At 49.6% G+C, this 132,711-nt stretch overlaps 4 protein-coding genes across 6 annotated transcripts; 3 read left to right on the plus strand and 1 right to left on the minus strand.

Annotated features, from left to right (window-relative positions):
• The first annotated feature begins 8,760 nt into the window (after positions 1 to 8,760).
• On the plus strand, positions 8,761 to 22,579 carry TMEM115 (transmembrane protein 115). The gene is made up of 2 exons (XM_088482056.1): positions 8,761 to 9,982; positions 21,712 to 22,579. The coding sequence occupies exons 1-2, from the start codon at positions 9,141 to 9,143 to the stop codon at positions 21,887 to 21,889; spliced, it is 1,020 nt and encodes a 339-aa protein (XP_088338182.1). The 5' UTR covers positions 8,761 to 9,140; the 3' UTR covers positions 21,890 to 22,579.
• A 23,800-nt stretch (positions 22,580 to 46,379) lies between these two features.
• CYB561D2 (cytochrome b561 family member D2) lies at positions 46,380 to 57,455 on the minus strand. Of its 3 annotated transcripts, none has more exons than XM_088482060.1 (4): positions 57,297 to 57,455; positions 55,366 to 55,494; positions 49,351 to 49,388; positions 46,380 to 47,631 (listed from the first exon to the last, which is right to left on the minus strand). In XM_088482060.1, the coding sequence occupies exons 2-4, from the start codon at positions 55,490 to 55,492 to the stop codon at positions 47,134 to 47,136; spliced, it is 663 nt and encodes a 220-aa protein (XP_088338186.1). In that variant the 5' UTR covers positions 55,493 to 55,494; positions 57,297 to 57,455; the 3' UTR covers positions 46,380 to 47,133. The 3 variants fall into 3 exon arrangements, with proteins under 3 accessions (XP_088338186.1, XP_088338184.1, XP_088338185.1); XM_088482058.1 differs by lacking the exon at positions 57,297 to 57,455 and adding an exon at positions 57,025 to 57,289; XM_088482059.1 differs by lacking the exon at positions 57,297 to 57,455 and adding an exon at positions 56,778 to 57,010.
• A 233-nt stretch (positions 57,456 to 57,688) lies between these two features.
• On the plus strand, positions 57,689 to 71,551 carry NPRL2 (NPR2 like, GATOR1 complex subunit). Its single transcript, XM_088482061.1, has 12 exons — positions 57,689 to 57,788; positions 58,576 to 58,652; positions 58,737 to 58,828; positions 60,082 to 60,250; positions 67,149 to 67,257; positions 67,335 to 67,471; positions 68,562 to 68,659; positions 68,779 to 68,815; positions 68,983 to 69,076; positions 69,322 to 69,439; positions 69,531 to 69,673; positions 71,220 to 71,551. Exons 2-12 carry the CDS (start codon positions 58,578 to 58,580, stop codon positions 71,285 to 71,287), a joined length of 1,140 nt encoding a protein of 379 aa, XP_088338187.1. The 5' UTR covers positions 57,689 to 57,788; positions 58,576 to 58,577; the 3' UTR covers positions 71,288 to 71,551.
• An 8,500-nt stretch (positions 71,552 to 80,051) lies between these two features.
• On the plus strand, positions 80,052 to 107,886 carry TEX264 (testis expressed 264, ER-phagy receptor). Its single transcript, XM_088482023.1, has 4 exons — positions 80,052 to 80,395; positions 84,975 to 85,196; positions 101,637 to 101,793; positions 104,759 to 107,886. The coding sequence occupies exons 1-4, from the start codon at positions 80,129 to 80,131 to the stop codon at positions 105,022 to 105,024; spliced, it is 912 nt and encodes a 303-aa protein (XP_088338149.1). The 5' UTR covers positions 80,052 to 80,128; the 3' UTR covers positions 105,025 to 107,886.
• The last annotated feature ends 24,825 nt before the right edge of the window (positions 107,887 to 132,711 follow it).

A 132,711-nucleotide genomic window follows, 5' to 3' on the forward strand; every position in this document is an offset into this window, starting at 1 on the left:
ATTGTTATCACGGCACCACAGCGTATCAGCATTCTTTTCACGGCACCACAGAGTATCAGCATTGTTATCACGGCACCACAGAGTATCAGCATTGTTATCACGGCACCACAGAGTATCAGCAGTGTTATCACGGCACCACAGAGTATCAGCATTGTTATCATGGCACCCTAGAGTATCAGCATTCTTTTCATGGCACCATAGAGTATCAGCATTGTTATCATGGCACCATAGAGTATCAGCATTGTCATCATGGCACCATAGCGTATCAGCATTCTTTTCACGGCACCATAGCGTATCAGCATTGTTATCACGGCACCATAGAGTATCAGCATTGTTATCACGGCACCATAGAGTATCAGCATTGTTATCACGGCACCCTAGAGTATCAGCATTCTTTTCACGGCACCCTAGAGTATCAGCATTGTTATCACGGCACCACAGCGCATCAGCATTGTTATCACGGCACCACAGAGTATCAGCATTGTTATCACGGCACCACAGCGTATCAGCATTCTTTTCACGGCACCACAGAGTATCAGCATTGTTATCACGGCACCACAGCGTATCAGGATTGTTATCACGGCACCACAGAGTATCAGCATTGTTATCACATCACCCTAGAGTATCAGCATTCTTTTCATGGCACCCTAGAGTATCAGCATTGTTATCATGGCACCATAGCGCATCAGCATTGTTATCACGGCACCATAGCGTATCAGCATTGTTATCACGGCACCCTAGAGTATCAGCATTGTTATCACGGCACCCTAGAGTATCAGCATTGTTATCACGGCACCCTAGAGTATCAGCATTCTTTTCACGGCACCCTAGAGTATCAGCATTGTTATCACGGCACCACAGAGTATCAGCATTCTTTTCACGGCACCACAGAGTATCAGCATTGTTATCACGGTACCACAGAGTATCAGCATTGTTATAACGGCACCACAGAGTATCAGCATTGTTATCACGGCACCACAGAGTATCAGCAGTGTTATCACGGCACCACAGAGTATCAGCAGTGTTATCACGGCACCACAGAGTATCAGCATTGTTATCATGGCACCCTAGAGTATCAGCATTCTTTTCATGGCACCCTAGAGTATCAGCATTGTTATCATGGCACCATAGCGTATCAGCATTGTTATCATGGCACCATAGCGTATCAGCATTGTTATCATGGCACCCTAGAGTATCAGCATTGTTATCATGGCACCCTAGAGTATCAGCATTGTTATCATGGCACCCTAGAGTATCAGCATTCTGTTCATGGCACCATAGAGTATCAGCTATCATGGCACCATAGAGTATCAGCATTGTTATCATGGCACCCTAGAGTATCAGCATTGTTATCATGGCACCCTAGAGTATCAGCATTCTTTTCATGGCACCATAGAGTATCAGCATTGTTATCATGGCACCATAGAGTATCAGCATTGTCATCATGGCACCATAGAGTATCAGCATTGTCATCATGGCACCATAGCGTATCAGCATTCTTTTCACGGCACCATAGCGTATCAGCATTGTTATCACGGCACCATAGAGTATCAGCATTGTTATCACGGCACCATAGAGTATCAGCATTGTTATCACGGCACCATAGAGTATCAGCAGTGTTATCACGGCACCATAGCGTATCAGCATTGTTATCACGGCACCATAGCGTATCAGCATTGTTATCACGGCACCATAGCGTATCAGCATTGTTATCACGGCACCCTAGCGTATCAGCATTGTTATCACGGCACCCTAGAGTATCAGCATTGTTATCACGGCACCCTAGAGTATCAGCATTGTTATCACGGCACCATAGAGTAACAGCATTCTTTTCACGGCACCATAGCGTATCAGCATTCTTTTCACGGCACCATAGAGTATCAGCATTGTTTTCACGGCACCATAGAGTATCAGCATTCTTTTCTCGGCACCACAGCGTATCAGCATTGTTATCACGGCACCACAGCGTATCAGCATTCTTTTCACGGCACCACAGAGTATCAGCATTGTTATCACGGCACCACAGCGTATCAGCATTGTTATCACGGCACCACAGCGTATCTGCATTGTTATCACGGCACCACAGCGTATCAGCATTCTTTTCACGGCACCACAGAGTATCAGCATTGTTATCACGGCACCACAGAGTATCAGCATTGTTATAACAGCACCACAGAGTATCAGCATTTTTATCACGGCACCACAGAGTATCAGCAGTGTTATCACGGCACCACAGAGTATCAGCATTGTTATCATGGCACCCTAGAGTATCAGCATTCTTTTCATGGCACCCTAGAGTATCAGCATTCTTTTCATGGCACCCTAGAGTATCAGCATTGTTATCATGGCACCATAGCGTATCAGCATTGTTATCATGGCACCATAGCGTATCAGCATTGTTATCATGGCACCCTAGAGTATCAGCATTGTTATCATGGCACCCTAGAGTATCAGCATTGTTATCATGGCACCCTAGAGTATCAGCATTCTGTTCATGGCACCCTAGAGTATCAGCATTGTTATCATGGCACCATAGAGTATCAGCATTGTTATCATGGCACCCTAGAGTATCAGCTATCATGGCACCATAGAGTATCAGCATTGTTATCATGGCACCATAGAATATCAGCATTGTTATCATGGCACCCTAGAGTATCAGCTATCATGGCACCATAGAGTATCAGCATTGTTATCACGGCACCATAGAGTATCAGCATTGTTATCACGGCACCACAGCGTATCAGCATTCTTTTCACGGCACCACAGAGTATCAGCATTGTTATCACGGCACCACAGAGTATCAGCATTGTTATCACGGCACCACAGAGTATCAGCAGTGTTATCACGGCACCACAGAGTATCAGCATTGTTATCATGGCACCCTAGAGTATCAGCATTCTTTTCATGGCACCATAGAGTATCAGCATTGTTATCATGGCACCATAGAGTATCAGCATTGTCATCATGGCACCATAGCGTATCAGCATTCTTTTCACGGCACCATAGCGTATCAGCATTGTTATCACGGCACCATAGAGTATCAGCATTGTTATCACGGCACCATAGAGTATCAGCATTGTTATCACGGCACCCTAGAGTATCAGCATTCTTTTCACGGCACCCTAGAGTATCAGCATTGTTATCACGGCACCACAGCGCATCAGCATTGTTATCACGGCACCACAGAGTATCAGCATTGTTATCACGGCACCACAGCGTATCAGCATTCTTTTCACGGCACCACAGAGTATCAGCATTGTTATCACGGCACCACAGCGTATCAGGATTGTTATCACGGCACCACAGAGTATCAGCATTGTTATCACATCACCCTAGAGTATCAGCATTCTTTTCATGGCACCCTAGAGTATCAGCATTGTTATCATGGCACCATAGCGCATCAGCATTGTTATCACGGCACCCTAGCGTATCAGCATTGTTATCACGGCACCCTAGAGTATCAGCATTGTTATCACGGCACCCTAGAGTATCAGCATTGTTATCACGGCACCCTAGAGTATCAGCATTCTTTTCACGGCACCACAGCGTATCAGCATTGTTATCACGGCACCACAGCGTATCTGCATTGTTATCACGGCACCACAGCGTATCAGCATTCTTTTCACGGCACCCCAGAGTATCAGCATTGTTATCACGGCACCACAGAGTATCAGCATTGTTATAACGGCACCACAGAGTATCAGCATTGTTATCACGGCACCACAGAGTATCAGCAGTGTTATCACGGCACCACAGAGTATCAGCATTGTTATCATGGCACCCTAGAGTATCAGCATTCTTTTCATGGCACCCTAGAGTATCAGCATTCTTTTCATGGCACCCTAGAGTATCAGCATTGTTATCATGGCACCATAGCGTATCAGCATTGTTATCATGGCACCCTAGAGTATCAGCATTCTGTTCATGGCACCCTAGAGTATCAGCATTCTGTTCATGGCACCCTAGAGTATCAGCATTGTTATCATGGCACCCTAGAGTATCAGCATTGTTATCATGGCACCCTAGAGTATCAGCTATCATGGCACCATAGAGTATCAGCATTGTTATCATGGCACCCTAGAGTATCAGCTATCATGGCACCATAGAGTATCAGCATTGTTATCACGGCACCATAGAGTATCAGCATTGTTATCACGGCACCACAGCGTATCAGCAATCTTTTCACGGCACCACAGAGTATCAGCATTGTTATCACGGCACCACAGAGTATCAGCATTGTTATCACGGCACCACAGAGTATCAGCATTGTTATCACGGCACCACAGAGTATCAGCAGTGTTATCACGGCACCACAGAGTATCAGCAGTGTTATCACGGCACCACAGAGTATCAGCAGTGTTATCACGGCACCCTAGAGTATCAGCATTCTTTTCATGGCACCATAGAGTATCAGCATTGTCATCACGGCACCATAGAGTATCAGCATTGTCATCACGGCACCATAGCGTATCAGCATTGTTATCACGGCACCATAGAGGATCAGCAGTGTTATCACGGCACCATAGAGTATCAGCATTGTTATCACGGCACCATAGAGTATCAGCATTGTTATCACGGCACCCTAGCCTATCAGCATTGTTATCACGGCACCCTAGCCTATCAGCATTGTTATCACGGCACCCTAGAGTATCAGCATTGTTATCACGGCACCCTAGAGTATCAGCATTCTTTTCACGGCACCCTAGAGTATCAGCATTGTTATCACGGCACCATAGAGTATCAGCATTGTTATCACGGCACCATAGAGTATCAGCATTGTTATCACGGCACCATAGAGTATCAGCATTCTTTTCACGGCACCACAGCGTATCAGCATTCTTTTCACGGCACCACAGAGTATCAGCATTGTTATCACGGCACCACAGAGTATCAGCATTGTTATCACGGCACCACAGAGTATCAGCATTCTTTTCACGGCACCACAGAGTATCAGCATTCTTTTCACGGCACCACAGCGTATCAGCATTGTTATCACGGCACCACAGCGTATCAGCAATCTTTTCACGGCACCACAGAGTATCAGCATTGTTATCACGGCACCACAGAATATCAGCATTGTTATCACGGCACCACAGAGTATCAGCATTGTTATCACGGCACCACAGAGTATCAGCAGTGTTATCACGGCACCACAGAGTATCAGCATTGTTAGCATGGCACCCTAGAGTATCAGCATTCTTTTCATGGCACCCTAGAGTATCAGCATTGTTATCATGGCACCATAGCGTATCAGCATTGTTATCATGGCACCCTAGAGTATCAGCATTGTTATCATGGCACCCTAGAGTATCAGCATTCTGTTCATGGCACCATAGAGTATCAGCTATCATGGCACCATAGAGTATCAGCATTGTTATCATGGCACCCTAGAGTATCAGCATTGTTATCATGGCACCCTAGAGTATCAGCAATCTTTTCAGGGCACCATAGAGTATCAGCATTGTCATCACGGCACCATAGAGTATAAGCATTGTCATCACGGCACCATAGAGTATCAGCATTGTCATCACGGCACCACAGCGTATCAGCATTGTTATCACGGCACCACAGCGTATCAGCATTGTTATCACGGCACCACAGCGTATCAGCATTGTTATCACGGCACCCTAGAGTATCAGCATTGTTATCACGGCACCCTAGAGTATCAGCATTGTTATCACGGCACCCTAGAGTATCAGCATTCTTTTCACGGCACCATAGCGTATCAGCATTCTTTTCACGGCACCATAGAGTATCAGCATTGTTATCACGGCACCATAGAGTATCAGCATTGTTATCACGGCACCACAGAGTATCAGCATTGTTATCACGGCACCACAGCGTATCAGCATTCTTTTCACGGCACCACAGCGTATCAGCATTGTTATCACGGCACCACAGCGTATCAGCATTCTTTTCACGGCACCACAGCGTATCAGCATTGTTATCACGGCACCACAGCGTATCAGCATTGTTATCACGGCACCACAGCGTATCAGCATTCTTTTCACGGCACCACAGAGTATCAGCATTGTTATCATGGCACCCTAGAGTATCAGCATTCTGTTCATGGCACCCTAGAGTATCAGCTATCATGGCACCATAGAGTATCAGCATTGTTATCACGGCACCACAGAGTATCAGCAGTGTTATCACGGCACCACAGAGTATCAGCATTGTTATCATGGCACCCTAGAGTATCAGCATTCTTTTCATGGCACCCTAGAGTATCAGCATTCTTTTCATGGCACCCTAGAGTATCAGCATTGTTATCATGGCACCATAGCGTATCAGCATTGTTATCATGGCACCATAGCGTATCAGCATTGTTATCATGGCACCCTAGAGTATCAGCATGGTTATCATGGCACCCTAGAGTATCAGCATTCTGTTCATGGCACCCTAGAGTATCAGCATTGTTATCATGGCACCATAGAGTATCAGCATTGTTATCATGGCACCATAGAGTATCAGCATTCTTTTCATGGCACCATAGAGTATCAGCAGTGTTATCATGGCACCATAGAGTATCAGCATTGTTATCATGGCACCATAGAGTATCAGCATTGTTATCACGCCATCTCTAAGCCAAAAGTTTGTTATTGAAAAATTCAGAAATAAATGTAGTGAATAAGTGATGTAAATTGTCCTTATATGTCATCCTTAGGTTTAGTTATATAGTGGTGGACAGGTTTGTGCTTCTGTTTGTCCTCATATTTACATTACATTGACTATAATGAATTTGAGTTGGTGATGGACCACCAACCTGAGGCACCCCTGCAAGTGCCCTGGTGCACAGTTTGGGAGCCACTGCCCTAGAGACACTTTAATTCTCCCAAAATGGTCTGCTACTAAGGCTGCCTATCAATTTCCTTAATTTTTTAAAGTTCCAAAAGCGAGCCCTGTGACAGCATTATGATGATGATTATCCGTTTAGTCGAAATTGACTTTCGGACACTTTATGGATCAGTGAACGCCACGCTTCCCTTTCTCTGACCGCTTCCTTCAGGTCATTTATGGGCATGTTCGTGTCAGCCTTTATTGTGTCCAACCAACGAGTTCTTTGGCGTCCTCTTCTTCTGGACCCGCTGACGAATCCAAGCGTTAGCGCTGTTTCTAGGGAATTAGCCCGCATGACATGTCCAAAATACGAGAGTCGTTGTTTGGTGATCTTGCCTTCTGATATTTTTGGAGTGACCCGCTCTAGGACTGCCTTGTTCGTATTCATCGCTGTCCATGGTATGCGCAGCATTCGCCTCCAGCACCTCAATTCAAAAGCGTTGATTCTCTTGCGATCTGCCTTCTTGCGTGTCCAGGTCTCGCATGCATAAAGATCGCAAAAACAATTGCATTGACCAACCGGGCTTTTGTTGCGCTGCTATCGTTGCTCTTCCATATCTTTGTCATTCCTAGCATAGCATCGCGGCCAAGTGCAAGACAGCATTATACCGGCCCCCAATACCTACGGCTACTGGAATTGTGTACTATAGGGCACGTATTTGACTCCAATGCGCAAGGAACATTTCACGTGCTATGTATCAAGAATTAGACCTGCGAGTAAACGTCATTGGGACTAATTCCTATGTTCTCTATGAATGTGCACATATAGGGCGGGATGTACTAAAGGGAAAACGCGGCCAAAAATCAGACAACCGCTGTTTTACCAAGCGTTACTTACCGGAGCTCGGCACCAGTGGGAAACGCCATTTATAGATGGCTTTGCCTAAAACAAGCCTATGGGCTTCCTATCACATTGTACACAGAGATGGATCCAATTTGAACCCTCCCAGCATCCCCAGCGGCGGCGCGCGCTTCATACGACGCATGCACAGGACGCCTGGACCATAAACACCGAGGCCCGATCATCGGCGAGAACAGTTCTTTTGGGAAGAGCCGCCCGTTCCGATTCTCATTTCCTTTTGTTGTGATCCCCCTGAAGTGTGCCCGCCTCTGATAATACCGCCGTCTATACGCCCCGATAGCTTATTTACCACTTATTTCAGGTACAGGATTTTCCCAATAAACCGGGTCCCTTATAGTAGAAAAGTCGCAACGACCTCACCGCGAGTACCCCGGGCTGCCATTTCCAAATGATTTGCGGATTTCACTGGCACGCGCGCTGCAAAAATAAGCTGCGATGTATGCAGCAGCGAGTTCTATGCTGAAGGTTCACTTCCACAAACTTGCATGTAATTGAAATGACCCCCTAGGGTGCTGCCTCTACATGTGGCACTATAAGAGGATGACCCCCTCCCCATGCAGGTACATGAATGGAGCAGCCACAGTTCTAGGCAGGTAATGGCACCTTGGTTACAGCTAGATCCCCTTAGTACCAGCCTGCACTCTCTGTCTCTCCCCCCCCCCCCAAACATTCACAGCAGCAACAGCCCCGGCCGGACGCTTTCGCAAAGCCCACCAGAGCTTGGACTCCCGGACGCATGCGCACTGCCCAGCAGAGCGGACTCCCGGACGCATGCGCAGCCCATCAGAGCTTGGACTCCCAGACGCATGCGCACTGCCCACCAGAGGCCGCAGAGCTGGGTCTCCATCTCCCAGAGTGCGCCGCGGCCGAACAAATGCGCACTGCCCACCAGAGCTGGGACTCCCTGACGCATGCGTACTGCCCACCAGAGCTGGGACTCCATCTCCCAGAGTGCGCCGCGGCCGGACGCATGCGCACAGAGCAGGACTCCCGGACGCATGCGCACTGCCCACCGGAGCCCGCAGAGCTGGGACTCCATCTCCCAGAGTGCGCCGCGGCCCTACGCAGGCGCGCTGGGAGTGTTTGCGTTGCGCGGGTGGTGACGCTGTCGGGTGGAAGTGTCCGGCCTTTCCGGGAGAGCCCCGACAACGGTGTGACAGCAGCCCGTGGGGAGAGAGCAGCGGGGGTGGGGCTCACCCTGTGCTCCGGGGGCAGAGGGGGCATTATTGGGGTGTGGGGAGCCAGTCTATGAGTGCCATAGGGGATTAGGGGGTGTCAGTGGGCTCGGTCAGTATTGGGGTGGGCTGAAGGAGGTCAGGTACCTGGTAATTCCCCTTCAGTGGTATTATTGCCCCAGACCCTGTACTGGGCCATAAGGGACACTTGGCAGGTTGCCCCGGGGTGTATCTCTTGGCGAGGTGACCCCACTCTAGCCGCCATGCTGCGCTCCAACCATGCCAACCGCCTTGTGGCAGCTCTCTCTGGGAGCAGCGTGCTGGTGAAGTGCCTCTGGGGGGCGGTGGTGCTCCTCTACCTTATATCCTTTTGGGCCGACACTGCCTATGTTTTGGGCGTCACTCCGGGCCTGGTCCTGCCCCCAAACCTGTGGCTGTGGAGCCTGGTGACACACGGACTGGTGGAGGTACACGCCTGGGACGTTCTGGCCAATCTGCTCCTGACCCTGGGGGCCGGCCGCAGGCTAGAGCCGCTCTGGGGGGCCCCGGAGCTGCTGCTGTTCTATGGCGTGGTCAGCTTGTCGGTGGGCGTCCTCAGCTCCCTGTTTTTCCTGGTGGCCTATGCGGCAACATCCGACCTCCATTTCCTGTTCTCCGCCCGCGTCCATGGATTCCCAGCCTTTGCCGGAGCCGTTTTGGTGGCTCATAAACAGACAGCTGGAGACGGCTTGGTGGAGCCCCAGCGCTGGGTGCTGCTTCTGCCCCAGTTGGCGCTGCTGGGGGTCACGTTCCTGACCGTGGCTGGCCTGATCCCAAGCCAGATCTTGGTGGGCTACGGCCTTGGATTGCTGTCGGGCTGGGTGTATCTACGCTTCTACCAGAGACACAGCAGAGGGAGAGGAGACATGTCTGACCACTTCTCCTTCGCAAGTTTCCTACCGGGCCCAGTCCAGCCCGCTGCCAACTTCTTAGGAAACCTGGTGCACGCTGCTTTGGTCAAAGTGCGACTCTGCCCACGTGCGGTGAAGAGATACGATGTGGGGGCACCTTCCTCTATCACCATCAGCTTGCCTGGTACTGATCCCCAAGACGCGGAAAGGCGGAGGTAAATATTGCTGAAAGACGTAGGCGCAACATTTATTTATTACCAGTGATTTATATAGCGCACAGATATTCCGCAGCGCTTTACAGAGAATATTTGGACATTATTATTATTATCATTTATTTATGTGGCGCCACAAGTGTTCTGCAGCGCCTTACATAGTACATAGGCAAATAGGTTTATTTACAATACAGAACATGGATAATATACATTGCTACATTCGCGACCATAACACCCAGATAAGCAACAATGCAAAGCAACCAAGTGTTAGGTGCCCTGGTAGAGAGTAATGGAGTATACACACGGTCAGATCTGTCAGATGAACGATTTTACCAAAGATTTGAACGATTTTTGACTGCATTAAAATGAATGGAATCGTCCAAGTCTGACTGCAAACACATCAGATGTCAGATATCGTTATCTGACCATCGGGAACGCGCATCGTTCAGGCGTGTCAGATATGTCAGATTTTCCTTCAGATATGAACGATTTTTTAAATCGTTATCGTTCAGATCTGAAGAAAAATCTGACCGTGTGTATGCACCATTAGGAGAAGCACAAGAGGGTAGAGGGCCCTGCTCATAAGAGCTTACATTCTAAAGGGGAGGGACAGACATACAGGGGTGACACAGATGGGATGGGCAGGGAGGAAGGTATATGTAGTAGCAAGTTAAGATGAGAGCTGGAAGGCTTTGATGAAGTAGGGGGTCTTGAGAGCCCATTTGAAGGATTGTAGGGAGGTGGAGAGTCTGATGGGAAGAGAGAGAGAGTTCCAAAGGTAGGGAGCAGCACAGGCAAAATCTTGGAGGCGGGAGTGGGAGGAAGTAACCAATTGGCATGAGAGGCGGCGTGCATTTGTTGAACGAAGAGGGCGGACAGAGTGAAGGGAGATGAAATTAGAGATGTAAATTCACATCAGTCCCTGCCCCAGTGGAGCTTACAATCTATATTCCTTATCACATGGTCACACACATACACACTAGGGATCACATCAGTCCCTGCCCCAGTGGAGGTTATAATCTATATTCCCTATCACATGGTCACACACATACACACTAGGGATCACATCAGTCCCTGCCCCAGTGGAGGTTACACTCTATATTCCCTATCACATGGTCACACACATACACACTAGGGGTCACATCAGTCCCTGCCCCAGTGGAGGTTACACTCTATATTCCCTATCACATGGTCACACACATACACACTAGGGGTCACATCAGTCCCTGCCCCAGTGCAGCTTACACTCTATATTCCCTATCACATGGTCACATACATACACACTAGGGGTAACATCAGTCCCTGCCCCAGTGCTTACACTCTATATTCCCCATCACATGCTCACACACATACACACTAGGGGTCACATCACTCCCTGCCCCAGTGCTTACACTATATTCCCCATCATATGGTCACACACATACACACTAGGGGTCACATCACTCCCTGCCCCAGTGCTTACACTCTATATTCCCCATCACATGGTCACACACATACACACTAGGGGTCACATCACTCCCTGCCCCAGTGCTTACACTCTATATTCCCCATCACATGGTCACACACATACACACTAGGGATCACATCACTCCCTGCCCCAGTGCTTACACTCTATATTCCCCATCACATGGTCACACACATACACACTAGGGGTCACATCAGTCCCTGCCCCAGTGCTTACACTCTATATTCCCTATCACATGGTCACACACATACACACACACTAGGGATCACATCAGTCCCTGCCCCAGTGGAGGTTACAATCTATGGGTCTCATTCAGACCCGCTCGCAAGCGGGCCGATGGTACCCAAATGCGCATGCGCAAGACGGAGGGAGCTCCGTCGTGCGCATGCGCGAGACCCGGCGAGCGACGGGGTAGCCGTCGCTCGGGGTCTCGCACCAAAGGGGGCGTGCTGTCGATGGTGAGTGACAGCACGCCCCCTTTGGTGGGCGTGCCGGGGGTGTGGCTGCCAGACGGAGGCGTTCCCATGGGAACGCCTACCGTCTGGGTCCGGCCCTACTGACATCACTAGTGATGTCAGTGGGAGTGATTTTGGCTCTGATAGAGCTAAAATCACTCCAGGGCTTGCGGCAGCGAGACCCTGCCGCAGGGTCTCGTCGCAAGCCCGATGGCATCGCGACCATCATCATGGACGCTCGCATAGCTGTGGGTTACCAAGAGGCCGCTCCAAGTTTAGGTAGGAGGGCCCTGATTCAGAGCGAGCGCTCTGGTCAGAGCGTCCAGCTCTGAATCAGGGCCTATATTCCCTATCACATGCACACATATACACACACACTAGGGATCACATCAGTCCCTGCCCCAGTGGAGCTTACACTCTATATTCCCTATCACATGCACACAATTGGGAGCCAATTAACCCTGCCGTATATTTTTGGAGTGTGGGAGGAAACCGGAGTACCCGGAGGAAACCCACGCAAGCACAGGGAGAATATACAAACTCAACACAGTTAGGGCCGCAGTGGGAATTGAACCCAGGACCTCAGTGCTGTGAGGCAGTAACCATTACACCGTCTGTGCTGCCAAAATATGAAACATTCATATTATTGATGATTTAATAGCATGATAAATCCCAGTATTATTGGTAACATTTATATAGCGCTCACACATCCCGCCGAGCAGTACACTGAGTATTTCAGTCACATCAGTCCCTGCCCCAGTAGACCTTACGATCTAAATTCCCTACCACATGGACACACACATACACTCTAGGGTTAATATTTTGGCAGAAGCCTATTATGCTACCGATATGTTATGGGAGCACCTGGAGGAAATCCACACTAGTATGGGGAGGACATACAAACTACGCACTTAGTGCCTCAGTGTGGAATTTAATTCCTGATCTCAGGACTGTGCCACTCACTACGCCAACCCAGCCGTAACTTTTTCCACCCGCGGAACATGGCGGCCATGGGTGGGGGAGGCACCAGGCCGGCCTGTTTTTAGCAGGGCTCATTTTGCCTCTTTAAAATTGGGCAGGGAGCGGCTTCCGGCTAGAACAGCCTAGTGGGAACACTATGTTACTAGGTGACCTCTGTGACATGAATTGGATCATTTAGAGGGACTCCAACCCAATTTTTTTCATAAGATGACATTTATGTTCCAGCTCTATCCATCACCCCAGCAATCGATGTGTGGCGGAGCCAGGCTTCTCTCCCAGTGAGGGGGTGGCCATGCTTTCTACGGCTAGATGACCTCTGTGCTCACCGCGCCTCTCCCAACCTCCAGCAGAGCAAAAGGCGTCTGTAACGTGTCTGTGGTTACAGCTGTGTACATAGTGCATGTGAATCCTGGCAGAAGAAATCTGTATATAGATTGAGTCACCCATATCCGAGATGTTTTGACCATGAATAAGATATAGGGCACGATCCTATTCAACGCGAAGTGAATAGCGCCGGCAATTAGCTCCCGGAGATATTCAATTAAGATGCGCTGCTCAGCCCGGCTAGGATTTCTTCTCGCATCCCTCCGGGGATGCGAGCAGAAATCCGGCAAAAGTCCAGGCGCGATGCTGTTTTCTGCCCTTAGCGCCGGGAAGTTTAGTCGGAGAATGCCCGTTCTCTTGCCTAAACACCCTGTTTGAGGCGCGAGAATGAGCCTTCCCCGACCTAACTTCTCGCAGAATTGAATAGCTCTGGGGGCTCATTTCCGGCGCTATTCGCTTCGTGTGTAATTGAATTGTGGCCTTTGTGTCATGCACAAAATTATTACAACTATTGTATAAATTACCTTCAGGCTGTGTGTATATGGTGTATTTAGTGTTCACTCTAGGTCCGGCAGCAGGCAGGGCGCCAGAGCTTAGGGCACTTCTGCGCACGCCCGAATAGGGGGCGTGGCCAAAGAAAAGGGGGGGTGTCTTTATGACTTGTCCCCTTTTCGTCACTCCTGGGGGCGTACCCGTCACTTACGGACATGCCCGGCATCCATTCACCGGCGGTGACTGCTGCGCCGCCGTTTTGACCACCCGCGGGACACTGTGACCCGTGGGTGGAGACAGAATCCACAGGCCTAGCAGGAACGCTATGTATATGAAGCATAAACGCATTTCGCGTAGACGTGGGTCCTTCCCCAATACGTTTCATTATGACATGCAAATATTCCAAAATACGGACAAAACCCGTAATGTAAAATACTTTGGGTCCCAAGCATGACGGATAAGGGAGACTGTATAATATAATATATAACTTAATGCTATTAGCTGCGCTGCAATACAAATGGGGTTAGAGTGGTGGTTACTCTGTGTTCCCCCGGGTTAGCGGAGGGATGCGCGGGTAGCAGGCGGTCCTGGCTACGCCATATGTACTATTGAGAGCGCAGGACGCAGACTCCTCAGAGCCACTCTGGGAGCCCCGGAGGCGTCTGCTTCACGGTCCAGCTGATCCTTTCTTGTGCATAAGGCCGTTATGCCGATGATTAATAGGGTTTGTCAGCGTCCCCCGCGGCGAAAGCTGCTCCGTAATAGTGTCACTGCCAGGAAGCGGCCTGTCAGGGTGGGGTGTTCTGCTCCTCACTGGATAAACACCCGCTGGATAGAAGAATGAAAGGGACCTTGAAAGAAAGCCGGAAAAGCCAGGGAAGAAAGCCCCGGCCCTGCGGCTCCGTGCTCATAGCTCCTCACAGCCCCATTAGTGTCCCGTCCCCCCCCGACCCCCCCACACCGCCATGTCAGGAACAAGAGGTCTGATGTTGAGCAAGGACGGCTGCACTTTATTCTGTTCCCTGTCATGTTCTATCACGTTACTGTTTGGAAATTACTGCCTCACGTTATAGAGACACTGCTGGCGACTGTGCTGGTAGCCGGCTGGTTAAAGGGGAAGTGATGATAATTAAAATAGTTCACGTGCTATAAATGAGCTGGAGAAATGTGGTGGGTTGGTATTTTTGCTGCCTGTAGGGGGCGCTGTGCACTAATGATAATAGTCAGATAGTCCCTGTAGTCCCCTCACTGAGGTATAATAACCTTATCATTGGGAGGAGCGTAAACAGAAACGTGGTTGTAATTCCCCCATAAAATCACCCTTCTCTGTTCAGTCTCAGATGGTATTAAAGGCAGAGTTATGACCCTGAAGCTTTATATATAACGTATATATTAGAATGTCAGCTCTTTCGAGCAGGGCCCTCTACCCTCTTGTGCTTCTCCCTACTGTAATTGAATTTTTCTACTTCAGGGTCCATAGGGTATCCACAGGATACCTTGGGGTATAGGTGTGACGTCAGTCGCAGGGCACCAAAGAGTTAAGCTTTCAGCCTCCCAGGATGCACTAGGTCCCCCTCCTATACCCCGCCCCCGGGCCAAGGCACCTCAGTTTAGTTTGGTGCCCGGCCGGAGTCGGGTGCACCTGTTGGAGTGGGGGCTAGAAGAGCCCCTGAAGCTTATTCTTCATGCAGCTGTGGCTGCACATCTGGATGTACAGCATGGACAGTCAGTCCTGACGTCCATGCTGTCTTCCCTACACCCCGCCGGTACCAGAACGCCGGTACTGATCCGGGGATGCTGGTGGGCGTCTGGGGTCACAGCTAGCGGTGACCCCAGATGCTCCGGACCATGGCCGGATTCAAGGGGGACAGAGGTAAGCAGCGGGGTCCCGCGGTGGGTCCCCGCTGATCACATGGTCCTAAGTCCCCAGGCAGGGGGCTCCCTGGGGACTGGCTGCAGCGTGGAGCCAGGCGACCAACCTGCGCTTCCACTACCCCCTGGGACAGCGGACCGCAGCAGAGCGGTAGCGCTGCGGCGTCCCAGGGGTTAAATGCATGCCAGGGGAGCGCGCCTTCCCTGTCTCACAGCCGGCGCCTCCCCCGCTGCACACAGCCCTCTCTGCATGCTGCCGACTGGTCCTGTGGCAGCGCTCCTCCCCCAGGCCAGCCTCCTCTCTGCTCCTCGGCGGCCATCTTCTCCAGAACGCATGGTGAACGCTGCTGGAAGCGCTGGACGGAAGCATCGTGGTCTGGGTCCCCCCGCATACCTCTCCTCCGCTGTGGTCAGGTCTGTGTATGCAGCGCTGTGTCCTACCAGGGCCTGTGTGTGTGTAGTTGAGTGATCAGCGCTGTTAGTGCAGGAATTGTTATTTTTCTGCATTGTATGTGACTGTGCTAGCGCTGCTGCCTGTAATCTTTTCTTCTCTAAACTGTCAGCTTTATTACTGTCCCTGTTCTTTCTGCTAAAGCCCTTGCGGTGCGGTGCTGCAGGGTGGTCTCTCGCCTATTTAATACTTAATTGGTGAGAGAGGTCACATACGTGGTGCCATCATGTCTGAAAGTGATTTTCCCCTCCGGCTACAGTGTACCACGTGCAAAGTACCGTTAGCGGAGGGGGAGGGTAGCGCGGAGGGCCTTTGCCGGCAGTGTTTGTCCATGGCGCGGCCTATTACGGTTACAGCACCGGTACAGGAGCCGCCCTGGGCTTGTTTCGCTCAGGCGTTAACAGCTTTAGTGGGCCAGTTAGCTCCGCAGCCCGCGTTTACTCCGATGGGTTTGTCCCAGCAGTCTGTGGTGTCGTCACCCATGCAGGGGTTCCCACGACAATTGGTGGTACCCCACAGTCTCCCTATTTCCCCGCTCCCGGGTTCTCAGGAGCCAGCGTGGGTTAACTCCCTGACGAGTTCTGTACAGCACTTGTCGGATGTGTTGCAAGGGGAGTCTGTGATGCGGTCTCATAAAAGGCCGGTGGCGTCTCTGTCCGCTCCTTATGAGGATGACGAAGGGACGTCTGATGATGGGGAGATTCTAGATCCTTACGATCAGGAACCTCTCCATACTAAGGACGCTGATGCTAAGTCCAAAGTATATATTCCTGGACTTATTCGGGCGGTCCGCACAGCCTTGGTGATTGAGGACGAAGTTCCCCCAGCGGCTAAATCTAAGTATGCCTTTTTCAAAGATGTGAAGGGCGATGCCACAGTCTTTCCTCTTTCGGGTCAGTTGGTGGACCATTTAGAGGAGGCGTGGAAACAACCTGGCAAAAGATACCAGCCGCAGAGACGCCTGGCGGTGGCTTATCCGTTCGCGGATAATTATTTTGCGAAGTGGGAATCCCCTCCACAGGTGGATTCTCACGTGACCCGTCTTGTCCGTAGTGCCACATTGCCGATGCCATCCATGTCCTCCCTTAAGGATGCTACGGACCGCAAGGTAGAAATCTGCCTGAAGTCCGCTTATTCCCTTGCTGGGGGGGCAGCACGGCCGGCTATGGCCATTTGCTGGGTTGCCAGAGCGATGGAGCGCTGGGCGGATTCATTAGAGGCTTCTTTTGAATCCGACTGTCCGGCCGATCAGGCGGAGTTGATTGGCAATCTCCGTGATTCGGCCACCTACATCAACGAGGCGGCTCTAGACATTAGTACTCTGGTGTCTAGAATTTCTTCAGCAGCGGTAGCTGCTCGTCGCACCTTGTGGCTGCGATCCTGGAAGGCGGACGCAGATTCCAAGAAAGGTCTGGAAGCGTTGCCGTTTACCGGAGAAGTTCTCTTCGGTCCGGATCTGGATAAGATTGTGGCCACGCTGGCGGCAGCCAAATCTGCCTGTCTCCCGTCGGCCGCTGCTCCTTCTGGTTCGGGACCATCGTCCTTTCGGTCATCTAGGGCCCAGGGCAGGCCCAAACCACAGTCGTTTCCTCGACAGGCTGGCCCTAAGAAATCGGTCAAGCCCCGGAAGCAGGCATGGAGTACCAGACGTCCGGCCCCCAAGCCAGATGGCAAGCCTGCGGCCTGACGGTCCGGGCCTCCCTTTGGGGGATCCCAGGGTGGGAGGCCGCCTGCTACAGTTCGCCCAGTGTTGGTCGACCACTACGACAGACACTTGGGTTCTGGAGGTGGTTTCCCACGGATACGCCCTCTCCTTCCGGCACAGACCCCCGGCTCGCTTCTTCACCACGGGTCTCCCATCAGACCGGAACAAGGCTACGGAGCTGCGGAAGGTATTGCACACTATGCTCCAGGCTGGAGTTATAGTGGCGGTTCCATTCTCCCAGAGGGGCCAGGGTTTCTATTCAAATCTATTTTTGGTACAGAAACCCAATGGGTCATATCGTCCGATTCTCAACCTCAAAGCACTCAACAAGTCTTTGCGGGTCCCGAAGTTTCGGATGGAGACCCTACGGTCCATCATTCTGGCGCTGGAACCTGGGGACTACTTGGTGTCATTGGACATACAGGACGCTTACCTGCATGTCCCTATTCTTTGGCGCCATCAACAGTTCCTCAGGTTTGCAATCAGCAGCGACCACTTCCAGTTTCGGGCGTTACCTTTTGGCCTGGCAACAGCACCACGTGTTTTCACCAAGGTGATGGCGGTCATGGCGGCTTCTCTGCGGCTGCAGGGAGTCCGCATGTTGCCGTATTTGGACGACCTGTTATTGGTGGCAGGATCTCCAGAGCTCCTGTTACGCCACTTGGACCTGACCATTGCACTGCTGCAACGGCACGGCTGGCTAATCAACTGGCAGAAGTCCACTCTAATCCCGTCTCGGAGGATTCTGCATCTTGGAGCCTTATTGGACTCGGGACAGCAAAGGATCTTCGTGACGGAGGACAAGATCTCTGCTTTACAGTCAAGGGTGCGCAGTTGTCTGCACAGCCGCCGGGTGTCCTTACACTCGGCGATGAGGTTACTGGGCTCCATGGTGTCGGTGTTCGACATGGTGGAATACGCCCAGTTTCACTCCAGACCTCTGCAGCACCTGATCCTGTCCAAGTGGAACGGGCTGACTCAGTCTCTGAAGTCCCAGACGATCGTGCTCACCCAGGAGGTTCGCCTGTCCCTTACGTGGTGGTTACAGACGACCCACCTCAACAAGGGACGTCCGTTCTGGGTTCCAAATTGGGTCCTGTTGACAACGGACGCCAGTCTTCGGGGCTGGGGAGCAGTTTCGGGTCCACACTTGTTCCAGGGCAGGTGGACGCCGACAGAAGCGGAGCTTCCAATAAATATCTTGGAACTCCGTGCGGTCTTCAATGCTCTCCAGCAGGCACAGCGGTTTCTCCAGGGTCGCCCGGTGCAGGTCCAGTCGGACAACGCTACCACCGTGGCCTACATAAACAGGCAAGGAGGAACTCGCAGTCGGGCGGCTCTCGTAGAGGTCTCTCGGATCCTGGTTTGGGCGGAGCGCAATCTTCCGGCCATATCAGCGGTCTTCATCCCGGGAGTGCTCAATTGGGAGGCGGACTTTCTAAGTCGCCAGGACGTTCATCCGGGGGAATGGTCCCTGCACCCGGACGTTTTTCAACTACTGGTGGACAGGTGGGGTCTTCCAGAAATCGACCTCATGGCGTCCCGGCACAACAACAAGTTGCCGGTGTACGGGTCTCGCACAAGAGACGAAGGGGCGTCTCTGGTGGATGCTCTGTCCGTCCGGTGGACGTTCCGGTTCGCATACCTGTTCCCTCCGGTCTCCCTTCTTCCACGGGTAATCCGGAAATTCAAACAGGAAGGAGGGACGCTCCTGTTGATAGCTCCCGCGTGGCCCAGACGGCACTGGTTCTCAGACCTTCAGGGTCTGTCCGTGGACATTCCTCTGCGGTTGCCGCTACGACCGGACCTTCTGTCTCAGGGTCCTTGCCTTCACCCGGACCTGACTCGGCTGTCTTTGACGGCGTGGCTGTTGAGACGGCCATGCTGAGGTCCCGGGGGTTTTCCAGCTCTGTGGTGCGTACCATGTTACGAGCTCGGAAACCGTCTTCCGCGAGGATATACCATCGCGTGTGGCATACGTTCTTCCAGTGGTGTCGACCGAGAGGTTATGCACCGCGGGAGTTTCGTCTGTCTCGGATTCTCGCCTTCCTGCAAGCGGGACTAGATCATGGGCTTCGCCTTGCTTCTTTGAAGGTACAGGTTTCGGCCCTATCTGTCTGGTTTCACCGTAGGATTGCTACAATCCCGGATGTGCGCACCTTTATGCAGGGTGTTCTCCGCATTCAGCCGCCCTTTGTTCCACCTGTGGCGCCTTGGGATTTGGCTGTGGTCCTGAGGGCTCTCCAAGGACCGCCGTTTGAACCACTGGGCTCAGTGGATCTTAAATGGCTAACAGCTAAGACTGTTTTCCTTCTGGCCATTGCTTCGGCCAGACGTGTTTCTGAGTTAGGGGCTCTTTCTTGTAGACCCCCTTTCTTGGTTTTTTATGGGAACAGGGCAGTGCTCCGCACTCGGCCCGAGTTTCTTCCCAAAGTTATTTCCCAGTTTCATATTAACGAGGAAATAGTTGTTCCGGCCTTTAACTCACCGGGTCTTTCCGTGGGTGAGGCCTCTTTGGATGTTGTGCGGGCCTTAAGGACTTATGTTGACCGCACTTCTTCGTTTAGGAAGTCGGACGCTTTGTTTGTCCTCTTTGGCTTCCGTAAAAAGGGTTGGCCTGCTTCAAAGCAAACTTTGGCAGCCTGGATCCGTATGGCTATTTCTGAAGCTTATCTTCATGAAGGCCTACCGGTCCCTCCTTCTCTGAAGGCTCATTCCACTAGGTCTGTGGGTCCTTCGTGGGCAGCTCGACGTGGTGCCTCGGCAGTTCAGATCTGCAAGGCTGCTACGTGGTCTTCTGTCCATACCTTCGTGAGGTATTACAGGTTTGACACCTTCGCCTCTCAGGATGCTTCCTTCGGGCGGCGGATTCTCCTTTCTGCACAGGAGCGTCCCCACCCTTAAAGGATACTGCTTTGGGACATCCCCAAGGTATCCTGTGGATACCCTATGGACCCTGAAGTAGAAAATATGAGATATGGTAAGAACTTACCCTTGTTATCTCTATTTCTACGAAGTCCATAGGGTTCCACAGGACTCCCGCCCTGTCGCACCTGTGCTGCAGATGGGCTTTGCTCTGGTCACCGGTTTTCCGTCTCCCTCTGGTGAGAATGTGATTCTTGTATGTGTCCAGATCTTTGTTCTCTCTCTTCCTTCTCCTCCTCCGGCCTATGGCTTGGTAACTAACTGAGGTGCCTTGGCCCGGGGGCGGGGTATAGGAGGGGGACCTAGTGCATCCTGGGAGGCTGAAAGCTTAACTCTTTGGTGCCCTGCGACTGACGTCACACCTATACCCCAAGGTATCCTGTGGAACCCTATGGACTTCGTAGAAATAGAGATAACAAGGGTAAGTTCTTACCATATCTCATATTATCTCTTACTCCCCACTAGGGCAACTAACACTCGGCTGCTTATGTGGGTGTAAAGGTCGCTGATGTAGCGATGTTTATTATCCATGTCCGAGTTCTGCATTGTATTGTATTGTAAGTCGCTGGTTACTTATTTATGTACTATGTAAGGCGCTGCGGAACACTTGTGGCGCCATATAAATAAATGATAATAATAATATAACACGTTAGAAAGCTAGTTAGTGATTTATACCGTAATTATGACCCTTGTTCCTGGCTGCGTTCACATAAACACTGGTTTACGCCACAGATTGGTTACCGCCTGCTCTGCTTCTGCAGACGATGGGCGCCCATTTATGTCCTGTGAATTCATGATGTTTATTAAGGGCTGGGCGATATAGTCAGCCAGGTGTCCCCCATCGTGGAGTCCTTTATTTCGATGCCTATGGACACACAGCTTCCTTGGCTCATTAGAAGGTTACGTTGATGACTAGACTCGCCTGACTGGCTCCTGCTTTCGGTCTTGTCCATCTCTGTGTTATAACGATTGGCGTGATGTCTATAATAGCAAGCAGGTCGCTGTGAGATGTTATTGGCTGCTCCTCCTTATAGTCATGTATTTTATTCTTCCAACCAACAGGCAGCTGGCTCTGAAAGCTCTCAACGAGCGCTTGAAGCGCGTAGAAGACCAGACATCGTGGCCGGATATGGAGGAGGAGGAGGAAGAAGAGGAGGCCACCACTCGGGAGAACTCCTCGCTAAGTAACCCAGATACTCCAGGAGCTTCGGAGACTAGTTTGACAGCACCTACGGTGTAACCGACCACACGCACTGTGCGACTATTAGTCAGCCTCGTCCTGCCACGCACCGCGTGGTGGGGGACTCCTGGTGGTCTGCGTCGTGCTGGATCTAGAGGAGCAGTAACCTGTAAACACTACAAGTATCTACCCCATGGGGTCCTGTCACTTCCTGTTGGTATTAAGCTGTTTGCTCGGTGGTTCAGCGCTGGAAGGGGCTAAAGTCACCAGAAGTCCCCAGGCAAAATGTTCCGCTCCTCCACTGTTGCAGTGAGTGTTTGCTCTGCTCTCGCTATATTTCACTTTAGCCAAGCTCGTTTCCCACTACCCACAGACGGCACACCCTGTGCCCCTCACCCATTCTGCTCTGCCCCCTGTTCACACTGGCTGGCGCTCTTCTGTCTGCAGGATCTGGACCATGGCGAGTGCCACCATCCGTCGGCTTTAGCAGTACTGTAAGGGTGGAGCAGTAACGTGGTATGGAATTGCCCCATCGCTATAAGAGACCCTCTGTGTGCCTGATGGGACAGCAGCTCCTCCCCTGTGACTCAGCATGATGGCTGGCAATTTAAATGGAGTTTGGGAAAGAACAATCTAAATTTTTTTTTTGATTTTTAAATCTCCTCTCTTAGAGGGTATACATTTTGTGGCCCAGGGATTGTAAATGTTGATATTTTTTTCTGTCTGGATTAAATCTTTTTGGAAATGAAATTAGCTTTGTGTTTAGTGCGAGACCCCGGATGTTAGGTGCTGGCACCAGTCTAACGAGGCATCTATAAAAGGAGAGTGAAGGCTTTATATTAGGAGGGCATTGATTAATGTGTATCCATCTCCTACACACAACAGGCTGATCTTATATCCATGATACAGATGCGTCCTCCATATGGCGCAGATGCCTGGCGCAACTTAGACGCTCCGTCACGGGTAACAATCCCTGGACTTTCTCTTGTATTTAGAGTCTTATCGCATTGTAGCCGCATCGATTTATAGTGTACTAGGCACGTAGGAGTAGTATTTTTGCAGCAAATAAGTTGTTACTAAGGCACAGATTAAGCAGAAGGATCCGTGACGCAGGTCACTCGTATCTGTCCTCCATCTTTTGCCTTTTTACCCCAGTTGGTGTCTGAGCTGCGCCCATGCAGTGCCAGCGCCAGTACATACGGTGCCCGGGCATTGTCATTTTGCTGCACTAGTGATGTGGTTAAGACACATGCTTGAAAAACTATGCGGCAGAACTGTGTCGCTGCTTAGTCGCAAAGTCTGTGGGGCGCCAAACGGGGCTATTTGGCACAATTTGAGGATAGGTGTATTAGGACACATCTGTAAGACATCACTGAACCGTATAGCGAGCTCCTCGGTGAATGAATAGGCTGCATTACATTGGTCTGGGATCCTTTCTTATAAATACATAGAGCCGTATTCAATTTGGGAGCGATTCTAGGGATAAAGTATCGGGCGCGCGCCCGCTTTATCCCCGTATTCAATTTCAAAGGAGCGAAAACGGGACCCGGCCAAGTTGGAGCTACGAAAACAAAACGGTAGTTTTCGGGAAATGTGTCTGGGACCCCCCTAAAGATGTCCAGACATGGGGGATCACTATGGGTACCCCCATTTTTATAATAGAAACTTTTTGCAAAGAAGCAAAAAAGACAAATCTAGTCTCACTGGTGCAACTCTTACATAGTGATTGGAGTAATCATAAGAAACAATATATGAAAATTAGAACTTAACCTTTAATGAATATTATTAAAAAGAGGCGTATAGTAAATACACTTCTTATAGGAATCAAAAACAAAAGGAGAGACCTATATACATACAAATGACATATACATAATACGACAGTGATACGGGCGAAAATCTCTCTTCTATGACTAGTTCTCCTATATCGGTGCTTTAAATCTATATCTGATAATAGATAATATAAGGAGGAATAGAGTAGACGTCCACCTGGGTAAGATGTGTCATATATACATAGGTTATTGTAGCACATCAACCAGGCAGCTGCTCAAAGTAATAAATACTTGCTCATACGTTAATCCAATCAATGTACATAAACAAAAGGCCACGTACCCGGCAATATAAACATATGACATATATACAATGAATGAAAATTGGTCTAAATTGCGTCTGTTTAATATCCAACCTGACGGTCATTATTCTCCTTGCGGTGAAGAGAGAAATTCAGTAAAACTACCAGATATTGATACCTTAGTGAAATGTGTAAGTATGCTGATACATGAAAGAGCCTATTGTAGTGTGTTACCAATTTCCCTCATACAGGTAATATATGCTGCTATCACCAGTATATCAAGCTTGGTATTCACTATACAATGTAACAGACATAGGCTTTGGTAGTTGAAAGCTGTGAGATAAATTGTATCCACTAAACATAGCGCGATTAATGAGATATACAAATATGTCAATTGGGTTGCAAGGTAGGATACATTTATAAGTCTATTATAGTGTGTTGCCAAAATTGGCTCACACAGACAGTATACGCTAATTTCAACAATGCATCATAATATGATATAAGATGTTTACAATATAACAAACATAGGCTTAGATAGTTAAAGTTTGCAAATTAAATTGTATCCACTAAACATAAAGGGGATATCACAGAGAAAAATGAAGTCGCATAGAAAATGGAGAAAAGTCCGGGGACAAGAAATGCCATACTACGCGTTTCGCCTCTACTGGCTTGGTCACCTGATCACTGTGGTGACCAAGCCAGTAGAGGCAAAACGCGCGTCCGATGGGACGGTTTGTTTTTAACAGCCCAGCCAAACACCACCGGCAGCTGCTCTTCCTGCTCCATTCCCACACGAGGTATCTTTCTTTTTTCGCTATCACTCCAGCGCTCTCTCATCCAAGCCGGGCAGAAACTAACCCTCTGCAATGCCTTTTAGTAACAGAGGGGAGACACTGCCAGGAGCGGGGACAGCAGAAGCGCTTTGAACTGTTGTTTCTCCAGGGACGTTGCTCACTCCTCTCTCATCCCTTGTTTGAATATAGAGACAAGGGACAGCAGAAGTAGTATGGCATTTCTTGTCCCCGGACTTTTCTCCATTTTCTATGTGACTTCATTTTTCCCTGTGATATCCCCTTTATGTTTAGTGGATACAATTTAATTTGCAAACTTTAACTAAGCCTATGTTTGTTATATTGTATACATCTTATATCATATTATGATGCATTGTTGAAATTAGCATATACTGTCTGTGGGCTTTGTTTATTAACATTATTTTTACTAAAATAAAGTGAAAAAGTGTGTTTTCACACCCTTTTCACATTATTTTAGTTTCACCTGTAGTTATTACAGGGCAATTGGAGTAGAATTAGTAAAATTCTACTCCAACCCCCAGTATCACATATTTTTAGTAAAGCAGATCGCATTTCCCATAATTGTAATGGGAAATGTGATCCGACCATAGTTACTAAAAATAAATTGTAAAAAAATACCGGGGAAAGCCCTGTGATAATAACGCCACCTGGAGGTGGCGTTATCCAGGGTCTACCTCGGTTACCGGGCTCCCACTCTGCTCTAACGGGGAGAGCAGAGGCGGGAGCGGGTACCAGTAATCAGCTATGTGGTCTAAGCAGACCGCAAGCTGATTGCTGTAAAAAAAAGAAAAAAAAAAAATTAAACTTTTTTTTTTTTTTTTTTTACTTACCTGAATCCAGGGACCGGTGATCGGGCCTCCGGTGATGGCTCCTCTCCGGTCAGCTGGTCTCCCATAGTACACTGGGGCCCGGTCATCAGGTGATCGGGCCCCAGTGCAGTATGGGAGATCACCTGATCGGGAAGCCCGGAGAAGATCACCGGAGGCCAGGAGGATGCAGGTAAGTGTAATGAAGGGAGGGGGGGGTCGCGGGGTTCCGCGATCGCGGGGGGCGGGGCTTAGCGTCGGTGGGGGGGTAGTAGCGGTGGTCGGTCGGCGAAAATACCGCGACTAGAATGCGGATGGGATCTGCAGGGACAGAGCTTTATCGCAAGCTCTGTCCCTGCAAGGGATTTATAGTAAATCCCTGTGATATTGCCTGAATTCGCAATGCGAATTCACTCGGTAATATCACACTACAATCCGCATTCAATATGCGGATTGTAGTAAATAGAGCCCTGTGTGAGCCAATTTTGGCAACACACTATAATAGACTTATAATGTATCCTACCTTGCAACCCAATTGACATATTTGTATATCTCATTAATCGCGCTATGTTTAGTGGATACAATTTATCTCACAGCTTTCAACTACCAAAGCCTATGTCTGTTACATTGTATAGTGAATACCAAGCTTGATATACTGGTGATAGCAGCATATATTACCTGTATGAGGGATATTGGTAACACACTACAATAGGCTCTTTCATGTATCAACATACTTACACATTTCACTAAGGTATTCAGGCCCTCATTCAGAGGCGGTCGGAGGATGCAAGCGGTCGCTCAGAAACTGGGCGGCCGCTTGCATCCTGACTGGCCGCCTCTGTTTCGGTCGTTAGGCTGTGGGTTTACACCCACAGCTCTAACGACCGCTAGGGTGATGGTCGCCATGGTCATAGACCATGGCGACCATCGGGGCTTACGACGAGACCCTAGGGTAGGGTCTCACTTGTCGAAAGCCCCGGAGAGCTTCTGGCTCTGTCAGAGCCGGAAGCTCTCCACTGACATCACTAGTGATGTCAGTGGGGCCTCCCCCAAACGGCAGGCATTCCCATGGGAACGCCTCCGTTTGGGCTGCCACCCCCCTGGCCCGCCTTCCAAACGGGGCGAGCTGTCAATCAATATCGACAGCTCGCCCCCTTTGCAAAGAGACCCGCTACGACCGGCGCTGTCGGTCGTAGCGGGTCTCACACATGCGCACAAAGGAGCCAGCTAGACCGTACGGCGCCTCTGAATGAAGCCCTCAATTTCTGGTAGTTTTACTGAAGTTCTCTCTTCACCTCAAGGAGAATAATGACCGTCAGGTTGGATATTAAACAGACGCAATTTAGACCAATTTTCATTAAGTGTATATGTCATATGTTTATATTGCCGGGTACGTGGCCTTTTGTTTATGTACATTGATTGGATTAACGTATGAGCAAGTATTTATTACTTTGAGCAGCTGCCTGGTTGATGTGCTACAATAACCTATGTATATATGACACATCTTACCCAGGTGGACGTCTACTCTATTCCTCCTTATATTATCTATTATCAGATATAGATTTAAAGCACCGATATAGGAGAACTAGTCATAGAAGAGAGATTTTCGCCCGTATCACTGTCGTATTATGTATTTGTCATTTGTATGTATATAGGTCTCTCCTTTGTTTTTGATTCCTATAAGAAGTGTATTTACTATACGCCTCTTTTTAATAACATTCATTAAAGGTTAAGTTCTAATTTTCATATATTGTTTCTTATGATTACTCCAATCACTATGTAAGAGTTGCACCAGTGCGACTAGATTTGTCTTTTTTGCTTCTTTGCAAAAAGTTTCTATTGTGATTTTCACAAATAATATCTGGTAGCACCACCAACGATAGTGTCTTATAGTGTATTGTTCTATTTATGACCATGATGTTGGTATAGTTTAATATTTTTTCATTTGTTTACTGATTGACTAGCGCAGATTCTACAGAAATCTTTTTCGTACCCCCATTTTTTGCCTGCAGAAGGAAGTCGGGTCAGGCGCATATTTGCGGCTATGAAGAAGGGGTGAAGAATAGCACTTAGATTTTTTTTTTTTTCGTAAAAATAACTATTCCTATCAAATTTGGGGTATATGAAAATGGGGGTAAGCATATTTTTTAGTCCCTAAAGGTAATTTAAAAATTCTGCAAAAATTCACCTGCTGCTACTCTGCAAATGAAGAAAACACCTGCCGCATATAAGGGAACCCCTGTGGATGTAATTTGTCTAGTTTAGAAGTGTTTTTTTTCATAATTTTTTTTTGTTCACCCCCCCAAAATGTTTTTTTGGGGTGTCCTGATTTTTTTTTTTTTTTTTTACATTTATTTGACACCTTTTATTTTTAAATGACATTCCCAGGGGTGTAGGCTATTTTTTTTAAGGCTACACCCCTAAACCCCAATTCTGCACTTTTCTTTGCCATGTAAAACATGGTGAAAACTTATCCCCGTTTTTTTTCAAAGACTTTTCGAACCGGCGAAAAGTCTCTGAAATTGAATACGGGGATAATTGAAACATGCGAAAATGACATCACTGGCGATAATTATCGCCGATTTCGACTTTTCGCAGCCTAATTGAATACCCCCCTTCAGCTGGGTACACACGTAAATATTTTCTGTCCAACCATCCAACTAGTTGATTGGTTGGAATGAAAATCTGGTAAGGTATGGGAGTAACCGATGATCAGCAATTTGCTCCCAAATGCCGGAAAATGGACAAAAACTGTTGTTTGAACAAATTGTTTAGATAAAACATTTAACAAACTTGACAGCTACATAGGTTCTGGCTGCAGGGTGCCATTCTAGGCGCCCTGCTAGCCAGGTAAGGCTAGCAGAAAAAAGCTCAGAGGGCCAGTCCAAATGATTCCGGGGGCCTTATACGGCCCCTGGGCCTGAGGTTCCCCATCCCTGCTGTAAAGTAATACATCCTCTATTGTAATACACCTGAAAAACATGGTCTCTGTTCTGGAATACCTCTTATTGCATGGACTGATAGTGACAGGTGGACAATACCGTCTGTGCCAATGACAGGTGGACAATACCGTCTGTGCCAGTGACAGGTGGACAATACCGTCTGTGCCAGTGACAGGTGGACGTACCGTCTGTGCCAGTGACAGGTGGACGTACCGTCTGTGCCAGTGACAGGTGGACGTACCGTCTGTGACAGGTGAACGTACCGTCTGTGCCCCATTATTTAGCAGGTGCCTTCCCTGAGCTCAGGCTGGTCACCCGCTGATAAATACTCTGCTCAGGAGGTAGTTGCTATGTGTCCGCTGTACTGACCGCCATTCCTTCTCTATAGGTCTCCATTGCCTGCTTACGGAACTACTGTACAGCGCAGGTTTTGAAGCGCTGCCATTGCCCTTCGATTACAGTAAATGTTTTTATGTATATGTTCAGGACACTTTCCTCTCTCCCATATCCAGCTGAGCCATTACATGCTTATGGATGCGTCTTAGTTGTGGCCCTTGTAGAGGGGACACAACATATGATCAACTGTTCCTTATCCGTCAGTATTATACACAACACTAATACAGTCTGCAGCAGCCCTTGTCTAGGTCACAGCGTCACGTGGGAAACTGCGACATTGTGCGAGCTGTTACCGATTCCAATGCATGTCTGTGTAATGGGTGACTGGTAACCACAGGTGCAGGCTGTGTCTCTGTCCGGCTCCTGGGTAACTACTACCAAACATGTCTAATGGAAACAGGATAGAGGGGTCCAGTCTTCTATTACAGGTTATCCCATGTCCGTGCTGTAGTCTGCATGTTCCAATACAGACATATACCTGCCAGTACAGTCCACGTTATATCTCTGAGCTCTCGGACAGGTCCTTGCTGAGGAACACCATAGATTGGTTATCGGTCCCCCTGACTTTACTATATGTATTAATGCTTTATCTGTGCTTTTCTGTCATGTGTTTATATCATCAGGCAGCAGATCTACTGCGTGTGTTGGATACAACTATATGTACAGCAGAGCAATGTAGCGTAATCACCCTGATCAGGGGCAGAACTATGGGAGACAATGGAGGTACCAGCGCTGAAGGGGGCACTTCCTCCCATCACCCACAATATAGTCACCCCACTCAGGGTAGTAACTATGTACCTGGAGTGTGCCGTCACGGCCGCCCAATACATGGCACCTCTTCCCGGGCAGCTGAGAAGCCACCATAACCATATACTAGTGTCAGACCATCAGCTGCCGCTTCCATCTATCTATATAGCCTGTCCCTGCTCCTCACAGCAGCTGATGCCAGAGACACGTCCGATGCCACCTCTCACCCACAACTCCCCGTCCCACTCCTCATTGGCAGCAGCAATATCCGCGGACCTGTGCACCAGTCCCGGTGCCCCTCTTCACCCACAACTCCCCGTCCCACTCCTCCCTGGCAGCAGCCATAGCCGCGTACCTGTGCACCAGTCCCGGTGCCCCCCCCCCCCCCCCTCACCCACAACTCCCCGTTCCACTCCCTGGCAGCAGTCCTGGTGCCCCTCCTCACCGACTTATCCCCGTCCCACTCCTCCCTGGCAGCAGCCATAGCCACGGACCTGTGCACCACTCCCCGGAGCCCCTCCTCACCCACAACTCCCCGTCCCACTCCTCCCTGGCAGCAGCCATAGCCGCAGACCTGTGCTGAGGGCCCATGTATAAGCGCGGCTGCAGATCTTCCAGGCGCTGGATGCCAACAAGGATGCACCAGACGGAGCTGCAGGTAAGAGAGCATGTGAGGCGGGGGTCTGGGGCACAGCGACTGAGTCTGGGGGCAGGTCTTTAGTGGAGGAACTTCCCGGGGAATCGGTAATGCCGCCGGATCTATTCCCGGCGGACCAAATACAGATGCCGGAAGCCCGAACAGTGAAGATCCCAACTAGGGCTGATAAGTTCCCTAACCCTCCCCTCTCTTCCCCCCTAACCCTCCCCTCTCTTCCCCCTAACCCTCCCTTAGTGGTGTCTAACCTCCCCCAGTGCTGCCTAACCCTCCCTTCCCGCACCCTAACCCTCCCGGGGGGTGCCTAACGCCCCCTTCCCCTAGCCTATCCCTTTCTGGGGGGTGCCTAAACCTAAGTCTCCCCCACCCCCCGGCCAACAGCTGGAAAGCCCTGGCTTACCTTTGTTCGGGATGCCGGGCGGCGGGATTTAGACACCTATCTTTAGTCCCTGGTCGAGCTTCCAGCGTCAGGATTCCAACAGGCCGTATGTTAACCACATCCCACTTCCCGGCATGTGATGCAGTTGGCAGTAGACTGGGCATTTTGTGATGTGTAGTTCCACCACAGTGGCAGTCTTACAGTATCTTAATCTCAAAGCCCCCACATCAGGTGGTTTTCCTGTCCATCAAGGGTTATCAGGAGAGCTCCCCACCCCACATCAGGTGGTTTTCCCCTCCACTAGGGGTATCAGGAGGGTTCCGCACCCACATCAGGTGGCTTTCCCCTCCACTAGGGGTATCAGGTGCGCTCCCCCCCCACATCAGGTGGCTTTCCCCTCCACCAGGGGTATCAGGTGGGCTCCCCACCCCACATCAGGTGGCTTTCCCCTCCAGTAGGGGTATCAGGTGGGCTCCCCACCCCACATCAGGTGGCTTTCCCCTCCACCAGGGGTATCAGGAGGGCTCCCCACCCCACATCGGGTGGCTTTCCCCTCCACCAGTGGTATCAGGAGGGCTCCCCACCCCACATCAGGTGGCTTTCCTCTCCACTAGGGGTATCAGGTGGGCTCCCCACCCCACATCAGGTGGCTTTGCCCTCCACTAGGGGTATTAGGTGAGCTCCCCACCCCACATCGGGTGGCTTTCGCCTTCATCAGGAGGACTCTGAGTCTCGTGCTAATTGCACTATACAGGTTACTATCTTATCTGTGACTAATGCATAGCTGTAAATACTCCTAATTATCCCCAGGGCTGTAGCTGAGGTCACTCTTCATACATACAAACATACATTACATTCCTCAGCGCAGTCCCCATCTTTATAATAGACAATGTTGTCCCTTATCTTGTGTCTCTGGTATACGATGAGAGAGCTGTATACCATTACATGGGGATGCCAATGCTAGGAGGAGGAGGGTTAGGATGCAGGGAGGGGGAGGTTAGGGTTAGGCACCAAAGAGGGGGGGTTAGCATACCGACCAACAAGTGTCGGGATGCCGGAGACAGGATTCTGAACGCTGGGATTCAGACTGCCGACATCCCGTACCCAACCCCTTTACATGTGTTCCATGCACATTAACTGAAGAGGTTCTATACACAATCCTAATGCAAACCCTTCACTTCTCCTTCAGCGCTGAGTGGTCTGAGTAGAGAGTGCCTGGGGGGATGCTAGGGATACTGTACATGAGTGGTCTGAGTAGAGAGTGCCTGGGGGGGATGCTAGGGATACTGTACATGAGTGGTCTGAGTAGAGAGTGCCTGGGGGGGATGCTAGGGATACTGTACATGAGTGGTCTGAGTAGAGAGTGCCTGGGAAGGATGTTAGGGATACTGTATATGAATGGTCTGAGTAGAGAGTGCCTGGGGGGGATGCTAGGGATACTGTACATGAGTGTTCTGAGTAGAGCGTGCCTGGGAAGGATGTTAGGGATACTGTACATGAGTGGTCTGAGTAGAGCGTGCCTGGGGAGGATGTTAGGGATACTGTACATGAGTGGTCTGAGTAGAGAGTGCCTGGGGGGGATGCTAGGGATACTGTACATGAGTGGTCTGAGTAGAGAGTGCCTGGGAAGGATGTTAGGGATCCTGTACATGAGTGGTCTGAGTAGAGAGTGCCTGGGAAGGATGTTAGGGATCCTGTACATGAGTGGTCTGAGTAGAGAGTGCCTGGGAAGGATGTTAGGGATCCTGTACATGAGTGGTCAGAGTAGAGAGTGCCTGGGAAGGATGTTAGGGATCCTGTACATGAGTGGTCTGAGTAGAGAGTGCCTGGGAAGGATGTTAGGGATCCTGTACATGAGTGGTCTGAGTAGAGAGTGCCTGGGAAGGATGTTAGGGATCCTGTACATGAGTGGTCTGAGTAGAGAGTGCCTGGGGGGGATGCTAGGGATACTGTACATGAGTGGTCTGAGTAGAGAGTGCCTGGGGGGGATGCTAGTGATACTGTACATGAGTGGTCTGAGTAGAGAGTGCCTGGGGGGGATGCTAGGGATCCTGTACATGAGTGGTCTGAGTAGAGTGCCTGGGGGGGATGCTAGGGATACTGTACATGAGTGGTCTGAGTAGAGAGTGCCTGGGAAGGATGTTAGGGATACTGTATATGAATGGTCTGAGTAGAGAGTGCCTGGGGGGATGCTAGGGATACTGTACATGAGTGGTCTGAGTAGAGAGTGCCTGGGAAGGATGTTAGGGATCCTGTACATGAGTGGTCTGAGTAGAGAGTGCCTGGGAAGGATGTTAGGGATCCTGTACATGAGTGGTCTGAGTAGAGAGTGCCTGGGAAGGATGTTAGGGATCCTGTACATGAGTGGTCTGAGTAGAGAGTGCCTGGGAAGGATGTTAGGGATCCCGTACATGAGTGGTCTGAGTAGAGAGTGCCTGGGGGGGATGCTAGGGATACTGTACATGAGTGGTCTGAGTAGAGAGTGCCTGGGGGGGATGCTAGGGATACTGTACATGAGTGGTCTGAGTAGAGAGTGCCTGGGAAGGATGTTAGGGATACTGTACATGAATGGTCTGAGTAGAGAGTGCCTGGGGGGATGCTAGGGATACTGTACATGAGTGGTCTGAGTAGAGAGTGCCTGGGGGGGATGCTAGGGATACAGTACATGAGTGGTCTGAGTAGAGAGTGCCTGGGAAGGATGTTAGGGATCCTGTACATGAGTGGTCTGAGTAGAGAGTGCCTGGGAAGGATGTTAGGGATCCTGTACATGAGTGGTCTGAGTAGAGAGTGCCTGGGAAGGATGCTAGGTATACTGTACATGAGTGGTCTGAGTAGAGAGTGCCTGGGGGGATGCTAGGGATACTGTACATGAGTGGTCTGAGTAGAGAGTGCCTGGGAAGGATGTTAGGGATCCTGTACATGAGTGGTCTGAGTAGAGAGTGCCTGGGAAGGATGCTAGGTATACTGTACATGAGTGGTCTGAGTAGAGAGTGCCTGGGGGGATGCTAGGGATACTGTACATGAGTGGTCTGAGTAGAGAGTGCCTGGGAAGGATGTTAGGGATACTGTACATGAGTGGTCTGAGTAGAGAGTGCCTGGGAAGGATGTTAGGGATCCTGTACATGAGTGGTCTGAGTAGAGAGTGCCTGGGGGGGATGCTAGGGATACTGTACATGAGTGGTCTGAGTAGAGAGTGCCTGGGGGGGATGCTAGGGATACTGTACATGAGTGGTCTGAGTAGAGAGTGCCTGGGAAGGATGTTAGGGATACTGTATATGAATGGTCTGAGTAGAGAGTGCCTGGGAAGGATGTTAGGGATACTGTACATGAATGGTCTAAGTAGAGAGTGCCTGGGAAGGATGTTAGGGATACTGTACATGAGTGGTCTGAGTAGAGAGTGCCTGGGAAGGATGTTAGGGATACTGTACATGAGTGGTCTGAGTAGAGAGTGCCTGGGAAGGATGTTAGGGATACTGTACATGAATGGTCTGAGTAGAGAGTGCCTGGGGGGGATGTTAGGGATACTGTACATAAGTGGTCTGAGTAGAGAGTGCCTGGGGGGGATGCTAGGGATACTGTACATGAGTGTTCTGAGTAGAGAGTGCCTGGGAAGGATGTTAGGGATACTGTACATGAGTGGTCTAAGTAGAGAGTGCCTGGGAAGGATGTTAGGGATACTGTATATGAATGGTCTGAGTAGAGAGTGCCTGGGAAGGATGTTAGGGATCCTGTACATGAGTGGTCTGAGTAGAGTGCCTGGGGGGATGCTAGGGATACTGTACATGAGTGGTCTGAGTAGAGAGTGCCTGGGGGGGATGCTAGGGATACTGTACATGAGTGGTCTGAGTAGAGAGTGCCTGGGAAGGATGTTAGGAATACTGTACATAAGTGGTCTGAGTAGAGAGTGCCTGGGAAGGATGTTAGGGATACTGTACATGAATGGTCTGAGTAGAGATTGCCTGGGAAGATGTTTGGGATACTGTACATGAGTGGTCTGAGTAGAGAGTGCCTGGGAAGGATGTTAGGGATCCTGTACATGAGTGGTCTGAGTAGAGAGTGCCTGGGGGGGATGCTAGGGATACAGTACATGAGTGGTCTGAGTAGAGAGTGCCTGGGAAGGATGTTAGGGATCCTGTACATGAGTGGTCTGAGTAGAGAGTGCCTGGGAAGGATGTTAGGGATCCTGTACATGAGTGGTCTGAGTAGAGAGTGCCTGGGAAGGATGCTAGGTATACTGTACATGAGTGGTCTGAGTAGAGAGTGCCTGGGGGGATGCTAGGGATACTGTACATGAGTGGTCTGAGTAGAGAGTGCCTGGGAAGGATGTTAGGGATACTGTACATGAGTGGTCTGAGTAGAGAGTGCCTGGGAAGGATGTTAGGGATACTGTATATGAATGGTCTGAGTAGAGAGTGCCTGGGGGGATGCTAGGGATACTGTACATGAGTGGTCTGAGTAGAGAGTGCCTGGGGGGATGCTAGGGATACTGTACATGAGTGGTCTGAGTAGAGAGTGCCTGGGGGGGATGCTAGGGATACTGTACATGAGTGGTCTGAGTAGAGAGTGCCTGGGGGGGATGCTAGGGATACTGTACATGAGTGGTCTGAGTAGAGAGTGCCTGGGAAGGATGTTAGGGATCCTGTACATGAGTGGTCTGAGTAGAGAGTGCCTGGGGGGGATGCTAGGGATACTGTATATGAATGGTCTGAGTAGAGAGTGCCTGGGAAGGATGTTAGGGATACTGTATATGAATGGTCTGAGTAGAGAGTGCCTGGGAAGGATGTTAGGGATACTGTACATGAGTGGTCTAAGTAGAGAGTGCCTGGGAAGGATGTTAGGGATACTGTATATGAATGGTCTGAGTAGAGAGTGCCTGGGAAGGATGTTAGGGATACTGTACATGAGTGGTCTAAGTAGAGAGTGCCTGGGAAGGATGTTAGGGATACTGTACATGAGTGGTCTGAGTAGAGAGTGCCTGGGAAGGATGTTAGGGATACTGTACATGAGTGGTCTGAGTAGAGAGTGCCTGGGAAGGATGTTAGGGATACTGTACATGAGTGGTCTGAGTAGAGAGTACCTGGGAAGATGTTAGGGATACTGTACATGAGTGGTCTGAGTAGAGAGTGCCTGGGGGGGATGTTAGGGATACTGTACATAAGTGGTCTGAGTAGAGAGTGCCTGGGGGGGATGCTAGGGATACTGTACATGAGTGTTCTGAGTAGAGAGTGCCTGGGAAGGATGTTAGGGATACTGTACATGAGTGGTCTAAGTAGAGAGTGCCTGGGAAGGATGTTAGGGATACTGTATATGAATGGTCTGAGTAGAGAGTGCCTGGGAAGGATGTTAGGGATCCTGTACATGAGTGGTCTGAGTAGAGAGTGCCTGGGAAGGATGTTAGGGATCCTGTACATGAGTGGTCTGAGTAGAGAGTGCCTGGGAAGGATGTTAGGGATCCCGTACATGAGTGGTCTGAGTAGAGAGTGCCTGGGGGGGATGCTAGGGATACTGTACATGAGTGGTCTGAGTAGAGAGTGCCTGGGGGGGATGCTAGGGATACTGTACATGAGTGGTCTGAGTAGAGAGTGCCTGGGAAGGATGTTAGGGATACTGTACATGAATGGTCTGAGTAGAGAGTGCCTGGGGGGATGCTAGGGATACTGTACATGAGTGGTCTGAGTAGAGAGTGCCTGGGGGGGATGCTAGGGATACAGTACATGAGTGGTCTGAGTAGAGAGTGCCTGGGAAGGATGTTAGGGATCCTGTACATGAGTGGTCTGAGTAGAGAGTGCCTGGGAAGGATGTTAGGGATCCTGTACATGAGTGGTCTGAGTAGAGAGTGCCTGGGAAGGATGCTAGGTATACTGTACATGAGTGGTCTGAGTAGAGAGTGCCTGGGGGGATGCTAGGGATACTGTACATGAGTGGTCTGAGTAGAGAGTGCCTGGGAAGGATGTTAGGGATCCTGTACATGAGTGGTCTGAGTAGAGAGTGCCTGGGAAGGATGCTAGGTATACTGTACATGAGTGGTCTGAGTAGAGAGTGCCTGGGGGGATGCTAGGGATACTGTACATGAGTGGTCTGAGTAGAGAGTGCCTGGGAAGGATGTTAGGGATACTGTACATGAGTGGTCTGAGTAGAGAGTGCCTGGGAAGGATGTTAGGGATCCTGTACATGAGTGGTCTGAGTAGAGAGTGCCTGGGGGGGATGCTAGGGATACTGTACATGAGTGGTCTGAGTAGAGAGTGCCTGGGGGGGATGCTAGGGATACTGTACATGAGTGGTCTGAGTAGAGAGTGCCTGGGAAGGATGTTAGGGATACTGTATATGAATGGTCTGAGTAGAGAGTGCCTGGGAAGGATGTTAGGGATACTGTACATGAATGGTCTAAGTAGAGAGTGCCTGGGAAGGATGTTAGGGATACTGTACATGAGTGGTCTGAGTAGAGAGTGCCTGGGAAGGATGTTAGGGATACTGTACATGAGTGGTCTGAGTAGAGAGTGCCTGGGAAGGATGTTAGGGATACTGTACATGAATGGTCTGAGTAGAGAGTGCCTGGGGGGGATGTTAGGGATACTGTACATAAGTGGTCTGAGTAGAGAGTGCCTGGGGGGGATGCTAGGGATACTGTACATGAGTGTTCTGAGTAGAGAGTGCCTGGGAAGGATGTTAGGGATACTGTACATGAGTGGTCTAAGTAGAGAGTGCCTGGGAAGGATGTTAGGGATACTGTATATGAATGGTCTGAGTAGAGAGTGCCTGGGAAGGATGTTAGGGATCCTGTACATGAGTGGTCTGAGTAGAGTGCCTGGGGGGATGCTAGGGATACTGTACATGAGTGGTCTGAGTAGAGAGTGCCTGGGGGGGATGCTAGGGATACTGTACATGAGTGGTCTGAGTAGAGAGTGCCTGGGAAGGATGTTAGGAATACTGTACATAAGTGGTCTGAGTAGAGAGTGCCTGGGAAGGATGTTAGGGATACTGTACATGAATGGTCTGAGTAGAGATTGCCTGGGAAGATGTTTGGGATACTGTACATGAGTGGTCTGAGTAGAGAGTGCCTGGGAAGGATGTTAGGGATCCTGTACATGAGTGGTCTGAGTAGAGAGTGCCTGGGGGGGATGCTAGGGATACAGTACATGAGTGGTCTGAGTAGAGAGTGCCTGGGAAGGATGTTAGGGATCCTGTACATGAGTGGTCTGAGTAGAGAGTGCCTGGGAAGGATGTTAGGGATCCTGTACATGAGTGGTCTGAGTAGAGAGTGCCTGGGAAGGATGCTAGGTATACTGTACATGAGTGGTCTGAGTAGAGAGTGCCTGGGGGGATGCTAGGGATACTGTACATGAGTGGTCTGAGTAGAGAGTGCCTGGGAAGGATGTTAGGGATACTGTACATGAGTGGTCTGAGTAGAGAGTGCCTGGGAAGGATGTTAGGGATACTGTATATGAATGGTCTGAGTAGAGAGTGCCTGGGGGGATGCTAGGGATACTGTACATGAGTGGTCTGAGTAGAGAGTGCCTGGGGGGATGCTAGGGATACTGTACATGAGTGGTCTGAGTAGAGAGTGCCTGGGGGGGATGCTAGGGATACTGTACATGAGTGGTCTGAGTAGAGAGTGCCTGGGGGGGATGCTAGGGATACTGTACATGAGTGGTCTGAGTAGAGAGTGCCTGGGAAGGATGTTAGGGATCCTGTACATGAGTGGTCTGAGTAGAGAGTGCCTGGGGGGGATGCTAGGGATACTGTACATGAGTGGTCTGAGTAGAGAGTGCCTGGGGGGGATGCTAGGGATACTGTACATGAGTGGTCTGAGTAGAGAGTGCCTGGGAAGGATGTTAGGGATACTGTATATGAATGGTCTGAGTAGAGAGTGCCTGGGAAGGATGTTAGGGATACTGTACATGAGTGGTCTAAGTAGAGAGTGCCTGGGAAGGATGTTAGGGATACTGTACATGAGTGGTCTGAGTAGAGAGTGCCTGGGAAGGATGTTAGGGATACTGTACATGAGTGGTCTGAGTAGAGAGTGCCTGGGAAGGATGTTAGGGATACTGTACATGAGTGGTCTGAGTAGAGAGTACCTGGGAAGATGTTAGGGATACTGTACATGAGTGGTCTGAGTAGAGAGTGCCTGGGGGGGATGTTAGGGATACTGTACATAAGTGGTCTGAGTAGAGAGTGCCTGGGGGGGATGCTAGGGATACTGTACATGAGTGTTCTGAGTAGAGAGTGCCTGGGAAGGATGTTAGGGATACTGTACATGAGTGGTCTAAGTAGAGAGTGCCTGGGAAGGATGTTAGGGATACTGTATATGAATGGTCTGAGTAGAGAGTGCCTGGGAAGGATGTTAGGGATCCTGTACATGAGTGGTCTGAGTAGAGTGCCTGGGGGGATGCTAGGGATACTGTACATGAGTGGTCTGAGTAGAGAGTGCCTGGGGGGGATGCTAGGGATACTGTACATGAGTGGTCTGAGTAGAGAGTGCCTGGGAAGGATGTTAGGAATACTGTACATAAGTGGTCTGAGTAGAGAGTGCCTGGGAAGGATGTTAGGGATACTGTACATGAGTGGTCTGAGTAGAGAGTGCCTGGGAATGATGTTAGGGATACTGTACATGAGTGGTCTGAGTAGAGAGTGCCTGGGAAGGATGTTAGGGATACTGTACATGAGTGGTCTGAGTAGAGAGTGCCTGGGAAGGATGTTAGGGATCCTGTACATGAGTGGTCTGAGTAGAGAGTGCCTGGGGGGGATGTTAGGAATACTGTACATAAGTGGTCTGAGTAGAGAGTGCCTGGGGGGGATGCTAGGGATACTGTACATGAGTGTTCTGAGTAGAGAGTGCCTGGGAAGGATGTTAGGGATACTGTACATGAGTGGTCTAAGTAGAGAGTGCCTGGGAAGGATGTTAGGGATACTGTATATGAATGGTCTGAGTAGAGAGTGCCTGGGAAGGATGTTAGGGATCCTGTACATGAGTGGTCTGAGTAGAGTGCCTGGGGGGATGCTAGGGATACTGTACATGAGTGGTCTGAGTAGAGAGTGCCTGGGGGGGATGCTAGGGATACTGTACATGAGTGGTCTGAGTAGAGAGTGCCTGGGAAGGATGTTAGGAATACTGTACATAAGTGGTCTGAGTAGAGAGTGCCTGGGAAGGATGTTAGGGATACTGTACATGAGTGGTCTGAGTAGAGAGTGCCTGGGAAGGATGTTAGGGATACTGTACATGAGTGGTCTGAGTAGAGCGTGCCTGGGAAGGATGTTAGGGATACTGTACATGAGTGGTCTGAGTAGAGAGTGCCTGGGAAGGATGTTAGGGATACTGTACATGAATGGTCTGAGTAGAGAGTGCCTGGGGGGGATGTTAGGAATACTGTACATAAGTGGTCTGAGTAGAGAGTGCCTGGGGGGGATGCTAGGGATACTGGGCCTAATTCAGACCCGGTCGCAAGCGCTGAGCGCTCGCAACAGGGTCGATGGTAGCCCACTGGGCATGCGCACGACGCATGACCCGGATAGCGACGGGCGCTCCGAATCTCGCACCAAAGGGGGCGAGCTGTCGATGGTGAGTGACAGCTCGCCCTGTTTGGTGGGCGGGCCGGGATACTGTACATGAGTGGTCTGAATAAAGTGCCTGGGAGGGATGCTAGGGATACTGTACATGAGTGGTCTGAGAGTGTCTGGGGGGATGATAGGGATACTGTACATGAGTGGTCTGAGAGTGCCTGGGGGGATGATAGGGATCCCTCTCCTGATACTTTTTGCAATCTGCAGACCATAGGCAACAGCAGCTAACGCCACCTTGAGATAGTATTAGCTACCGGGCCAATCTCGCTAATGCAGATACATTCAGGGGAATCTGTAAATCTGCAGTTATCTCCTGATAAAGGGTCTTTTGGCAGGATATCCTGCAAATTTACTTTAGTAAATAGGCCTAGTAGAAACAGTCACATTCGGGGGGGGGGGGGGGTTTCACCAAATGATAACTTGCCTACGGGCATCTGGGATGATCTTACGCCACTGCCTCTGATGATACATACATGTGACTGAAAAGCACATATCAAAGAGAGAAGCAGTACGAATCTCCATTTGGGCTAAGTGGGCCGCAGCTGGGCGCTCACGCGCAGGTTAAGTGCCCTAAGGTCATGTCCGGGACATTGCGGGCATTGCAGACTTGTGCGAACACACAGATCCGCCTACTCTTGATAGTGATGTCAGCTGCTCCCACAGGCGGATGGATGAGGGCAGAGCAGCCAGATCCAAATCCGGATGAAGATACAAATTTCAGAACGTGTAATGTGGCCGCACTTGCGTGCACCTCTGAATCACGCCCAAGATGGGCAGCTGTCCCAAATAGCTCACACTCTAAAGAGTAAGTTACATTGCAGTGCTACTTAGCAAGCCTGAGCTGATGCTAGCACCCGGAATGAGGTGATCATATGTTGTCGCCTGCGGTAGGGATACCTCATACATGACGTATTGGATGGGGGCAGAGAAGTGACTGAGATGCTACAGGTGACCTTCGCTCCTCATACAGCTGCAGGGAAATCGTGCAGAGACCACGTAAGGACCCCCGCTAAGGCCAGTGATCAGGGTAAGTACAGATGGCCAGGATGGCAGAGGAGACTGTTATGTGGATTTATCAGGATTCCCAGGATACCGGAGCTGAGAGAAGCACAGTCAGCGGCAGATGGTGGTGGTGTACAGGAGACGGCATCTCCATACAGAGAGCTTATAACATGGGATTACAGGAGTCTATCATGCAGCTGAGAGCGATCATTTCCTCATTATCATTAGTAACTATATATATATATATATATATATATATATATATATATACAGTCAGGTGCATAAATATTGGGACATTGACCGAATTTTCACATTTTGGCCTCTATTCACCACCACAATGGCTTTGAAATGAAACAAACAAGATGTGCTTTACCTGCAGACTTTCAGATTTAATTTGAGGGTAATTACATCCAAATCAGGTGAACGGTGTAGGAATTACAACGGTTCTATATGTGCCTCCCACTTTTTAAGGAGCCAAAAGTAATGGGACTATCAACTCAAAAGCTATTTCATGGACAGGTGTGGGCTATTCCCTCGTTATTTCATTATCAATTAAGCAGGTAAAAGGTCTGGAGTTGATTCTAGGTGTCACATTTGCATTTGGAATCAGTTGCTGTCGACTCTCAATTTGAGATCCAAAGAGCTGTCACTATCAGTGAAGCAAGCCATCATTAGGCTGAAAAATCAAAACAAACCCATCAGAGAGATAGCAAAAACATTAGGTGTGGCCAAATCAACTGTTTGGAACATTCTTAAAAAGAAAGAAAGCACCGGAGAGCTCAGCAACACCAAAATACCCGGAAGACCAAGGAAAACAACTGTGGTGGATGACAGAAGAATTATTTCCCTGGTGAAGAAAAACCCCTTCACAACAGTTGGCCAAATCAATAACACTCTCCAGGAGGTAGGTGTATATGTGTCAAAGTCAACAATCAAGAGAAGACTTCACAAGAGTGAATATAGAGGGTTCACCACAAGATGTAAACCATTGGTGAGCCACAAAAAACAGGAAGACCAGATTAGAGTTTGCCAAACAAAATCTAAAAAAAGCCATTACAGTTCTGGAACAACATCCTATGGACAGATGCGACAAAGATCAACTTGTACCAGAGTGATGGGAAGAGAAGAGTATGGAGAAGGAAAGGAACTGCTCATGACCCAAAACATACCACCTCATCAGTGAAGCATGGTGGTGGTAGTGTCATGGCGTGGGCATCTATGGCTGCCAATGGGACTGGTTCCCTTGTATTTATTGATGATGTGACTGCTGACAAAAGCAGCAGAATGAATTCTGAAGTGTTTCGGGCAATATTATATGCTCATATTCAGTCAAATGCTTCAGAACCAGGGCCAGATTAACAATGGGGCGGATGGAGCTACAGCTCCAGGCCTCCAAATAAAAATAGGTCCATCAACATGACAGAATGATTACCAGCTGCCAGTATTTAAATAGTTTTTCTAGTCCCCCGTCCCCCCCCCCCCAAAAAAAAATTATGCAATTTTTCTATTTCTGTGTAGTTAGGGAGAGATTGTGGTCATAGTTTAGGGGGTGTATACACCAAGGTGACTCTGACCACAGCCACACAGCACCGTTCATAGCTCTTCCCCTTCTCAGTATAGGCCCTTGAACATTTTCAGCTCCAGGCATATGTGGGCCTTAATCCGGCCCTGTTCAGAACTCATTGGACGGTGCTTCACAGTGCAGATGGACAATGACCCGAAGCATACTGCAAAAGCAACCAAAGAGTTTTTTAAGGCTAAAAAGTGGAATGTTATGCAATGGCCAAGTCAATCCCCTCCCTGACCTGAATCCGATTGAGCATGCATTTCACTTGATGAAGACAAAACTGAAGGGAAAATGCCCCAAGAACAAGCAGGAACTGAAGACATTTGCAGTAGAGGCCTGGCAGAGCATCACCAGGGATGAAACCCAGCGTCTGGTGATGTCTATGCGTTCCAGACTTCAGGCTGTAATTACAGGCACAGAAACAGACAAATCTCAGGTGCACAACTCCAAATTATTAATAATATATATGAATGCAATAAAATTTTGCAATCAATAGAGGTTTTTAGCATAATCATGGCCAAGGTTATGGGCCTACCCACCATATCCAGGTAACCTCTTTCGGGTAGGTCCCTAACACACTAGGGTTCAAATCCAGAGCGCAGGACCCCCCAAAACTGGCCCAGCCAAGCTGCCCCAGGGCACCACCATAGTAAGAAAAGTGCAGTGTAAAGAGATAGTTAGGAGCAGCTACAGCTGCATATAAAGAATGAAAATAAAAAAGTGAAGTACATATATACTAAACACACACAGTGAAGGGTTAAAATGTGTTATAAAGGAAAATGTGTTATAATGCGGTGCCCTGAGACAGATTAACCAACGCAATCCAGGGGGACCCACACCCCAAAAATGAACCAAAGTTGCACTACAGTATATAACTTGTAGGACTTATCTAGAATTGTGCCTAATATAGTGTGCATATACATTACCATACTCCATGCTTTTAAACCAATAAGGGAGGGTGCTAATCCTTTTCTAGATAAGTCCTACAAGTTATATACTGTAGTGCAACTTTGGTTCATTTTTGGGGTGTGGGTCCAACTGGATTGTGTTGGTTAATCTGTCTCAGGGCACCGCATTAGAACACATTTTCCTTTATAACACATTTTAACCCTTCATTGTCCTGCTGGAAGGTGAACCTCCGTCCCAGTCTCATATCACAGGCAGACTGAAACAGGTTTTCCTCAAGAATATCCCTGTATTTAGCACCATCCATCTTTCCCTCGACTCAAATCAGTTTCCCAGTCCCTGCTGCTGAATACATCCCCCCAGCATGATGCTGCCACCACCATGTGTCACTGTGGGGATGGTGGTCTTGGGGTGATGGGATGTGTTAGGTTTGCGCCAGACATAGCGTTTTCCTTGGTGGCCGAAAAGTTCACTTTTAGTCTCATCTGACCAGAGCACCTTCCTCCATACATTTGGGGAGTCGTACACATGCCTTTTGGCAAACTAAAATCGTGTGGTCTTATTTATCACTAAGTAATGGCTTTTTTCTGGCCACTCTCCCATAAAGCCCAGCTCTATGCAGTGTACGGCTTATTGTGGTCACATGCACAGATACACCAGTCTCTGCTGTGGGACTCTGCAGCTCCTTCAGGGTTACCTTTGGTCTCTGTGCTGCCTCTCTAATTAATGCCCTCCTTGCCCGGTCTGTGAGTTTTGGTGGGCGGCCCTCTCTTGGCAGGGTTGTTGTGGTACCATGTTCTTTCCATTTGCTGATGATGGATTTGATGGTGCTTCGGGGGATCAACAAAGATTTGGATATTTTTTTATAACCCAGAATTGTACTTCTCAACAACTCTGTCCCTGACGTGTTTGGGGAGCTCCTTGGTCCTCATGGTGTGATGCCTCTTGCTTAGTGGTGTTGCAGCCTCTGGGGCCTATCAGAAAAGGTGCGCTTATACTGACAGATCATGTGACACTTAGATGTCACACAGGGTCGCTTCATTTCACTAATTATGTGACATCTGAAGGTAATTGGTTGCACCAGAACTTTTGAGGGGCTTCATAGCAAAGGGGGTGATTACATATGCACATGCCAATTTTCAGAATTGTATTTATAAAGATTCTTTTTTATATACATTTTTCTCATTTCATTTCACCAAATTAGACTATTTTGTGCAGATCCATCACATAAAATTCAGATAAAAAAAAATAAATAAATCACAGGTTGTAATGTAACAAAAAAGGTAAAAAGCCACGGGGGATGAATACTTTTTCAAGGCACTGTATATACATACAGCATGTCAGCACAGAGATAGATGCCGTTTTTAATGTTATTATGTATTTCCTCATTAGTAACACTAATATATATATATATATATATATACACACACACACACACACACACATGTATCGCAGTCTGCCGGCACTCAATGTGAGCAACTTGCTCCGGTGCTCCCTATATAGAGAAAACATAATCCAACGGAAAAGAGGGCACTCAGAGACAGCACAGGTACAAAAAAAACGTGTATAAACATTCAAACGTTTTCAGGGACACAGCCCCGTCATCAGGAACATACACATACAGCTGTGTCCCTGAAAACGTTTGAATGTTTATACACGTTTTTTTTGTACCTGTGCTGTCTCTGAGTGCCCTCTTTTCCGTTGGATTATATATATATATATATATATATATATATATATATATATATATATATATATACACACATACACACACGCAATGGATTAGCATACTATCGCAGTTGAGCTGTGTGCGTAATCACTTTTACATTCGCAGTTGCGTTCTGTAGTGAATCAGGCTCATAGTCTGTTATATCGGAGCAAACCAGTCAGCTATGTATTCAGGCGGCCACAGCCCTTGTATGGTGGCGTGTGTAACCTACAACATTGGTGATGGTGCCAGGCGGCTTCCTGCATTACAGTGTAAGGACCCAGCACGTAGCCTCCTGAGTGGACGGATGCCCCCCTCAGGACCCAGCACGTAGCCTCCTGAGTGGACGGATGCCCCCCTCAGGACCCAGCACGTAGCCACCTGAGTGGACGGATGCCCTCCTGCAGGACCCAGCACGTAGCCTCCTGAGTGGACAGATGCCCTACTGCAGGACCCAGCACGTAGCCTCCTGAGTGGACAGATGCCCTACTGCAGGACCCAGCACGTAGCCTCCTGAGTGGACGGATGCCATCCTGCAGAGGGCGCCAGTCACACTGACTACAGGGATCCTGCTGAATGAGAGGGGAGAGACCGCTGTATGCAATGTGGGGCTATGACAGACCCTGTCCTGGGTTGGAGGAGGGACTGCAGCTGGTGGTAGATGTATTCCAGGCCGAGTTCCTGCCTCTGAGTACGTATGATACCTGGGAATGCTCAGTGATGGAATCAGAGCTGGATATGGGAAACATCTCATGAGCATGGAATGATGGGTAAATTCTCATCCAGCTCTGAGACCCCAGTTATAGTTATTCTGCCTCGAGCCAAACACAAAACTGCGGCAATACTAAAAACAGGTGATTACAGTTCTCATTTTAGCGTTCCGTATTTATCTGCAGATTTCACAGATCGTCTCCGGTCTAACCCGAAACATTTTTTCAATCTAATTTTTTTTTTTTTTTTTAAGGTTTTTTTAAAATGAAATGAGAAGAATCTAGACGCCAAAAAAAAAAAAAATTATCTTGTTTATTGTACATTCATGTTGTAGCATTTCAGACCTTTACACTTGGTTTAGGTATCGGGGGTTATGAACACTGAGCAGATAGCGGAGCTTGGTGTCCTCGTACGCGGTTAGAGGTGGCTTGTTATGAACACTGAGCAGATAGCGGAGCTTGGTGTCCTCGTACGCGGTTAGAGGCGGCTTGTTATGAACACTGAGCAGATAGCGGAGCTTGGTGTCCTCGTACGCGGTTAGAGGTGGCTTGTTATGAACACTGAGCAGATAGGGGAGCTTGGTGTCCTCGTACGCGGTTGGAGGCGGCTTGTTATGAACACTGAGCAGATAGCGGAGCTTGGTGTCCTCGTACGCGGTTGGAGGCGGCTTGTTATGAACACTGAGCAGATAGCGGAGCTTGGTGTCCTCGTACGCGGTTGGAGGCGGCTTGTTATGAACACTGAGCAGATAGCGGAGCTTGGTGTCCTCGTACGCGGTTGGAGGCGGCTTGTTATGAACACTGAGCAGATAGCGGAGCTTGGTGTCCTCGTACGCGGTTGGAGGCGGCTTGTCATGTGCCTTTCTCCACGAGGATGAGTCTATCAGTTGGCATAATTATGTCCTTGGTATATGATGTAAGGTGGGGGCTCTGCTTCCCCACCCCGTATGTCAGACAACATATATAAAGCTTGAGTCCCATCCACCATAAACATGACAGATTTATAGGGGTGCATACATAAAATAAGCGTTGCGTCTCCCCCTTCCCATTAGTTCCTCTTGCGATAGAGATAAGCATTGCTGACCTGGCTCATTATAACGAGGCCGGTGAGAACAGGACACAGGGCGCACAGGTACCAGGATATGCCAGCCACAGAGGCGCTAAACCAGAGGGAACACATGCCCAGCAACAAGCTGAGGCACCCGAGCAGGTACCCCAGGAGACCCGAGGTGGCGTGATACAGCTTCCGGGTGGCCAGAGTCCAGCGCTGCACCAACTTGGGGTAGAGTAGAGTTATTCCTCCCAGGGTCTGAATCAGTGCCCACAACACGGTCAGCAATCCCACCAGCCCGTGCCATGTGGAAAAGTGGGGCTTTCCCTGAAGAACCTTGTTGTAGTAGATAATGCCCAGGCCCAACACCGCACACAGTATGGACAACGCCTGTAGCAGCCAGTGCGCTCGCACCCGGGCTTTCCGGGAAAAGGACCGGAGGAGGGAGGAGTCAGGTGAGAAAACCAAGATGGCTTCCGTCATGAAGAAAGAAAACTGCAGAGAGAAGAAGTATAATACACATGATCTGCATGCACACCTGGTACATTCCCTTACTGCAACGCAACATCAACGCACCTCACACTCAGAGCACACACACAATACTGCTGAGGGCAGACAAGCAACGTGACACGCTGGTGAGGGCACACAGATCACATGACTCACTGGTGAGGACACACAAATCACATGACTCACTGGTGAGGACACACAAATCACATGACTCACTGGTGAGGACACACAAATCACATGACTCACTGGTGAGGACACACAAATCACATGACTCACTGGTGAGGACACACAAATCACATGACTCACTGGTGAGGACACACGAATCACATGACTCACTGGTGAGGACACACGAATCACATGACTCACTGGTGAGGACACACGAATCACATGACTCACTGGTGAGGACACACGAATCACATGACTCACTGGTGAGGACACACGAATCACATGACTCACTGGTGAGGACACACGAATCACATGACTCACTGGTGAGGACACACGAATCACATGACTCACTGGTGAGGACACACGAATCACATGACTCACTGGTGAGGACACACGAATCACATGACTCACTGGTGAGGACACACGAATCACATGACTCACTGGTGAGGACACACGAATCACATGACTCACTGGTGAGGACACACGAATCACATGACTCACTGGTGAGGACACACGAATCACATGACTCACTGGTGAGGACACACCCTTGACATGACTCGTAATTGAGGACACTTCACATGACGACGTTGAGGACACACCTGGCATATGACTCGCTGGTGAGGGCGCACAGATCACGTGACTCGCTGGTGAGGGCGCACAGATCACGTGACACGCTGGTGAGGGCGCACAGATCACGTGACACGCTGGTGAGGGAGCACAGATCACGGGACTCGCTGGTGAGGGCGCACAGATCACGGGACTCGCTGGTGAGGGCGCACAGATCACGTGACACACTGGTGAGGGCGCACAGATCACGTTACTTGCTGGTGAGGGCGCACAGATCACGTGACACACTGGTGAGGGCGCACGCACTATGTGACTCATTGGTGAATTTACAGTTTTACACGCCTATAATTTTTTTTGTCGGGGACTCACGAATTCTGTACAACAAGACGCAGATCTGCAGCGCAGGCACATTTACACCCAGCAGATCCGTGGGGTCCAATGTCTGCCAGCCAGCGAGTAGGAACATTACTTCTATATAATACAGCAGACGCTCCTACATCTCCGCCAATAGGGGGGGGGGGCTCTCCTACATATTGTGTGCCCGCAGCAATGGTGTGACCCATCCTTCTAGTTCAGGGGAATTGGGTTTATAGAGGTTTTCATCTAAAGCTGTCCTATAACCCACCCACCACCAATACTTCGGTGGGATCCTCTGCCACTGAGGTTCTGGTATCCTATAAATGGCAGCGGCTGTCTGATTGGAAGAAGCCTGTAGCCAATCAGGTGCCAGGTATCAGTGCATAGCCCTGCGCCAGATGCTTTATGGCTCAGGCCCTGCTGAATTAGGGTATTGGTGGGATGGGGGTGTCCTTAGCGCTTCTCCGTTCTGTATATTCCCTGTGTAACCTTCTTGGGGTTTTTTTTTGCATATTTTGGTTGGGATTCCTATTAAATCTCTCAGGGCCATAAATATATCTACTACCCTCGGTTCCACCTGCATATAACACAGACACTTATTTATTGGGACATACTCACCGAGAGGCTCATCAGGAACGGGTGCCAGGAGAACAGAGCTGGGGAAGAAGAACAGAGGTTTAGAGAGAGCTTAGACTGGGGACATACGTCCTACATTACAGATGTCATAAGTCGCCCATCATTCCAGCACCATACAAAGCAGGTGTAACTACAAGTCCCAGCATGCTCAGCCAGCCAGAGAGTGATGTGGTTTTCTGTTTATCCATGGGAAAAACTTTTTATTTAGATTTAAATCAGTTCTATGAATTCAGCAGTTTATTAAACTACCTTATAACAAGTAATTTCCTCAGCAGCGAAGGGGCTCAGTATAATAGCTCACAGAACAATAATTACAGGTGTGGGGGGAGTTTTCATTTAAACCCTCTACGCAGGTCATTTATGCTAGAAAAAGAGGGCAGAACAGTTTTCGGGGCACGTGGCACAACAGCTCCTGGGAGAGACTGATTAGCGCTACTAACGTGCGGTCAGACCGGCGTAGAACAAGCGCATAGTACCAGGTAGCGGACATTAACAAAAGAAAGGGTCAGTGCAGATATTACTGTACGATTCTGGTTTGTTGTTAGAAGCGTTATATCATTATACCGATATTACAGGTCACAGAGAATTGAAGTGATGCTATGTAGGGTGACCTATAGGATTCATAGCCGCCAATTGATAAGAAGACTATTTGAATGTCATTATTAGTTTGCTGAGCTATGGGAGAAATGACGTATATCTCATAGTAAGGCTGTTACGCAGGGACAAAACCACCGCAACACTCTGCGCAATCCCTCAGCGTTTCAGTGACAGAAAAAACCCAAGTGCATTTCCCAGCAAGATCGGTAATGATTATCGTGTTTTCAAATGGGGTATTACTGGGAATTACGTATGGTTAGGACCCAAACAAATGTATGTGTATAATTGGTAGTAGCTCTTTTACATAAGCCAGTTTGTGTTTCAAGGCAGCACAGATGGTGTAATGGTTAGCGTTCCTGCCTCACTGCACTGAAGTCTTAAGTTTGATTCCCACAACAGCCCTAACTGTGGAGTTTGTATATTCTCCCAATTCTTGTGCCGGTTTCCTCCAGGTGATTCGGTTTTCTCCCAAACTCCAAAAATATACTGGTAGGGTAGTACGTTCCCAACAAAAAATTACCCTAGTTTGTATGTGTGTGTACATGTGATAGGGAATATAGAGTGTAAGCTCCATGGGGCAGGCACTGATGTTACCCCTAGTGTGTAAGTGTGTGAGCATGTGATAGGTAATTTAGACTGTAAGCTGCACAGGGGCAGGGAGTGAGGTGAACCCTAGTGTGAATGTGTGTGACCATGTGATAGGGAATATAGAGTGTAAGCACTGGGGCAGGGAGTGATGTGATCCCTAGTGTATATGTGTGTGAGCATGTGATGGGGAATATAGAGTGTAAGCACTGGGGCAGGGAGTGATGTGACCCCTAGTGTGTATGTGACCATGTGATAGGGAATATAGAGTGTAAGTACTGGGGCAGGGAGTGATGTGATCCCTAGTGTATATGTGTGTGAGCATGTGATGGGGAATATAGAGTGTAAGCACTGGGGCAGGGAGTGATGTGACCACTAGTGTGTATGTGTGTGACCATGTGATGGGGAATATAGAGTGTAAGCACTGGCGCAGGGAGTGATGTGATCCCTAGTGTGTGTGTGTGTGTGACCATGTGATGGGGAATATAGAGTGTAAGCACTGGGGCAGGGAGTGATGTGACCCCTAGTGTGTATGTGTGTGACCATGTGATGGGGAATATAGAGTGTAAGCACTGGGGCAGGGAGTGATGTGACCCCTAGTGTGTATGTGTGTGACCATGTGATGGGGAATATAGAGTGTAAGCACTGGGGCAGGGAGTGATGTGACCCCTAGTGTGTATGTGTGTGACCATGTGATGGGGAATATAGAGTGTAAGCACTGGGGCAGGGAGTGATGTGACCCCTAGTGTGTATGTGTGTGAGCATGTGATGGGGAATATAGAGTGTAAGCACTGGGGCAGGGAGTGATGTGACCCCTAGTGTATATGTGTGTGAGCATGTGATGGGGAATATAGAGTGTAAGCACTGGGGCAGGGAGTGATGTGACCCCTAGTGTGAATGTGTGTGAGCATGTGATGGGGAATATAGAGTGTAAGCACTGGGGCAGGGAGTGATGTGACCCCTAGTGTGAATGTGTGTGACCATGTGATAGGGAATATAGAGTGTAAGCACTGGGGCAGGGAGTGATGTGACCCCTAGTGTGTATGTGTGTGACCATGTGATGGGGAATATAGAGTGTAAGCACTGGGGCAGGGAGTGATGTGACCCCTAGTGTGTATGTGTGTGACCATGTGATGGGGAATATAGAGTGTAAGCACTGGGGTAGGGAGTGAGGTGACCCCTAGTGTGTATGTGTGTGACCATGTGATGGGGAATATAGAGTGTAAGCACTGGGGCAGGGAGTGATGTGACCCCTAGTGTGTATGTGTGTGACCATGTGATGGGGAATATAGAGTGTAAGCACTGGGGCAGGGAGTGATGTGACCCCTAGTGTGTATGTGTGTGACCATGTGATGGGGAATATAGAGTGTAAGCACTGGGGCAGGGAGTGATGTGACCCCTAGTGTGTATGTGTGTGACCATGTGATGGGGAATATAGAGTGTAAGCACTGGGGCAGGGAGTGATGTGACCCCTAGTGTGTATGTGTGTGAGCATGTGATGGGGAATATAGAGTGTAAGCACTGGGGCAGGGAGTGATGTGACCCCTAGTGTATATGTGTGTGAGCATGTGATGGGGAATATAGAGTGTAAGCACTGGGGCAGGGAGTGATGTGACCCCTACTGTGAATGTGTGTGACCATGTGATGGGGAATATAGAGTGTAAGCACTGGGGCAGGGAGTGATGTGACCCCTAGTGTGTATGTGTGTGACCATGTGATGGGGAATATAGAGTGTAAGCACTGGGGCAGGGAGTGATGTGACCCCTAGTGTGTATGTGTGTGACCATGTGATGGGGAATATAGAGTGTAAGCACTGGGGCAGGGAGTGAGGTGATCCCTAGTGTGTATGTGTGTGACCATGTGATGGGGAATATAGAGTGTAAGCACTGGGGCAGGGAGTGATGTGACCCCTAGTGTGTATGTGTGTGACCATGTGATGGGGAATATAGAGTGTAAGCACTGGGGCAGGGAGTGATGTGACCCCTAGTGTGTATGTGTGTGACCATGTGATGGGGAATATAGAGTGTAAGCACTGGGGCAGGGAGTGATGTGACCCCTAGTGTGTATGTGTGTGACCATGTGATGGGGAATATAGAGTGTAAGCACTGGGGCAGGGAGTGATGTGATCCCTAGTGTGTATGTGTGTGACCATGTGATAGGGAATATAGAGTGTAAGCTGCACTGGGGCAGGGAGTGATGTGACCACTAGTGTGTATGTGTGTGACCATGTGATGGGGAATATAGAGTGTAAGCACTGGGGCAGGGAGTGATGTGAGCCCTAGTGTGTATGTGACCATGTGATAGCGAATATAGAGTGTAAGCACTGGGGCAGGGACTGATGTGACCCCTAGTGTGTATGTGTGTGAGTATGTGATAGGGAATATAGAGTGTAAGCTGCACTGGGGCAGGGAGTGATGTGACCCCTAGTGTGTATGTGTGTGACAATGTGATGGGGAATATAGAGTGTAAGCACTGGGGAAGGGACTGATGTGACCCCTAGTGTGTATGTGTGTGACCATGTGATGGGAATATAGAGTGTAAGCACTGGGGCATGGAGTGATGTGACCCCTAGTGTGTATGTGTGTGACCATGTGATGGGGAATATAGAGTGTAAGCACTGGGGCAGGGAGTGATGTGACCCCTAGTGTGTATGTGACCATGTGATAGCGAATATAGAGTGTAAGCACTGGGGCAGGGAGTGATGTGATCCCTAGTGTGTATGTGTGTGACCATGTGATGGGGAATATAGAGTGTAAGCACTGGGGCAGGGACTGATGTGACCCCTAGTGTGTATGTGTGTGTACATGTGATAGGGAATATAGAGTGTAAGCTGCACTGGGGCAGGGAGTGATGTTGCCCCTAGTGTGTATGTGTGTGACCATGTGATGGGGAATATAGAGTGTAAGCACTGGGGCAGGGAGTGATGTGACCCCTAGTGTGTATGTGTGTGAGCATGTGATGGGGAATACAGAGTGTAAGCACTGGGGCAGGGAGTGATGTGACCCCTAGTGTGTATGTGTGTGACCATGTGATGGGGAATATAGAGTGTAAGCACTGGGGTAGGGAGTGATGTGACCCCTAGTGTATATGTGTGTGACCATATGATGGGGAATATAGAGTGTAAGCACAGGGGTAGGGAGTGATGTGACCCCTAGTGTATATGTGTGTGACCATGTGATGGGGAATATAGAGTGTAAGTACTGGGGCAGGGAGTGATGTGATCCCTAGTGTGTATGTGTGTGACCATGTGATGGGGAATATAGAGTGTAAGCACTGGGGCAGGGAGTGATGTGACCCCTAGTGTATATGTGTGTGACCATATGATGGGGAATATAGAGTGTAAGCACTGGGGCAGGGAGTGATGTGACCCCTAGTGTGTATGTGTGTGTGACCATGTGATGGGGAATATAGAGTGTAAGCACTGGGGCAGGGAGTGATGTGACCCCTAGTGTGCATGTGTGTGACCATGTGATGGGGAATATAGAGTGTAAGCACTGGGGCGGGGAGTGATGTGACCCCTAGTGTGTATGTGTGTGACCATGTGATTGGGAATATAGAGTGTAAGCACTGGGGCAGGGAGTGATGTGATCCCTAGTGTGTATGTGTGTGACCATGTGATAGGGAATATAGGGCCTGATTCAGACCCACTCGCGAGCGGCTGTCCGCTCGCAAGTGGGTCGATGTTCTGGACTGAGCATGCGCACGACGGAGGGAGCTACGTCGTGCGCATGCGCCAGACGCGACGAGCGAAGGAAAGTCCTTCGCTCGTTGTGTCTGATCAAAGGGGGCGTGCTGTCGATGTTGATTGACAGCACACCCCCTTTGGTAGGCGTGCCTCCCTGAGGGGGGCGTTCCCACGGGAACGCCTCCCGTCAAAAGCCGGCCCACTGACATCACTAGTGATGTCAGTGGGAGTGATTTTGGCTCTGATAGAGCCAAAATCACTCCGGAGCTTGCGGTTGAAAACCTCAACCGCAGGCTCCGGCTCGCAGTTTCGATGGTCGCGATGGTCACGACCATCGCGGCCATCAAAATGCACGCTCGTATAGCCTGTGGGTGTTGACCCACAGCTATACGAGCGTCCAGGAGGACGCTCCATTTTCATGGAGACCGGCCCTCATTCAGAGCGTGCGCTCTGCTCAGAGCGTACGGCTCTGAAAGAGGGCCATAGAGTGTAAGCACTGGGGCAGGGAGTGATATGACCCCTAGTGTGTGTGTGTGTGTGTGTGACCATGTGATGGGGAATATAGAGTGTAAGCACTGGGGCAGGGAGTGATGTGACCCCTAGTGTGTATGTGTGTGACCATGTGATGGGGAATATAGAGTGTAAGCACTGGGGCAGGGAGTGATGTGACCCCTAGTGTGTATGTGTGTGACCATGTGATGGGGAATATAGAGTGTAAGCACTGGGGCAGGGAGTGATGTGACCCCTAGTGTTTATGTGTGTGACCATGTGATGGGGAATATAGAGTGTAAGCTCAATGGGGCAGGAAGTGATGTGAATGGTCAAATACTCTCTGTAAAGCGCTGCGGAATATTTGTGCGCTATGTAAATAACTGGTAATAGATTGCAGTATACATATCTCTATAACAGTGGTTTTCAGCTGCTGTGGAACTATACATCCCAGCATGCCCTGTCATAGGTTTAGCATGCCTTACAAGCAAAACTGTGGCCTGGGATGTGTAGTTTCACAGCAGCTGGAGGCCCGAATGTTAAATACCCCTGCTGTATAATAGTAATAATGAGAATCTCTATGCGCCCTGACGTGTCCCCCCTCTCCCCACCCCCCCTCTCTGTCTGACCGTTACACTCACTTGCTCCAGGTTGGGAGACGCAGAAAATATAAATGGTGAAGATGATGGCGATGAGGTGAGCGGCGGCCACAGACATCAACCGCAGTGTACGGTACTGCCGGGAGTCCGTGTCCGAGCCGTGAGCCATTCCTGCAAGGGAAAGGACAGAGAGTATATGACATAACAGTACAGTATCACAGCGTACAGACAACAGCCCAGCGCAGTGCATGACCCTCCACTGTAAGGAGACGCAGTGTACAGTAATACAGAGTAATATGCAGAATATCACACACTATATAACACCACTGCAATATTACCGCTGTAAGGAGACGCAGTGTACAGTAATACAGAGTAATATGCAGAATATCACACACTATATAACACCACTGCAATATCACCGCTGTAAGGAGACGCAGTGTACAGTAATACAGAGTAATATGCAGAATATCACACTATATAACACCACTGCAATATCACCGCTGTAAGGAGACGCAGTGTACAGTAATACAGAGTAATATGCAGAATATCACACTATATAACACCACTGCAATATCACCGCTGTAAGGAGACGCAGTGTACAGTAATACAGAGTAATATGCAGAATATCACACTATATAACACCACTGCAATATCACCGCTGTAAGGAGACGCAGTGTACAGTAATACAGAGTAATATGCAGAATATCACACTATATAACACCACTGCAATATCACCGCTGTAAGGAGACGCAGTGTACAGTAATACAGAGTAATATGCAGAATATCACACTATATAACACCACTGCAATATCACCGCTGTAAGGAGACGCAGTGTACAGTAATACAGAGTAATATGCAGAATATCACACTATATAACACCACTGCAATATCACCGCTGTAAGGAGACGCAGTGTACAGTAATACAGAGTAATATGCAGAATATCACACTATATAACACCACTGCAATATCACCGCTGTAAGGAGACGCAGTGTACAGTAATAAAGAGTAATATGCAGAATATCACACTATATAACACCACTGCAATATCACCGCTGTAAGGAGATGCAGTGTACAGTAATACAGAGTAATATGCAGAATATCACACTATATAACACCACTGCAATATCACCGCTGTAAGGAGACGCAGTGTACAGTAATACAGAGTAATATGCAGAATATCACACTATATAACACCACTGCAATATCACCGCTGACAGGGAATTAGAGGTGTAGGCCTTAGGCACCCTGCGGCTCCCCAGCTATTGTGGAACTACAAGTCCCAGCAAGCTTGTGACAGGGCACAATGAGCAGCAGAGAGACTCAGGGGGCCTGATTTAGAGATATACGCTAATGCGATCGCATCTGCGTTATTCGTACACAACGCAGCTGCGAAAATATGCAAATGTCAGCAAAGATCACCTGAGCATAAAGACGCGCAGTGCTGCCTTCTCACCTGCGTGCAACGTCGCATACCTACGTAACCATCGGTAACATCGAAGCACATCGGCGGCCATCTTACCCTCACGGCAGGTCTGACCTGCCGCAGCCATGGGAGCTCTTCTGACAGGCAGAGTCGTGTACGCACCCGCCGTGGCTGATCTATGCACGCCCATGTACCGGCGTTTACACGGACAGGCACATCTGCGTTTCTGTGACCAGTCCCCATTACCGTCCCCAAACGCTGCCAGTCTGTCACTCACTTGGCGATGGATTCCTCTGTGCGTGCGTGATCGCAATGCAGTCGCAGGGCACGGGCAGTGCGGTGCACACACATGCGCGATGGCAAACAATCGCTCGATCTGCGCGAAAATTGCTTCCGTCTCTGACTGAGGCCCAGAGCCCCTGGCAGGAATCACATGTAAGACAGTATCCCTGCATAGACAATAATCAGGTACAATGGTGCCAGGTAACAGGGTATCAGTGCCCTCCCCTCTCCCCCACTGAGGGGCAATGTGATGCTGGGTGACCCCACCTGATGCAGGGTCCCTGGGTGTCTCTGAGCAGGCAGTCAGGCTACACTTCCTGTCTATGGAGCTGTCTCATATCATCAGAGCGTCTCTGACTGTCTGTCTCTGTCACTTCTTGTTGTGTTACCCACAGGAAATGTCCAGCCACGCCCTCCACAACACTCCCGCTCTGTCACTGGATGTCGTCCCTGTCAGTCATCCAGTAAGGCCCGCTGTTCCAGCCCTCCCACTTTCCCACTGGATGCTGTAACTGTCACTCCCCAGGAATGGAACGCCCTCCCCAGCACATCCACTCTCTCAGTGGGTGCTGTCTCTGTCAATCACCCAGGAAGGCCCGCCCTCCGCCAGCCTTTTCCGGCTCTGAAGCTGTTCCCTTGTTTTCAAACATCCACTGTGGCCAATCAGCATCGTGGGGGGCGGAGCTGATGGTGAGACTGAGGCTTGATACGCTCCCACGCCGCTTCCTCCATGAGCGTTGCTGCAGGGACATCACAGGAGTGAGTATTGCTGGTCACTGCACTTGTGTCTGTGCTGGACATATGGTCACTATAGTGAGACATGGAGACTGGTACAGGGATGGGGAGTAGGGCTCCTGTTACTGGCATTCTCAGGCATGGCCTTCCAAACCAGGCAGAGTCATGGCTAGCCAGCTCTTGTGGGACTACAAGTGTCAGCAGACCATGCCAGTAGAGGCATGCTGGAACCTTTAATTCAAGTTGCAAGCTGCCAAAGACTAGTTGAAGGGAAAATGACCATGTAATAAACATGTCTGTACTTTATAATGCGGACCAACAAGACAAGCTGGGGGAAGCTGCGCTCTTATTTTATTCATTTTAAGTACAATTGTAGTTATTATTATTATTATTATTATTATATCCTTTTAGAGTAGAGCATGTTAGTGCCAGGAAATGACTGTCTGGGTACATAAATACTGATCTATAGGGGTCAATTTCATTAGATGCGACTTTCTCGCATACGCAAGTCAGTGCGGCTTTACGCTGCACTTACAGTACCACCTGACTTGCTTTTTTTTTTTGTGCGCAACCCCATAGGGCTGTGTACGAAAGTCCCACGCGGGGACGAGTTGTGGGGCCATTGGTGGAGTTTCCACGCTGTTACAGCAGCCACTCGCCAGCCGCCTGTCTAATTGAATTGAGCCCATAGTGTTTTCATTCAGCGTTCGCTCTAAGTATGTCGCAGCTGAAAACGCAACACATCCGTAGCTTAAACAGGCCTATAAGCAGCTACAGCGAGTATCCTCTGATTGATTGTCCCTGTCTGTAGTCATGGCCAGCCGCAGGATCGAGTGCATTTTCTTCAGTGAGTTCCATCCAACCCTCGGCCCCAAGATAAGCTATCAGGTGAGAGAGAAGTGTGACATAGTGGCCCCTGGGGCCCGGAGCTGAGAGCAGGAAGGATCAGTGATCACATGTTCATATTGGCAGGTACCGGAGGAATATATCGCGCGGGAGCTGTTTGACACGGTGCAGGTTTATATTATTACCAAACCAGAGCTACAGAACAAGCTGATCACAGTGTGAGTATAGCTGCTACTAAGGGCCTGCTTCAGAGATGGCCGCTAATGCGATTTTCACGCAGATTGACCAATTGTTTGCCATCGCGCATGCCTATAAGCACCCCTTCATGCGCAGCAATTGCATTGCGATTACGGACGCACATAGGAATCCATCGCAAAGTGAGTGACAGGTGAACAGCGTTTAGGATGGTAATAGGGGGGTGGTCAGAAAAACGCAGGCGTGTCTGACTGTATAAACTCTATTACATGGGCATGCATGAATTAGTCACTGCGATTGCATCCGCAGCACGAGAGCCCTCTGCGCTGCCGGAGAGCTTCCACAAAGGGCAAGAATGGCGCTCGATGTGCGTCGATGTTACATCGCATGCAGGTAAAAAGGCAGCAGTGCGTGTCCCTACGCTAGAGTGATCTTTTGAACCAGTAGCTTATCTTCGCAGCTGCGTTCCGTGCGCATGTGCAGCTGCGATCGCATTAGCGTCCATCTGAGTCAGGGCCTACGTCAGCATCTTCTATAATAAATCATTGATTTGGGGAGACTAAAGGAATTGCTCTTAAGACCGTCCGACACCTGGGCTTGGATTGTTTTGCAGAAAGCTCTGATTAAGTTTCTGTGTTGTAAATAAGGGTTTCTAATGGGACGTTGTGAATAAGCCATTGGGTGATGCTAGGAGATCGTTCATTTCTTCCCGGGAGACAGAGGGGAAGGTGAATAATGTAATGCTACAGCCGGTGGAACGGTATGCAATCGGGAAGCCGGTTGACATTATACCGACAGCCGGCTTCCCGACTGTCATATCCCGGTGAGGGTGAAATGACAGGCGTCTAGATGTAGACGCCGGCGCCTGGCATCCCGATCAAAGCACAGCTGCAGGGGGGGAGGGTTAGGTTTAGGGCTCCCGGGGGGGACTTAGGGTTAGGCACCCCCCTGGGAGGTTAGGGTTAGGCTAGGGGGAGGGGGACTTAGGCACCCCCGAGGGGGACTTAGGCACCCCCCAGGGGGACTTAGATTTAGGCGGCGGGGAAGGTGGGGTTAGGCACTGGGGGGAAGGTTAGAGTTAGGCACCCCTAAGGAGGGTTAGGGGGGTTAGGTTAGTTCATAGTTACCTGGGGACGATCGCTATTCTCAACCGTGTCGGCCTGCCGCTGTCGGGATTTGAACCGCCGGACTTTTACCCGGTGGTAATTCATATGTATTCCAGTGGAACATGGCAGCTGCCATTACAGTGTAGCCCATTGGCCTCTCTGCTTTGCAGCACGGCGATGGACAAGAAGCTGATTGGGTGCCCGGTGTGCATTGAGCACAAGAAGTACAGCCGTAACGCATTGCTCTTCAACCTGGGGTTCGTCTGCAGTGCCTGGGCGAAGACCTGTGCTCTGGAGCCCATTGTGAAGAAGCTTGCTGGGTACCTGAAGACCCTGGAGGTAAGGGTGATACCTTATCCTGTATTTCGCTAATGTTTGTGTATTCGGGAAGTAGATCGTTTTTACCATGTTATTTTTAGTAAACCTATATGTTGGATGATGAGATCATAACTGATAGTTCCTTCACTCCACTGACCCTGTCCTTTCCAGGGTCACTAATGACCTCCTCACTGCTAAAGCTGGGTGCACACTGGGTGATAAATCGCGAGTGCTTCACTGGGTTTGAACCCCCCGATATGTCTATCGCTATTTGCATGCTGTAATGAAACGCAATAAGGGAAGATACTTCTGTGTAGGCTCTGTGCGGGGCCCTGTTAAGCATGTACCCATCAACTGCACCAGGCTTGGCAGCCTCCATATCTGCCTGGGAGTGGAGCTGCTTTGGTCCTCTAACTTCTATCCAAGTATAAAGGGTCTCTGAGTCTTCTCCCCAGCAGAAGGCCAGCGCCCTCCTTAGGGGTGCTGCATATCATTCTGCTAGGAACGGGTGTAGGTCAGTACTGATTATGGCCATTTGGGTGGTTGTTAAGTCGGAGGAAGAAAAATAAACCTTACAAAGAAAAAGCATTTGAACATGTGTACGGCTTGTAACCGGTCTATCCCTATGGGCCAGGATGCACTATTTCTGTAGTGGCTCCTATTCAGCCCCCTAATCAACTGCAAGAGCTCATGGAGTGGAAGAAAGTTATTTGTTTCTAAAGAGGAATTTATGGCCTCGCAAGGGTCAAAGAGATCTAGGTCACAGACAAGATTCTGATCATGGAGCAGCTTCTTCAGAGTGTGGTCTGGAGTAGACATTGAGGGCTTTTCTAGCAAAGAATTGGGAATATACGTGAGGATTATAAAACTATTAGTATGAAACTAGTGGAAAGTTTGTTAAATATTTATAAAACTATGAATTATAAAGATATTTTAGAACAAAGCGGCGAAGATCGGTCCAAAAAGAATAGTTTTTTTTTATTTCCGTACAAAAAGAATAGTACAGAAAATGCTGAAAGAAATGGTAGTGAAAGTTTGGACGAGGCTCTGGGCAGCCTCGCCAGGATTGCTGGTATGTATCTAGATAAGCAATGAAAGATTTTTGGATTGGTGCACAGTACCTCAAGTGTTGCTGCAGTGACGTAATCGATCTCTAGGACCACTATTCCATTACAGGATGGTAAAAAGATCCAGTGGGTAAAAGAATGGGCAGCTGTGTCGGTCAAGCCGGGTATGGCAATGGCTTCAGTCTCTAGGTTCCTGAGATTGTGGAGTCTTCTTTGCCGCATGTAGATCTAGAAGAGAAGGTCTCTAGACAATACCTGCTGAGAAGTTTGGAAATTATGTAGACGGCTGTGGAGTATTTGAGTATTTCTGTGAAGCTTCTCTTGATGTAGCAACTTTTTCGGCAAGATCAGTGGCCTCTGGTGTGGTGGCTAGAAGAGGTTTTTGTCTACGTTCCTGGATGCACACTCCAAAAATAGTCTGGCTACCTTGTTTTTTTTTTTGTTTCTTTTGGCAATAAATTAGATTCTATGATACAAACGCTGACGGAAAATTTATCAGACTACTACAAGATAGGAAGATTAAATATCCAATGCTACATCAAAGCAGCAAGTTACAGACCAGGGTGTACGCAGGGCAGGCCATATTATTCTGGGACATCCATACTGTCCGTTTGCCAGTTCAACAAGAAAGCTGACCCTAAATCACAATGACTATGTTCGGCCCCTGTCTCCTGTCCCAGTAGGAGGCAGGCTTCTTAAATTTGCGAAAAAAATTTAACCTGTCTATTCAGGACAGTTGTGCTATGGATGTGGTGTCTCATTTGCACTAGATAGAGTTCAGTAAGGTCCCCAAAAGAAACATATTTGTGGTGTCAGGCACTGCTCTGAAGGACGGTCTAACCACAAAACTGCTCAACACTGTACAAGCAGTGACCATTGTACTTCCTGTGCAGAGGGGAAAAGGTTTCTACTCTGTTCCTACTAAATAAAAAACCTCAGGGGATTTCTGGACTTTACTAAACTCAAGAGCACAAAGTAAGTTTACATGGAAATGTTAAAGTGAATTCTGACTGGGATAAAAGTAGGAGAATTTCTGACCTGTCGATCGAAAAGATGCCGATTTCCATATTTTGGATGCCAAAAAACATCAAAGTTATCTCAGATTTTGTTTCAGGCAATCATTATCAGTTGAAGTGCCTCCCATTCCGCCTTGTAACGTCACCAGGAATGTCTACGTAAATTCTTGTGACCCTTATAGCTCAACTACGTAGATGACAGATATCAGTTTGGCCATATCTCAATGATCTCCTGCTTGCACTGAAATCAAGAGTTTGTACAGCCGTGGGCAAAAGTTTTAATGATCCAAGTATTTGTTTTCACAAAGTTTGCTGCTTCAGTGTTTTTAGACCCTTTTGTCAGATGTTACTATGATATACAGAGGTAACATTACAGCATGACATAAGTGTCAGATGTTACTATGGTATACTGAAGTAACATTACAGCATTTCATAAGTGTCAAAGGCTTTTATTGACAATTACATTAAGTTTATGCAAAGAGTCAATATTTGCAGTTCTGACCCTTCATTTTCAAGACCTCTGCAATTCGCCCTGGCATGCTGTCCATCAACTTCTGGGCCACTTTGACTGATGGCCGTCCATTCTTACCTAATCAATGCTTGGAGTTTGTCAGAATTTGTGGGTTCTTGTTTGTCCACCCGCCTCTTGAGGACTGACCACAAGTTCTCAATGGGATTAAGGTCTGGAGAGTTTCCTGTCCATGGACCCAAAATTTAAATGTTTTGTTCCCCGAGCCACTTAGTTATCACTTGTGCCTTATGGCAAGGTGCTCCATCATGCTGGAAAAGGCATTGTTCCTCACCAAACTGTTCTTGGATGGTTGGGAGAAGTTGCTCTTGGAGGATGTTTTGGTACCATTCTTTATTCATGGCTGTGTTCTTAGGAAAAATTGTGAGTGAGTCCACTCCCTTGGCTGAGAAGTAACCCCACACATGAATGGTCTCAGGATGCTTTACAGTTGGCATGACACAGGACTAATGGTAGCGCTCACCTTTACTTCTCCGGACAAGCATTTTTCCAGATGCCCCAAACAATCTGAAAGGGGATTCATCAGAGAAAATAACTTTACCCCAGTACTCAGCAGTCCAATTTTCCTGGAGAGGTGCCATCTTTGCTGCCCTTCTTGACACCAGGCCATCCTCCAAAAGTGTCCGCCTCACTGTGCATGAAGATGCACTCACACATGCCTGCTGCCATTCCTGAGCAAGCTTTGCACTAGTGGTGCCCCGATCCCGCAGCTGAAACAACTTTAGGAGACTATCCTGGCACCTGCTGGACGTTCTTGGGCACCCTGAAGCCTTCTTCACAACTATTGAACCTCTCTCCTTGAAGTTCTTGATGATCCGATAAATGGTTGATTTAGTTGCAATCTTACTAGCAGCAATATCCGTGCCTATGAAGCCCTTTTTTGTGCAAAGCAATGATCACTGTACATGTTTCCTTGCAGGTAACCATGGTTAACAGAGGAAGAACAATAATTTCAAGCTCCACCCTCCTTATAATGCTTCCAGTCTGTTATTCTAACTCAATTTAGCATGACAGAGTGATCTCCAGCCTTGTCCTCGTCAACACTCTCACCTGTGTTAATGAGAGAATCACTGACATGATGTAAGCTGGTCCGGTTGTGGCAGGGCTGAAATGCAGTGGAAATGATGTTTTTGGGATTAAGTTCATTGTCATGGCAAAGAGGGACTTTGCAATTAATTGCAATTCATCTGATCACTTTTCATGACATTCTGAGTATATGCAAATTGCCATCATAAACACTGAAGCAGCAGACTTTGTGAAAACCAATACTTGTGTCAACTTTTGGCCATGGCTGTGCAAGACAAAGTGGATCAGGTCAGTCTGTTTCTGCAAGAACATGGCTAGGCCATAAATTGGGGAAAAAAGTCAGTTGATTCCAACTCAACAAAAATGATTCTTGGGTGTACAGATAGGCACTCTACAAGCCTGGTGGAAAAGTATGTATCTCAGAAACAGGTCAAGTTCTCTATCGCAACCACAGTCCTTCTAATGACCAACCCGAGTGCAGTAGGATGGGGAGCAAAAGGGCTGTGGACCCCACAAGAGAGGCAATTGAGAAATTAGTGATCTGAAATGCAATCACTCTTTTGTTAAGGTCTCTTAAAGGGAACTCCATGTCGCAGCAGTAGTAGCCTACCTAAATCGACAAGGTGGTACCACAAGCAGGACCATGACGGGCGAAGTAACAAAGCTAATGGTTTGGGTAGAGAAGAAGCTGTGTTCCCTCTCGGCTCTTCATGTTTCAGGCAAAGTAAATGTTCTCAGCCAGAAAACTATTCTCCCAGGAGAATGGGAAATGACTCCGGACGTATTCCAGCTCCTAATGAAGAGGTTTGTTTGTCCACAGATAGATCTCATGGCAACAAATCTGAATATGAAGCTGCTTCACTTCTTTTCACGTCACTAGTTTCCACAGACACAGGGCGTGGATGGTCTCTCCCAGAAGTGGGACTTCAACCTAGGCTATGTGTTTCCCCCCTTTCCACTTATCTCGCACCTTGAGGTAGATCAGAAATGAACAAGCCGAGGTACTGATGACCCTACCATACTGGCCAAAGAGATTGTGGTTTACAACCACCTTCGAGATGGTGATAGAAGAATCCTGGGTTCTACCAATTGAGTCATATCTGTTGTATATGGGTCCACTTCTTCATTCAGACCTGGCAAGTCTGAATTTGGTGTCATGGAATTTGAATGGATATTGCTGCAACAAAGTATTGGAACATTTAGCTGGGGTATGTGTTTCCTCCGTTTCCTCAGATTTGCTCACACTACGGACATATCCAGGAATGAGAAGGCGGAGGTGATTGAGAGAGCATAGGCCCCTTCTACCAGTCTGACCGAGTCTGTTGAATCTGGGACCAATTCTCTGCCTGGATCCAGCAATCCAATCTCCTGGTAATGGATGGAGATTGGGTGTTGTTGAAAAATTAAGGATTAATGAAGCAAGGAAAAAAGTTTATTCGGAGGCCTATTGTAAAGTGTGGAGAAAATGCCTGATCTAGATCTAGTCCAGTAAAGGCAAAAGTGTTAGGGTAATATTTACTATCAGTTACCAATTAGAGTTCGTGCATGAAGACTTGACTAAGAGGCTGGCCCTCACACGCCTGAAAGTACAGATCTCTGCGCTGTCCCTCTGGATGGGATATTGGCTTCAGAGTAGCTAATTATCTGGTTCTGTCATATGCTGAAAATAATCCGTTCTCAACTTGAGTCTTGTGGCACCTTGTGATTTGCCCCTTATCCTGAATGCCTTAATGTCCTCTGCAGGAAGTCTCCCTGAGTCATATGACTCTTTAAAGTTTTTTTTTCTGGTGGTCATTTCTTCAGCCAGAAGAGAGAATGGATTACAAGCTTTGTGGGCTAAAGAGCCCTCCATGAACACCTTTTACAGATCAAGTGGGCACACTCAGGACACACTCAACAAGGGCTGTATTTGTATTGTGGGCAAGTAAGGCTTCGGCATCCACAAAGGAACGAAGCCCACATGGTTCTCTGGCCCTGATTCAGAGCCGGACGCTCTGACAGAGCGCTCGCTCTGAATCAGGGCCGTCCTTCTTAAGTTTTAAAGCGGCCTCCTGGCTGCTCGCATAGCTGTGGGTGACCACCCACAGCTATAGCGAGCGGCCAGGAAGATGGTCGCGATGGTCAAGACCATTTCGACCATCGGGCTTGCGACGAGACCCTTGTGGTAGGGTCTCGTTGCCGCGAGCCCAGTAGTGCTTTCGGCTCTAACAGACCCGAAAGCACTCCCACTGACATCACTTGTGATGTCAGTGGGGCCGGCCCCACACGGTAGGCGTTCCCATGGGAACGCCTCCGTCTGGCCAGCCACACCCCCGGGTCACCCACCAAAGGGGGCGTGCTGTCACTCAACATCGACAGCACGCCCCCTTTGTAGCGAGACCCGGAGCGACGGCTTGCCCGTCGCTATCCGGGTCTCGCGCATGCGCACGACTGAGCCGGCTCAGTCATGCGCACTGGGCCAACATCGACCCGCTTGCGAGCGCTCAGCGCTCGTGAGCGGGTCTGAATCAGGCCCTCTGTTCATACGTTTAATAGTTATGCTGTGGATCTCTCGGGTGCTCTCACTTTGGAAGTTGTTTGTCAGGCGGCAACAAAATGACAGCTTTGTTTGAGCAGCATAGAGCTCTGCTGAGTATTTCTTCTCTAGGTAGCTTTCCCTAGGTTATTGCCTGGGTACATCCCAATGCAAAGATTGCCATGGAAGAATGAAGGAGATAAAAGTGCATTAGCCATATGAGTAATTACGTTTCTTCAAAGTACCCCATAGCAGCCAATAAGTTACCCACCAAGGTTTCCCTGCGACTAATATATTTCAGCTTAATTTGCAAGAAACCTTCAAAGATCGGTGGGAACTGAAGGAACCAGCTAATATAGCTACAAAAGTACTGGTCCGTCTTATTGGCGAGTTAAGGAAATGGACCTTGGCGATCTAGCCAAATCTTGAGGATCTTCTGATTGGCCTGTGCCGGCTCCCTGGAATTTCTTGCACTGTAGATGGGATTCCTGTAGGGCGTCATAGTGTTTCCGGTCTCTACGTATAATTCTAGGGCAGTAACTACCGGTTGGCCAAGATGGCATTTGCCAGTGATGCTAGTTAAGGGGTAAGTGGGGGCACCGCCAGACTCAGCCAGTTGTATATTTTAACCCCTAAGCCTCTATGATGTGGCCCAGAAGCTCAGCACCACGGAGTAATTCAAACAAATGGAAATACTGGTAAGAATCTGCTTTTTTTAAGGTATTACTTTGCTTATCTACATAGATGTGTTTTCATTGTCTTCTAGCTGGAATCGGGTTTCATCTCCAATGAGGACAGCAAGCAGAGGCTTGTGCCTATAATGAGTATTCTGCTGGAGGGGCTGAACACCACCGGGGAATGTTCCCTGCCGATAGGTAATGCAGCAGCCATTCCCTTTTATCTGTGGCGGAAGCGGTTGATTTGCTCATTTCTAAATCCTGTCCTCTGTCAGATGAAAGTAACACCGTGCACCTAAAGGTGATTGAACTGCGCGTGGCGCCCCCTACTGCTCAGGAATATGACGTCCCGGTGTTTACAGAAGACAAGGAAGACTTCTGTAATGCACAATGGGATCTAACCACGCAGCAGGTAATGTGATCTGATTATATAGAATAATGATCTGTTGCCAATCCCGCAACACCTGTACATGATGGTAATAATGCCGGAACCAATTGTGGTTCCATCTCACTAAAGTGCTCGTTAAGCTTCCATCTCTGTCTATGGCAATGAAATCTCTATCTGTGTGTGTGTCTCTTAATCCAGAGGTTTCCAAACTCCATCCTCAAGGCACCCTAACAGTCCAGGCTTTAAGAATATCCATGGTTGGGCACAGATGGTTAAATCAAATTGACTGAGTTTCTAATATAGTCATCTTTGCCCAAGCATGGTTATTCTTAAAACCTGGACTGCTAGGTTGGCTTGAGGACTGCGTTTGGGAACCTCTGGCTTCATCATCCAGCAGGTGGCATAGGACCCAGACCCAGAGGTGCCTGGATTACCACAACCCATATTATGTTTGCAAATGAGAGTGAGTCCCTCCTGACCATGGGCTGTATTGAGGTTGGGGTCGCACAGCTGTACGGTGGCTGTCTGTTGGGTGAGACCCTCCTGACCATGGGCTGTATTGGGGCTGGGGTCGCTCAGCTGTACGGTGGCTGTCTGTTGGGTGAGACCCTCCTGACCATGGGCTGTATTGGGGCTGGGGTCACACAGCTGTACGGTGGCTGTCTGTTGGGTGAGACCCTCCTGACCATTGGCTGTATTGGGGCTGGGGTCGCACAACTATACGGTGGCTGGCTGTTGGGTGAGACCCTCCTGACCATGGGCTGTATTGGGGCTGGGGTCGCACAGCTGTACGGTGGCTGTCTGTTGGGTGAGACCCTCCTGACCATGGGCTGTATTGGGGTTGCCCAGCTGTATGGTGGCTGTCTGTTGGGTGAGACCCTCCTGACCATGGGCTGTATTGGGGTCGCCCAGCTGTACGGTGGCTGTCTGTTGGGTGAGACCCTCCTGACCATGGGCTGTATTGGGGTCGCCCAGCTGTACAGTGGCTGTCTGTTGGGTGACCCTCCTGACCATGTGCTGTATTGGGGCTGGGGTCACACAGCTGTACGGTGGCTGTCTGTTGGGTGAGACCCTCCTGACCGCATTGTTTCTACACCCCCGATTCTCTGTCTAGATTCTCCCGTACATTGATGGGTTTCGCCACATCCAGAAGATTTCCGCTGAAGCCGACGTGGAGCTGAATCTCGTGCGGATAGCGATACAGAACCTCATGTGAGTGGTGGCAGCGTGTTTATTTGGGGCTGTGCTTAGATGAGGGAATAATTGGGGAAGTCAGAAGTAAAGTCTGGAAATTGCAGTTTAGTGTTTTCCCATCTGTTCTCTATCGTTAGATACTACGGCGTGGTGACGTTGGTATCCATATTCCAGGTAGGCGCCTCTCCGACATTTCCCCTTTTTGGATCGTCCGGTTTTTCATGCTTAGTACATAAATCCTATCAGGAATGGCTTTGTGTTGTGTTACATTGCCCCTGTTGATGCTTTCATGCCCCCATGTATCTGGGTAATGTGCGATCATTGTGTCTCTGTCTGTGTAGTATTCCAATGTGTATTGTACAACCCCGCGCGTCCAGGAGCTGATCCACGACAAGGCGCTGCAGGAGGAGTGTGTGTCCTATATCTGCAAACCAGGTAAGGGGTGTCGCCTTCACAAAACACGCCCCCTCCATACAGCCGCTAAATAAAGATCATGTGACCTGAATTTGCGGTCAGAGGATTATTCCATCATTTGTATTTATTCTGTCTCCTTCTTCTTTATAAAATTATGAATCTTCTCCAAAAAGAACAATGGTTTCCCCTTTCCCGCACCCCTTCCCAATTCCCTACTATTCTTATACCTACAACCAGCACTTGTTCTTCCCTGTCCACCTCCATAGGTCTCAAACGCCCCAGCCTCCGCGACGTCTTCCAGTTGTACTGTGGCCTCAGTCCCGGGACCACCGTGCGAGATCTCATTGCCCGACACGCACAGCAGCTGCAGAAGGTGGATGAAAGGTTAGAGGTCGTCCATTTAGAAGTGTCCTGGCCGGAATACTGTGCAAATATAAATGTCCGATCGTTTCCTTCCTCCTGGGTGCGGGCGCAGGAAACTCATCCAGTTTGGGCTGATGAAGAACCTGATTAGAAGACTCCAGAAGTATCCTGTGAAGGTTTCCCGCGATGAACGCAGCCCTCCCGCCCGCCTCTATACCGGAAGCCACAGCTACGACGAGATCTGCTGTAAGACAGGTACTGACTCGCCTCCTGCTCCCTGGGAGAACCTTCCTGTTATATACAGTATTCTACTGTGATCAGGGAGCAATATTACCTGTGCATAAAGTTACTGCACCCTATTAGCAGTGATGTTCCATTCCTTTGAGTCGGAGGAATATCTAGCGGGAGTAATGGATGGGAAGGGAGAAAGGGACTGTGGCTGAGTGGTTATAGCACAAGGCTTTTCATCAATGGCGCAGCTCATGTGAGCTTGCTGACCGGGGCTAGTACCAAATTGGTAGATTAGGCTGGAGTCTGGCCAAGGTCTTGGCAAGGGTGGCAGTTGGGATGCCAACGCTCCAAATACCGACCATCAGGCATCCCGGCAAGGGTCTAATAACAGGTGTCGAAATCCCGACGCCTGTCATTTTACCTATGCCGGGAGCCCAACGCCTGGCATACCAATCGAAGGTAAGCCGGGCGCTGAGAGCCACGGCGGGGGAGGATTCGGTTAGGGGCTCCCAGGGGGGACTTAGGGTTAGGCTAGGGGAAAGGGGGGGTTAGGCACCCTGGGGGGAGGCTAGGGTTAGGCACCCCCCCCCCAAGAGACTTAGGGGTACCTAAACCTAACCCCCCTTTCCCTGCAGCCTAGACCTAAGGGAGGGTTGGGGGGGGGGGGGGGTTTCGATTAGCAAATGGAGAAAATACTTACCTGTCGGGATCTTCCCTGCCGGTCCTCCGCTGTCGGGATTAGAACGGCCGGACATGCCTCCGGCGGTATTCCATACCGATCCCCTTGGCAAACCATTTTAGGTCAACAGTGAGTTGTTGTGTGGTGGGAAGATGAGAACTGTGCTCAGTTTGGCGATGACCGTTATGAGATGTAGCGTAATCAAAGGGACCCTTTCAGTACTAATACCCCCACCCCTGGTTATATTCTGATGACATAAGGTATACTGTAGTTTGAATTTGCCAAATCCACATTTTTAAGGTTCCACCAACACCCTATTGTTTTTAAAGGAGATGGAGGCATCATCGGGTTTGGTGACACCCGGTGCGCGTTCCGTATCTCCCAGAAAAGGGGCGTGGCCTCACAGGGGAGTGCCCGGCATCCCCGGTGACTCTCGGCTACCCCCGGATGCTATGCCTGCACTGTCTGCTCCTCCTCTGTGACAGGGGCAGAGTGCTGCAGGAGCCAGCGTTTCTGTGTCCCCCCCCCCCCCCCTCCTAGGGTGATAGCTGGTGCGGCCTGCACCCCCCCATAGTGACGCCACTGACGGGAGATTTAACCAGATCCATACCATGATTTGCATATTAAAATAAAGGAGGAGGGGCCTGAAGGATAGGTTTGGGGATATTTCGCTTTTGGACGCGAGAATCGGGAGTTGGTTGAACTAATCCAAAGAACAACTGATTCTTTCTAAAAACCCAGACTCTCCAATCAAATAACGTCAATTATTGGCCGATGCAAAAGTATATTATGCTACCTGCAGGAACAGAGACGTGGCGAGGCCAGTTTTCCTGCCGGTGATTATGTATATGGTATCAGGGTTGTGATGCTGTTGTCTGTTCTCTAATACAGGGATGAGCTACAGAGAGTTGGATGAGAGACTGGACAGTGACTCCAATATCATTGTGTACATGAAGTAACCAGCACAGGGCAGTGGGTACATGATGGATATACCCCGAGGACGGGGGCGCCCTGTGATCCAGGACTGGATGAACGTATTGCCGCAACCTTTAACGGATGATGACATTTTTGTCACCTTATAATTTCCAGCTACTGTGTGAAGACAAATGGGCCAATTTCTGCCTGATAACTAACACTGATTATAATTCTAAATTAATATTTATAGTATGAAGATTTAACTTTATTTATATGTATTGGAACTTATAAATCCAGTATTATCCTCAGGTTGTTGTACACGTGTTCTATAATGATGCGAGTGAAAGAGGGACCTGGGCGTACATTGCAGAATGGCGCTTTTGTTGCGGTCAGGCCTATTGCGACGGTTACAAATGATGCCACGTTAGGAGCCTGTAAAATGTGCGAGAACTGAACCTTTCTGTGAATCCTCTTCATAATTAACCTTTTGTAACCGGTCAGTAAAAAACATGGGGAGAGCCCTTTTGTGGTGGGGTGTGTTCCCTTGTCAGTATGTATGATTGTAGTAATGAATGCTGATGGCCGGCAATAGAATAGCGCCCCCAGCAGGTCAGAGTCCCACAAAAACACTTTACTGCTAAGTAACTCTTCCTTCCTTTTTGGAATTCACCTTCTGACTAGTCCAGGAAAGCTGTACACAGCATGGTGCACACTGGGCCTAATTCAGACCCGCTTGCGAGCGCTGAGCGCTCGCAAGTGGGTCGATGTTGGCCAAGTGCGCATGCGCACAATGGAGGCGGCACCGTCGTGCGCATGCGGGAGACTCGAATAACGACGGCCAAGCCGTCATGGGTCTCGCACCAAAGGGGGCGTGCTGTCGATGGTGAGTGACCATGTCGTGCTGTCGATGGTGAGTTGCTGCCAAGACGGAAGCGTTCCCATGGGAACGCCTACCGTCTGGGGCCGGCCCCACTGACATCACAAGTGATGTCAGTGGGAGTGCTTTTGGCTCTGATAGAGCCAAAAGCACTCCAGGGCTTGCGGCCACGAGACCCTACCGCAAGGGTCTCGTCGCAAGTCAGATGGTCGCGATGGTCTTGACCATCGCGACCATCATTTTGGCCGCTCGCTATAGCTGTGGGTGGTCACCCACAGCTATGCGCCCGGCCGCTCTTAAATTCAGAGGGACGGCCCTGATTCAGAGCAAGCGCTCTGTCAGAGCGTCCGGCTCTGAATCAGGGCCACTGTCATCAGGTGTCCAGCATTGCACCCCAATAATAACCGTACCATGGAACTGACCGGGAGAAACTCTGAAGCTGTCTGCTACGTACGACTGGCTACCTCCATACTAAACAGAGTCAGCTGTTGGGGTGTCATGTGACTGCGTTTGCAAACAGGAGGGCGGAATTAACATACAAGACAAAGGAGTCTGTCTGGTTTAGATTATAGTCTGTTAGTGCACAAGGCACGGTACAATGTATTTCCAGGAGCAAGGCGGCCATCTTTGTATGTGACATTTTATATATAAAGTGAAATATTGTCGCATTTCCCAATAAAATGTTTTATGTATGATGTGAATGTCCTCACATTACTGGGGCTGTTCCTGCACCGTCATTATGCTATAAAACGATGCTCGATTTGTGGATTGTTTTCTTAAGGTGCGTACATACACACACGTAAAGATTTTCTCTCCAACCAGCCAACTAATTGATTGGTTGGAATGAAAATCGGGTAAGGTATGAAAGCAAATGACAATCAGCAATTTGCTCCCAAACGCTGGAAAATAGACAAAAACTGTTGTTTGAACAAATTGTTTAGATCAAACATTTAACAGACTTGTCTGACGCCATTTTCATCTGTTTTCTGGCATTTAGGAGCAAATTGCTGATCATCGGTTACTCCCATACGTTACCAGATTTTCATTCCAACCAATCAACTAGCTGGATGGTTGGACAGAAAATCTTTACGTGTACCCAGCCTTACTTTCTATAAGACTTAGAACAAACAACGGCATTAAGATGACTTTTTTTTTAAAACCCTCATTTACCCATGTAGCAGCAGTCTAGAGTTTTTGTTATACATTTAATGACCCGACAGCTCACCCACGTACCGCGTGTCTGGATTGTACAACGTCTTTTATTGCCGGTGCTATTTGCACCTACAGATGCAGTGGCGTAACTATAAATTTTGCTCCCCCACGCCAAAAAATTGTTCTGGCCCACGTGGCATTTTGGTAAAACTAATATAGGACTGTTTCTAGGCAATTTGGCTCCCAATGCGAACAGTATATACTCCCCCACTCCCCACAGACAGTTTACATTATTTGTAATTTTTCCTCCTTATAGTAATGCCCATTACACATTATGCCACACACTGTAGGGCCCATTACACATTATGCCACACACTGTAGGGCCCATTACACATTATGCCACACACTGTAGGGCCCATTACACATTATGCCACACACTGTAGGGCCCATTACACATTATGCCACACACTGTAGGGCCCATTACACATTATGCCACACACTGTAGGGCCCATTACACATTATGCCACACACCATAATGCCCTTTATGCCACACTGTAATGCCCATTACACATTATTCCACACACTGTAATGCCCTTTATGCCACACACTGTAATGCCCATTACACATTATGCCCCTGACACCATTTTATGCCCCATAGTAAAGATTCTAATTACTTTTAAATTACCTGTTCATTGTCAGGTGTTTCATGCTCGTTGCCAGGGGTCACATGCTCGTTGTCAGGGGTTTCACAGCAGAAGATGCAGCTTTCTGCATCATCTTCCGGCAGCGCCAGCGTTCCCGGTACTTCTGGGTAACGCTATGCACGCTGTGCTTCCCTGACAGGCGCTAGAGGTCAAGTAGGACCACTAGCTTCTGTCTCCTCCTAGATGGCTGCCATTTTTGAAGGGAAATTTTCAGCAGATTCCATGCTGACTGCATGGAATCTGCATAAACGCTGCCCCCAAGCCACTGCAGGGGCTATTGTTACGCCCCTGTACAGATGACAATTACAGACCCCACACAACAAAAGCGCACTACAACTAACAGGTGTTTTATACAATTCCTATGAAGATGGAAAATAAATATTTTCATTATTTGGTTTATTTCTTCTCAGCCCATTCAGTCGGTACCATCGCTGTATGTGTCTCACCTGTATGGTTTCGTGGTGCACTTTGCATTTGGTGCAAACTAGGGGTGTGCGCCGGACCATTTTTGCCGGATTTGGTTCTAATTCGTTGACCGGATTTGGATTTGCCAAACTGCGGTGTTTGGCTTTGGATTTGGATTTTTTTACAAAAAAAGCTAAAATCACATAAACTGGGCTTTTTTTTCTTCCTAGAGTGTTATCAACCTCAATAACATTAATTTACAGTCAATTTAGACCACCTCACAGTTTATAATATTGTTTTCACCATTATTGCATTAAGGTTGCAGTGAGCTGACTGGTTACCAAGCGACAGAGCAGCGGCACAACGACACAGACACCACAGTATAAAGCACATCTATGACACATTGCCACACAGCAGTGCCAGAAATTAAAGGTAATGTAAGATGGAATGGTCCTTGGGCCCTCCCACCTACCCAGTGGGGTACGGCCAGCAGAGTCACAGTACTTGTTTACACAGTGGGCTACGGCCCAAGGAGTCACAGTGCACAATCTTATTCACATTACACCACACCTAGTGCCCCTGATTCACATTACACCATAAAGTAGTGTCTCTTATTTATGTTACGACACAGTAGTGCCTCTTTTACACAATGCCCACAGTAGTGCCCCTTTTACACAATGCCCACAGTAGTGACCCTTTTACACAATGCCCACAGTAGTGACCCTTATACACAATGCCCACAGTAGTAATGCCCCTTATACAATGCCCACAGCAATAGTGTCCCTTACACAATGCCCTCAGTAGTAGTGCCCCCTATGCAGTGCCCTTAGTATTGCCCCTAGTAGTATGCCCCCAGTAGTTGTGCCTCCCAGTAGTTGTGCCCCCATTAGTAGTGTCCCCAGTAGTATGCCCTCATTACAAGTGCCCCTAGTAGTATGCCATTACAAGTGCCCCCAGTAGTTGTGTCCCCATTAGTTATGCCCCCACTAGTGCCCCTTGTAGTATGCCCCCACTAGTAGTGTCCCCAGTAGTATGCCCCCATTACAAGTGCCCCCATTAGAAGAGCCCCCAATAGTTGTGTTCCCATTAGTTATGCCCCTTGTAGTATGCCCCCATTAGAAGTGCCCCTTGCAGTATGCCCCCAGTAGCGCCGCCTTACACAGGAAAAAAAAAAGAAAACTTACCTGAATCCCCGCTCCTGCTGTGACCGCAGCCGTCCGCTCCTCTCTGCACTATGGGAGAGACGTCGTGACACAGCTGCCGCTGGCGGCTGTGTGTTTGTGTCTGTGTAGGGCAGACCGCTATCACAGCGTTCTGCCCTACACTAGTGGGGCCCTGATGTCGGATTCTCTCGCGAGAATCCGACATCAGGAGGCCGCCGTTCGGCCTTGAAGGTGGATCCGAGTCAGGCAGGGAACACCCGAACAGCGTTCGGTTGGACTCGGATCCCCTATGTTCGGAGCGGTTCGAATTCCACAGAATCCGAACCGCTCATCTCTAGTGCAAACCTTCTATAATGTGTCAGGCAGAGCAGCCTATGTACATACAGCCAAAGTGCCCGGTTACTAGATGGGATATTACCCTATTTATATAATGGCTGCACACATCCTCACATTTTGCTCTGGGCACTGATGGGAAGCGCAGCAGTGACACAGTGGTTAGCATTGTTGTTACAGCGCTGGCGTCAGTTTGTATGACCAGTGCTTGCGTGAGGTTTTTCCCACCCTCCACTAACATGCTGGTAGATTAATTCTGTCACATTCATTTATTATGCACTGATTTTTATGTTTTTATAATACAGCAGAGACATTATAAGGGCTGTAGTTGCACAACATTGAGGGGTAAATTTACTAAAGTGAGAGTTTTTAGAAGTGAGTTTTAGAAGAGATGTTGCCCATAGCAACCAATCAGATTCTAGCTATTATCTTCTATAAGGTGCTAGTTAAATGTTAAGTAGAATCTGATTGGTTGCTATGGGCAACATCTCTTCTAAAACTCGCTTCTAAAAACTCTCACTTTAGTAAATTTACCCCTAAGAGTGAATTCTCACAATAGTGATTATTAATATAATTTATACAGCCCCGCCAATTGTGCAGCGCTGTACAGAGGGAATACGAGTCATTCCCTCCGGTCCCTGCCCCATTGGAGCCGCAGTCTCTAGATTCAGTCGGCAGCCAATTAACCTGCTGCAGATTAATAATTTTTTTTTCATCCGCTGTAGATGAATCTACCCCATAGTTAGAGGTTTGGACGATTCAGCTCATATGTGTTTATTAGGGAGGGACGATTACTCTTTGTGCAATGTTAGGTGACGAATGGCCAGCATTCATGAGCTGTCATCTCATTACCTGTGTAGGGGAAACCTACAGCCCGGATTTACAGCCGCACACAATTAGATTTCTATTTGCAGACTGTTCATTACGTCCATTTAGCAAAACGTTAATGGGAAAGGGAGTAAGAGACTGAGAAGCCCAAATTACGGCACATCACATGCATTTTGTTAGGCTGAGGATAGTAATAATGTACAAGTAGCAGAAGGTGTAGTCTTGCATGTGGTGAGGCAGGTGCAACTTCACTGTAAGCATAGAAATCTCAGAGGCCCCAGCTCACGAATGGCTCAACGCTTGCATCATTCACATGACAGTACAGACTGCGATACTCTGTGCAGGGAGCTGCCGAACACGGACTACTTCTGCCCAATGGAGTACTCCATTACTTGCTGTGTCCATTGTCCAAGATGAGCGTAACATACACTCCCCAGGTCATCCACATAAGCACTGATTGCTGCCTATGGTTTAGGCTCAAACTAAAACGCCATCAGCCAGGACCTTCTGGCCTGAGAGTGTCAGAGTAGCTGGGAAGCGGCTGTACAGTACCGTACACCGGGTACGGTATGCATTTCCTGTCCGGGGCCCCTTCCTCTCTCCTCGGCGGCTGGCAGCAGACTGACTACAACTGACCGGCGACCGCAGCATCGATAGACTCTGGAGTCGACTGCGCATGCCTAGGTCGCCTGGAAAATGGCACGGCTGCCGTTTTTTCCGTCGATTTCCTCACTGCACATGCGCAAAACGTCGGGAAAGTGGCCGTGGTTTTGTGCAGGGCTGAGACAACCGACGCGGGACCTCGGAAAGATAAGTATTGGAAAATATGGGTGCAGGGTGAGCTGTGCGGCCCCCCCCCCTGGACCTAGGGGCCCGTGTGCACCGCACACATTATAGATGCGCCTCTGACCGTACAACTGAAATGCAAACACAGTAGGAGGCCTCCTACATGCATCTACGATTGAAGTACTGAGTTCGAAGATGCAGCATGGGATGAATAGTTGCAATGATCGCAGCCCTCGGCCAGTCTGCATAAGATGAAGCTCGCTTGCATTTGGAGCTTACCTGCCGGACCCAGGAAGTCTGCTTCGTTAGCTGGGCATGCCCCCGTTTTGTAGAACGGTTCCAGTCTCCTCGCCCCAAATGCGGCAGCTTGTCAATCATGCTGCGCCTAAGAGGGGAATGCAGGCGATCACGGAGGACACGTTCTGCGCATGCTCAGACCCCAAACACTGGATTTGTGCGTATACTATCAGGTATGTGTACAAATCCGAACCAGCCCGAGCCCTCACAGTGGGACAGTCACTTTGTGATTGCATTGTGAATAGTTCGTACAGAGGAATTAATCGCTGTACGTGTGCAGTGCGGCTTTCGCACATGTGCAATTCCAAACAATCACTCGATCTGCGTAAATATCGGCTTAGCAAGAATCTCTGAATCAGGCCCACAATCTATTATCAAAAGGTAGCTTTAAATAAATTTCCCAGTGATCATTGGATTACGCTGCGCAGGTGCCTGTAAATGTAAAGCCATTAGGCAGTGATTGTGGCCTTGCAGTACTGGAGCCTAAGCGGAAATACACCCAGGGCCCTATCTTGTGTTGCATTCAGTTGCACTGGTGGGAAAATTAGATTGTAAGCTCCACTGTAGCACAGATTGCTGTGAATGAGTATACTCTGCACATCGCTACGTCATATGTTGGTGCTATAAATGTAAATAGAGGATAATGGGTGCAGCACTTTTATGACTGTTGGTAACAGCTACAGACTAATTTATTTCTTTGCATAAATGACATTGAAGTTAGTTTGTGCAGATCCTGATTAGCTAATGTCCAGCCAGCTTTCCCCATCATGGGAAGCAAAAGTGCATCCCCGACCCGTCACAATGCTGATTAGGGCCTGATTCAGCAAGAATCGCAGCTGCGATTATGTACGCAATCGACCAATTGCTGTGTTGTGTGTGCGCATCGCAGTGTGCGGACCAGCCACTGCGATTGGGACTGCGTAGACCCATCGCAGAATGATTGATAGGAAGTACCACAGGCGTGCCAGTGCGTTTGAACACTGTTGGATGGGCGTGCATAAATGAGCCACTGCGATGCCGTACGCGGCTTGTGTACTCACTGCGTGCGTTGAAGTTAGCAATTCCTGAGAAAGGTCAGGGCTTGTGCAAGTGTGCGTGAGGATGCGATTGTACCCGATGTTACCGAAGGTTTCGCAGTCTTGCTAAGTATTACGGATGTGTGTAAGGTAAGGGGGCGTCCTTATGTTAGTCTGCCCATGGCATTGCGATCGCAGTGGATTAGCATACTATCGCAGTGAGACTGTGTGCGCAATCACAGTTGTGATCCTTACCGAATCAGGCACCTAATCTATCGCGACAGCGCAAGAACAGGATCATTACCACACAAACCAGAGTTTCTCTGTAACATCGCATTCGCTGCGCTATTGTGGGATTATGGATTCACTGCTGGAATTGTGTCTATTTTACTGATAGATCCTTATATCACATAGGTGTTACTGTACCACCTCCCTTCCCAAAATGTACATGTGGCACTCCAGCTGTTAGTGGTGGTGGCGGCACACCTTGCCAACTAGATGTAACCTGTGACTACTGCACCGAACTTCAAGTGCCAGCAAACCCTGCCAGCTATAGCTATCCTATGGTACCTGAGCTGGTGAACTACAAGTGCCAGCAAACCCTGCCAGCTATAGGTATCCTATGGTTCCTGAGCTGGTAAACTACAAGTGCCAGCACACCCTGCCAGCTATAGGTATCCTATGGTTCCTGAGCTGGTGAACTACAAGTGCCAGCACACCCTGCCAGCTATAGGTATCCTATGGTTCCTGAGCTGGTGAACTATAAGTGCCAGCACACCCTGCCTGCCAGATGTCACCTGTGGCTAGTCAGCTTGTGCACTAAAATTGCCAGCACACCATGTCAGCTAGATGTAACCTGTGATTCCTGACCTGGTGAACTACAAATGCCAGCACACCCTGCCAACTAGAGGTTTCCTTTGACTTCAGGACAAGTGCCAACACACCCTGCCAGCTAGAAGTATTCTGTAACCTGTGGCTCCGGAGCTGGTGCACTACAAGTGCCAGCACACTCTGTAAGTGGAGGTATTTCGGAGTGACAGAAGCTGTCAGGCAGAGAGAGAGAGCAGCAGCTGTACGGAAAATGGCGGCTGCTATACTGAAAGCTGCTGCACTGTACGGAACGCTCCTCCTCCCACTATTGGCGCAGCGCGGTCAGGTGGCTTGGTGACGTTGGGTGGAGTCACATGACCATGCTGCGCTCGGTGCCGGGAACAGCAGACAGGTGACAGAGGTGAGCGGCGGCGGCGGCGGCGGCGGCGCTCGGAGCGGGGATCCCGGGGACTGACCGCTTTGTGAGCCGCGCTCTCCCTCCACCGCTGCCGCTATGGGCGCTGTCCCGGAGTGGGTGCTGATCTCCCTCATAGCCGTGCTGGTGGCACTGCTGCTCCTCACCCTGTTTGGGGTGGCGGTGTACTCGGGGCTGCTGACCGAGGTGCAGGTGCGAGCTGGGCCCCCACCCATCCGTGGCGTGGTCGTGGCCTACAAGTTCCGCGTGGGGCCCTATGATGAGAGCGGAAACCTGTACACGGAGAGCGTAAGCCTGGCCCCCAAGCTGGTGTCCATCGGGGTCTACTACGACAACCCCATGAAGGTGAGGAGATAGGGGACTGTGGTGGGGACTAGGAACCCAATGCAAAGGTTAGGTCTAGGGTGATGAAAGGGACCATGGGAAGATGGCGGCAGTGGGAATCCTGTGGGGGTTATAGATGAGACCAGGGGAAGATGGCGGCAGTGGGAAGCCTGTGGGGGTGATGGAAGGGACCAGGGGAAGATGGCGGCAGTGGGAACCCTGTGGGGGTGATGGAAGGGACCAGGGGAAGATGGCGGCAGTGGGAACCCTGTGAGGGTGATGGAAGGGACCAGGGGAAGATGGCGGCAGTGGGAACCCTGTGGCGGTGATGGAAGGGACCAGGGGAAGATGGCGGCAGTAGAAATCCTGTGGGGCTGATGGAAGGGACCATGGGAAGATGGCGGCAGTGGGAACCCTGTGGGGCTGATGGAAGGGACCATGGGAAGATGACGGCAGTGGGAACCCTGTGGGGCTGATGGAAGGGACCATGGGAAGATGGCGGCAGTGGGAACCCTGTGGGGCTGATGGAAGGGACCATGGGAAGATGGCGGCAGTGGGAACCCTGTGGGGCTGATGGAAGGGACCATGGGAAGATGGCGGCAGTGGGAACCCTGTGGGGCTGATGGATGGGACCATGGGAAGATGGCGGCAGTGGGAACCCTGTGGGGGTGATGGAAGGGACCATGGGAAGATGGCGGCAGTGGGAACCCTGTGGGGGTGATGGAAGGGACCATGGGAAGATGGCGGCAGTGGGAACCCTGTGGGGGTGATGGAAAATGTGGATGATAAGAGACCATTCTGAAGATGGTGGTGCTGCAAAGATTGTGGTGGTGTGGACCTGCTAGGAAGGGAGTGACAAAGTAAACCATGGGCAGGGGGAGGGTGGTGGAGGACTTGTGGGAAGGTAGGATAGATTAAACCATATGTAGACACTGGTGATGGTAACCCAATGGGAAGGGAATTGTGGGAGTGTGGAGTGAGCCCAACGGAGGGGTGATGAAGACCATGGTCGGAGGATCGTGGTGGGGGGGACACATGGGCAGGAGGAGATGTGATGGAAGACAAATAGGCAGAAGGGGGTGTGGTGGAGGGCTCATGGGCAAGGGGGTAGTGTGGTGGAGGGAACCTGGGCAGGGGAGAGTGTGATGGGGCACATGTCAGGACGGGGTGTGGTGGCTGACACATGGGCAGCACAGAGTTTGTTTATGGCACATGGGCAGAATGAGTTTTGGTGGGGGACACATAGGTAGGACATGAAGTGGTCGGTGGCTCATGAATTTCACAATCATTAATTTTTGGCTAATTTCAGTAAGTAGGAAAGAGCCAGATCTGGGAGCTGCTGATTTGGTAACGATCTGTCCCAATAACATACTTAGGTTACGTGATCTCTCTGTCACCATCAGATGTCTCTACCTTTACTCTATGCACCACATTTATCCTCCATCTCCATGGTCAGATTAGAGGTGGCTACAGCCTGATATGGTTTCTCCATGGAAGATGCATCATTAGGCCAGAGGGCTCTATGGTGTAATAAGTTGCACCCAGTTGCATCCTGGGCTGATTATAAAGAGGAGCAGTACAGGAATACACAGCAACTAATCCTGCGGGGACGTCGTCTTATTATAGAAGAAACTCGGCCCCTGGGAAAGTGGTAAAAGGTCTCTTAGGAACTGATACAAAGATCAGGTGTGGCGCAGTCCTAGCAAAGCTTTGCCTGGTTTACACAACGGCAGCCGGTGTGCATCGTGACATTAGGGCTGTCACCTGGGAAAAGAAAGCTTGGCAGCCTTGTTATAAAGTATCAGTCAGTTTTCAGGGCTCTGTTCCTGTATGAAATGTCACAGTGATGCTCGTGACTTGGTTTGCAGGCTGGCTGAGTATGGGCTATGAAAGCCTGTGTCTTCGTTTTGAGCACGGGGTCTGTAACCACCAGCCGGACTGTTCTGAAGTTTATAGATGTATAGAAAGTGTCCGCTGTAGGCCAGGCTGGGACTGGTTACTACTGCATAGGGTGTGTTGTCTATACTTGTTCCTTATGGGATGGGTACGGGATGCCGACGTTCATAATCCCAATGCCGGCCTCCCGAAAGGGTTAGGATACCGACACCTGTCGGTCAGTATCCTAACCCTCCCTCCCCGGTGCCTAAACCTAACCCTCCCCCTAATCCCGCTACTTACCTTCAGGAAGCCATTGCTGGGATTCTGACCGGTGTCAGGATTCCAGCGCCAGTATTCTAATCGCCGGGATACTGAGCGTATCCCGTTTCTTATCCCTCTTTTCAAGTCCTTTGGTACATTTGTAGAGAAGACCTAAAGCTGGCCATACACCACAACGCCATCTAGTTGACGGCTGGAACGATAATCTTTAACATTATGAGCAAAAAATAATCGCAGTTTCCTTCCAAACTCTAAAAATCATCCAATAAGGTTCGTTCCAACTAGCAGGAGAAATCATCCATGTTTACTTTTTTCCCAACTAGATTATCGATTTAGAGCCGTATTCAATTTGAGCGGACCGGCGATACTTTTCCGCCTCCCGGACTTTTCGCCTGTTTTGCAGGCGGAAAAGTATCGTGCGCGTGCCCGCGTATCCCCGTATTCAATTTGAAAGTGTGCGAAAACGGGACCCGGCGAAACTTAAACAAGCGGAAAGTCCTGTCAGATTTGGGGAAATCAGCCTGGCACCCCCCAAAAGATGCTCTGACATGGGGGTTCCCTATGGTACCCCCCGATTTGGCTTGCTGAAGGTATTTGGTGTTTTTAAACGGGCTCAATAGCTGCTAAATAGCGTTTTTCTATACATGGTGCAGAATAGTATTCAGGAGGTTTTTTTGCAGAAAATAACGTATCCCAGCAAATTTGGGGTATGTGAAAATGGGGGACAGCATATTTAAAAATTGCTAAAGTTAAGTTTAAAAAATCGAGAAAAAAAACACCTGCTGCAAGCTCCTGCAATGAAAAAAACACCTGGGGCGTACTTGGGGACCCCCCTAGAGTCTAGTTTGCTAGTTTTTAACTTTGTCCCCCAATATTTTTTGTTTTCGCCCCCAAATTGAAAGTGATTTTTTTGGGGGGTGTTAAGTCTTTTTTTTTTCTTTGACGCAGTTTACCTGTAGGGAACTGTCTTAAGACTGCACGGGGGTTCCCACGAAGTTGTGCCCCAAAACCCCAATTCTGCACTTTTTTCCGCCTGCTATTCATAGGCGAAACTTTTTCGCCTACTACATTGCATTGGCGGAAAGTCTTTCAAATTGAATACGGCGATACTTTTCCGTCTGGCGAAATTACGCCATCGGCGAAACTTTTTCGCTGATTCCGGCTTTTTGCTCCAAATTGAATACGGGCCTTAGTGTAAGAGAAAAGTTGGACACTTCCCCCTAAGGCTGGGCACACATTAGAGGACTAGCAATCTTGCCGATGGTCGGGACGATTTACCTTCATCCCGGACCATGCAGTACGGCCAATCACACAATATTGCGCTCGATATATCTTTCCGATCCGCCTCAAAAAAATATTATGTACCCAGCCTTCCTGCGCTGTTAGCCATCAGATGCAGGTGGGCACAGTTTGTCTGCTTTTGCATGATTTAAAAAAATATATATATCTCTATTGCCCCAAAATCAGGGGGGGGGGATAGTGTGAGGGTCCCTGATTTTAAGGTAATTGGCACTAGGAATTGCCATCTTGGACTGCTTGATCCATATAGGGGTCCCCCCACCATGCTTCCTGACAACCGCAGGTCAGTTGTCACCATGCCAGGGGAGTGGAGCCCCCCCAAAAAAGTGCAGGTCCCTCTTTCTGGGAGTAATCAACCCTGGGGCCAGTTGTACCATTGCTCTCTCATGGACCCAGGGCAGTGGGTACAGGGGAAATGGAGGCATAAAAGTAGGAGTGGGGGGCTCTTTGGTGAACTACAGGGACCAGCTACCAAAAATGTGTGACAGGGCCTACTGGCACTTATAGAACCTAGCCTGCATTGAATTGCTGTATATATGTTCCTATACGTTATTTACACTGTATTATGCCTAAGTAATTTTACTGTGTGATTCTTGTACAGTGCTGTAGATACTTTGTGGCGCCTTGCCGCCACCTTGGCCAGTGTCGGACTGGAGCATGAGGGGCCCACCTGGGGAATCAGTGGTAAGGGCCCATGCATAAGGGGTGTGGTCATCCACCAGAGGGGATGTGGCCAGTCACCACAGACACTTGGCTAACCATTAGGCAAATCTTGGTGTAGTGTCTATAGAAGGGGAACCAAGCCCCCTTGTTGATCAGTGGTCCTGCTCTACTAGGTAACTGACTGTCTATAATAGAGTAACAATCTATAATTTGAGGTCTGAAACCTGACGTCCAGAGGAGAGCGGTGAGCCCACAGGCAGTGGTTTCCCCTGTACCCCTGTGGGCCAGTCTAACTCTGACCTTTGCTAATCCTTGTGTCTCTAATCTTTGTGCATCTGCACAAATGTAGGACGTGAGTATTTGCACCGTTGTTATTGGAAGCTATCCTGCGTACAGCAGCCAGTGGTCCTTCTGTTCTCTCTCTGTGCCGCAGGTATATAAGAAGCGATACCACATTATTTTGCTGTATACTTTTCCCTAGGTCCCCGTGGAGTTCTGCAGATACATAGTGGGCAGCATCCTGTGCGAAGGGGACGAGAAGCCGCTACCTGATCACGTCCGGATTTTCCGTAAGCACGGCTTCAAGTTCTGCGTCTTGCCAGAAGTGAACCACGCCGTAATGGCCACGTTTCCGTACACCACCCCATTCTCCATACAACTTGCCACGACCCGGGTGCATCCTGCGCTAGAGAGCTACGTCAAGGTAAACGTGTGAGCAAAGTCATATTGGGGAGTAGAACCCGGGGTGAGGGGTCAGCAATGATCTAAAGAGCAGAGGTGATGCCAGGCAGGCCAGATATAACGAGCACAGAGTATCCCGTCACCTGAGGGGGGTACTCCCATATCTTAGACCTGTACAATCCACCCTCGCACATTTCCGCACTGGGAGAACAGGCCGTCACCTGGCTGTAGGACAGATTTTGCCTTGGTGAAATACATGACTTACTGTAAACATAATTCTATGTACAGGTCATTAGTCTCTGGATCTTTTTTCAGATTTTAGATCACTTGCTTTCAATTTTATTTTTTAATTTTGTTCTAAAAGGTTTTTACATGAGGTAAATCTAGAAAACCTGAAATGCCATGTCCCGATAACCAGGGCAGCATCACAATGCGCTAAGAATGTAAAATCCCTTCCGTACGCAGAGCCCCAGGTATCAGCCAGTGATGCACAATATGGCGTTTTGGGTCTGGCACATAACCGTAGATGGTGAATTACAGGCGGTTTGACAGAAGCCCAATAATGCGCCACTCTCGGGCAGGGCAGACCCACATCTCCTGTGCCTTGCATTGTAACACCTGTTGTATTTTAGTTGTTGCTCGGTAAAGCGTCCTCCGCTACAATTGGTTCATACTGTACCCACTGACGATTTTTACGTGAGCTTTTAATGCATATGATAAGCGGATAAATACAAATGTTCACCCATTTTCATTCCATTACGTTGCAGCAGCATTTTTCCGAACGATGTTTGTTCCATTGTTTCCATGTGAACACGTCGGGAAAATTGCAGCGCTCGGAGTGTGAGGCCGAACATCGGTCCCGTCTGACGTTCCCATGTGGTAAAGTCCACGCCGTCCAATTCTTGTAATATCTGTACAGATTAAGATGAAAGTCTCACTGACCCCTGCTGAGGTGGCTGCTGATTAAACCTCCTGGCCTCATAAAATAGCAATAGGAGTAAATACCTGGATCAATCACCACAGCTGTGTAATATACTAATTATAATACATGGTAAAGGTGTCATTACACGACCGAGCACCCGATCCGGGACAGATGTGCCTTGTACAAGCCTCTAACGTGAGGAAGCCCCTCTATGGCTGTCGGTCCCTGATGATGTTCCTCCCTGATGACAATCCTGGGATTATACATTTCATTAGACCACCCAAACCCAGTCCTCATGGCCCACTCACTGTCCAGGTGCTAAGGATATCCATGCACGAGCACAGGTGGCTTAATGATCACCTCAGTTAGTTTGGTTTACTCACCTGTGCTGAAGCAGGGATATCCTTACTTACTGCACTGTGAGTGGGCCATGGGGACCGGGTTTATCAATGTGACTGTGAACGCTGGGTCTGACTATTGGGGACATTTTCATCTACAGTGGTTTTCCTGAAACCTAAACGGAGGGTAGGAAAGTCCCTAACACGTCTACCCATGTACTTAGTTGTGATAATGGGATGCGGTCAATGTCCCGACACTAGTCAGAATACCGGCACCGACATCCCGACTGCCAACATCATGAAGGTAAGTAGCGGGTTAGGGGGAGGGTTAGACACTAAGCGGGGATGGTTAGGTTTAGGGTGTGGGGAGGGGGAGGTTATGTTTAGGCACTAGGGAGGGGAGGTTAGGTTTAGGCACCGGGAGGGAGGTTTAGGGGTAGGGAGAGGGGGGAGGATTAGGAAACCTACCAACAGATGTCGGTATCCTAACCCTGTCAGAATGACGGCGTTGGTTTTCTAACCGCCGGCATATCGTACCCATCCCGCGGTAACACCCATGACGCCTGCTTTTCTCCTGTAGTGAATATTGTCCTATACATGTAATGAACCATTATAATGCGTAGATCCAGGTTATCCATAGTGTTGCCTGGCTGATGTTGGACATTATCCATTAGGTGGCATGTGGACACAAGGAATGAGGGACGGGGCGGTCTCTCATGCACAGGGACGCTGTACTCGCACCTAGGAGGCGCCTGTGTGTTGGGCGGAGGTGGGAGCAGTCGCTGGCTGCTGTAAGGGAAGTGTAAATTGCCATCTGCTGGTTTGTACTCAGGTGAAAATTAGATTGGAGACTGGGAAGTGGAGAATGGGATGGAAGCGGGGGAAGGCGGGGGGGGAGAGACTGAGCGAGAACATCTCCGCTGCACATCCTATTATGCGCTGTCTCTTATCCATGGCCTCTCACGCTGCAGCCCCTGCCTCATTCCATCACTGAGCCCCCGTCCGTCCTGATTGTTTCCATGTTGCTTTGTGTACTGCTCCTCCGGCCTGTGCTCAGAGAGAGGACGGGGGGAGCGGGGATAGTGCGGAAGAGATGATGATCCTCAGGCAGGAGGGGAAGGAGGGGGCCAGCGTTTGTCTTAATCCCTCTCCCTGCCTCAGGAAGGTACACTGGACAAGTTCCACAAGCTCTTCTCCTTGTGGAGTCCAAACAAAGCATTATAGATGGAGCAGCTTTCCCCTCCGCCACATCTGTCTCCTGTAGTCCTGCAGCCTCTTCTTTCTGAGCTCCATCCTTTCCTCCGAATGTAGGGTTACTCTCCCCCTTCACCCCCCCTTGTGCTCCTTTCCTGTATCCTCATCCGAGTTTTTCACTCTCCCCCAGACCCTTCTCTATCATTGGCGGGGACGACATGGGGCTCTCTGGCTGAAGTGCAGCACATCTTACCCATGCTTCTGTATACAGTCCCTCGGTTACCAGTTAGCACCCTAGTCCCTGACCCTGTCCACCATTAGGGACTTGTTGGTAAACCGATCAGAACTCTATGTTCAAGTTGTCTTTTCACAGGTAGGCACAGGCTCTGAAAGAATCCTTCAGGGCTGAACTAGAACCTGGTTGTAACAGCAGAAGGTTGTGAAAGAGCATCCAACAGCGTATACATAATATATAGATTATATATGGTTCTCCACCCTCCCCTCTGTGTAATATCATTATTTTCTACTTGCATCTACTTTCCCTTCTCCGCATCCCTCCTCGCCCCCATCATCCCGAGCTCCAGCCTCTGTGTGTGCACATGTCTGACTCCTGCGGTCTCTCCAGCACCCCTCACTCCTGACATCCCCCTTCTCTCCCCTCACCTCTCCGCCCTCCCCCAGACAGCAGTGGTCAGGCTGCCTACTCCGCATCCCTCCTCGCCCCCATCATCCCGAGCTCCAGCCTCTGTGTGTGCACATGTCTGACTCCTGCGGTCTCTCCAGCACCCCTCACTACTGACATCCCCCTTCTCTCCCCTCACCTCTCCACACTCCCCCAGACAGCAGTGGTCAGGCTGCCTCCTCGCCCCCATCATCCCGAGCTCCAGCCTCTGTGTGTGCACATGTCTGACTCCTGCGGTCTCTCCAGCACCCCTCACTACTGACATCCCCCTTCTCTCCCCTCACCTCTCCACACTCCCCCAGACAGCAGTGGTCAGGCTGCCTCCTCCGCCGCCTCTCGGGCTGTCAGGATCTAACTTGTATTTTAATGAGTCAGATCCAGCTGGGAATGAAATTTTAATGAGTTTGCTGTGAGTTGTGGTGTCTGTAGCACCGAGGGGAGAACAGCTGCAGCCGACCCCCTGCTCACAGTACACTTCTGCATTAGGCGTGTAAAGGATGTTTCTGGCTATATATAGAAATCTAGTTTCTATCCGAAAAGTGTCTGTGTGTAAATATCTTTCTATCTCTATATCACTCTCCACAAACACAGTATGTCGCATATAGAATTACCTCTGTTCTATTTGAACACCGCTCCCAGCAGGTGTAAGTTTGGACTCTTGCAGCTTGTGGGACACTGATTGTTCTTAAACATTAAAAATGTGCAGGATTGTCATCCCTGGCTGTGATATTAGTTCTATTATTTTTGTAATGTATTTAATGTTACACATGCCACTACATAATATGGTTGATAAAATCTTATTTAGCACTGCTCCGTACTGCTGGGGACCCTGCTCCTCCCACTATATAACACTCAGTCTGAGGCTTCCTGCTGCCTCCATTCCCCTCCTCACATCATGTCACTGCTCCTGTCACATGCAGCCCTGTCCTCACTGACACATCACTCATCTCCTGATATACTCTGTGCTGCTGGGGACCCTGCACCCACCCACTATATAACTCTGTCTGTGGCTTCCTGCTGCCTCACATCATGTCACTGCCCCTGTCACATACAGCCCTGTCCTCACTAACACATCAATCATTTCCTGATATACTCTGTGCTGCTGGGGACCCTGCTCCTCCCACTATATAACTCTGTCTGTGGCTTCCTGCTGCCTCCATTCCCCTCCTCACATCATGTCACTGCCCCTGTCACATACAGCCCTGTTCTCACTAGCACATGACTCGTCTCCTGATATACTCTGTGCTGCTGTTGCTCCCGGCTGCCTCCATTCCCCTCCTCACATCTGTGGACCAGTCACTGCCCCCCACAAGGTTAGCACCTCATCTACTGAAGTACTCGCACACTGAAACTTTTGGGAGGCAGATGAACAGGACATGAAAACTAATAGTATTGGCTGCATAAGGCACGGACTGAGAAAGCCGTCGCCCGGAGAGCTGTCTGGTGATCCTCTGGTCTGAGCCGCGCTGGACTCCTGGAATTCCCCTGGAGCCTGGACATTTCATAAAACCGCGTCTGGGAATCCAAAGGCGCTGTGCCGGTGATGTACCGGCAATGATGGGTCTCCCAGCTCACCACCACACAGAACAGTGTATGTGTGTGTGTGTGGCTATGGGGGGCACTGTGTGTGCACACGTGTAAGGCTATGGGGGCAGTGAGTGTGTGTGTGTCTCAGGCTATGGGGACAGCGAGTGTGTGTGTGGCTATGGGGACAGCGAGTGTGTGTGAGACTATGGGGGCAGTGAGTGTGTGTGTGGCTATGGGGACAGCGAGTGTGTGTGTGTGGCTATGGGGACAGCGAGTGTGTGTGTGTGGCTATGGGGACAGCGAGTGTGTGTGTGTGGCTATGGGGACAGCGAGTGTGTGTGGCTATGGGGACAGCGAGTGTGTGTGTGTGGCTATGGGGACAGCGAGTGTGTGTGTGTGGCTATGGGGACAGCGAGTGTGTGAGACTATGGGGCAGAGAGTGTGTGTGTGGCTATGGGGGCAGCAAGTGTGCGTGTGTGTGGCTATGGGGGCAGCGTGTGTGTGGCTATGGGGGCAGCGTGTGCGTGTGTGTGTGGCTATGGGGGCAGCGAGTGTGTGTGTGTGACTATGGGGGCAGCGAGTGTGTGTGAGGCTATGGGGGCAGCGAGTGTGTGTGTGTGAGGCTATGGGGGCAGCGAGTGTGTGTGTGTGAGGCTATGGGGGCAGCGAGTGTGTGAGGCTATGGGGGCAGCGAGTGTGTGAGGCTATGGGGGCAGCGAGTGTGAGGCTATGGGGGCAGCGAATGTGTGTGTGTGGCTATGGGGGCAGCGAGTGTGTGTGTGTGTGTGGCTATGGGGGCAGCGAGTGTGTGTGTGTGGCTATGGGGGCAGCGAGTGTGTGTGTGTGTGTGGCTATGGGGGCAGCGAGTGTGTGTGTGGCTATGGGGGCAGCGAGTGTGTGTGTGTGGCTACAGGGGCAGCGAGTGTGTGTGTGTGAGGCTGTGTGTGACTATGGGGGCAGCGAGTGTGTGTGAGGCTATGGGGGCAGCGAGTGTGTGGCTATGGGGGCAGCGAGTGTGTGTGTGTGAGGCTATGGGGGCAGCGAGTGTGTGTGTGTGTGAGGCTATGGGGGCAGCGAGTGTGTGTGTGTGTGTGGCTATGAGGGCAGCGAGTGTGTGTGTGTGGCTATGGGGGCAGCGAGTGTGTGTGTGGCTATGGGGGCAGCGAGTGTGTGTGTGGCTATGGGGGCAGCGAGTGTGTGTGTGGCTATGGGGGCAGCGAGTGTGTGTGTGGCTATGGGGGCAGCGAGTGTGTGTGTGTGGCTATGGGGGCAGCGAGTGTGTGTGTGTGGCTATGGGGGCAGCGAGTGTGTGTGTGAGGCTATGGGGGCAGCGAGTGTGTGTGTGAGGCTATGGGGGCAGCGAGTGTGTGTGTGAGGCTATGGGGGCAGCGAGTGTGTGTGTGTGGCTATGGGGGCAGCGAGTGTGTGTGTGTGGCTATGGGGGCAGCGAGTGTGTGTGTGTGGCTATGGGGGCAGCGAGTGTGTGTGTGGCTATGGGGGCAGCGAGTGTGTGTGAGGCTATGGGGGCAGCGAGTGTGTGTGTGGCTATGGGGGCAGCGAGTGTGTGTGAGGCTATGGGGGCAGCGAGTGTGTGTGAGGCTATGGGGGCAGCGAGTGTGTGTGTGGCTATGGGGGCAGCGAGTGTGTGTGTGGCTATGGGGGCAGCGAGTGTGTGTGTGGCTATGGGGGCAGCGAGTGTGTGTGTGGCTATGGGGGCAGCGAGTGTGTGTGTGGCTATGGGGGCAGCGAGTGTGTGTGTGGCTATGGGGGCAGCGAGTGTGTGTGTGGCTATGGGGGCAGCGAGTGTGTGTGTGGCTATGGGGGCAGCGAGTGTGTGTGTGGCTATGGGGGCAGCGAGTGTGTGTGTGGCTATGGGGGCAGCGAGTGTGTGTGTGGCTATGGGGGCAGCGAGTGTGTGTGTGGCTATGGGGGCAGCGAGTGTGTGTGTGGCTATGGGGGCAGCGAGTGTGTGTGTGGCTATGGGGGCAGCGAGTGTGTGTGTGGCTATGGGGGCAGCGAGTGTGTGTGTGGCTATGGGGGCAGCGAGTGTGTGTGTGGCTATGGGGGCAGCGAGTGTGTGTGTGGCTATGGGGGCAGCGAGTGTGTGCGTGTGTGAGACTGGGGCAGAGAGTGTGTGTGTGGCTATGGGGGCAGCAAGTGTGTGTGGCTATGGGGGCAGCGAGTGTGTGTGTGTGTGTGGCTATGGGGGCAGCGAGTGTGTGTATGGCTATGGGGGCAGCGAGTGTGTGTGTGTGTGTGGCTATGGGGGCAGCGAGTGTGTGTGTGGCTATGGGGGCAGCGAGTGTGTGTGTGGCTATGGGGGCAGCGAGTGTGTGAGACTATGGGGGCAGCGAGTGTGTGTGTGGCTATGGGGGCAGCAAGTGTGCGTGTGTGTGGCTATGGGGACAGCGAGTGTGTGTGTGTGACTATGGGGGCAGCGAGTGTGTGTGTGTGAGGCTATGGGGGCAGCGAGTGTGTGTGTGTGAGGCTATGGGGGCAGCGAGTGTGTGTGACTATGGGGGCAGCGAGTGTGTGTGAGGCTATGGGGGCAGCGAGTGTGTGTGTGTGAGGCTATGGGGGCAGCGAGTGTGTGTGTGTGTGGCGCTATGGGGGCAGCGAGTGTGTGTGGCTATGGGGCAGCGAGTGTGTGTGTGAGGCCATGGGGGCAGCGAGTGTGTGTGTGAGGCCATGGGGGCAGCGAGTGTGTGTGTGTGAGGCCATGGGGGCAACGAGTGTGTGTGTGGCTATGGGAGCAGCGAGTGTGTGTGTGTGAGGCCATGGGGGCAGCGAGTGTGTGTGTGTGAGGCCATGGGGGCAGCGAGTGTGTGTGTGTGAGGCTATGGGGGCAGTGAGTGTGAGTGTGTGTGTGGCTATGGGGGCAGCGAGTGTGAGTGTGTGGGGCTATGGGGGCAGCAAGTGTGTGTGTGTGAGGCTATGGGGGCAGCAAGTGTGTGAGGCTATGGGGGCAGCGAGTGTGTGTGTGTGTGAGGCTATGGGGGCAGCGAGTGTGTGTGTGGCTATGGGGGCAGCGAGTGTGTGAGACTATGGGGGCAGCAAGTGTGCGTGTGTGTGGCTATGGGGGCAGCAAGTGTGCGTGTGTGTGGCTATGGGGACAGCGAGTGTGTGTGTGTGACTATGGGGGCAGCGAGTGTGTGTGGCTATGGGGACAGCGAGTGTGAGTGTGTGTGTGACTATGGGGGCAGCGAGTGTGTGTGGCTATGGGGGCAGCGAGTGTGAGTGTGTGTGGCTATGGAGGCAGCGAGTGTGTGTGGCTATGGAGGCAGCGAGTGTGTGTGGCTATGGGGGCAGCGAGTGTGTGTGGCTATGGGGGCAGCGAGTGTGTGTGTGTGTGGCTATGCGGGCAGCGAGTGTGTGTGTGGCTATGCGGGCAGCGAGTGTGTGTGTGTGAGGCTATGGGGGCAGCGAGTGTGCGTGTGTGAGGCTATGGGGCAGCGAGTGTGTGTGTGTGGCTATGGGGGCAGCGAGTGTGTGTGACTATGGGGGCAGCGAGTGTGTGTGAGGCTATGGGGGCAGCGAGTGTGTGTGTGGCTATGGGGGCAGCGAGTGTGTGTGTGTGGCTATGGGGGCAGCGAGTGTGTGTGTGTGGCTATGGGGGCAGCGAGTGTGTGTGTGTGACTATGGGGGCAGCGAGTGTGTGTGTGTGAGGCTATGGGGGCAGCGAGTGTGTGTGTGTGTGAGGCTATGGGGGCAGCAAGTGTGTGTGTGAGGCTATGGGGGCAGCGAGTGTGTGTGTGTGGCTATGGGGGCAGCGAGTGTGTGTGTGGCTATGGGGGCAGGGTGTGTGTGTGTGTGGCTATGGGGGCAGCGAGTGTGTGTGTGTGTGGCTATGGGGGCAGCGAGTGTGTGTGTGTGTGGCTATGGGGGCAGCGAGTGTGTGTGTGTGGCTATGGGGGCAGCGAGTGTGTGTGTGTGGCTATGGGGGCAGCGAGTGTGCGTGTGTGTGGCTATGGGGGCAGCGAGTGTGCGTGTGTGTGGCTATGGAGGCAGCGAGTGTGTGTGTGTGTGGCTATGGGGGCAGCGAGTGTGTGTGTGTGGTTATTGGGGCAGCGAGTGTGTGTGTGTGGCTATGGGGGCAGCGAGTGTGTGTGTGTGTGGCTATGGGGGCAGCGAGTGTGCGTGTGTGAGACTATGGGGGCAGCGAGTGTGTGTGTGGCTATGGGGGCAGCAAGTGTGCGTGTGTGTGGCTATGGGGACAGCGAGTGTGTGTGTGTGACTATGGGGGCAGCGAGTGTGTGTGTGTGGCTATGGGGGCAGCGAGTGTGTGTGTGTGGCTATGGGGGCAGCAAGTGTGTGTTTGTGACTATGGGGCAGTGTGTGTGTGTGAGGCTATGGGGGCAGCGAGTGTGTGTGGCTATGGGGGCAGCGAGTGTGTGTGTGTGAGGCTATGGGGGCAGCGAGTGTGTGTGTGTGTGAGGCTATGGGGGCAGCGAGTGTGTGGCTATGGGGGCAGCGAGTGTGTGTGGCTATGGGGGCAGCGAGTGTGTGTGTGTGTGTGAGGCCATGGGGGCAGCGAGTGTGTGTGTGGCTATGGGAGCAGCGAGTGTGTGTGTGTGGCTATGGGGGCAGCGAGTGTGTGTGTGTGTGTATGGCTATGGGGGCAGCGAGTGTGTGTATGTGTATGGCTATGGGGGCAGCGAGTGTGTGTATGTGTATGGGGGCAGCGAGTGTGTGTGTGTGGCTATGGGGGCAGCGAGTGTGTGTGTGGCTATGGGGGCAGCGAGTGTGTGTGTGGCTATGGGGGCAGCGAGTGTGTGTGTGGCTATGGGGGCAGCGAGTGTGTGAGACTATGGGGGCAGCGAGTGTGTGTGTGGCTATGGGGGCAGCAAGTGTGCGTGTGTGTGGCTATGGGGACAGCGAGTGTGTGTGTGTGTGACTATGGGGGCAGCGAGTGTGTGTGAGGCTATGGGGGCAGCGAGTGTGTGTGGCTATGGGGGCAGCGAGTGTGTGTGTGTGGCTATGGGGGCAGCGAGTGTGTGTGTGTGTGGCTATGGGGGCAGCGAGTGTGTGTGTGTGTGTGGCTATGGGGGCAGCGAGTGTGTGTGTGTGTGAGGCTATGGGGGCAGCGAGTGTGTGTGTGGCTATGGGGGCAGCGAGTGTGTGTGGCTATGGGGGCAGCGAGTGTGTGTGTGTGTGGCTATGGGGGCAGCGAGTGTGTGTGTGTGAGGCCATGGGGGCAGCGAGTGTGTGTGTGGCTATGGGAGCAGCGAGTGTGTGTGTGTGGCTATGGGGGCAGCGAGTGTGTGTGTGTGGCTATGGGGGCAGCGAGTGTGTGTGTGTGACTATGGGGGCAGCGAGTGTGTGTGTGTGAGGCTATGGGGGCAGCGAGTGTGTGTGTGTGTGAGGCTATGGGGGCAGCAAGTGTGTGTGTGTGGCTATGGGGGCAGCAAGTGTGTGTGTGTGTGGCTATGGGGGCAGCGAGTGTGTGTGTGTGGCTATGGGGGCAGCGAGTGTGTGTGTGGCTATGGGGGCAGGGTGTGTGTGTGTGTGGCTATGGGGGCAGCGAGTGTGTGTGTGTGTGGCTATGGGGGCAGCGAGTGTGTGTGTGTGTGGCTATGGGGGCAGCGAGTGTGTGTGTGTGGTTATTGGGGCAGCGAGTGTGCGTGTGTGGCTATGGGGGCAGCGAGTGTGCGTGTGTGTGGCTATGGGGGCAGCGAGTGTGCGTGTGTGTGGCTATGGGGGCAGCGAGTGTGTGTGTGTGTGGCTATGGGGGCAGCGAGTGTGTGTGTGTGGTTATTGGGGCAGCGAGTGTGTGTGTGTGGCTATGGGGGCAGCGAGTGTGTGTGTGTGTGGCTATGGGGGCAGCGAGTGTGCGTGTGTGAGACTATGGGGGCAGCGAGTGTGTGTGTGGCTATGGGGGCAGCAAGTGTGCGTGTGTGTGGCTATGGGGACAGCGAGTGTGTGTGTGTGACTATGGGGGCAGCGAGTGTGTGTGTGTGTGGCTATGGGGGCAGCGAGTGTGTGTGTGTGGCTATGGGGGCAGCAAGTGTGTGTTTGTGACTATGGGGCAGTGTGTGTGTGTGAGGCTATGGGGGCAGCGAGTGTGTGTGGCTATGGGGGCAGCGAGTGTGTGTGTGTGAGGCTATGGGGGCAGCGAGTGTGTGTGTGTGTGAGGCTATGGGGGCAGCGAGTGTGTGGCTATGGGGGCAGCGAGTGTGTGTGGCTATGGGGGCAGCGAGTGTGTGTGTGTGTGTGAGGCCATGGGGGCAGCGAGTGTGTGTGTGGCTATGGGAGCAGCGAGTGTGTGTGTGTGGCTATGGGGGCAGCGAGTGTGTGTGTGTGTGTATGGCTATGGGGGCAGCGAGTGTGTGTATGTGTATGGCTATGGGGGCAGCGAGTGTGTGTATGTGTATGGGGGCAGCGAGTGTGTGTGTGTGGCTATGGGGGCAGCGAGTGTGTGTGTGGCTATGGGGGCAGCGAGTGTGTGTGTGGCTATGGGGGCAGCGAGTGTGTGAGACTATGGGGGCAGCGAGTGTGTGTGTGGCTATGGGGGCAGCAAGTGTGCGTGTGTGTGGCTATGGGGACAGCGAGTGTGTGTGTGTGTGACTATGGGGGCAGCGAGTGTGTGTGAGGCTATGGGGGCAGCGAGTGTGTGTGGCTATGGGGGCAGCGAGTGTGTGTGTGTGGCTATGGGGGCAGCGAGTGTGTGTGTGTGTGGCTATGGGGGCAGCGAGTGTGTGTGTGTGTGTGGCTATGGGGGCAGCGAGTGTGTGTGTGTGTGAGGCTATGGGGGCAGCGAGTGTGTGTGTGGCTATGGGGGCAGCGAGTGTGTGTGGCTATGGGGGCAGCGAGTGTGTGTGTCTGTGGCTATGGGGGCAGCGAGTGTGTGTGTGTGAGGCCATGGGGGCAGCGAGTGTGTGTGTGGCTATGGGAGCAGCGAGTGTGTGTGTGAGGCCATGGGGGCAGCGAGTGTGTGTGTGTGAGGCTATGGGGGCAGCGAGTGTGTGTGTGTGAGGCTATGGGGGCAGCGAGTGTGTGTGTGTGTGAGGCTATGGGGGCAGCGAGTGTGTGTGTGTGAGGCTATGGGGGCAGCGAGTGTGTGTGGCTATGAGGGCAGCGAGTGTGTGTGTGTGAGGCTATGGGGGCAGCGAGTGTGTGTGTGTGTGTGGCTATGGGGGCAGCGAGTGTGTGTGTGGCTATGGGGGCAGCGAGTGTGTGTGTGGCTATGGGGGCAGCGAGTGTGTGAGACTATGGGGGCAGCAAGTGTGCGTGTGTGTGGCTATGGGGGCAGCAAGTGTGAGTGTGTGTGGCTATGGAGGCAGCGAGTGTGTGTGGCTATGGGGGCAGCGAGTGTGTGTGGCTATGGGGGCAGCGAGTGTGTGTGTGTGAGGCTATGGGGGCAGCGAGTGTGTGTGTGGCTATGGGGGCAGCGAGTGTGTGTGTGGCTATGGGGGCAGCGAGTGTGTGTGGCTATGGGGACAGCGAGTGTGTGTGTGTGACTATGGGGGCAGCGAGTGTGAGTGTGTGTGGCTATGGAGGCAGCGAGTGTGTGTGGCTATGGGGGCAGCGAGTGTGTGTGGCTATGGGGGCAGCGAGTGTGTGTGTGTGTGTGGCTATGCGGGCAGCGAGTGTGTGTGTGTGAGGCTATGGGGGCAGCGAGTGTGTGTGTGTGGCTATGGGGGCAGCGAGTGTGTGTGTGTGTGGCTATGGGGGCAGCGAGTGTGTGTGTGTGTGGCTATGGGGGCAGCGAGTGTGTGTGTGTGTGGCTATGGGGGCAGCGAGTGTGTGTGTGTGTGTGTGTGTGTGAGGCTATGGGGGCAGCGTGTGTGTGTGTGAGGCTATGGGGGCAGCGAGTGTGTGTGTGTGTGAGGCTATGGGGGCAGCGAGTGTGTGTGTGTGTGAGGCTATGGGGGCAGCGAGTGTGTGTGTGTGTGAGGCTATGGGGGCAGCGAGTGTGTGTGTGTGTGAGGCTATGGGGGCAGCGAGTGTGTGTGTGTGTGTGAGGCTATGGGGGCAGCGAGTGTGTGTGTGTGTGTGAGGCTATGGGGGCAGTGAGTGTGTGTGTGTGTGAGGCTATGGGGGCAGCGAGTGTGTGTGTGTGTGAGGCTATGGGGGCAGCGAGTGTGTGTGTGTGTGAGGCTATGGGGGCAGCGAGTGTGTGTGTGTGAGGCTATGGGGGCAGCGAGTGTGTGTGTGTGGCTATGGGGCAGCGAGTGTGTGTGTGTGGCTATGGGGGCAGCGAGTGTGTGTGTGTGTGTGGCCATGGGGGCAGCGAGTGTGTGTGTGTGTGTGTGTGTGTGGCTATGGGGGCAGCGAGTGTGTGTGTGTGTGGCCATGGGGGCAGCGAGTGTGTGTGTGTGTGTGTGTGTGTGGCCATGGGGGCAGCGAGTGTGTGTGTGGCTATGGGGGCAGCGTGTGTGTGTGTGTGTGTGGCTATGGGGGCAGCGAGTGTGTGTGTGGCTATGGGGGCAGCGAGTGTGTGTGTGTGTGTGAGGCTATGGGGGCAGCGAGTGTGTGTGTGGCTATGGGGGCAGCGAGTGTGTGTGTGTGTGAGGCTATGGGGGCAGCGAGTGTGTGTGTGTGTGTGTGTGTGGCTATGGGGGCAGCGAGTGTGTGTGAGGCTATGGGGGCAGCGAGTGTGTGTGTGTGGCTATGGGGGCAGCGAGTGTGCGTGTGTGGCTATGGGGGCAGCGAGTGTGCGTGTGTGAGACTATGGGGGCAGCGAGTGTGTGTGTGGCTATGGGGGCAGCAAGTGTGCGTGTGTGTGGCTATGGGGACAGCGAGTGTGTGTGTGTGGCTATGGGGGCAGCGAGTGTGTGTGTGTGTGTGGCTATGGGGGCAGCGAGTGTGTGTGTGTGGCTATGGGGGCAGCGTGTGCGTGTGTGTGGCTATGGGGGCAGCGAGTGTGTGTTTGTGACTATGGGGGCAGTGTGTGTGTGTGAGGCTATGGGGGCAGCGAGTGTGTGTGGCTATGGGGGCAGCGAGTGTGTGTGTGTGGCTATGGGGGCAGCGAGTGTGTGTGTGTGGCTATGGGGGCAGCGAGTGTGTGTGTGTGGCTATGGGGGCAGCGAGTGTGTGTGTGTGTGGCTATGGGGGCAGCGAGTGTGTGTGTGAGGCTATGGGGGCAGCGAGTGTGTGTGTGAGGCTATGGGGGCAGCGAGTGTGTGTGTGTGGCTATGGGGGCAGCGAGTGTGTGTGTGTGGCTATGGGGGCAGCGAGTGTGTGTGTGTGGCTATGGGGGCAGCGAGTGTGTGTGTGTGGCTATGGGGGCAGCGAGTGTGTGTGGCTATGGGGGCAGCGAGTGTGTGTGTGTGGCTATGGGGGCAGCGAGTGTGTGTGTGTGTGGCTATGGGGGCAGCGAGTGTGTGTGTGTGTGGCTATGGGGGCAGCGAGTGTGTGTGTGTGTGGCTATGGGGGCAGCGAGTGTGTGTGTGTGTGGCTATGGGGGCAGCGAGTGTGTGTGTGTGTGGCTATGGGGGCAGCGAGTGTGTGTGTGTGTGGCTATGGGGGCAGCGAGTGTGTGTGTGTGTGGCTATGGGGGCAGCGAGTGTGTGTGTGTGTGGCTATGGGGGCAGCGAGTGTGTGTGTGTGTGGCTATGGGGGCAGCGAGTGTGTGTGTGTGTGGCTATGGGGGCAGCGAGTGTGTGTGTGTGTGTGTGGCTATGGGGGCAGCGAGTGTGTGTGTGTGTGGCTATGGGGGCAGCGAGTGTGTGTGGCTATGGGGGCAGCGAGTGTGTGTGTGTGTGTGGCTATGGGGGCAGCGAGTGTGTGTGTGGCTATGGGGGCAGCGAGTGTGTGTGTGTTTCTGCTCCTGCCCTCTATTACCTGACTGCAGAGGAGTTGCTAGTAAGCCAGGAGGAGTGACAATGGCATCTCTGGGACTCGCATGGCGTGGGGGCTGATTCAGCCTTGCGCACAAGTCTGTTTTGCATACTTCGCGCTGCGCATGCTCCGGAGCTGGACTTAGAGCTAATGCGGGTGATTCACGTCTCCGCTTGTGGCTGTGTGGGTGTAACTGGGCGCCAGCTGCTCTTTTGCAGGTAGAATGTGTCCTGTGGGCGTGTAGAATTACGGGCGAATGCAGAGATCCATCTGATTTCAGGCCGATGTTCCAGAAGGCTGGGGCCGGTGCAGATGCACGCAATAGTGATGGCGGCTGATCTCGTAAGGAGATGTGACCTGCCCACAATCCTGTATCGGCTCCGTTGAGCTTTGTGTTAGCGGTATTTGTGCACTCTCCATTCCTGCCATGTCTGGGTCTATTTACTAAACGGCGGCTTTTCAAATCCACCGATTATCTGCGTATTTTTCCCCTACGATTTAAAAAACAAAAACAAAAAACAGTACTATTAAATGCAGAACCGGGTGTATTTTACGCTTAATAGTAACAGTAATGGTAATAGTAATGGTAATGCTGTTTTACATTTTATTGGTAAAAACTACTATAAATGGCGGCTTGGGAATGCCGCTTTTTAGTAAATAATCCCAGACACCTCTGTGGCATTTAAGTCTGGGCGTTGACTAGGCCAGTCCTGAAATGGGCATTTATCTTCTGAGGATCATCCTGGCGCATTCCGGGCACTCGGTCATTTTCTGCTGGTCCCTGGATTTAGTGGCCATGTGAGACATCTATACAGTATTAAGCTTCTGCTCATTTATAAAGTCTGTTTATTCTACTCCGCACCTGCTGCTCTACCCCCCCCCCCCCCCCCGGGTGCGTTTTCCCAGCATGTTCCCGTCCTTCAGGGGGTCTGTACCTTTGCCTCCCCCTACCCCAGGGTTCCTGTCTCTGCTCCTCCCACCACCTTCCAAGGTGCCTGTGCCAGCTCCTCACACGTCCCCGACAGTGCCTGTGCCAGCTCCTCACACGTCCCCGACAGTGCCTGTGCCAGCTCCTCTCACGTCCCCCACAGTGTGCTTGTGTGCCCCCCCTAGGGTGCCTGTAACTGTGCCTCCCCTGCCCTCCAGGGTGCCTGTACCAGCTCCTCTCACGGCCCCCACAGTGCCTGTGCCAGCGCCCAACTCCCAGGCTGCCTGTACCAATGCCTCTCATGTCCCCCACAGTGCCTGTGCCAGCGCCCACCTTCCAGGCTGCCTGTACCAGCGCCTCTCATGTCCCCCACAGTGCCTGTGCCAGCGCCCACCTCCCAGGCTGCCTGTACCAGTGCCTCTCCTGCCCCACAGTGTGCTTGTGTGCACCCCTAGGGTGCCTGTAACTGCGCCTCCCCTGCCCTCCAGGGTGCCTGTACCAGCTCCTCTCACATCCCCCACAGTGCCTGTGCCAGCGCCCACCTCCCAAGCTGCCTGTACCAGCGTCTCTCCCGCCCCACAGTGTGCTTTTGTGCCCCCCCTAGGGCGCCTGTACCTGCACCTCCCCTGCCCTCCAGCTTATAGTTGGGGAGATTAAAAAGTTTGTATCAGTTTTTATCACCAACCCCAACAGGAAATCCTCCAACAGGCACAAGCAAGGGAAGATGAAGCCCATTATATATAAAGGTCAGGAGCGTGTCTTTGTGTATAGCCAGTATTGTAATCCTGCAGAGCTTATTGTTAGGATCCAGTGCAGACAGTCCCCACCCTCCATGTATCCGAGTGGTAGGGGGCTTTAATGAGCGGACTGAGCCTCTGCTCTCCTGGGTAGAGCTTAAGTATCACCGCAGGGCTCAGCGGGGCTGCCGGCTCTAATTAGGCCATGAGGGTGGCTGAGAGAGGCTGCGGGGGGGAGCAGATCATCTCCACGTTTCCGCATGGACCCTGATATGTGCACCGCAGCCCTCATACATACACGGCACATTGCAACATGGGGCGTAATGTGTGCGATGACTCTCTTGTGTCTTCCAGGAACGGAAGCTCTGCGCTCACCCTTATGTGGAGATCTATAAGGGGGATAAAATTATCTTCATGTGTCCCCTGTCTCGCCAAGATGACTTCTACGTCCCTGAGATGAAAGAGCTACTGAGGAAGGAGAAGGGAGACGAGGCGCTGCCAGAGTCTGCAGGTACATGCCAGGTCTTATGATGGCCGCTCTTGCCTCATGGTGTACAGTGCATGCTGGGAGTTTGCTTCCCAGCATCCAATGGAAAGTCCACAAACTCGCTGTACAAAAGTACACACAGCACCTATGTATTATAATGTCCTGACCTGGATTCCTACAGCATTGACACAGACCTGTGTTTTATAACATTGGTCCTCACTACAACATTCTATTTCCTGCTCCCACCTCAGTGCATGCTGGGTAACCGTACACTGGGCCTGATTCAGACCCGGACGCTATTTGCGGACAGTCGTTCCAAAAAAGGGGCCGGCTATTTAAATTGAGCGCTCGCTCTTTGCGGTTTGTTGACGCCTCTATGTCTGAGCGAGCGAACGAAAAATGTGCTCGCTATTTTGTAAAGACGCCCCTTTGCCGTTCACATCACACGTTATCTCCGGTATTTATTAGATTAATCGGGAACATCGAAAGGCATCTGAACTGCTCGCAGCGCTTGTGGTAGGTTTTTCTTACTGCAATCACTGCGAGCAGTTCAGGCTAAAAGACAACCAAGTGACGTGGTCGATGACGCTCCTTTATTAATTATGCACTCCCATTAAAATGCCCTTTTCACCGTTAGGCACGCCTGCGTTCGGATCTCCACTCCCCGTTTTCAAGCACCTTCCCCTGTTGCCACCCACAAACGGTACATTCTGTCAATCAAATTAGCAGCCCCTCGCTGTTTTCCGAGCGCACGATTTCCGACCGCAATGACTGGTTTGCGCATGCGCATTACAACCCATACGCATGCGCAGTTGTGCGAACATCGCTCATAGCGAACGAGCGGCCGCTTACGAGCGGCTCTGAATCAGGCCCTGTGTGTTTTCACAGTAATTCTCTCGGCCAGAGTGCCCTGTGCCACATAATTCTGCCCCACACCGCTAGCTGTACCTGGAGACACTCATGGTTCCCTTCCTCCTGCCCGGTGTGGCATAACCGTCTCTTGTTACTGCAATGTCTGTGCCAGGCTCAGTCATTTGTATAATGCCACCAGTTTTGTAGCTTTCCTGCCATGTCTCTGCTGTGAGCTCAGTGGTCTCCTCTGTCTCCATATGCGAGGAGTCTTCTGCCAATGTGCCCGTTGTCTTACCCATACTGTACCACTGGACTTTTGTTATGCCCATCCCAGAATGCTTTGCTGCTTCCTCCTGCCCTCGTGTTGGGCGTCTGGGACATCGCAGAACCAGTCCTCAAGCTGTGTCAGCCACAATTAACATTATATCGCACTTCATGACTCCCTAGAGCCCCCTCTCCAGCCGTGGGCAGCACCAGCTGTCATTGTCACCTCGTTGTGTTATGTTACCCTCTGCCCCGGCTCCCGGCTCTCCCTGCCAGGCAAGGTCATGATTTGTCCTGATAGTCAGGCAGCACGTGAGGCCCAGATTTGGTTAATGAGCAGGCAAGTGGGCAGGGTACGGAGCTGACACCCCTCATCCTCCCCCCCTCTATTATTATCTGTGTGTGTTATTAGGCAGCTGGGATATGACGCACTCCATGGGCGGGGGGGTTAAAATAAATGGCATGTTATAATCTGCTGGGTGAGGGTCCCACCTGTGAGAGTGACTGTAGAGGAGGCACTTGTGTTAAAATTAAGGATATCCAGAAAGAGGAAAGATAGATAGCGACCATTATAGAAACGCTGGGAGAAATGACGGAATCGCAGCAACAGCCCCGGATGTAGAGTGTGTAAGGTGGGTGGGGGGGGATTGAAAACACCCTGTCTGGGGGTATTGGTGGCAGCACTGCAGGATCGGATCAGTCTGCTCAGATTTGTTGAAGGAATAATGAAACCGATGAGGCAATGTGGTGACATTTAAGGTGCGTACACACAGGTAACGATTTTTTGAACGATTTAACTATAACGACGTTGTTATCGTTCAATCGTTGTAAAAAAATCGTTCAGTTTCTCAGTTATAACGATGAACGATTATCGTTCATGCGCGTTCCCGTTTTGTAGTTCATTCTGACAGACCAACTCAACGATTTTCATTAAGGGAAGTTACAAAAATCGTTTGTAGTTCAAAAAATCGTTCATTGCACTTTAAAAAATCGTTCATAAAATCGTTGGTAACTAAATCGTTGTGTGTGGAACGATTTTATGTCAGATTTTATGTCAGATTTTTTTTAAAGTGTAATGAACGATTTTTTTGGGAACTACAAACGATTTTTGCATATTCCCTTACTGAAAATCGTTCAGTTGACAAGTCTGATTGAACTACAAACGTGAACGCGCATGAACGATAATCGTTCATAGTTTAACTCAGAAAGTAAACGAGTTTTTCAAACGATTATCGTTAAATGATGTCGTTTAACGATAATCGTTCAAAAAATCGTGTGTGTATGCAGCTTAAGAGTTAAGCGATCCCGGTAGCTACACAACGTGGTGGCGGCCATTTTTCTGGAGTTGACTAAAGTCCATAAAGCACAGACTATTTAGAAGTGTCCTCACCGTGTGTTCCTTTATGAGTTTATATACTTTATACAACCACTGCTTCATGTGCATTTCAGTCTCAGAAACATAGAAATTGATGGGCAAATAGAACAGATTAGGCCGTTTAGCCTACAAAATCCAGTGAGCACTCCAGGGTGCGATACATTGTACCCCCGATAAGTTACATTGAGAGTCTACATTTATATTAAAGCAGGTGCCTGTCCCTTAATGTAATATTGGGGGATCAGGGTTTATGGCCACAGCAGCTATTTCAATGGCCGGGGTTTGTGGGCACAGCAGCTATATCAATGGCCGGGGTTTGTGGGCACAGCAGCTATATCAATGGCCGGGGTTTGTGGGCACAGCAGCTGTGGCCAGGGTTTGTGGGCACAGCAGCTATGCCCGCGGCCAGGTATAAGGACAGTCCAGGCACATTGTCTAGAAGGAGCTCATAAACCATGGCATATAATGTGTATTCACAATCTCCTCATTCTCTCCTAGGCCCAGAACTGGATCCCCTGTTATTAGAGGACACCCTGACACTGGAACTTGTGTCTGAGGGTCCAGAGGAGGCGGAGGGCGAAAGCTCCCAGCGGAAAGAGAAAACGGACAGCGAGAAGAGTCCCAGCGAATCGGGGGCAAGCGCCTCCTCTTTTGAAGAGCTGGACTTGGACGGAAACGCGTCGGGTGGGAAAGGTCAACTGGACACTAAGACGACGTTTAGTAAAATGCCTGAATCTTGGGAAGAGGAGAGGCCGGAAGAGTGACCGATAGGCAGTAAAGTAATGTAGACAGCTCTGTGATTATAGCAGTTAGTAAACCCTTCACATAGCGAGAGGGAGACGACAAGCTCTTATCAGCCATACACATCCCGTGTCGGGTGCAGCTGTAGGCGGACGCGCAGATTACAGTGATCACCCGTCAGGGCGGTTTTAGTTTACAGACAAAGGGCTGAGCTTCATTGCAGGAAAACAAGTTTCTGTTTTTTCTTTTTGTGTTAAAGATCTGAGTCTGGCAGCTCGGATCATCTCTGGGCTGAGCGCAGGACCATGTACAGATGCATTATATTGATGAATGAATAGGAGACTTTATTGTCCTCAGGGGGCAGGCGCGGAGCTGGCACATTAGAGACCAAGCAGATATGATTAGCGTTCGCTTCCAGTGCGTCTTCCGCTAAGGTTCTGCTAATGTGCGCTGCTCCGTTATCGCCTTCTCATAGACGGGTAAGATACCAACGCCTTAAATTCATAAAGGGAACCATTAAAAACTGTAAAGCTTGAGAGTAAATACACTAATTACTGGTGTACATGTATTGTGTATATTTGATGCACAATGGTCATTGTTGGCTGCTGTCACTGCTATAAATGCTGTCGTTGGGGTCGTGGATCACATAGCCTACGCCTCTCCTGCCCACCTAGCCTACGCCTCTTTTGCCCACCTAGCCTACGCCTCTCCTGCCCAGGGACAGCAGGGTTACACTGCTACTCGTGTGTGTCAGGGAATGCCATGTCCTGCAGTGTGATTGGAGATTTTGCCCATCTACTGCAGAGAAACGGCAGCGCACGTCCCAATACAACTACACTGAGTCCAGCTGCTGACGCCCCCAGGTTGTCTGCGTAAATCTATTGCTGAGAGATGTGGCCTAAGGGCCCGATTCAGACCCGCTCGCAAGCGATATGTGCTTGCAAGCGGGTCGATGGCCGGGCAGTGCGCACGCACGCCGTGTGCACTCCCCTGAGCGAGAAATCACTCGCTCCGGGGCTCGCAGCAAAATGGGGCGGCTGTCGATGTTGATCGACAGCTTGCCCCATTTTGTAGGCGGGGAGGGGGGGGTGGCTGGCCAAACCAAGGCGTTCCCGAACGCCTGCCGTTTGGGGGCGGCTCTACTGACATCACTCATGATGTCAGTAATGAGCTTCCGCCTCTATTAGAGCCGGGGCTTGCGGCTGATGAGACCCTACCACAAGGGTTTCGTCGCAAGCCCGATGGTCGCAACCATCATCTGGCCGTTCGCAAAAGCTGTGGGTGGTCACCTACAGCTTAGCGAGCGGCCAGGAGGCCGGTTTAAAAAAAAAACAACAAAAAAACCGGCCACCCTGATTCAGAGCGAGCGCTCGCTTTCTGCGAGCGGCTCTGAATCTGGACCTAAGTCCGATGCTATGTTTCTGTCTCTCAGCTATGACGTCCCGCTATAGGTGATTTCCTAGTAATTCTCAAATCTGCGTCCCATGAAATTGATGTGTAGGTGGCGGCGATTCTCACCAGAGATGACGCAATTATAGATGAAGGTGATGCTTAGATTACAGTGATAGAAATGGGACCAGTAGAAGAACACAGCGCATCGAGCCTTAGCGTGGAGATGCGTCTGCACCAATCGAAAGTTGTGTTCAACTTTGATTCTAATGGCCCAAATTCCCGTGCTGCTGACTCCGATTGGCGATCTAAGACCCCTGATCCACGCACAAAAACTGCATTTTAAATATTCATGACTTGTGGAGCCGATCTATAGTTTGATCTTGATCGGTGAATCGAGGATTTTCAACATGTTGGATCTCTCTGGCATCAGCAGTACAAGGAATTGGGGCATACATGGCAGATGTATGGGCCCCATCATAAGGTACAGATGCCTCATCATCAAATCGAAAACTTGTACCCGGTTCACCTCTGTAAAATTTTACGTTTGTAGCAAAGTGGTTTCAAGATCCGCGTGACGCAACATAAGACGCGCCTCAAAGAGATTTGCTTAACTTGCGGCTGCCCCCCCTGACTTTCCCGCACTAGCACAGTAACACCCCTCATCTGGCACCCCAAGCACAGGAGCGCGCAAATTACGGACGCAGGTTGTGTGCGCTGTGAAGCAATTGTGTTCTAAGACGCTTCCTGACAGCGCCCAAACGCGCTTACATACAACTCTACGTTAGCGTTGGTACACAGATGCTGTACGTCTGCAGAACAAGGGCGCTTTCTTTTTAAATAGCACGGTTTCTACATTTGCGATTTTAATGTCTTTAATATATTTCTATTTTTGCTCAATTAGGTGGTCGTAAAAAAAAAATATATATATATACTTTTTAGATTTTCAATTATATTCTCATTTCTCTATTCAGATGTCGCCACCACCTTCCTGTATGGCTCTGCGCGGAAAAACAACCTCTGGCTGCACCGCGCGGAAAAACAACCTCGGGCTGCACCGCGCGGAGCAACAACCTCGGGCTGCACCGCGCGGAGCAACAACCTCGGGCTGCACTGCGCGGAAAAACAACCTCGGGCTGCACTGCGCGGAAAAACAACCTCGGGCTGCACTGCGCGGAAAAACAACCTCGGGCTGCACTGCGCGGAAAAACAACCTCGGGCTGCACTGCGCGGAAAAACAACCTCGGGCTGCACTGCGCATTTGCTGTATATCTGATGTGTATATAAGGAATATTGGTTTATCAACAGTTTATTTCTTTTCTTGACTGTTTTGTTCATAAAATCTATTTCCTTAATCAATAAGAGAGATGTACAATGTTTACGGTCAGCTAGACGCCTTCTTGTCGGCTTCTTATTGGTCCTGAATGTCCGTGAATGGCGGTCGCATCCGTTTTAGTAATTTTTGCCTTTCTGAATAAACTGTTCTGTCATTAAGAGCGAAATCTCCTCATTTATGTCATTGTCAGGTGAGTGTCACAGCCAAGTGTCTTCCTGCAATGACGGACTCATTTTAGGGGCAGGTGACCCCAGATGGGGCTTTTGTTGTCACTAAGCGTTGCACAAGGAACATATGCTACATGGCCAAAATGTGGACCCCCCCCTGTATTTGGTGTGTTTGACCATCGCTGCAGCTGCATAAATCCAGCATACCACCCTGCAGTCTCCATAGTGACACATTAGCAGTAGAATGACTCATTCTGAAGCGCTTAGTGACTGCCAGTGTGGCACTGCCAGCTTTCCCTCAAGTAACCTCATGAACGCCTGCCCTGCTAGTGCTGCCCCGGTCAACTGTAAGTGCTGTTGTTGGGAGGCGCAATCATCTATAGGCGACAACTGCTCGGTGATCGGTCACGTGACCTCGCAGGACGGGAGCGCCCTGTGCTGAAGGGTGTAATATGTACCAATCATGTGACTTCAGTTGTAACACTTACCCCAGAGTTCCAGACTGCCTGTGAAAGCCATGTTGCGTGTATTGGGGTCACATGGTGGAGTAATTACACATATGCCACAGAACATGCCTAATGCAGAACGTGGGCTATAGTGGTGGGCATTAGTGAGTCTGCACATCGCCACTGGACTCTGGAGTCCCGAATTGCCCTTCACCACCTGCCAATCTGACGGATGAGACTGGGATTGGCTGAGACTAGGAAGAACCCGCCCTGCCGGTTTGCAGACTCCCAATTGTACAGTTTGGTGAAGGAGTAATAATAATAATGGTCTGGGGCTGTTAATCATGGTTGGGACTGGTCTGTTCCAGCCCGATTCAGAGGTGGACGGGATTATAACGTTTGGCCTGATGCAGAGATTTTCGCAAAGCTGATATTTACGCAGATCGAGCGATTGTTTGCAAATGCGCTTGCGTGAATGTTGCACGGCGTACGTACAGCGATTGCGAATATGCTCATAGAGAGGAACCATTCACAAAGTGAGTGACAGGTAGTCAACATTTGGGGGGGGGGGTGGTTAGAAAAACGCCGGCGTGTCAGCCCATTTACACGCCGTTTCATGGGTGTGCCTCCATTAGCAATTGCGATACACGCCGTATTGAGACCTCTCTGCGTATCATTAGAGACGCCATGTTTGCGGCAGGTCAGAATTGACTTACAAGCTGCATGATGCCTGGTCTGCGTCGATGTCACTGATATTTACGCTGTTGCGCGACGTCTGTCGGATATGAGAAGGCAGCAGTGGGCGTCCCTATGCCAGGCTGTGCTATGGAAGGCATTAACATTTTAGCAACTATGGGCCTGATTCAGAGCCGGACGCTCTGACCAGAGCGCTCGCTCTGAATCAGGGCCTTCCTACCTAATAATGGAGCGGCCTCACCCACAGCTTATGCGAGCGGTCAAAAAGATGGTCGTGATGGTCAAGACCATCACGACCATTGGGCTTGCAACGAGACCCTGCGGTAGGGTCTCGCTGCCGCAAGCCCAGGAGTGCTTTTGGCTCCAACCGGAAGGCGTTCCCATGGGAGCACCTCCATCTGGGCAGCAACGCCCCCGGCACGCCCACCAAAGAGGGCGTGCTGTCAGTCACCATCAACAGCACGCCCCCTTTGGTGCGAGACCCATAGTGACAGCTTGGCTGTCGCTATGCGGGTCTCGCGCATGCGCACGAAGGAGCTCCCTCCGTCGTGGGCATGCGCATTAGGGCACCATCGACCTGCTTGCGAGCACTCAGCAATTATGGCCCTATTAGGCCCTATGTTCCATGAATGTAGTTGTGATTGCATTAGCGTAAATCAGGCGCTTTATGTGCAAGCGCTCAATGTTTTAATTTTGATGTATACCACCAGGGGGCACTTATTGGGATTGCAAGTAGATCTGTGCAAATTTTAAAGGCGGTAACTGGGGGATTACTATCGGCGGCGGGTGTGTCAGGGCATGTTGGGATAAGGGACTTTGTCAAAAGATGCAGCCACGTACGGTCGGATATTCTGAAGAACCATAGAGCTGCTCTAATGTCTGATGGTGCGGCCATGATCCTTTGCACAATAGGACGCCCATCGTCCTCGCCATTACCATAGAGCCTACTGCACCCACCTCTGAATCACGCCCACAATGACAGATCCGTGGTTCTCAACTATAATCTTTATCCCTAGAAAGCGAAAGAACATTCAAGTGAGAACTTCCCCTCGCTCAGTTCAGATGTTACAGGACATTCTGCAAAACAAACGTACCAGCAGTTGGAACCAATATCGGTCTACCAAAGCGTGTGCCCATGGAAAAGAGACCTAAAGACATCATACCAACGTAACGTGTCACAAGCCGATTGCATGGAACATTGGGCGATGATTTCTTCTGATTGTACCATTATTTTATCAGTTGTCATTTCTTGTTTAGCAGATATCGTAGCCATGTATTGCACCATTGTTCATTAAGTGATATTTTTCTGGATATTACAGATTTTTCATCTTACAGGTATCGCAGACCCAGGTTCGCAGCTGTTAAACTTTTGTTTCATGTAAGGTTAGCTTTCTAGGGTTAAGTAACCACAACAGGTCATGTTTTTAGGATCTCTTTAATCATACACAGGTGTGTTAATCTAATATGCAGGGTCAGTAATTATCCCACCTGCTTCCACAGACAGAAGAACTGGACAGAATGTTCACAAGAAATAGTAAACGTTGGGAGTATTTGCCCCCTGTCTCCAGGGTGTTCTAGTCGTCTGGCATATAACAATTCATGTCTGAGGGCAGATGGAGGGGTAACATGGGGTATCGACTCCCTGCATGCAGCCTTCTGACCAAAACATTTGCCCGGCTGCTGCCTGTTCTGCCTCAAATGTTCTGGCACCCACTTGGGTTCAGATCTGCCCTCGGTACAGGGGGACCAGCCACTAACACGTGCTCCCGCCCCACTCCTGTAACCAAAGGCCGGAAATGGAAACGGAATTGGCGGCTGTCTTCCCCTTAATCACTGGGGGAGTTTTACATCTTCGTCATCAGATCAATTTTAATACTTGAAACGTCAGACATAAGCTGTTCCTGTCATAACTCATTTCCTAGGCCTGCAGCATCACCTAGGTCAGTGTTGGCTAACCTTGACACTCCAGCTGTTGTGGAACTATATATCCCAGCATGCCCTGCCACAGTTTTAGCATGCCCTAATAGCAAAACTGTAGCAGTGCATGCTGGGTTATGTAGTTCCATAACAGCTGGAGTGTCAAGGTTAGCCAACACTGACCTAGGTGGATCATTCAATAGGCAACCTAGCTTTCTACCGAGTTGTTATTTGGATATTTTCCAGTGTTTGTGAGCAAATGGACGATTGTCATTTGCTCCCATACATTACCAGGTTTTCATTCCAACCAGACAGATATCTGACAGATAATTGTATAGTGGATGGCCAGCTTAGGAATCCTTCATCACAATCACTAGCTGGGCTAGAAGCTGAGCTGCAGGACAGTGTCCTGGCTAGGTATGGCCATCGGCCATCGATGATTCAAAATCATCGATGGTTTATGGCCAATGTCAAATGTTTTTACAACGAGGGAGGAGAACCAGATGGTTTCCCTCCATCGATGTAAATGCATAATCGAACGGTGTTTTTTTTGTTTTTTTGTTTTTTTTATTTGACCAAGTGCTGGGACACGGAGCATAGCTCCGCATCCACGAAGCCCCGTCCCCATGTTTTGATTGGCCTATAGGCCAGTCAGTCAAAAGAAACCATCGATGGTCATCCAGTGAATAGTTTGTAGCCACCGATGGCCATCCCTAGTCCTGGCCACAAACACATTAAATGTGTCCTGAGACTGTCATTCTTGCTGTGTGGCTTGTCCGCAGCCCGAACGAACATGAGGCGTAATCTCGCGTGTGATTTATAAACTCCCCGCTGTTTAATCTCAAAATATCCACAATATTTTTTATATATATATATATATATATATATATACACAATGTGTGTGTGTAAACGCATGTACTGCATCTTGTGGATGACCCCCCTATAACTGATGCCTTCATGTATCATTATCGCTGTGCAAAATAATTTTTGTCTATAAGAGAAGCTCTATAGTATAATGACCCCATTGACACCTGCTGCTTTTCCTTCCAGGATTTTCTCCTTTGTTTTGCTATAAGGAAGAATCCTCGCTCACTGCGCTTCCTGATGTATTAAGTTGTTGGGAGGTTTGGATGCGGTTCCCATGGCGACAGCTGGTGTTGTTGCTAACAACCTTTGACACCATATAATTCTGATGATGTCACCAATTATCGCACAGCAGTGGTATGGTCTCAGTGCCTCCTAGATTTGCCTCCTTTCAGTAAATTAAGTCTTTTTTTAGGGGGGTGAGGGGTGCTGAAATCATTACACTGTCCCAAAAGTGTTTCTCTGTAAGCCACAATATAGATTTCCCAGATCTGAGGACAAGGTGTACATGTCGGCACGCTCGCAGGCGGCTTTATGTGTCTTCGCATCGTCTGTCTACAGGTTCTGCTAATTATTTTCATGTTATTAAAGATCTACTGCAGCTGGGAAGAGAGATTCTGGTGGGCGAAAAAATCAAAGTAATACAGAGGAAATAATATCAGCGTAGAAGACACAGGAGGCGGCAGGGGGGGGGGGGAGAGAAACTGGGATATGGGGGGGACGAGGAGACGCTGCCTAGACCAGAATAACATGCAGCAGAAGATTAGGGAGACATGGTCTATATGATAATTATAGTGTCTATGGATGTATGCGCTACACAGGATGATTATTACTGTGCCACTAATATAGCACAGCAAACAAAACAGTGACATCAGATATTATACACAGTGATATTTATAATTATAGATTTTCAGAACGGCGCTTTGCACTAACGGAAGAGAACTTCATCGTTTGGGGTGCGTCCAAAATTGCCACGGGACAGAAAACTAATGTCTTTGTGCAGCCACAATAATATAATATCAAATGGAGCACTCGGCACTCTGTAATAGAAAAAAACAATGGGGATTTATTACCCTCGTATCCTACTGTACATGCTGTGGATCAGACGTTCATCTGAATGATCATCCCCATTGGTCTTTTCAATATGAACGTGGTGAGTGCTCCATTTCAGAATATATATATATATATATATATATATACACGCCCATTTGACTTCAATCCATGGCTCTCAACCACCTGTGGTGCCTTTGATATGTGACCACACTATTTAAATTAAAAAGGATTTTATATATATATAACACCCTAGCTGTCCTACTGTCCTAGCTGATACCCCTCCGTGTAAGCTCAGTACATGCTGTAGTCTCATTTGCCCTCTGGGCAGGTCAGCCAGAGTGAATTAGCTATAAGAGGTGGATTTGGTTTATATATAGTACATAATGCAATGCCCACACTTTAACCAATGCCAGCGTAGTCTCCCCCCATGCTTTTTATGTGAATGCATTTCATGTTACTCTGCATCTTCCCATCAGGAAGGATGCAGTTAATTGGTGCTTGTGTCCCTTGCTCAGATATAGGGTTGGGGGCACATACAGACCAAGAGATAAATGTCTTCTGGGTCAAACTTGGCAGTTTTATACCCCCCTCCCCAGAATGTGAAGACGTTCTGGTTCCTGTGTCCTTAAGGGATCCTGTCCAAGCTATTGAGAATCAGCGTAAGTTGCCAGGGTTGGGGCAGAGATCTGTGCTGTGGATGTGGCTGGGGGAGAGGCTGAGCGTGGAGCCCTCATTGACGTTAGGAAATATTCATATCATGGTTTTTTCTTAGAGAAATTTAGCCCAATAGGAAAGTGATGAGGAATAAAGAACTCTCCCAACCAGGGGTTTATCCGCTGCTCGAGACGTAATTGGAAATATACCTGCTTCCGTCACAGACAGCCGTATAGGTGTAGTGTACACGCATCACTCAATGTAATAACTGTAAGGAGCCACAGTCCCATTCCCCATCAGCAGCTACAATTGCTATTCCGCTACCTCATGTGTCATGTGTCCTCGGAAGCCGCTGAGATTGTAAGCTCTTTTGTGTTTTATGTCATTGTATAGAAATTGTATCACAATCCCCTTAATGTACATAGAAGCGTAATATGTTGTCATTTTTTTTTAACCTTTAGGTAGAGTCCACCAATTCTCTTATTCAGTAAGAACAAGTATACTGTACTGTATGCTTAATTATCTACATTACCTTTGCCTGACTCCTTACTGCTGTGTCCTGACATTCTGAAGCCAGAAAATGCCCAGGAGACGGGGTCCACCATGGAAATGGCTGAGACAGTGAACATAATGCATAGAAATACCTGTATGGGTGGAGGAATGAGGATGGAAATGTTGGTGGTTTGTTTGTAAGGGGAGAATCTTGGTCAGTTAGTTAGTTATTCTTATCTTTTAGTTAACGTCCTTCCCTCTGACCTCTCTCTCACTCAACTTTCCCCACTACAGTCCGTCATGAACTCTCCAGGTATAGTGAGTATCCCTAGTTTGTCGGTTATTTACTTTGTGTTGTTCCAAGTAGCAGGGACAAAGATAGGGCAACTCACTGTAGGTAGAAGGTGCATGCAGTGATGGGCCATGGGAAAGGGTAATTTCACCACTCAATGGTCTGCAACATTTGGGCAAGACAATAGTGTAGCTAGGGTGGGAAAAGAAGACAGTGTTACGGAGTGCTAGTGGGAGAACCGGGTGAAAGGCCCTGCCTATGAGACCTTGTATACAAAGGAGGAGGAGCACAGTGTGGACAGAGATGAGGTTGTAGATGTAGCGGGCAGAAGTGGGTTATATGTAAGGGTGAGGAAGTGATCAGGGAGGAGGTTGGAGGAGGAGCACAATGGGGACAGAGTTGAGGAAGGAGATGTAGTGGGCAGGAGTGGGTTGAGGGTGAGGAGCAGAGTGAGGACAGAGCTGAGGTTGGAGATGTAGCAGGCAGGAGTGGGTTATATGTGAGGGTGAGGAAGTGACCAGGGTGGAGGTTGAAGGAGGAGCAGAGTGAGGACAGAGCTGAGGTTGGAGATGTAGCTGTCAGGTTCTGAATTTGTTGTGGACCCGGGGTGGTGATAGAAGCAGACACAGGAGCAGACTTAAATGAAAAAGTGGGGTTTTTAATAAGGGACTGAGAAGACATGGGAGTGGCAAACAAAAGTCCAGGTATAGCACTAAAGTGCACTTGATAACTGTTGTGAGGGTTAATGAACAAATGTCCAGGTAGTGACAGGCAGAACAGTCCAGTATAGGTATGGTGAGTTAAATCAGAATGCAGGCTTGATGAGCTGTAAGTGAATGCAGGTTTGGTGAGCTGTAGCTGATGCAGACAGAGGTAGTGAAGTCCAGCTGGGAATGAAATGAAACAAGGTGCAGGGAAACAGCAGGTTCAGGTACTCAGGCAGGTAGAAAGGTAAATGGAGGAGGTAGGGGAATCCAGCAGGGTTTGGAGCAGGTTAGGAAAAGCAGGCTTAGGCATTAAATCCAATAGACAGGTTTAAGCACAGGAACACTCTCTCTCAGCTCTCGCAGAGAAACACGTTGCACTGGCAATGCAAGGGAGCTCTGAACTCCCTTAAATCCCCAGTGCACAGCCGTGAATGGTCAGAGAGGAGCATATGACACAACAGGATAGGGCAACTAGGTCACCTGACCAGAGACAAGATGGCGGCGCCCATGCCAGAACGGAATGGAAGCACCCCCAGGCCTAACCAGACCAGAGTGACAGTATGCCCCCACAGAACCACGCACAGCCAATGCTCTTCGCCAGGCACCACCGCCAGACGCCCCTCGCCATAGCGTCCTCACAGGTATTAACCGTCGACTACAATGCCGAGAGACCCTGGTCGTGACAGTAGCAGGCAGGAGTGGGTTATATGTGAGGGTGAGAAAGTGACCAGGGTGGAGGTTGTAGGAGGAGCACATTGGGGACAGAGATGAGGTTGGAGATATAGCAGGCAGGAGTGGGTTATATGTGAGGGTGAGAAAGTGACCAGGGTGGAGGTTGTAGGAGGAGCACATTGGGGACAGAGATGAGGTTGGAGATATAGCAGGCAGGAGTGGGTTATATGTGAGGGTGAGGAAGTGAACAGGGTGGAGGTTGGAGGAGGAGCATAGTGGGGACAGAGATGAGGATGGAGACGTAGTGGGCAGGAGTTGTTTATATGTGAGGGTGAGGAAGTGACCAGGGTGGAGGTTGGAGGAGGAGCAGAGTGGGAACAGAGATCATGTTGGAGATGTATCGGGCAGGCGTGGGTTATATGTGAGGGTGAGGAAGTGACCAGGGTGGAGGTTGTAGGAGGAGCACAGTGGGGACAGAGATGAGGTTGGAGATGTAGCAGGCAGGAGTGGGTTATATGTGAGGGTGAGGAAGTGACCAGGGTGGAGGTTGGAGGAGGAGCACAGTGGGGACAGAGCTGAGGATGGGGATGTAGTGTGCAGGAATGGTTTATATGTGAGGGTGAGGAAGTGACCAGGGTGGAGGTTGGAGGAGGAGCACAGTGGGGACAGAGCTGAGGTTGGAGATGCAGCAGGCAGGAGTGGTTTATATGTGAGGGTGAGGAAGTTACCAGGGTGGAGGTTGGAGGAGGAGCACAGTAGGGACAGAGATGAGGTTGGAGACGTAGTGGGCAGGAGTGGTTTATATGTGAGGGTGAGGAAGTGACCAGGGTGGAGGTTGGAGGAGGAGTGGAGTTGGGACAGAGCTGAGGTTGGAGATGTAGCAGGCAGGAATGGGTTATATGTGAGGGTGAGGAAGTGACAAGGGTGAGGGTGGAGGTTGGAGGAGGAGCAGAGTGAGGACAGAGCTGAGGTTGCAGATGTAGCAGGCAGGAGTGGTTTATATGTGAGGGTGAGGAAGTGACCAGGGTGGAGGTAGGAGGAGGAGTGGAGTTGGGACAGAGCTGAGGTTGGAGATGTAGCAGGCAGGAGTGGGGTGAGGGTGAGGAGGTGAATAGGGTGGAGGTTGGAGGAGGAGCAGAGTGAGGACAGCTGAGGTAGGAGATGTAGCAGGCAGGAGTGGGTTATATGTCAGGGTGAGGAAGTGACCATGGTGGAGGTTGGAGGAGGAGCACAGTGGGGACAGAGATGAGGTTGGAGACGTAGTGGGCAGGAGTGGTTTATATGTGAGGGTGAGGATGTGACAGGGTGGAGGTTGGAGGAGGAGTGGAGTTGGGACAGAGCTGAGGTTGGAGACGTAGTGGGCAGGAGTGGTTTATATGTCAGGGTGAGGAAGTGACCAGGGTGGAGGTTGGAGGAGGAGCACTGTGGGGACAGAGCTGAGGTTGGAGATGTAGCAGGCAGGAGTGGTTTATATGTGAGAGTGAGGAAGTGACCAGGTTGGAGGAGGAGCACTGTGGGGACAGAGCTGAGGTTGGAGATGTAGCAGACAGGAGTGGTTTATATGTGAGGGTGAGGAAGTGACCAGGGTGGAGGTTGGAAGAGGAGCACTGTGGGGACAGAGCTGAGGTTGGAGATGGAGCAGGCAGGAGTGGGTTATATGTGAATGTGAGGAGTTTGACCTGAAGGGCATTGGGAGACAGCGATTCTGCTTGCTGCAGGGGAATGTTGTACGTTGGCTGACATTGCAGTAATTACATATTACACAGTGATATTGAACAATGCATGCTGGGACTGGTAACTTTTTTATTTAGACTGTGAATAAATGTTCTACTCTGATGTTGGATTTGGGTCCTTGTAATTGGATTCACTGATTGGCACTGCCAGACTCAGATTAAAAGTAAAAAATATGTTTATCACTATTACATTAATGCCGAGAAGCCTCAATCGGGAATTGTCAGTGTGAAGGTCTCCCGCTTGACGAACACTGGTATAGAAGGTGAAATATAATGGATTTACTATATACAGTATATATATATATATATATATATATATATATAAATATATATTTCAGTGCACATTTGCCCAGAGAATATAACTGGTGGTAAATGCAGAGGTGTTATAATGTGCCTCACACTTTTTGCATTGCACTCTGCCCCAACCTGCCCCAGTCAGTCTGTCATTGGAGTGTGATACTAGCGGAGGCGACTGTACAACACTCTATGCAGTTAGCAAGGAATTGATTAATAATCCTATACCGTCAGGCTGTAACGTGAGGGCTATAGATTATTATTACACTCCTGGGGGTTTTTCATGGTTTCACAAGACATAAAATGCTGGTGATTCTCCCCAAAGACTTTTCACAGTGTTAATGGGCACAATCTTCCCACTGAGATCAGGGTGGCATGATGAGACATGAGCCCACTGATACCCTCACTGGCGTTGCTGGCACACGTGTACGGAATGGAAAGCTGTATTACCTATACACAGAATGTGGCGGTTCTATCATCATCAAACACTTGCTAATTATTAAAATAATAGAATAAACTGGAAAATACTGTTTATTGCTGTTGCTGCGTTATTAACTGGCAGCTATTATAAGAATTAGGTTTCGTACTGTATATTGTTTCCATGGTTGAGCAGTCGCCGTTTTTAACGGACGTTACCGCCAGGATAATAGGGGAAGGGCGGCACTTCATATGGGCGGAGATTACGCTATTATTTATGCCCAATCGCCCAACAGCTCTGAACTGAAGCCTTATTTGATGTATACAAATTAGATACAGTTTAGTATTATAAACTAGACCCCTCCCGCCCTGCGGATTCCATAGATGAATGTGATAAAATATTTGAAATTCATAAAAAACAACATTTTTTACCAAATATTTTTGACCATATATATAATATTAAGTACCTCTCTTCTGGAACGAGGGGTGTAATGCATTAGGGAACCCCAGTAGATGGCTACACCCCCTCCTCTATTACATGGGCTCCTACGCAGGGACAAGGTGCTTTATTACGCAATGTAAATATTTCCCCCTAAAATTGCTGCGCAGCCCATTAGTTATTCTGTGTCTCCTGTAAAGTATAAAAACATTTCAGTGGCCACGAAACAGAACGGTCTGTGTCCTTCCCCAACAATGTTCCTCTTTGTTGCTGAATGTGCCCTAGAGACCTGAGTCACCTGCCCTTCTCCTTCGCCCAGCTATATGGATAATGGGGGATATGAAGTTGCTGGGGAAACGTCTGTCTATGATTTATGCCTTCTATTTGCTTTTAAAAGCAATCCCGGCATTTAGAGGAAAAAGCTATTTCACTTCCAGCAATGTTACATGTTATGTAAGAACAACAAAGCTATTGACAACTTCATACATCAGTAAATTGAGTAGAGTAGTATTAACGCCCACTGTTATGCTGCCCATCCACTAGGCGATTTTGACAGGCGATTGCACGATAACGACGTCGTTATCGTGGAATTGCTTGCAAATCGTTCGTAAATCGGGCACTTTATAGTCGGAAACGACCAGCGATGCGTGCGCCTGCTGGTCGTTTTCGACATCAATCATCGGGAAAACATGTTGGTCAACCTGACGATAACGTCAGGTTCAGTATGTTACCAGATGATTGATGAGCCTGCACTGAACGACTGCTCGTCCAGTGCAGGCTCATCACAGACATAGTGATAGCACCATTACAATGTCATAATCGTGCTGTCGTTTCTATGGTCTACTAGTGGATGGGCAGCATTAGACTATCTATCTATCTATCTAACTATCTAACTATCTATCTATCTATCTATCTATCTATCTATCTATCTAATATCTATTTCTTTATATCATATCTATCTATCTATCTATCTATCTATATCATATCTATCTATCTATCTCATATCTATCTATTTATATATCTGTATATATCATATCTATCTATCTATCTATCATATCTATCTATTTCATATCTATCTATCTATCTATCTATCTATCTATCTATCTATCTATCTATCTATCTCATATCTATTTATTTATCTCATATCTATATCATATCTATCTATCTATCTATATATCTATCTATTTCATATCTATCTATCTATATCATATCAATCAATTTCATATCTGTCTGTCTATCTATCTATCTATCTATCTATCTCATATCTATCTATCTATCTATCTATCTATCTATCTATCTATCTATCTCATACCTATCTATCTAGCTATCTCATATCTATCTATCTATATATATCATATCTATCTGTCTATCTATATCTCATATCTAGCAATCTAATATCTATCTATCTATCTATATCTCATATCTATCTATTTCATATCTATCTATCTATCTATCTATCTATCTATCTAATATCTATTTATCTCATATCTATATCATATCTATCTATCTATCTATCTATCTATCTATTTCATATCTATCTATCTATATCATATCAATCTATTTCATATCTGTCTATCTATCTATCTATCTATCTCATATCTATCTATCTATCTATCTATCTATCTATCTATCTATCTCATACCTATCTATCTAGCTATCTCATATCTATCTATATATATCATATCTATCTGTCTATCTATATCTCATATCTAGCAATCTAATATCTATCTATCTATCTATCTATCTATCTATCTATCTATCTATCTATCTATATCATATATATCATCTATCTATCAATTTTTCTCCATTTCAGATTTATGCTCTCATCCTACAGTGCTGCCCTGTCCCTCTCTAAACAGTCATATTTCAAGAACCTCATCTCCCAGTCCTCAAATCCCCAGCGTCTCCTCACCACCTTCAACTCCCTCCTCTGCCCACCCCCTCCTCGTCTCCCCTCCTCGCTCTCATCTCAAATCCGAGCAATGGTATACTGGATCAGGACACGAACTTCATAGATTTTCCACTTTCGGAATATAGCCCACCACAAAAACAAAACCAAAAGAGACTCATAGGGTAATATGTCACCGACTCACAACTTTATCATAAAAAGTAGGAATTAAGAACACGTACATTATTGCCCATTAGGACCTATAATTAGATTCTTGGCAACATCTGTTATATATATTCTCTGTCTCAAACATATGATGCGGAAATGTCCTATTGGTCTAATGGAAACTTAGGCCCTCATTCAGAGCCACTCGCTAGCGGCAGTACGCTCGTTCCGAGCGATGTTCGCACATCTGCGCATGCGTACGGATCGTTATACGCATGCGCGAACCAGTCAGTGCGGCCGAAATTCATGTGCTCGCAATATAGCGAGGGCCTGCTATTTTGAGTGACAGGAGGAGGCGTATGTGGGTGGTAACAGGGGAAGGTGCTTGAAAATGGGGAGTGGAGATCAGAACGCAGGCGTGCTTAAAGGTCAAAACGGGCGTTTTATGGGTGTGCATAATTAATACAGCAGCGTCATTATTTATCTCATATCTATCTATCTATCTATCTATCTATCTATCTATCTATCTATCTATCTTTCATCTATCTCATATCAATCTATATATTTATTTATCTATTTATGTATGTATCTATCTATTTCATATCTATCTATCTATCTATCTATCTATCTATCTATCTATCTATCTATCTATCTATCTATCTCATCAATCTATATATTTATTTATCTATCTATGTATGTATCTATCTCATATCTATCTATATATCTCATATCTATCTATCTATCTCATATCTATCTAGATATCTCATATCTATCTATCTATCTATCTATCTATCTATCTTGTATCTATCTCCTATCTATCTATCTATCTATCTATCTATCTCATATCTATCTATCTATCTATCTATCTATCTATCTATCTATCTATCTGTCTAATTGGTGGCAGCAGCTGACACACCATAGACGCCAGTCAAATTATTTAAGGAATAAGGTGTCTTATAATTTGCACCTTGGAGCCACCTAGGCACCTGCAGTAGAAGAGACAGGAGGAAGGGGCTATTATGTATGTATGTATCTATCGATCTATTTATCTATCTCATATCTATCTATCTATCATTATCTATCTATATATCTATCTCATATCAATCTATATATTTATCTATCTATGTATGTATCTATCTATCTATCTATCTATCTATCTATCTATCTATCTATCTATCTATCTATCTATCTATCTATCTCAGATCTATCATCTATCTATCTCATATCTATCTATCTCATATCTATCTATCTATCTATCTATCTATCTATCTATCTATCTATCTATCTATCTATCTATCTATCTTATATCTATCTCATATCTATCTATCTTCTATCTATCTATCTATCTATCTAACTAATTGGTGACAGCAGCTGACACACCATAGACGCCAGTCAAATTATTTAAGGAATAAGGTGTTTTATAATTTGCACCTTGGAGCCACCTCGGCACCTGCAGTAGAAGAGACAGGAGGAAGGGGCTATTATGTATGTATGTATGTATGTATGTATGTTTGTATGTATGGATCGATCTGTCTATCCATCTATCTATCTATCTCATATCTATCTATCTATCTATCTATCTATCTATCTATCTATCTATCTCATATCTATGTATTTATCTATCTCATATCTATCTATCTATCTTCTATCTATCTATCTATCTATCTATCTATCTATCTATCTATCTATCTATCTATCTATCTAATTGGTGGCAGCAGCTGACACACCATAGACGCCAGTCACAGTATGGTAAGGAATAAGGTGTCTTATAATTTGCACCTTGGAGCCACCTCGGCACCTGCAGTAGAAGAGACAGGAGGAAGGGGCTATTATGGTTCCCCTAGAGCCGGGATCCTACATTTTCCAGCACAATTTCCCATCTGTGTCCCTTACTGTGTCCTTTGTCTTCCTCATCGCTCAGGATGTCTCTGTGTCTCTGTAGCTACGAAATCCATCCACAGCCCCAAAGTGAGCTGGTGTCTTATTTATCAGATCTCATCCCCATGATTGATGCAGCCTTTACCTGAATGTGACACCTATCCGAGCCCCCCCCCATCCAGCCCCCTCTCCCCCCCGGTGACTCTCTGACAAGGACACCGGTAACTGACAGGCACTTCTCACTTTCCAAGTCCCTGAGATGTTGAACCTGAACCTCACCAGTGGGTAATTAGTCTGTGCACTGTGTATTGTGTCCTATAGACTGGTTATATTCTGTAGCCTCCGCTGATGTGTGACACAGGAACATGGACGAGACAGCAATGTGCTGCTAATGTCATCAGAGACCGTATCCGAGAGCCACAAATAATAACTTACTCTGCATTGATGTCACATAAAGGGATATAACCCACTGGTCTACTACCTGCCCTGACCTCTGTGGACATGGGTGACATTTAAGAAAATCCATGGGGGGGGGGTTTATCCTGCCCCCTCCACCCTTATACTGCGGTTATGTGATGTCTTAATTTATGTCTCATGTATAGATTGTTTTCATTTTCATTATCAGTTACACATTTTTTTCTTGTTTGTACTTTAATTACCTATATACATGGTGGTTGCGCCATAATGATTTCACTTTCCAGTAAAGCCTCCAATTCTAATTATAAGAAGAAAACCTCTCTCTCGCTCTCTCTCTCTCTCAAATCCTGAAGGCGTGGCCCCACTCCCTTCCCCCCCCAAAAATATAAGAAACTAGTATGTGCGGTGCGTTCGCCCTCACCTGTAACACTTCTCCTCTCTGGCCAGAACCAATGGCGGCAGGCGTATAACAGCGCAGCTGCACATCGGGCAGTGAGAGGAGGCTGTAGCGGCAGTCTCCGCTCTCTCACTGCCCGATGCGCTGCTGCGACCAGCCGTAGTGGGAAGAGCAGATGGGGCAATCGCTAACCTGGGTTTTCTCCGGGCCCTCCAACGGGCCTGGGTATGTTGTACCCGCCTCCCCCACTCCCTCTGCATAGTGTATTCTAACTATGTGACTCTATAATTAAGGGCAAACATGGCGAGATCTCATTTATAGCAGTCCATATCTGAGATACGGGCAGTGACCTGTGAAGATCCCGACAGGTGAGTATTTTTTCTATTTACTAACCTAACCTCCCCCCCTAACCCTCCCTTAGGGGTGCCTAACCCTAACCTCCCCCCCAAGTGCCTAACCCTAACCCCCCTCTAAGTGGCTAAACCTACCCCCCCCCTTCCCCACAGCCTAACACTAACCCTAAGTCTCCTAACCTCCCCCCCTAACCCTCCCTTAGGGGTGCCTAGCCCTAACCTCCTCCCCAAGTGCCTAACCCTAACCTCCTCCTCAAGTGCCTAACCTTAACCCCGCCTTCCCCGCAGCCTAACCCTAAGTCTCCGGGGGGGGGTGCCTAACCCCCCCCCAAGTGCCTAACCCTAACCTCCCCCGGGGGTGCCTAACCCTAACCCACCAGTCCTCTAGCTTAACCCCGACGCCTCTTTACCAAGGCGAAGCAGGAAGCACTAACAATGTGATGTAAGAACATCTCATCAACAGGAGCGGGGGAGCGTTAACTCCCAGCCTAGTGCTGATGCGCTGTGTCTCCACTGAGCATGCGCGGGATCTCACAAGTATTGAGAGATCCCGCGTGCAGTCCTGGAGCCGGCAGCCGCCGCAGCAGGGACAGCGCTGTCCCTGCTGTGGGGAAAGGGCAGCGCCAGGCTGTAGCTGTCGATAGCGACAACTACAGTGGGCGGAACGGTCTGACCGTTCATACATGGCCCAGGCTATCGACGCTGCTATCTTGTAGACAGCAGCGCCGATAATGACAGGCGCTATGCGACCCCTGTTATTTACCGCCAAACCCCCGATCATACATCGGGGAGAAGCGGTGTCAGAGCACATAACGTGCACTGATTCCGCTTCAGCGTTTCTTACATCTCCCCCAGTATCTCCATTTTGAAATAAATATTTTTGGAAGATACAGTATATACAGTATATAATATATCGACCATTCACTCTCACCACTATTGGTCCTCACATAAGGGGAGATGCACTGAGCCTTGGAGAGAGAGAGAGTGGAAAGACATAAAGTACCAACCAATCAGCTCCTGTCTGTCATTTTTCAAACACAGCCTGTAAAATGAGTTAGGAGCTGGTACTTTATCTCCTTACACTTTATCTCTCTCCCAGGCTTAGGGTATGCAGTCGGGATCCCGACTGTCTAATCCCGGCAAGGGTCTAATAAGAGGCATCGAAATCCCGACGCCTGTCATTTTACCTACGCCGGGAACCTGATACCCGGCATCCCGATCGAAGGTAAACCGGGTGGGTGGTGGATTAGGTTAGGGGCACAAAAGGAGGGGGGCTTAGGGTTAGGCACCCCCCCCGGGAGGGTTAAATTTAGGCTGCAGGGAAGGGGGGATTAGGTTTAGGCACTTACAGGGGGGGTATGTGCCTAAACCTAACCAATCCCAGTCTTAGTACATCTCCCCCATAGAGACAGATATCAGGAAAATTGTGATTCACTATAGAACAGGGATGGGTTACCTCCTTCCTGGGGGCCGTATAAGGCCCTCGGAATCATTTGGTCTGGCCCTCGAAGCTTTTACCTGCTAGCCCTCTGAGCTTTTACCTGCTAGCCTCATTTGACTAGCAGGGGGCCTAGAATGACACCCTGCAGTCAGCATCTATGCAGCAGTGCTGCCTGAAGTGCCCTTAGGACACTTCAGACGTTCACAACGCTGCCCTTACAGCTCCCCGGAGCATCCTCAGGATGCTCTGGGCATTGCTGTAATCACCGGCAATACGTTACACAGAGGCGGCGTGGCTTGCACCAGCCCGCGAATTATGTTATATATATCAAAATGGCACTTGGCAGAAAATAGGTTCTCCACTCCTGCTATAGAACATGCTGGCCTACTTTTGAAAAAGCATTTAGGGAGATTGTGATAGCAGCACCTATGAGCGCGGTGGTAAAGTGGGCGTGTACTGCTACATCTGAGGGGCGTGTCGTACATGTGATAAGCGTCTACTGCTACATCTGAGAGGTGTGTCATACATGTGATAGGCGTGTACTGCTACATCTGAGGGGCGTGTCGTACATGTGATAGGCGTCTACTGCTACATCTGAGGGGCGTGTCGTACATGTGATAGGCGTCTACTGCTACATCTGAGAGGCGTGTCATACATGTGATAGGCGTGTACTGCTACATCTGAGAGGCGTGTCATACATGTGATAGGCGTGTACTGCTACATCTGAGAGGCGTGTCATACATGTGATAGGCATGTACTGCTACATCTGAGAGGCGTGTCATACATGTGATAGGTATGTACTGCTACATCTGAGAGGCGTGTCATACATGTGATAGGCGTGTACTGCTACATCTGAGAGGCGTGTCATACATGTGATGGGCGTGTACTGCTACATCTGAGAGGCGTGTCATATAACTGACTTACGTCCAAATGTTAACGAGCCCCAAAGCTCAAAGCAAAGATCTATTTGTTATAGAAAACGCACACATTTTTTTCTGAAAATACATGTAGCCATAGGGATCATTGTGCCTTATACCCAATGCAGGGAAATTATACTAATGATCCCATTTGAATGTATATATCTCTGTTTTTTTTTTAATATAAATCAGCTTCATAATGGGGGTAAGGTGCAATCAGGGAGATTGCTGGACTCTTCAGGGAGTCAGGGAGATTGCTGCTATTTCAGGCAGTCTTCCTGACAATGAGGGAGAGTTGGCCAGTATGCTATAGATTCATCTAGCCAACCTGTGCCCAAGAGCTTAATCCTTTTATACATTGTTACCCCCAGGAAGAATCTGGATTCTCCTTACAGCTCACAGTGGCAGCAAAATGGACTATATTACATTTGTGTAGAGGAATGGCGCGGACATTAACCTTCTACTGAGTCTTCCCTGGAGAGTCTAGTGATACAACCTAACTAAGGCTGGACCAGGTGGGTACAACACAGTGATGATGTCATCACTATCCACCCACTATGGAGGAAAAACTGGAGAGAAGACGTGTGCTACAAGAAAATGGCCGCCACTCACCAACACACTGATGGCTACTGAGTGCCCAAGTATGTGTTCTGCATTATAGGTGATTTATTCCTAAGGAATTGTGCTGGTTTCCTGGAGATGTGTGCTCCATAGCTCTATAGGAGGACATGTGTGTTGTATTACAGGGGGTGTGTGCTGCATTATAGGGAGGACAAATTGCATGAACCTGATGGAAGGGAGAGAGCTGGAGTGTGTGTGTGTTATATAAGATGCTAGAGAGTGACTGATGATGAATGAGGAGTGCAGGATATTTGTCATGCTCCTCATACTGGCCTATTCTCCCGGGACTGCCGGGAGCCTCACGAAAATCGGGTGCCACAAGAGTAGGTAAGTCCCTCTGAAATGGCCGCAGGCTCCCTGCGTCACCCCCATGACCGCACGTGAAAGTGGGCGGTTCGGGGGACGATGACTAAATTTGCGCTGAATCACGTCATTGTAACCCTGCCCCCGATCATGCCAGCACGCCCCCGCTCCGCCCACTTAAGCCACCCCCACCCTCCCTTCTGCACCGACCTGGCAGCCTCCTCCAAGAGAGAGAATGCAGAATGTCGGTAAGTCATGCTTGCCGACATTCAGCTCCCTCCTTCCGGGAGGGAGCAGAATGTCTGCGCACTGCGGCGGGGGGAAGGGGGGGGCGTGGCCGGGTAATGATGCAACATTGGGGGGGGAGCCGGGGGCTAGCTGATATATAACGTGTAAAATAAAGAGACATCAGATCATTCACTCTCTTTAACGGCTCTATTCATTACCACTTAATTTTTACAAAAAAAAAAAAAAAGAAATTAAGTTTTCGGGCCATTCATCAAAAAATGAATGCAGGAGATATCACAGATATTTCCTGCTTACCTTCCTCTCCCGGAATGGCCCTCTGTCCCCATACACTAGTATCACATATATCACATATATCTCCTACTTACCTTTCTCTCCCGGAATGGCCCGCTGTCCCCATACACTAGTATCACAGATATCTCCTACTTACCTTCCTCTCTCGGAATGACCCGCTGTCCCCATACACTAGTATCACAGATATCTCCTGCTTACCTTCCTCTCCCGGAATGACCCGCTGTCCCCATACACTAGTATCACAGATATCTCCTGCTTACCTTTCTCTCCCAGAATGACCCGCTGTCCCCATACACTAGTATCACAGATATCTCCTGCATACCTTTCTCTCCCGGAATGGCCCGCTGTCCCCATACACTAGTATCACAGATATCTCCTACTTACCTTCCTCTCTCGGAATGGCTGCTGTCCTCATACACTAGTATCACAGATATCTCATGCTTACCTTCCTCTCCCGGAATGCCCCGCTGTCCCCATACACTAGTATCACAGATATCTCCTGCTTACCTTCCTCTCCCGGAATGGCCCGCTGTCCCCATACACTAGTATCACAGATATATCTCCTGCTTACCTTCCTCTCCCGGAATGGCCGCTGTCCCCATACACTAGTATCACAGATATCTCCTGCTTACCTTTCTCTCCCGGAATAGCCCGCTGTCCCCATACAATAGTATCACAGATATCTCCTGCCTACCTTCCTCTCCCGGAATGGCCCGCTGTCCCCATACACTAGTATCACAGGTATCTCCTGCTTACCTTTCTCTCCCGGAATGGCTGCTGTCCCCATACACTAATACCACAGATATCTCCTGCTCACCTTTCTCTCCCGGAATGGCCCGCTGTCCCCATACACTAGTATCACAGATATCTCCTGTTTACCTTTCTCTCCCGGAATGGCCCGCTGTCCCCATACACTAGTATCACAGATATCTCCTACTTACCATCCTCTCCCGGAATGGCCGCTGTCCCCATACATTAGTATCACAGATACCTCCTACTTACCTTCCTCTCCCGGAATGGCCGCTGTCTCCATATACTAGTATCACAGATATCTCCTACTTACCTTCCTCTCCCGGAATGGCCGCTGTCCCCATATACTAGTATCACAGATATCTCCTGCTTTCCTTTCTCTCCCGGAATGGCCCGCTGTTCCCATACACTAGTATCACAGATATCCCCTGCTTACCTTCCTCTCACGGAATGGCCGTTGACCCCATACACTAGTATCACAGATATCTCCTGCTTACCTTTCTCTCCCGGAATGGCCGCTGTCCCCATACACTAGTATCACAGATATCTCCTACTTACCTTCCTCTCCCGGAATGTCCCGCTGTCCCCATACACTAGTATCACAGATATCTCCTGCTTACCTTTCTCTCCCGGAATGGCCGCTGTCCCCATAGACTAGTATCACAGATATCTCCTGCTTACCTTTCTCTCCCGGAATGGCCCGCTGTCCCCATACACTAGTATCACAGATATCTCCTACTTACCTTTCTCTCCCGGAATGGCCCGCTGTCCTCATACACTAGTAGCACAGATATCTTCTGCTTACCTTCCTCTCCCGGAATGTCCCGCTGTCCCCATACACTAGTATCACAGATATCTCCTGCTTACCTTTCTCTCCCGGAATGGCCCGCTGTCCCCATACACTAGTATCACAGATATCTCCTACTTACCTTTCTCTCCCGGAATGGCCCACTGTCCCCATACACTAGTATCACAGATATCTCCTACTTACCTTCCTCTCCCGGAATGGCCCTCTGTCCCCATACACTAGTATCACAGATATTTCCTGCTTACCTTCCTCTCCCGGAATGGCCCGCTGTCCCCATACACTAGTATCACAGATATCTCCTGCTTACCTTTCTCTCCTGGAATGGCCCGCTGTCCCCATACACTAGTATAACAGATATCGCCTGCTTACCTTCCTCTCCCGCAATGGCCGCTGTCCCCATACACTAGTATCACAGATATCTCCTACTTACCTTTCTCTCCCGGAATGGCCTGCTGTCCCCATACACTAGTATCACAGATATTTCCTGCTTACCTTCCTCTCCCGGAATGGCCCGCTGTCCCCATACACTAGTATCACAGATATCCCCTGCTTACCTTCCTCTCCCGGAATGGCCGGTGACCCCAAACTATAGTATCACAGATATCTCCTGCTTACCTTTCTCTCCCGGAATGGCTGCTGTCCCCATAGACTAGTATCACAGATATCTCCTACTTACCTTTCTCTCCCGGAATGGCCACTGTCCCCATACACTAGTATCAGAGATATCTCCTGCTTACCTTTCTCTCCCGGAATGGCCGCTGTCCCCATACACTAGTATCACAGATATCTCCTGCTTACCTTTCTCTCCCAGAATGTCCGCTGTCCTCATACACTAGTAGCACAGATATCTCCTGCTTACCTTCCTCTCCCGGAATGGCCGCTGTCCTCATACACTAGTAGCACAGATATCTTCTGCTTACCTTCCTCTCCCGGAATGGCCGCTGTCCCCATACACTAGTATCACAGATATCTCCTACTTACCTTTCTCTCCCGGAATGTCCCGCTGTCCCCATACACTAGTATCACAGATATCTCCTGCTTACCTTTCTCTCCCAGAATGTCCGCTGTCCTCATACACTAGTATCACAGATATCTCCTGCATACCTTTCTCTCCCGGAATGTCCCGCTGTCCCCATACACTAGTATCACAGATATCTCCTGCATACCTTTCTCTCCCGGAATGTCCCGCTGTCCCCATACACTAGTACCACAGATATCTCCTGCTCACCTTTCTCTCCCGGAATGGCCCGCTGTCCTCATACACTAGTAGCACAGATATCTCCTGCTTACCTTTCTCTCCCAGAATGGCCCGCTGTCCCCATACACTAGTATCACAGATATCTCCTGATTACCTTTCTCTCCCGGAATGGCCCGCTGTCCCCATACACTAGTATCACAGATATCTCCTACTTACCTTCCTCTCCCGGAATGGCCCTCTGTCCCCATACACTAGTATCACAGATATTTCCTGCTTACCTTCCTCTCCCGGAATGGCCCGCTGTCCCCATACACTAGTATCACAGATATCTCCTGCTTACCTTTCTCTCCTGGAATGGCCCGCTGTCCCCATACACTAGTATCACAGATATCTCCTGCTTACCTTCCTCTCCCGCAATGGCCGCTGTCCCCATACACTAGTATCACAGATATCTCCTGCTTACCTTTCTCTCCCGGAATGGCCTGCTGTCCCCATACACTAGTATCATAGATATCTCCTACTTACCTTTCTCTCCCGGAATGGCCTGCTGTCCCCATACACTAGTATCATAGATATCTCCTACTTACCTTTCTCTCCCGGAATGGCCTGCTGTCCCCATACACTAGTATCATACAATATTTTTGGAGCTTGACTGCGAGAGCATTCGCTATCTTCAGATGGCGCGTGCTCCTGCAACCCACTCCTTCACTATAGGAAGCAGTACCGGGTTGCACAGAGCGACCCTTCCCTCCGCCACTGTATGGCTCCTTCCACCGGACGCCAGGGCTTTTGTGTGCCTGCGTGAACTCTAGGTCATGCAGGCGCATTAACTACACTGCCCCAAAAGGAGCAGTCAAAACATTTTGGGAGACAGATGATTTTCAGGTCAGATGTCGCCGCGCCGGAGCAATGATCAATTAATCCAGTTGAAATGTTTACAGTTGAACGTAAGTAAAGTTTATGACCCGCCTCTCAGATGGAGCAGGACTACATCTCTCAGGTGCGCCAGAGATATCACATAATATTAAATTCCCTAGAAGTTAGTGACATCGCTGATGAGGCATGAACCTACCTCTTCCACCATGTAAGTGATGGGTTCAGTTTACGTTTTTAACAAATTTCTTATTGGAAGTGACTGTTGGATGAAATACAACTGAAGTTCAGCGTTAAGTCATCTCCAGCACAGAATTTCTCACAGGAATGTCCCTCCTCCTCCCTGGTCCCTTTTAGGTTTGGGAAACAGCTGCAGATTGTGACCATTTTGTGTAACACATATTATTCCAGTCATGAACAACATAATGCTACACTTGAAGCCACTGCGGGGCCTTCCACATGACAAGACTGATCCGGACACTTAAAGAGTCTCATCCATTCCCAGTATGACAGAGACACGTTGCGGCCTGTACCAGCTCTCTTCCCCCCCGATACCCCACAGCGCAGGGCCTCAGTCATTCCCAAATTCATTAACACTTTTCACAGGGAGCTATAACAGGAGGCGAGGAGACCCCATCACCAGAGCTGTGACAGAGGGAGCGCAGGAGGGACGGCTGCTGACTGATGGACAGATATCAGAGGAGAAGAGACAGCAGGACGATAGAGACTGTGGTGATGGCAGAGAGAGGTGACTCTAGAGGGATAAAAGTGGGAGGGGGCACTTATTAATGGGGAGATCCAGCACTGTTAGGTTCAGGTTAACTAGTCACATACATTACCCCCATGCCTGGGGCAGCAACGTCCAAATATCTTATCACCATTTTATTTTCCTATTTTCAGTTGTGTGTTACTTTGTTATAACCAGCCTCATATGCTCCCCAAAAAGTGCTGAGGGAATATTTAGTGCAGCCTCCAAGTATACACAATGGGACAGGGAGGGAAAGTGGGAGATATAGGGGCTATACTAATGATAACGCTACAGAGCGATAGATAGATAGATAGATAGATAGATAGATAGATAGATAGATAGATAGATATGAGATATATATTAGATAGATAGATAGATAGATATGAGATAGAGAGATATGAGATAGATAGATAGATAGATAGATAGATAGATAGATAGATAGATAGATAGATAGATATGAGATAGATAGATAGATATGAGATAGATAGATATGAGATAGATCGATAGATGAGATAGATAGATATTAGATAGATAGAGAGATATGAGATAGATAGATAGATATATAGAGAGATATGAGATAGATAGATAGATAGATAGATAGATAGATAGATAGATAGATAGATAGATAGATAGATAGATAGATATGAGATAGATAGATAGACAGGTATTAGATATATAGATAGATAAATAGATATGAGATAGACAGATAGATAAATAGATAGATAGATAGATATGAGATAGATAGATAGATATGAGATAGATAGATAGATAGATAGATAGTTAAATAGATATGAGATAGATAGATAGATAGATATGAGATAGATAGTTAAATAGATATGAGATAG

This window comes from Taudactylus pleione, unplaced genomic scaffold, assembly GCF_031769625.1.
Source record: "Taudactylus pleione unplaced genomic scaffold, aTauple2 ptg000281l, whole genome shotgun sequence".
Taxonomy (NCBI): domain Eukaryota; kingdom Metazoa; phylum Chordata; class Amphibia; order Anura; family Myobatrachidae; genus Taudactylus; species Taudactylus pleione.

Excerpts from the sequence above, each read along its gene's own strand:
- TEX264 (XM_088482023.1), top strand. The coding sequence starts at position 80,129 with ATGGGCGCTGTCCCGGAGTGGGTGCTGATCTCCCTCATAGCCGTGCTG. Across the intron at positions 80,396-84,974 it reads ACTACGACAACCCCATGAAG|GTCCCCGTGGAGTTCTGCAG; the intron begins GTGAGGAGATAG and ends ACTTTTCCCTAG. Across the intron at positions 101,794-104,758 it reads GGCGCTGCCAGAGTCTGCAG|GCCCAGAACTGGATCCCCTG; the intron begins GTACATGCCAGG and ends ATTCTCTCCTAG.
- TMEM115 (XM_088482056.1), top strand. The coding sequence starts at position 9,141 with ATGCTGCGCTCCAACCATGCCAACCGCCTTGTGGCAGCTCTCTCTGGG. Across the intron at positions 9,983-21,711 it reads CAAGACGCGGAAAGGCGGAG|GCAGCTGGCTCTGAAAGCTC; the intron begins GTAAATATTGCT and ends TCCAACCAACAG.
- NPRL2 (XM_088482061.1), top strand. The coding sequence starts at position 58,578 with ATGGCCAGCCGCAGGATCGAGTGCATTTTCTTCAGTGAGTTCCATCCA. Across the intron at positions 67,472-68,561 it reads GGGATCTAACCACGCAGCAG|ATTCTCCCGTACATTGATGG; the intron begins GTAATGTGATCT and ends TTCTCTGTCTAG. Across the intron at positions 68,660-68,778 it reads ATAGCGATACAGAACCTCAT|ATACTACGGCGTGGTGACGT; the intron begins GTGAGTGGTGGC and ends CTCTATCGTTAG.
- CYB561D2 (XM_088482058.1), bottom strand. The coding sequence starts at position 57,202 with ATGCAGGGATACTGTCTTACATGTGATTCCTGCCAGGGGCTCTGGGCC. Across the intron at positions 55,495-57,024 it reads ACAGAGGAATCCATCGCCAA|GAATGGCTCACGGCTCGGAC; the intron begins GTGAGTGACAGA and ends TTTCCCTTGCAG. Across the intron at positions 47,632-49,350 it reads CGTTCCTGATGAGCCTCTCG|TTTTCTTTCTTCATGACGGA; the intron begins GTGAGTATGTCC and ends TTCTCTCTGCAG.